Genomic DNA, 121,896 nt, shown 5'->3' with positions numbered 1-121,896 from the left:
GAAGGGGGCAGATCGGGGGCATGGCTGAAGCACACTGCGCTGTGGCTATTCTCTGCCCCCCAGGACCCGTAGGGGGTGGATTGGGGGCATGGCTGGAGCACACTGCGCTGCAGCTATTCTCTGCCCCCCAGGGGCCTTAGAGGGTGGATTAGGGGAGTGGCTGGAGCACACTGCGCTGTGGCTATTTTCTGCCCCCCAGGACCCCTAGGGGGCAGAACATGTGTTAGAGCAGCCCTGAGACTGCTCTAACTGACACAGGGGGGCAGGCTCAGAACACAGGGAGCAGAAAGGGGGCTTAACGACACCTTAACTCTTCCCATGGGCAGGGGTAGCTAGAAATCAGACCCGGTGACCTTTAACTAGCTAACGGGGGGAAGGGGGTTATATGGCATTCCTGCTCAGGAGGAACCCAGCCGCCCCCTCCTCCCCTCGGGAATCCATTTCTCCACATTAAACAAATCAATTAAACAGCTCAGGCTGCCAGCTCGGTCTGATTGTGCATCTTGCCCTCTACACGCGCACACGTCCCCCCTCCCCCTAGCGCCCCCCTCCTACGGAAATCCAGCAATCCTGCTATCGCCTTTTGTGCTACATTTCCCTTCACATGCCACCTGAAAGGACCCTCCTCGCGCTCACCGTCGGGGGCTCCTGGGAAACAAATCCCTTCCCCATATTAACCCCCCACGTGCCCCCATGCACTTCCTTTCAGGAATGTTCAGCGTGGGATACTAGTCCCAGAAACTCTGGAATTCTAAGCATCAGGATGCCTGGTCCTGGTGCCCAATGGCAAATCTTGACCAGTCGCCCATCCACCAGAGGCACCTTGCCCCATAGCTCTGGGAGAGGAAAAGGATCTAGTGGCTAGAGCAGGTGAGGTGGGAGTCAGGACGCCTGGGTTCTTTCCTCAGCTCTGGGAGAGGAGTGGGGTCTAGTGGTTAGAGCAGGGGGGTGAGAGTCAGGACACCTGGGTTCTTTCCCCAGCTATGGGAGAGGAGTGGGGTCTAGTGGTTAGATGAGGTAACAATCTCTCTTTAGAAGAGGGGGTCTAGTGCTTTCCAGCTGGTGTCCTGGAGTCTTCCAGCAGGATATGAACTCCTAGCTGATGAGGGGCTTAGCACTGAGCTGGGGACCCGCTTCCCAAGCTGCCATGCCCTGTGCCCCTTCCCCGGAGTCACCAAGCAGGCCTGATGGGTTTCGCTCTGCTGCTCCTTGGGCAGCGGGGTGGGGGCACAGACCCCGGAGCAAGGACCCCTCTGTCTACACCCCTCTCTGGGGTCTGATCAACGGGAGACGTCTCTGTGCTGCCGTCACCCCCAAGGGGGAGCCGGTGTTTTAGCTGGTGTGGCCACGAGGCCTGTTCTTAGCACCCCCACCGAGGCGGTTCAGGCTCGTGCCCCATCCAGGATGGCATCACACGGGGGGAGTCAGTGCCGCTCGGGGCTTGATCTCTGCAGGAAGCGGCGCCAGAGGCAGAGGAACCCGGCTGGGAGGAGAAGGAGCCTTGGAAGGGGGTGAAGACGGAGGCCGGGTGTGACCACGCCGGGCTGGCAGGGGCAGCTGGAGTGTTTACATGGTACAAGGAGCTTTTCCTCAAGAGCTGGAAATGACGCGGGATGTTTCTCAGGGCGTTTCTCTGGGGCCTTCTTCAAAATCAGCCGTGAGATGACGGAGCCGAGCAGGGGGTTTCCTTAGATTCTCACTTTCCTTTCCACCCTTTCTCTCTAGCTTTGGGTCCCAATGCTTCAGCTCCCCCTACCAGGCAGGGTGAGGCAGGGGGTGTCGGGGGGTCAGCCCAGGTTGCCACCAGGGGCGGAGTAAAATAATCTGGTGCCCAATGGCAAATCTTGACCAGTCACTCACCCACCAGGGGCACCTTGTCCCATAGCTCCACCCCCACACAATGACCCTGCCCCATTCGGGATGGCAGAGGGAGTCCCACTGCCCTTCCCTGCAGGCCCTAGCTGAAGCATTTGTCCGCACAGCTGGAGTATCTCTACTTAGGGGGCTGGGCCCACTGTTGTCTCCCCATCCTGCCCCACACAGAGCCCTCTGCAGCCTCAGCCAACATCTCTGCACGGGGCATCTTCCCACCTCAGAGCGACGGGCTCAGGCTCTCTGCAGACTCAGGCAGCCTCTCTGCATGGGGCAACTTCCCCTCTCAGTGCAACAGGCTCAGGCTCTCTGCAGACTCAGGCAGCCTCTCTTCATGGGGCAACTTCCCCCCTCAGTGCAACGGGCTCAGGCTCTCTGCAGACTCCGGCAGCCTCTCTGCACGGAGCAACTTCCCCCCTCAGCGCAACGGGCTCAGGCTCTCTGCAGCCTCAGGCAACTCTCTGCACGGGGCAACTTCCCCCCTCAGAGCGACGAGCTCAGGCTCTCTGTAGACTCAGGCAACTCTCTGCACGGGGCAACTTCCCCCCTCAGTGCAACGGGCTCAGGCTCTCTGCAGCCTCAGGCAACATCTCTGCACAGGGCAACTTCCCCCCTCAGAGCGACGGGCTCAGGCTCTCTGCAGACTCCAGCAGCCTCTCTGCATGGGGCAACTTCCCCCCTCAGTGCAACGGGCTCAGGCTCTCTGCAGACTCCGGCAGCCTCTCTGCACGGAGCAACTTCCCCCCTCAGAGCAACGGGCTCAGGCTCTCTGCAGCCTCAGGCAACTCTCTGCACGGGGCAACTTCCCCCCTCAGAGCGAGGAGCTCAGGCTCTCTGTAGACTCAGGCAGCCTCTCTGCACGGGGCATCTTCCCCCCTTAGAGCGACGGGCTCAGGCTCTCTGCAGACTCAGGCAGCCTCTCTCCACGGGGCAACTTCCCACCTCAGAGCGATGGGCTCAGGCTCTCTGCAGACTCAGGCAGCCTCTCTGCACGGGGCATCTTCCCACCTCAGAGCGACGGGCTCAGGCTCTCTGCAGACTCAGGCAGCCTCTCTCCACGGGGCAACTTCCCACCTCAGAGCGACGGGCTCAGGCTCTCTGCAGACTCAGGCAGCCTCTCTGCACGGGGCAACTTCCCCTCTCAGTGCAACGGGCTCAGGCTCTCTGCAGACTCCAGCAGCCTCTCTGCATGGGGCAACTTCCCCCCTCAGAGCAACGGGCTCAGGCTCTCTGCAGACTCAGGCAACTCTCTGCATGGGGCAACTTCCCCCCTCAGAGCGACAGGCTCAGGCTCTCTGCACACTCAGGCAACATCTCTGCACGGGGCAACTTCTTCCCTCAGCGCAACGGGCTCAGGCTCTCTGCAGACTCGGTAGACACTGCGGTGCCAGGGCTCAAGGTGGGCACAAAATGACGCAAACAAGGCTCAGTGAAGCCGCCCCTGTTTCAGGCCCTGAACCCAGCCATCCAGACAGGCCAAATTCTCCCCCACCCCTGCTCCCAGCCCATCAGGAGGCAGATTCCACCCCTTACCCCCGCAAGGACCATCAGCGGAGCCGCCTGCCGTTAATCCTCCCCTAATCCACAACACAAGCAACGAGAGGCCTGGTGCAGAGATAAACGGGGACGCCCTGCGCATGCTAATTAACCCAGCCAAATCCTCTCCCCAGCGGTGGCCAGGTAGCTGGGTAGCTCGTTTACCTCTGCATTTAGCCCAGGGCCGGCTACACCCAGGGCAAACACTCGTCCCTGGCCCACGGGGCCTGAGGTCTGAGAAGGCAGGGAACAGAGGTCAGGCCCAGCTAATCTACCACCGCAGGAGTGGTAATCAGATCCTGGCCATTACCGGTGGAGCGGGGCTGGCAGCAGGCCCATGGGGGGGGCAGCGTCACCCTGGCATCCGCACCAGCACCAGGCCCCGGGGAGCCCCCGGGGATGGGAAACACACCCACGGCGCCAGCTGCTGCTGAGCTCGGGAGCAAACCCTGGGACAGCCAGGGCGTTCCTTTCCCCCACCCAGAGCACAGAGAACTGCTAGCTGGGCTGTCCGTATCCCCGTACACCCCCTCTGACCATCCATCCATCCATCTCCATGCACCCCCCTCTAGCCATCTATCCCGCCCCATATACCCCCCTCTATCTCTCTCTCCATCCCCATACACCCCCTCTGTCCATCCCTCCCCATATACCCCCTCTATCTCTCCCTCCATCCCCATACACCCCCTGTCCATCCATCCATCCCCATACACCCCCTCCGTCCATCCATCCATCCCCATACACCCCCGTCTATCCATCTCTCCCCATATACCCCCCTCTATCTCTCCCTCCATCCTCATATACCCCTCTGTCCATCCATCCATCCCTCCCCATACACACCCCTCTGTCCATCTATCCATCCATCCCCATACACCTGCTCTATTCATCCATCTGCATTTATACCAGGGCCCATCACCATGGTATCTGGGAGTTTGCCTGAGGACCCTCCCCCATGCACCTGACCTTGAAAGGTCCTTTAAAGAATTGGGGCCCAGTGCCGCTCCACCAGCTCTACAGCGAGTATCTGACCAGCACATGCTGAGGTGGGGGGAGCCCCAGTCCTCCCCCCCAGCATGACATCAGAAGGACATTCTGTCTGTAAGAGACTCTGGCCTTGCAAATCTCTTCATCCCGCTCCTCGCTGGCCAAACGCTCCCCCAGGCTCCTCTCCCCGTGCCAGTTACTCCATGCGCCGGAACGGCCATTAAGCAGGCTAATTGGAAACAGCAGCCCAGGCAGCAGGGCTAGAAGCATCAACTTCTGTTCAGAGGCCTGCTTGCTTTTCCCTAGTAGCGTGTGACTGTGGGGCCGGGGGCTAGTGGAGGGTATCGGTGTCTTGTCTGGGATCACCCCGGGCAGCCAAGCTGCTGCAAAATAAAAATTAAAAAAGTACCACGGTATTCTGCAGAAACCACGCTGCAAAAATTGAATGCTGCAGGATACTGCCGCCGCGGGGCCCGTATTTAATGCTACGCAATGCTGCAGCCGTGGTGCAGGTATTTCAGGCTGGGCTAATCAGGCCCATCCTGTGCCAAACTGCGGCAGCAACATTGCAAACGCGAATCCCGTAACTTCTCCAGGATGTAGGCACCAAAACTGCCAAAATAAGGGTGGCAATCGGGGCAGCGACCCTGCGAGAATACCCCGGTGATTTCTCAGACACACTGCAAAAATGATCAGCGGGCTAGAGACTGCTGCGGCGACACGTTCAACGGGACAAGGAGATGTCACGGCTTGCTGAAGGAACGCTGCAAAACTCCTGCTGCAGGGACGCTGCAAAGATACTGGAGTAACTGCTGGCGGTAATTCTAGAGCGACGCTGCGCACGCGACTCCAGCGAGGGTGCAGATTGTGACAGGGCCGTCGCAAAATTCACCAGCCCGCTTGCCCTCTTCGATGCAGCGACACTGGGAAACCAGGTGGGGGAACATTACAGAACGCTGCAGTACCGGGGTCACAGTTACTGCCCAGAGTAATGCTACAGAGCCCTTCCGACTGGGACACGAGGCTGCAAAACTGGCAGCAGTCACAGGAGAGGGGGCTGCAGGAGCGCTGCAGAAAGTTGTATTTCGAGACACACGCACACACGCCCCGGCTTCACATGCTCCAGGGGTCCCAGCTTGCTTTCGTGGCCCTCAAGATGTCCCAGCAAAGTGCCACATCCAAAGGCCCCTTCCCAGCCCTGCGTTCTTAACAACCCGAGGCACCTCTAGAGAGCTCCTTGCCTGCAGATCTCATCAGGATCATCAGCCCAGTGTTATAGGTGGGGAAACCAAGGCAGGAAGTGCTTTCCAGCGGAGCACTGCCAAGGCCAGGCTGCTACACGCTGCCCATCCATAGCTGGAACTGCCAACCTGCCGCACACCCCAGGCTGGGAGGAGACGGCACCCACCGGTGGCAAAGACCCATGGAGCTGGGGGAGCTGGAGATAGTCGGTGATGCTGTCAGGGGGCCAGGGCGCAGCTCAGGCTGCCAAGCCGAGAACAGTCTGGGGCTCAAACTCCTCCAACACCAGCCCTGGGCTAAGAGCCCCCAGAACACGCAGGGCCAGGATGCCGGGCCATTTGCACGCAAGGGAGCTCCCAGCCTCAGCCCCACAGGCAGAAAAGACGGAGGAGCCAAAATCTCAAAGTCAAAGGGGGCCTGAGGTGTTGCTGAAAAACTTTATCCTACAGATGGATCAGTCTGTCCCCATCCACACCCCTCTATCCATCCTCCTCTACATATTGATCCATCCCCATACACACTCCCTCTATCCATCCATCCCCAGCCACACCCCTTCTATCCATCCCCATCACACCCTCTCTATCAATCCAGCCATCTCCAGACACATCCCCTCTATCCATCCCCCCTACATATTGATCCATCCCCATACACGATCCCTCTATCCATCCATCCCCAGCCACACCCTTTCTATCCACCTCCCATCCACACATCCCCTACACATCGATCCATCCCTCCCTATACATGCCCCTTTAGCTCTCCCCCAGCCGTTTGATTCACACCCCTGGCATGTCCGGAGGAGATGAATGCTGCTGTTTGTGGTGCATTTGCCGGGCAGTGAGCTGTGGCTGCTCCCTGCTCCACTAGCCTGATGGGGGGTTAATTGGGCCCAGTCTCACTCTGCTCTGGACATTTGTGCTCTCTCTGACGAGCCACTGCGATGCCAGATGGCAGCTAAGCAGCCAGGGCTGGAGGGGATGGATCGCAGAGAGGTGGCTGGGTGTAGGGACATGGGAACGGCCCCTCTGGATCAGACCAAGGGCCCATCTAGCCTGGTATCCCGTCTCCAACAGCACCTGCTCCTTCAGAAGCAGGGGCACGGTTCCCAGGGCTGGATCCTCCCTAGCTGGGTCCTGCTGGGAAGTGGGGTGGCTTCGACCCCCGATTAGCTTCTCCTTCTCTGAGTGAACCGGGTCCACTGCCCCTAGGGGAGGACGTTTCTGCCTCTCGCTTTTGGTGGCTGTAGTGGCTGGAACCAGGGTCGCTGGCTCACACCACGATCGGGCCAGCCTCGTGCTGTCCACTGAGCTGCCTTCAGGCCCCGGTTCCCAAAATCCAGGCATTCTGAAGGACATTTCCCGCCCAGTTGGGAGGTGGGAACCCGCAAGGCAAAGCTGAAAGACGTGACCCCCGAGGGATCTAGCAGCAGACGGTGAACATTCGTAGCCTGGAAGTTGGTATTGACTAAAATCTTGGGACTAGCCTGCCAATTTCATCCTGATTTGTGGGGGGCGAGGGATCTTGGTTCCTGGCTTATGAACATGGGCAAAACTCAGGCGGGACACTCCATGGTGCCAGGAGCTGCCAAGACGCAGGGCGAGGGACAGTCCCCCAGACAGGCGTGGGAGGGGAAGGTGCAGGGGAAGGGGCAGCGCACGGGTGGGTGTTTTCCACAGTGACATGCACAGAACCTGGAGTCATCCCGCCATCCCACTGGTTGTCCCACATGGCCTGGCTCTGCTCTCCAAAGAACCCTGTGAATACAGGAAAGCGACAGACCTCCCTGGCTAATTGGCTCCTTTTATGAAGTCTCCACCACATAAATTTCCACTGGATGTAGTCGAATGCAAAGCGTGATGCTGGGGACACCACGCAAGCTGGAGTTTGCCCCCGTCTCTGAGGTTGCCAGGGGTGCGGGAGGCTATGGTGACCCCCCTTCCCAAATCCACAGCCACTGGGATTTCCCCTGCCAGCTATTACTGCCCAGCTCAGACCCTCCTGCCCCGAGGAGGGGTCTCTGCTGGTGACCCAGGAAGAGCCCCCGCTGAACTGGCTCAGGGCAGGCTCGGGCCACGTGAAGGGTTTTCACTCACCGCAGGAGAGCTTCCCCATGGCCAGGCGCAGCAGCGCCGCTGGCTTGCAATCCGGCCTCTCTTCCAGAGCGCGGCCCTGTGGCCAGGGGCCCAGATTTGCATCCGACCCTCTTGAGGGCAACAAAGCTCCAGCAACAAAAGTCCAGTGAAAAATTTCAAGTCTTTGGGCCCGGTCTCTGGCCCCCGGGGGATGCCAGTGGCTGGCAGGGGAACCCGAGTCCTCCTTCTCCATGGTGCCAGCCCAGGGACTATAACCTACAGCCCCCTTCTGCAACCAACCTCTTCTTTATCACAGCCAGCTTGCTCCTTCCCCACTGAGCTCTGCCTCCAGGTGCAGCCAGGTCACATAACGGGGCCTCATTAACCCATTCAGGGCCGGGGAAGGCTGTCCCCTCCCTTCATGGCAAGGTGTTGGCCTGGGGGGAGCCATCAAGACTCTTTCCTTTGGCTTGTCTGGCAGCTCTTTGGGGTAGGGACTGTCTCGCTTCACCGCAGCCTACGGGAGGGGAGGGGAGGGGTCCCAGGAGACCTGGGGCGGGGGGTCTTCTCCCACCGAAAGCAGAACCTTTGGATTATGTGGCAAAGGCTAGCACAGCGGGGGAAGCCCCTTTCCACCTGAGCTAGGAGGGTCGGGCTTTGAGCAGCTACCTGCTCGGCGCCGGGGGCTGGGACCCCCGCTGCCTGCACAGGCAGCGCTCCAGTTGTTACTCCTGCTTGACAGATGGGAAAAGCTAGGTGCAGGAAGAAGGTGGTGGGGGCAGGGTTTTGTCCAAGGTCACACACTGCAAGTTAGTGACAGAGCTGGGAATAGGACCCAGGAGTCCTGAGACCCATCCCGCCTGCATTAACCACTAGACCCCACTCCCCTCCCAGAGCTGAGGATAGAACCCAGGATTTCTGGCTCCCAGAAACCACTAACCACTAGACCCCACTCCCCTCTTGGAGCTGGAAAGAGAACCCAGGTGTCCTGGCTCCCAGTCTTCCATCAGTTACACTCGGGGAGCATCTCCTACACCTTCTCTCCCCACCTACGTCTCCAGCAGATGTTTAGGTAAAAAGGCCCTTATTAGGGAGCGGCGGTTGTGCCTGAGCAATAATTACTCCCTCGTTATCTCCGTAATTACAGGCTGTCGGCCTGTGCCGGGCACGAGGCTGCTGTAACCAGGGGGATTTGCTCACGAGCTCTGCTCCAACAATTCCCTGGTGCTCTCATGCAGAACGGAATCTGGGTGGGTGGGTGGCTCAGTGTGGGGGGGGAACTGGCAGGGGGCTCCCCGCTCTGAGAACGACAGCACAGCGCAGGGTGGAGCAGCGCCCCCTTATGGAGCTTTGTCGTGGACGAGAAGCCCTGACAGATCTCACATGTGTACCCGTTGGGCTGGGTGCCACATGGACCCTGGCCAGGATCGGGGGTCCCATTGGGTCGGGCACCACACAGACCCCTGCAGAGATCAGGGGCCCCTGTCAGGCCAGGTGCTGCACAGATCCCGACTGAGATCAGGGGCCCCCATTGGTCTGGGCGACACGTGCACCCCGACTGAGATTGGGGCACTCGTCGGGCTGGGCACTGCCCAAACCCAGATGAGAAATGGCCCTGACCCCTAAAGAGCTCCCGGCCAGAGGCAGAGTGGTTCTCAGTGGGTCGCTTGCTCCAGGGTGCCCTGGTCTCCCTGGGTAGGGGCCCCGCGGTGCTGAGGATCCAGCCGCAATCCCCTCTGTGGACATGGCTCCAGCTGGTTGGAAAATGGGGGGTGGGGCTGTGGAAATTATCAAGCGCTTGTCAAAAACCAGTTAACCCCAAACTGCGCCTGAAGGGGGTCCTGGTTGGGTCCTTCCCCACTCCAGGGGCTTCAAATCCCCCCACTGTGCCGGGACCGTCCAGCTCCGAGCAACCCCCAAAGGCAAAATTCACTGTTGGCGGCTTTGGTCTCCAGCTGTGAGCTTTCATTGGCCTGCGTCCCCTGTGATGTCATCTGCGCCTTGGTGACTGCATGATGTCATCATCTCCACCACCCATCTCCATGGGGACTTCTTGCTCCCTCCTTGATGTCTTCGGCATGGCGACCTTTGCCCCCCCCCGCCCCCAAGCGCCATCCTAGTGTTGTCATGGTGGCCAGTCTACCTTCACGATGTCATCAACATGACATCAGTGATGTCATCAGTGAGGTCATCACCACTGCAACCTTCCACCTCTTGCAATGTCACCACCAAGGCACCAGTCTCCCCTGGCAATGTTGTTGCCACGGTGACCTTCCTCTCCTCTGATGTCACTATGATAACCTTACTTTATGGCATCATCACCATGGTGACCTCACTCCCCAGGATACCATCACCTGGGCCCCAGGTCTCCCCGGCAATGTTGTTGCCACGGTGACCTTCTACCCATCCACCCGCCCGTGGTTGACAGGCCCCCTCCAGCCAGCTTGACCCCAGCAGGGTGGGTGATCCAGGACGAGGGCTAACGGCTATCAGAGCCAGAGCCAAAGGTCCCAGGGAAGATTTTGCACGTTCCCATTATCGTCTCTTCTTCTCCTCCCGAAATGTGGCACTAATAAATCTGGCAGCTCTGCTCCCCCATTCCCTGCCAAGCCGGCTTGTCCATTGAAAAATTAAACAGCCAGGAACTCAGGGAGCCTCTGTATAAATCACACGCCGGCTACTTCACTTAATGCCTCTTGTTCGGCCTTAAGTATCAGCCGCCTCCTGCCCACCGTGGGCATGGAACCTCTCAGCTGCCGAGGCCAGAACGCGGATGGCCCCAGGGAGAGCTGCCGACAGGAACCGCTCAAAGAGCCCTGCAGCTGGGGTGCTGCTGGCCTTGCGGACAAGGCGCTGGGTTGGTTTTCAGGCCACTTGGTTTCAAGCCCTGACTCTCTCATGGGGCCTCAGGGGAGTCGCTTTATGCGACCCGCTTGCTTCTCCGTCGCCTGCACTTGTGCAAAGTGAGCCTGTGATGCTCGTGCAAGGGAGCGGAGAGTTCTGATCTGCTGAGGGAGGGGGAGAGAAAGCTCCTTGAGTTGCCCGTGACTCAGTTTTCCCAGCTCTAAAATGGAGAGAACAAGTTTTCCTTTGTCGTGTCTTGTGAGGTCTTCAGGGTGAGAGCTCTCTCTGTCCCTGTGCAGCACCTGGCACGATGGGACCCTGGCCTTTGCTGGGGCCTCTAAATGCTCCTATGGACTCCCCACTTCTATCTCCAACTCCAGGAAGGAGTGGGGAGGGGTCTAGGGCAGTAGGGAGATCTAGGCATGAGGACTCCTGGGTTATATTCACGCCTCTTTCACCAACTGTCACAGACTCACAGATCGTGCCCACTCGTGGCCCCATGCGGTCTGTGGGGGGTGCCCCTTTCAGTGCGACAGCCCTTCTCGGGGGTCCACTCTCTCTCGGGGTCAGGCCCCTCCACCTCCTGGAGCCACACATCTCTGAGCCTTAGCACACCTGTTTCTCGCTGTGGGCCCCCTCAGGGAGTCCACGCGCTCTGGACCCCCCGGGCCTCCACTCCCGAAGGGGTTGATGCAACCCTGATCTCTAGACCAGAGCGACTCTCAGCCAGCGTAAAACAGGAGGGTTTATTGGGGGTTGAACACAGCACAGGAAACTCTCAGGGCCTCAGGCCTGGCCTCCCTCAGCACAGCACATCCTGGTCCCCCTGCATCCAGAGGGGCTCTGCCTGCTCCCCCTCCAGCCCCGAGCTGCCCCTGCTTCCCAGCTGGGCCTCCTATATCCCCAGCCCCAAGCCCCCTCTGTCCACTGTCTTCTCTCCAGGTAAACAGGCTCATAAACAGGATGGCCTGGGCCTCCTCTCCTCTCAGCCCTCCTCTGGCCTCTCTGGCTGGAACTGGCTGGTCAGGTCACCGGGATCCTCTCTTCACAGCCCATTGTCCTCCCACTGGCCAGAACCGGCTGTGACTCCTGAGCTGGGTCTCCAGGTCATCAGGTCACCAGCCGCTGGGGTCTCCATCCTCCAGGCTATCAGCCGGGGTCCCAAGTTCCCTCTCTGGTCCTGTATAACAACAAACTCCTTCTCCCCTCACTTCGTTAAACCAGTAACAAACGCCCAGGGACACTGAGTCCCACTCCCTCTGCATGCAACCCACTGGAAAACACGGACAAACCAAGAAACCCCCCCCACTTCATCACACCAATGCTCTGGGAGACCTTGAGCAAGTCCTTTGCCCTCCCATGCCTCAGTTTCCCCATCCTTAAAATGGGGGGAGGGGACCTTGCCGTGGGAGGGCAGAGATTGAGACCTTAATTCATTAATGTTTGTAAAGTGCTTGGGAATCCAACCGCACCACAGACGTGCAAGGAGCCGACATGTGGAATGAGCCGTGCCGGGGCATGTCTTGATAAAGAGAGATGCCTGGCACCTTGCCCATCCCAATCACTCTCCTTGTTCGGGGCAAGCTCCTGGGATGTTTCACGCTCTCTGCCCTGGCACGTTCTGTTCACTTGCCTGGCACCTCGCACAGCCCGGTGCCTCACTCCATGCGCCTGGCACGTCTGGGACACCCTCCAGCCCCGTTGCACTTTTCATTCATGCTTCTTGCGCTGGCTTGTTGTGTGCACGTTCCATGCGTGTTCCTGTGTGAGCTCAGCAATAAAACCAACTAGCCAGGCCCTGCACTCAAAGATCCGATCTCCCCCAGATCTCCAGGGTGCTCAGATCTAGGCAGGTGGCTGGCTCAGGACTCCCAGTTCCCCTGTGCCCTCCAGTCTAGGCTGGGGACACTGTCCCCCGGAGTGGAGATTGGAGGCACGAGCACCTGTGAGCTCTCAAGGTCTCGCCGCTTCCTGAGTCCTTCTAAAGAGCAGTCAGAACATGGAGCTTCTTCCTGTCCGCTACCCCAGCCCTTGAAAGTGACACGTGGCGGCAGCTGCGATTTGTCATGGAAGGAGGCTGGAGAGGTGGAATGAGACAGTGTGTGTCCGTCCGTCCAGCTGACCCAGCTGCCCCCTGCTGGAGGGATTGAGACCGAGGGGGTGCGTGTGTGTCTGCGTGGGGGGAGGGATGGGCACCCTTAGGGTGACCAGATGTCCCGATTTTATAGGGACAGCCCCGCTTGTTTGGGTCTTTTTCTTATATAGGCTCCTATTATGCCCCCCCAACCCATGTCCCGATGTTTCACATTTACTGTCTGGTCACCCTAGGCACCATTTGGGGGGAGCGGCGGTGAAGTAGGGGCACAGTACCTCCCCTGGCTGGGGGGTGGCCTGGCAGTGCCTGCGGCTGGGGGAGGCCCCGGCTGCGGCTGGCTGGCGTCGCTGAGAGGGCCCCGGCCGTTTCCTCATCCATCATCGTTAGGGCTTCGGCGCAGGGGGAGGGGAGTGGAAGTGCATTTATCACAGCTGCCAGCAACACAGCCAGAGAGGACAGGGCTCGTTCCCACGCACCAGGGACTTGCATGGCCTGCACCACAGACAACTAGGGCCATAGGTACCTGGCTTGGGCAGTGCCCCACGGGCAGGCTGAGCCCAGCCAGTGGGGGGCAGGGCTGTGTCGTCCCCCTACCTGCACACACACACACCCAGTAGGCCTGACTACCAGCCCCAACTCTAACCATTAGACAGCACATCTTTCCCTGAGCTGGGATAGAACCCAGGAGTCCTGCTTGACTCCCAGTCCCCACCCACCTACCAGTACACCACATTCCCTTACAGCATCAAGGAAAGAAGCCAGGAGTCCTGACTCTCCGTCCCCACTGTTCTGCCTACTAGCTTCCCCTTCCCAAGCCAGGAGTCAAACCCAGGAGTCCTGGCTCCTAGCTGCCCCCCTGCTCTAACCACTGGACCCCACTGCCCTTCCAGAACCAGACCCCAGGAGTCCTGATTCCCAGCCCCCCTGCTCTAACCCACTAGAGCCCACTCCCCTTCCCAAGCCAGGAGTAGAATCCAGGAGTCCTGGCTCCCAGCCCCAACCCACTAGCCTGTCCTGCATCTCCCTCCCACCAAGGCACCACTCTGACTCGGTTTCCCGGGGGAAGCCTCTCCCTTGCAGCTGCATCCCCTGCCTTCCCCACCCCCCAGCCCCGCACCAATCTCTGCCTTTTGGATCCAAACCTCCCCCCCAACACACACACACACACACACACACACACAGTGCAATCACCTCCCTTCCCATCCTCCCTCCCAGCTGTTCCCCTGAATGTCAGCCTGCGCCTGACGGGGCCCATGCATCACAGCCTGTCCCCAGCCAGTGACTCTGACCTTTTCCGGCATGCAAGGAAGGGAAAGCACCCAGGGCCTTGGCTGACTTTTCCAGCTGCTCTCAGCCTCTGGGGACCACCAGCACCATGCAGGAAGGAGCAGGCACCCAGGCGAGCCAGGCCTGGATGAGGGGAAGCACAGGGCGCCAAGATGCAAGAGGCAGAAATACTCCCAAGTGCTTTCATAAAATGTCCTTTAGGCATTAAACTTTGCGGCTCGTTGGAAAGGAGCCAGGTCAAAGAGCCTTCGCCTCCCTGGGTAGGTCCGGGCAGCAATCAGCAAGTGGCATTGCAACTCATGGCGGCACCCAAGTGTCAGCTCGCTAAAAATAGCAGCCAAGCTGCAGCTAAGCAGGCAGTGACCCAGGCTAGCCACCTGCCTCCGTCCCCAGAGTCCTGAGCCCCCTAGCCAGCTCTGTGCCCCGTGCCGCTGCGGCTTCGCTGCTCTGTGTACTTACGCTGGCTAGTCTGATTGCATGTGCTGCAGTCACGCCCATGACGATTGCAGGGTAGCACAGCTCCTGTCCTTTATTTTGTGCCAGTGCTGATCATCATGCCCCAGTACACCACTAGGGGGTGTTGTCTGCAGGAAGCAAGGCAGGTGGGGCTCAGAAGAGGGCGCTCTCCCCTTGCAATCAGTGGTGACCCCAATGCCCTAATGTGGCACTAGGGGGCACTGTGCTTCAGGGAGCAGGGCGGGGGGCTCAGAAGGGGGCGCTCTGTCCCCAGAGTCAGTGCTGCCCCCAATGCTGAATGTCGTCAGACGTCATCGGTGTGGTGCTCTGCTCTGTCCATTGCTGATAACAGGCGGCTGGGTGCGTGTGTTCCCCCGCGTGCTGCCCTGGCTCTGCGCAGGTCACTGGCACACCAGACCCCGAGAGAAACCCCAAGGACCGCAGACTCCAATAAGGCACAAAGGCAGACGGCCAGGTTTATTGCCAGACAAAACACCGTCTCTACCTCCCCAATCACATCTCTACAGTTCTGCTAGTACAGATGTGCTCCCTGACAATGGACCGGCTCAGTCAGTGGCAGGATTTAACCACTGCCCCCTAGGCCAGACAAAGACAACCCCTCAGAGGTCCATTATTATACACGGGTGCAAACGAGTTACACTTCACTCCTGATGTACTGGGGTACAACCCCTCTACGTGTCAAGGTGCCACCTATCACCTTGTACATGTTGGTTCGAGCAAAACACCCCTAGCCATCATATTATCCTTATAACCCCGTCTTTAGGGTGGGGCAGCACATCCCTGTTATCTGTGGGGAATGTGCTCGTGCTGGAGTGTCCTGGTACCATCCTAGCACGTTTCCACTACTTGTGCCCAGTACATTTTAGGCATATGTGTTTTTGCAGCATCCACCCTCTTCAAGCCAGCTTCTGTGAGCAGGGCCTGCCTGTTGGTCACAACTTAACTTTGTTTTATATCAGCAAAGTCTTGACCATTATTTTAGCTCAGACCTTGGGCCTCTGATAAAAGGACTTATGTTTCAGGATCTCATCTTACTACACCGCGGTGCTAGGGGGCACTATGCTGTGGGGAGCAGGGCGGGGGACTCAGAAGGGGGCACTCTGCCCCCCGAGTCTGTGCTGCCCCCAATGCTGCAGAGCTAGGGGGCGCTGTGCTGTGGGGAGCAGGGCGGGGGGCTCAGAAGGGGGCACTCTCCCCTTGCAATCAGTGCTGCCCCCAATGCTGCAGTGCTAGGGGGCGCTGTGCTGTGGGGAGCAGGCGGGGGGGGCTCAGAAGGGGGCACTCTGCCCTTGCAATCAGTGCTGCCCCCAATGCTGCAGTGCTAGGGGGCATTTTGCTGTGGGGAGCAGGGCGGGGGACTCAGAAGGAGGCGCTCTCCCCTTGCAATCAGTACTGCCCCCAATGCTGCAGTGCTAGGGGAGCTGTGCTGCGGGGAGCAAGATGGGGGGCTCAGAAGGGAGCGCTCTGCTCCCAGCGTCAGTGCAGCCAGGCTCCCCGGCCTGGCCGGAGACCCCTGCCCATGGCGCGACAGGCGCTACACAGTCACTCCCTCCTGACAGCAGCACCAGCTGGTGCTGTCCAGGCCTCGCCCTCCAAGTGCGGCTTCTCATGCTCACATGGGCGTGTCTGCGGGTCCTCACGACAGCAGGGCCCTGGCCATGCACCGAGTAGCGCCACCTCAGGGCATCCTGGGCAGGACTGGCAGAGCCTGTCTTCATAATGTGCGGAGGGAGGGCTCCCAATCAGAGCAGGGGACCCCATATCCCCTTCTCTCCCCCGCTCAGATCTATGGGCTCCTCTCACCTGGTACCTCTCCTTCCTGCCACCCCAAATCAGACCAGGGAGCCCACGGAGGGATAGAGGGGTTTGTAAGGGGATGGATTAGTTTAGATACTGGGTATGGGGATGGAGGAATGGATGGATTGAGTGAATTTATGGGGATGGATGAGTATATGGGATGGATGGATTCATGGATGGATATTGTGTATGGGGATGGAGGGAGGGATGGAGATGGATGGATAGCTGTATTTGGGGATGGATGGAGTATATGGGGACAGAGGGATGAATGGATGGATGGATGAGTGGGTGAGTATATGGGATGGATATTGTGTATGGGGAGGGATGGAGATGAATGGATGGGTGTATGGGGATGGATGAAGGGTATGGGGACAGAGGGATGGATGGATTGAGACAGTGTGTGTGTGGGGATGGATGGAGATGGATGGATGGAGTGTATGGGGACAGAGGGATGGATGGAAGGATGGAGAGATGGATGAATGAGTGAGTATATGGGAGGGATTGATGGATATTGTGTATGGGGAGGGATGGAGATGGATGGATGGATGGATGGATGGATGGAGTGTATGGGGACAGAGGATGGATGGATGGTTGGGTGGATGGATGGAGTGTATGGGGACAGGATGGATGGATGGATGGATGGGGACAGAGGATGGATGGATGGGGACAGAGGATGGATGAATGGATGGATGGATGCAGTGTATAGGGACAGAGAATGGATGGATGGATGAATGGATGGATGGGGACAGAGGATGGATGGGTGGTTGGATGGATGGATGGGGACAGAGGATGGATGGATGGTTGGATGGGGACAGAGGATGGATGGTTGGATGGATGGATGGAGTGTATGGGTACAGAGGATGGATGGATGGATGGATGGGGACAGAGAATGGATGGATGGTTGGGTGGATGGATGGAGTGTATGGGGACAGAGGATGGATGGATGGGGACAGAGGATGGATGGAGAGATGGATTTCAGTCCCAGGAAATAGCCCCGGCTCCCTCATACAAGCTCCAGTCAGTGCAGAGCCTCCTCCCAATGAATTATTCTTAAGCCCGGAGGCCAGGGTGAGGGCTGGAGTTGGGGCAGGGGGGAGCAGGGCCCAAGATGTGTGTAGGGGGTGGAGGGGAACAGGGCTCAGTGGTATCAGCCGCCCTGCCTTCCTGGGCCAGCAGCCCTTGGCACTGCGCACCGGGCCAGGGGACCCTAGGAAGGCTGGGCGGGGGCGGGGGGCGCTGGCAATTGACGGATGCGGCGCAGCTTGTAACTAGGCCGGACCGTCAGCTGGTTGCCACGGTAACCAGCCAAGCCATTGTTCTATTTCAAGGGGGAACACCATGGCGGTTTCTGGGTTACATGGGGCATTGTTGGGGGTGGGGGTCATGTACTGATGCCCTCTCCCCCTTCCCCATGGGCCAAAAGGCAGCAGTGGAGGCGACAGGACAGATTCTGATGCTGGTGTAAATCCGGAGTACCTCACTGTGTGGGGCCAGACTCATGTCAATGGAGCTAAGGCCAATTGACACCTGCTGGGGTCTGACTCCATTGACTTCAAGAGAGTTACTCTGCTGCACCTGAGAGCAGAATCGGGCCCTTACTCCAGTCAAAAACCATCCCGAGGTGCTTGTAGCCTGGGATCAAGTCACATGTCCCCTTCTCTTGGGTAAAGTAGCTCCTGGAGTCCTTCACGACCAGGCAGGTTTTCTAACCCTCTGATCATTCTCATGACTCTTCTCTGACCCCTCTCCAATTCATCAACATCCTCCTTGACCGGTGGGCACCAGACCGGACACAAGATCCCAGCAGCGGTCGCACCAGGGCCAAACACAGAGGGGAAAGAACCTCTCTGCTGCTCCTCGAGATTCTCATTTATACCTTCCAGGATCACACTAGGTCTTTCGGCCCCAGCATCGCACTGAGAGCTCCTGTTCCGCTGATTCTCCACCATGACCCTTGGGTCTTTTTCAGAGTCACGGCTTCCGAGGAGAGAGCCCCCCAGCCTGTCCGTCTAGCTCATTCTTTGTGCCAGGATGTCTCCATTGACACCGAGCCGTACTCAAACACATATCGGGTGCTTGTGCCCAGTTTCCCAAAGCGTCCCAATCACCCTGAATCAGTGATGTGTCACCTTGTATTTATTCCCCCGCCCCGATCTTTACGTCGTCTGCAAACTTCATCAGTGACACGGTTACAGTTTCGACCTGGGCAAAAAGGTGAAATAATGCAGGGCCGAGAACCGACCCCCGCGGGACCCCACTGGAGACAGACCTGTTCAGTGATGATTCCCCGTTTACAGTTACATTTTGAGACTGATCAACCAGTTCTGTGTGTATGTGTGTGTGTGCTTTGTGTGTGTGTGTGTTTCCCTGCTGCCCCCTGCTGAAAGGGCTGAGCTCTGCTCTGTGTGTGTGTGTGTATGTTTCCCTGCTGCCCCCTGCTGTAGGGGCTGAGCTCTGCTGTGTGTGTGTGTGTGTGTGTGTGTGTGTGTGTGTGTGTGTGTGTGTGTGAGACCCTGCCTCCCCCTGCTGGAGGGAATGAGCCCTGCTCTGTGTGTGTGTGTGTGTGTGTGTGTGTGTGTGTGTGAGAGAGAGAGAGAGAGAGAGAGAGAGAGAGAGAGAGAGAGAGACCCTGCTGCCCCCTGCTGGGGGGATGGGCCCTGCTCTTTGTGAGTGTGTGTATGTGTGTGTGTGTGTGTGTGTGAGAAACCCTGCTGGAGGGGATGGACCCTGCTGTGTGTGTGTGTGTGTGTATGTGTGTGTGTGTGTGTGTGACCCTGCTCTGAGACAAGCACTCCCCAAGCTACTCTACTCCCTGTGCTAACTCTTGGGTCCCAACTCAGAATCAGCCTTTTGCCTCCTAATCCGGATTCTTTTATAAATAAAACACCCAGCACCCCCCAGCCCTGCCCATGCCCCCCTCCCACTGCATCATTGCTGCCCCCTGGACCTTCCCGCCCAGAACTGCAAATCCCCGGTTCCTGGTTCCGAAGAGACAGCAGGACGCTGCTCATGCAGGCTGGGGGGGGGCTGCCCTGTGAGTAGCTGGGGGGCTCAGTAGGGGGCGCTCTCCCTTGGAATGCAGTGCCAGGCTGGAGAATGGGGGTATCCCCCAGAGTACAGGCAGGGTGAGCGCTCCCACCGACCCAGCCCAGCCCTGGAGGGACCCTCCCCAGGGGTGAAGGGGGGGGTTCACGCTCACCTCCGATTTCCCATCTCAGCCAACATGAAATAGAGTCTGGGGCCTGGCAAGGGGGTAGGGCCAGGGGAGACAGGAGGGGATGAGTGGGGTGGGCCCCGAGGGCTCCCCCTACAGCACCGCACAGGGAGGGGGGTTCTCTGCTAGGCCCTGGCGGGCGGGGGCTCAGAACTGAGAACAGGGAAGGGGGGCAGCATTAGCCGCCCAGCAGGGACAGACCCAGGCAGTAATGGAGGGGAGAGGCAGACCCAGGCAACACTGGGGGTGGCAGGGTTACCCCCCCAAGCGGGGACAGACCTCGGACATGGACCAGACACCCAGGTTGGATTCCAAGGGGTTTATTTGCTTCCCTGACAGTCGCTGGAGGGGGTGAGGGTCCCGGGCCCGGTGGAGTCGGGGGGATCTCGGAGCCAGCCGTGGGGGGATCTCTCTGCCTCCTAGCGGAAGAAGGCCAGCCGTTCCCGCAGCCACTCCTCGGTCAGGTCCTCCGTGGTCCGGATCTCGAACACCTGGGGGGTGGAGGGAGAGGTGGATGGAGCTGGGGTGGGAATTAATGTGGGGTCCTCCAGAGAAGAGCCTCGATTCAGGGGCGTGGATGCTGAATGGGTGGGGCAATAAATCCCACCATTGGGGGGTACTGATCCCATCTCTAGCAGCTGGGGGATCCCAGCTATGGAACAATCCAGGGATCCTGGCTAGACCCCAAGTATGATGGCAGGTCCCTGCTAGATGGGTGGGAGGCCCCGGGGGCGAGGAAGCGACAAGACCCCCTGCTATAGGGCAGGCCCCTGGCCCTGGAACGAGGCAGAGCAGGGTGTAGAGGAGGGGAGAGCGACAGCCCCTTCCACCATGGGCCAGAGGCAGAGCTAACCCCTCCAGCATGGATATGTGGCTGGCAACTCGGGTGAGGGGGCTATGGGGAGCAGGGGTCCCTGGGGGTGTCAGCACTGCCTATGGGAGGAGCTCGAAGGGGCGGCACTGCCCTGGTACCTTGGTGAGCTCGGCTGCCTGCACCAGCCTGTTCTTGCTCCCAGCATACATCATCTGCTGCTCCGGCTTGCACCCTGCCCCGGGGGGAGAGACAGAGAGAGAACCCAGGAGTCCTGGTGCCCAGTTCTAACTTCTAGATCCCCTCTCCCCTCCCAGGGCTGGGATAGAACCCAGGAGTCCTGCCTCCCAGCCCCACCCCACTCTAAACTCTAGACCCCACGCCCCTCTCAGAGCTAGAGATAGAACTCAGGAGTCCTGGCTCCCAGCACCACCCACCTCTAACAGCTGGACCCCGCTCCCCCTGGTTCTTACCGACTGGGCTGGAGAAGATGAAGCAGAGTGGGTAGGAGATGCGCCCGTCATCATGGACGTATTTATAACTGTACACCACAAAGGTAGCCCCAGTCAAGGAGGCAGCAGCTTCTCGCCTGAGCTGGGCCATGCCTGAAACGCTCCTGTCTCTATCCTTCTCCGTCTCATCACCCTCCTGGCCGCTCCTGCCCCCCTGGATACCCGCTGTGGGCTGCCCCCACCCACATCAGACACATTGGGATCTCCCAGGACCCCAGCCCTGCAGGGCCTGGGGCAGGTTGGCCCAAAGCCTGGAGCTCTGGTGCTCCTACCCAGCCTCCCATTGCGCTGCAGAGCCACAAGCAGGGGGGTTGTTGGGTACACCCCCCCACAAGAGTTTTCCTCTCCCTCTCTTGCGCTGGCCCCTGCTGCTCAGATCCCCGGGTTGCTCCCTGTAGCCCCCTCTGATCTCAAATTTGCTCCAAGCTAGGGGCAAGGGACCCTTTTCCATGCCCACAGCCCCGGCATCCATCCTTTCCCGGGGGCAAGGATGATCCCAGAGGACCCCCCCCACACACATACACATGCATCCCCCATGCATACTTCTGGCATCCTGCCACCATGTGTGATGCCTGCGCCCCACCAGGTGGCTCAAATGCCCCCTCCCCACCCCACGGCAGAAGGATATCGGGGCTGGCGCTCCGGCAGCTCGCTCTTCAGCTCCTCCGGAGAGATGTCCTGTGGGAGAAATGCCAAAGGCTGCATCAGCTAAGGTGGGTGGCAGGGTGGAGAAGAGGACAAGGAACCTCCCCATCACCCGCCATTGTACAGATGGGGAAACTGAGGTGCGGAACAGAGCAGAGACTTGAACTAGGTCGCCCAGCAAGTCAGTGGCGGAGCCAGATGTGGAACCCAGGAGTTCTGACTCTGTGCCCTGCCTGGCAAAGTGGTTAAAACAGAGCAGGTCCTGGGAGCCAGAAGTCCTGGGTTCTTTCCTCAGATCTGGGAGGGGAGGGGAGGGGAGTCCAGTGGGTCACAGCATGGGGGGCTGGGAATAAGGACTCTTGGGTTCCACACTCAGCTCTGGGAGGAGAGTGGGGGCTAGCAGTTAGAGCAGGGAGGGCTGGGAATCAGGACTCCTGGGTTCTCTCCCTAGCTGGGCAGCGGTAGGAGGGGTGGCCCAGTGGAAGGGCAGGAAGGGCCACTCCGTACACAGGCCAGCAAGAGTGGAGGGGCTGGGCACGCAGAACAGCAGGGAGCTGGGCGCTGTTCCCCCAGAGACACCCAAGATCCAGGATCAACAGCTGAGCCCGTGTCTGAAATCGCCGGCACTGAAAGAGGCATCAGAGCGATTGCTCTTTCCTTTGCAGCTGCCCTTTGAGCCAGGTCCTGGGTCGCTACATGCCCAGGGATTAGTCTACAATCAAATCTCCTCCAAGCCCAGCCAAGGGGCACCGGGTGCCATGGCACAAGCCTGCTCAAATCTTGAGGGAAACGGAGCCACTGTACCACCTTGTAACCCTTCAGGATCAAAGCTCTTTGGACGCCTAACTCCCCTTGGTCTCCATGGAAGTTAGGAGCCCAAATACCTTTGTGGATCTGGGCCAAACAACCGGCCAGGGCTGAATGAGTCCAATCCTACCAGCAACCCCGTCTATCTGAAATATGGGCTGCTCAGTCCAATTAGAGTCTCTTCAGTCATGGAAGAATTCCCATCTGTTTTTATTAGGGTTTGTTAACGTCACGCTGAGGGTCTGGCTCACTAGTGGGGCTTTTCTGAACATCTGGATCCCAGCACTGCTCGCCACCACTTGAGCTAGATGGACAGACTGGGGGGCTCTCTCCTGGGAAGCTGTGACTCTGGAAAAGACCCGGGGGTTGTGGTGGAGAATCAGTGGAACAGGAGCTCCCAGTGCGAAGCTGGGGCCAAAAGAGCGAATGCAATCCTGGATGTATAAAGAAGGGAATCTCGTGTAGGAGCAGTGAGGTTATTTCCCCTCTGAGTTTGGCCCTGGTGCGACCGCTGCTGGGATCCAGGCTTCAGTTCTGGTTCCCACAATCCGAGGAGGATGTTGCTAAATTGGAAAGTGTTCAGAGACGAGCCACAAGAATGATCGGAGGATTAGAAAACCTGCCGTACAGTGACAGGCTCAAGGAACTCAACTTATTTAGTTTAACAAAGAGACGGTGAAGGGGGAACTGGATCCCAGGCTGTCAGCACCTCCATGGGGAACAAGTATTGAATAACGGGCTCTTCAGTCTAGCAGACAAAGGTCTAACACGACCCAATGGCAAGAAGATGAAGGTAGATACATTCCGACTAGAAATAAAGTGTAAATTTTTAACAGGGAAGGTCATTAACTGCCGGAACATCTCACAAGGGTCAGGGTGGATTCTCCATCAGACCATTTTTAAATCAAGACTGGAGGTTTTCCTTAAAGCTCGGCTCTAGGAATTATTCGGGGGCAGTTCTCTGGCCTGTGTTACCCAGATGATCACAATGGTCCCTTCTGGCCTTGGAATCTCTGAATAAAGAATTTACTTTGCTAACTGGCGGCAGTAGTAAGTTGCTACCTTCTATATAGACCAGCCCTCCGAGGGGAGAAGAATGGGTCATATAGACAGTGAAACCAATGGGAGATTTGAAACCAACGGGAGAGAACTGGTAGCAAGAGGCAGTGCGGTCTAATGGGCAGGGTGCTGGGACACAGGACACCAGGTTTTTGTTCCTTGCCTTGGGTGAGTCATGGTCCTGCTCTGTGCCTCAGTTTCCCCTTCTGTGGGGCTAAAGATATTGCCCCCACCAGTGTAAAGTGACCCTCATTCCCCTCTCACCAGAGACAGCGAGCACTTTGGGGACTGAACTTTCTATGCGTTTCTTACATACAGCACCCAGATAATGCGGCCCATGCAGTTGGTTCTGGGTCAGTCCTAGTTCCCGGGGCGGGATCTAATTCAGGCTTCGTAGTCTCCACGGTGCATTTGGCCTCAGCGTTGCAGCAAGCCCTTGTTCTAGTGCAGCGAGCCGGAAGCTGTGTGGCAGCTTCATTCAGGTTGTAAAAACCGCAGACTCAGATTGAATTAAGTATGAAACCGACTGGTGCGAGCCATGAGGCCTCCCCGGGGCTGTTTCATTCGGTGGTAAATTCAATTTATCTTCCTCCGGCTCACGTTGGTTCTCGACGCGCTGCCGGAACGTCGCATGCAGCAGGCCGGGGAACGCAGACGACTGTTTGGAAGGATAACGGGGTTCTTTTGGGGGCCACGCGCCTCCCCTCAAGGGCCCGGCACTCAACCTTAGAGGGCGAGATGCAGAGAGAGGGACTCTGTGTGTGTGTGTATGTGTGTGTGCGTGCGCGAGCACGCTTCCCGCTCCTGGAGCAATGGGCACCTGCTCTGTGTGTGTCCAGTGTCCTTGTCCCTGCTGGAAGGAATGAACCTGGCTCTATGTGTGTCTGCTGCCCCCTGCTGGAGAAATTGGCACATGCTCTGCATGTGTCCCTGCTGGAGGGATGGGAACCTGGGGGTGTGTGTGAGTGTGTGTACCTCCGTCTCTGCCGCCCCGTGCTGGAGGGGATGAGCCCTGCTCTGTGTGTGTGTGTGTGTGTGTGTGTGTGTGTGTGTGTGTGTGTCCCTGCTGCCCCCTACTGGAGGGGATGAGCCCTGCTCTGTATGTGTGTGTGTGTGTGTCTCCCTGTTGCCCCTTACCGGAGGGGATGAGCCCTGCTCTGTGTGTGTGTGTGTATATGCGTGTGCACACTACCCCCTGCTGGAGCAATTGACACCTGCTCTGTGTGTGTGCCAGAGCTTGAGAACACTGCCCTCTAGTGGAGACAATCAGACTGCCACCGCTGCATCTCATAGCCACCTACTGTGCTTATGAGGTTGCTTCGCCTGCCCCAGTGGCAAGGGGCTGGGCTTTGGAAGCAAGAGGAGCTGGGTTCTAGCCCCACTGATGCTGTGGGAGCCCTGTGGCATAGTGGCGTCTGGGAGGAGCTAGGCACGAGTCCACTGCCTGCAGGGCCTTTAACCGAACTAGGCTTTCCAAAGGTAGCTGGAAGAAGGGAGTGAAAGGTCCCCACCTGGAATTCCTCCTCCAGCACCACCAGCTGCCGCTCCTTGTCAATCTTCACTGGGGGGAGAGACAGAGCCAGGGTCACGATCTGCACATGGGCCACCTCTGCCAGCAGGTTCCAGAGCAGCGCTGCCTGCCCCTCGGGGACGCTGAATGACCCCCAGCCAGTGCTCTGGCCCTGCTCCCCACAGCGCCCACTGCTGGGACTGGAGTAGCCGGGAGCTCCCCCCACAGCCAGCACCCCTGCCCTGCTCCCCACAGCGCCCCCTGCTGGGAGAAACTGGCCCCAGTGGCTGTCCAGGGCACAGGCTGAGTGGAAGATCCGCCAAGGCGCGTGCGGGTGGGGGTCAGGGAGGCGGAGAAGGGCCGGGGATGGCGCCCCTGGGAAGGGAGCCGCCCCGGGGACACTCACTGAGGATGGCCGCATTGTTGGTTTCCTTCCGGAAGCGGAATTTCCTCAGCTTCTCCGTGAGCGCGGGGTCCACGTCGCACACGACCAGGGAGTCCGACTGCAGAGAGACCGGCCATGAGAGGGGGCAGAGGCTGGGGCCGCCTCCCTGTGGGACCCCCACCCTGGAGGGGAGGGGAGCTGCCACCCACAGCCAGCGTTCCTGCCCTGCACCCCACAGCACCTCCTGCTGGGACAGGAGTAGCCTGGGGTTGTTTCCAAGGAAACAGCCTCCTTCTGCCCATGGTGAAGCTGACACCGCTCTGGCCGTGCCCTGCCTGGTGCAGGGGACGCGCCATGCCTGGGGGATGGGGAAGGGAGAGCGCACATGCGTGTAGATCACTGCCCCCTTGTGGTGGGGAAGGGAGGGGCAGCTGTTGTGGTTGTGGGTCCAAAATGTTTCATGGTCTGTTCAGCTGTGGGCTGTGCATGGGAGAGACCCACCAGCTGAGACGTGCACACACGCACACCTCCCTACCATCCCCCCCACATACATGTTCAATCGCACACATGTCATTTTGCTGGCACACCTAGTGTCACACATACACACCCATGCCCATTGTCGCACCCACACAGAGACACACCCAGTGTCACACACACACAATGCCTTACAAACACCCACCCACCCATTGTCACATAGACACAGATGTCCGCCCCTTGTCACACATACAGAGACTCACACCCACTGTCACACCCACTGCCATTGCCACACACACATTGTCACGCACCTGTTGTCACACTCATACACACTCATTGTCACACAGACACCAATTGTTACACACACCCATTGTCACACACGTTTCACACACAGACTCACACTCATGTCACATGCAGCCATTGTCACACACAGCCATTGTCACGCACACATACCTATTGTCACACACACAGAGATTCACACCCATTGTCACACATGCACACATTTCACACACAGAGGCTCACACCCATGCCACAAGCAGCCATTGTCACACGCATAGAGGCTCACACCTATTGTCCCACACACATTGTCACAGAGACTCACACCCATTGTCTCTCATACACACATTTCACACACACAGAGATTCACACACAGTCATTGTCACCTCCCACACACACATTGTCACTCACACATCCATTGTCTCACACACACACAGTCACACACCCATTGTCACACACACAGATTCACACCTATTGTCACACACAGAGCCATTGTCACACACACACACACACACTCACACCCATTGTCACACACACAGTCTCACACCCACATAGAGGATGGGGCTGGATTGATACACAGATGGCAGATGAAGAAACTTTCCTGTATGTAGCCACATTTCCGGACTGCCTTTGACACCGGGGTCGCGGGAGGGAGGCAGGGGCACCCCGATACAGCAAGGCAAATACTAGCAACATGCTAAGCTCTGGATCTAACCACCAGCTCTCCCACGTCCCCCAGAGGGGGCTGGTGAGCAGTTCCCCCAATCCACAGGCTGCTGCCAGGCTCTCCAGGGCGCAGGCACCTTTCCTGGGCCTCCCACCCACCACCATTGCTGGTGCCACTCGGCGCCACCGCTGAAATCTCGGAGCTTGCAAACTCATCTTGCTGCAGGGTGCAGGGCCCAGAGCTGCCCTCCACGGGCACATGGCCTCCTGCCTCCCCACCCCAGCCGGGCTGGGGCCCTCAGAGTGAAAGTCTTGATTTGAACACGCCCCAAATCCGGATCCCAGCTTTGCAGGGGAGCTGGGGGGTGGGGACACACAACAACCACTCCTTAAGGAACCCCCCTGCCTCCAATGCGCCCTCCCCACCTCCCTTCCTGACCCCCTCGCCGGTGAAGCAATGCTCAGCCTGACCATTCTGCCGCGGTCTCTGCCCTCCCAGCGCCGGGCAGCCTGACTCTCCGCTTTCCTCGCTGCAAGCTGGGCTGGCGCTGACCTTGTGACAGGATGCTCAGAGCACAGTTCCTCTGATCGGGGACACTTTGACAGCACTGATCTTCTGGGGTAAGAGGGGGAAGTGTGAGGGTGGGGGAGGGCAGGGCAGTATGGTCATGTGTGGAAAGAGGAAGGGGTTTGCCTTCCAGGGGCCAAAGGGGGAAGGGAATGGTGGGAGGGGGGAGACGACTGGGAATTAAAAGGGCAAAGGTGGCAGGGCGCAGCCCCAGGGCACTCACAGATCATCCCATGTGCCACCACATCCTGTTTTGGATGAGCTGAACCAACGGCCACCTGCTCTCCGCCCCACTCCCCACCAGCTTCACATCACATGCACACAGGTCACATGGCTTCCACTGCGCCCTGCGCCTTGCATGCACCTTTAGATCGGGGCAAAGTGGTCAATCAACCACTGACAGACTGCGATCAGGACCCCGTTGTGCCAGGTGCTGCACAGACCCCGACCGAGATCAGGGCCTCCTTGTGCCAGGTGCTGCACAGACCCCAGTCGAGATCAGGGCCCCATTGTGCCAGGCGCTGCACAGATCCTGACCAAGATCGGGGCCCTGTTGTGCCAGGTGCTGTACAGACCCTGACAAAGATCAGGGCCCCATTGTGCTGCTCAAACCCTGACCGAAATTCGGGCCCTGTGGTGACGGGCAGGGGCAGCTCTAGACATTTCGCCATCCCAAGCACGGCAGCATGCCGCGGGGGGCGCTCTGCCGGTCGCCGGTCCCGCGGCTCCAGTGGACCTCCCCCAGGCGTGCCTGCGGAGGGTCTGCTGGTCCCGCGGCTCCACTGAAGCCATGGGACCAGCGGACCCTCCACAGGCACGCCTGCGGGAGGTCCACCGGAGCCCTGCCTGCCGCCCTCCCGGCGACCGGCAGAGCGCTCCCCGGGGCATGCCGCTCCAAGCACGCGCTTGGCGTGCTGGGGCCTGGAGCCACCCCTGGTGACGGGCTCTGCATGACACAGAGCAAGAGACCAGGCTCAAAGAGCTACCAGTCTAAATAGACAAAACAAGGAGTGGGGGGAGCACGTGGGGAACTGAGACACACAGATACCAAGGGCTCCAGTTCTGCAAGGACTCAGCACTCACAATTCGGGCTGGATGTGCTAAGGAGCTGACATTTTCCAGCTGTCCAAATGCTTATGCTTAGATTGTAAACTGTCTGGGGCAGGGACTGTCTTTTTGGTATAGGTAGGTACAGTCCAGGCCTGTAGGCATCACAATTAATTAGTTAATTAAAGCCGAAGAAAATAAGAAATTATTGCACATACATGCCAAACTGAGGCTACAGTGCCTCATGGGAATTGTAGTTCAGTTATCTCATATTCCCATTCTCTTCTGCGGGCTGGGCTGCCCAGCTGGACTACATCTCCCATGATGCATCATAGACACCAGCCTGCCATGATGGCCCCTCCCTCCATGAGGAGGCTGTGGTGCATCATGGGAGATGTAGTCTGATCAGCGACACTAGGCTATAGCAGTGCGCACAAGGTGCCTGAGTTACAACACCTCATAAGCTGCTGGTTTTCAATTTTTCACCTCAAAAAGTGTTTTTCCGCAAAATCCCAGCATTCATTTTATTTAAAATCTCAGGATTTTTAAGACAATCTTGTGATTTTTTTGGAGAATGTGGGAGGGATGGCTCAACATTTTTGAACCCTTAGGGACTGGCAAAGCTTCAGTTTGGAGACCTACACCCCACTCAGCCACTGGCTTGCTGGGTGACTTTGCGCATGTCACGTGCTCACTCTGCGCCTCACTTTCCCCATCTGTAAAGTGCTTTGAGATCTATGGCTGAAAAGACCTAGAAAACATTGAAGGATTATTGTTATTGAGTTTTGATGTTCTGTCTCATATCCCCAGCTCCTGGAGTCATGGGAGGCAGTGAGAATCTGAGCTTTCTTTTTTAAAAAAGACGAAAACATTAAGGGCTTGTCTATCGGCAGAAGTCTACCAGTGTAATTATACAGCTATAGCTAATGTGATCTAACACCCTGTGTGGATGCACCCTCCGGAGATTTTGGGGCTCACCAAATCGGGGGGGGGAGGAGGCGAGCTGGTGTGTGTACGTTAGCTCTATTTAGAGGTTTAAGTTTGAAATTAATGTAGCTCAGCATTTCCTGGAGAGGTTTGAGTTTTGCTGAACTTGGTGTTCTGGATGGCCCAAGATGATTCCAGGTACCCTTCCCTCTGTGTTAACAAGAAGTTATTTTGTCAGGGATTTTAGTTGTGCTTCAGCCACCTCCAAAGAGACATAAGCTAAACTGGGAACAAAGGCCGAAACAACGCACCACTCCAGGGGGATTGACGCTGCCACAGCTCTCGGGATTTAGTGGTCAAATTCCTCACTGATGCTGGCTGTAAGTGTCTAGGTCTCATGGTTGCAGGGAAAAGCTTGGACATGTCACACACACACACACACACACACACACTCTCTCTCTCTCTCTCTCTCTCTCTCTCTCTCTCCAGGCTCAAGGGCAGAGGAAGGCCAGACGTTGACTTATTTATTTATCTATTTCAAAAACTCCTGTGATTTTGAAGCCAATCTTGTGATTTGTGAACATTTGGGTTGGGCTAAGGTGAGAGGAGGGGGAGACAGGAGAGGGGAGGACAAGGAGTGGGGTGGAGGTGGGCGAGAGGGAGGAGTTGGAGAAGGGGAAGAAAGAAAAAGGAGGGGAGGAGGGGGTCAGGGGGAAGGGAAGAGGATGGGGATGGAGGGAGGAGTTTGGAGGGGGAGGGGAGGAGAAAGAGGGAGGAGTTTGGAGGGGGAAAGGGGAGGGGCAGAAGGAGGGAGTGGAAGGAGAACTGGGAGGGGTGGGAGGAGGGGAAGGGAGGAAGAGGAGAAGGGGATGGGAGGGGGAGGAGTTGGGAGGGGGAAGAGTCAGAGGATGGGAAAGGGAGGAATTGGGAGGGGAGTGGCAAGAGAAAGGGGAGGCAGAAGGAGAGGGGAATAGCAGGAGAAAGGGTCTGGGAGAGAAGGAGAGGGGGAGGGGCAGGGGAGGGCGGGGAGGGGCAAGAGAAAGGGGAGGGGTGGAAGAAGGGGAGAAAGGGGATGGGAGGGGCAGGAGAAAAGGGAGGGGCAGAAGGAGGGGAAGGAGATGGGCAGAGTGGTTGAAAAGGGAAGTGTGGAAGGAGGGGGAGGGTGCAGGAGGAGTAAGGAAACGGAAGGGGGAAGGAGAAGGGGAGGGGCAGAAGGAGAGGGGAGGGGCAAGAGAAAGGGGAGAGACAGAAGGGGAGGGATAGTGGAGGAGTAAGGGGACGGGAGGGGGAAGGAGAGGGGGAGGGGCGGAAGGGGAGGGGCAGTGGAGGAGTGAGGGGAGGGGAGGGGGAAGGAGAGGGGGAGGGGCTAGAGAAAGGGGAGGGGAGGAAGGGGAGGGGCAGTGGAGGAGTGAGGGGAGGGGAGGGGGAAGGAGAGGGGGAGGGGCTAGAGAAAGGGGAGGGGAGGAAGGGGAGGGGCAGTGGAGGAGTGAGGGGAGGGGAGAGGAGGAGAAAGGGGAGGTGGCGCCCAAGCAGACACTCAAACGCCACAGCCCAGACTGTTACGTAACTGCGATAACAGTACGCCATTGGTTGGAGATCTTTGGATTGACAGGACTAAGAGCCAATCAGAGGCTCCGGAGTTTAACCTGAGGCCGAGGCTGGGCGGGTACGGGTGTGTTGCGCATGTGTGCGGTCTTGCGCGCGGGAAACCACGCCCCACCGAGGGCAGCCGCGAGCTTCTGGTTGGTCCTGGCCGCTGCCAGTCGACCTTCCGCAGCCAATGGCGAGGCGGATGCGCGCTGACGCGTTGCGTGCCGTGCGCGCTGACGTTGCGCGGGGGGCTACGGTACGGGCGCCTCGGTGTGAGGCTGGCGGGGCCGAGGCCGGGGCCGGACGGGCCGCAGAGACGGTGAGTGCGGGACGAGCCCCCCCCCTCCGGGCCCCTCCCCCATACCAGGGTCCCCTCCCCCGCCCAGGGAGCCCCACTCCCCCGCCCGACGCGGGCATCTCCCCTCTGCGGCATCTCGCCCCTCCCCCACCCCGAGCCAGGGCCCCCTCCCCGCCCTGCCGCGCCGCCCCTCCCCCCTCCTGCACCCAGCGCTCCCCGCCCTTCTCCGGGGACCTCTCTGGGCGTCACCCCGCAGCCCTGGACCAGCCTCCTTCCCTCTCTGCAGCGCCCCTCCCCCCGGATTCCAACCCCGCCCCGACCCGGGGACCCCCCTTCCCTCCATCCCAACCAACCCTGCCCCGACCCAGGGAGCCCCTGTAATCCATCCTGCCCCGACCCAGGGAGCCCCTGTAATCCATCCTGCCCTGACCCAGGGATCCCCCTTTCCTCCATCCCAACCAACCCCGTCCTGACCCAGAGAGCCCCCTTTCCTCCATCCCAACCAACCCTGCCCTGACCCAGAGACACCCAAAATCCATCCTGCCCTGACCCAGGGATCCCCCTTTCCTCCATCCTAACCAACCCCACCCTGACCCAGGGACCCCCTGAGATCCATCCTGGCCGACCCAGGGATCCCCCTTCCCTCCATCCCAACCAACCCCACCCCGACCCAGGGACCCCTGTAATCCATCCTGCCCTAACCCAGGAACCCCCTGAGATCCATCCTGCCCTGACCCAGGGATCCCCCTTCCCTCCATCCCAACCAACCCTGCCTGACCCAGGGATGCCCTGAAATCCATCCTACCCTGACCCAGGGATCCCCCTTCCCTCCATCCCAACCAACCCCGCCCCAACCCAGGGACCCCCTGAAATCCATCCTGCCTGACCCAGGAATCCTCCTTCCCTCCATCCCAACCAATCCTGCCCCGACCCAGGGACCCCCTGAGATCCATCCCGCCCCGACCCAGGGACCCCCTGAGATCCATCCCGCCCCGACCCAGGGACCCCCTGAGATCCATCCCGCCCCGACCCAGGGACCCCCTGAGATCCATCCTGCCCCGACCCAGGGGTCCCCCTTCCCTCCATCCCAACAAACCCCGCCCTGACCCAGGGAGCCCCTGTAATCCATCCTGCCCGACCCAGGGACCCCCTTCCCTCCATCCCAACCAACTCCGCCCTGCTCCAGGGACCCCTCTGGGCATCACCCCCCAGCCCTGGACCAGCCTCCTTCCCTCTCTGTAGCGCCCCTCCCCCCAGATTTCCAACCCTGCCGTGACCCAGGGACCCCCTGAAATCCATCCTGCCCGACCCAGGGATCCCCCTTCCCTCCATCCCAACCAACCCCGCCCCGACCCAGGGATCCCCTGAAATCCATCCTGCCTGACCCAGGGATCGTGCTTCCCTCCATCCCAACCAACCCTGCCCTGACCCAGGGACCCCCTGTAATCAATCCAGGTATCCCCCTTCCCTCCATCCCAACCAACCCCGCCCTGACCCAGGGATCCCCTTTCCCTCCATCCCAACCAACCCTGCCCTGACCCAGGGAGCCCCTGTAATCCATCCTGCCCTGACCCAGGGGGCCCCTTCCCTCCATCCCAACCAACCCTGCCCCGACCCAGGGATCCCCTGTAATCAATCCAGGGATCCCCCTTCCCTCCATCCCAACCAACCCCGCCCTGACCCAGGGATCCCCTTTCCCTCCATCCCAACCAACCCTGCCCTGACCCAGGGAGCCCCTGTAATCCATCCTGCCCTGACCCAGGGGGCCCCTTCCCTCCATCCCAACCAACCCTGCCCCGACCCAGGGATCCCCTGTAATCAATCCAGGGATCCCCCTTCCCTCCATCCCAACCAACCCTGCCCTGACCCAGGGAGCCCCTGTAATCCATCCTGCCCGACCCAGGGAGCCCCTTCCCTCCATCCCAACCAACCCTGCCCCGACCCAGGGACCCCCTGTAATCCATCCTGACCGACCCAGGGTCCCTCTTCCCTCCATCCCAACCAATCCCGCCCTGACCCAGGGAGCCCCTGTAATCCATTCTGCCTGACCCAGGGACCCCTGTGGGCTTCACCCCCCAGCCCTGGACCTGCCTCCTTCCCTCTCTGAAGCGCTCCTTCCTCCAGATTTCCAACCCCACCCTGACCCAGGGATCCCTTGTAATCCATCCTCCCTGATCCAGAGATCCCTCTTCCCTCCATCCCAACCAATCCTGTCCTGACCCAGGGAGCCCCTGTAATCCATCCTGCCTGACCCAGGGATCCCCCTTCCCTCCATCCCAATCAACCCTGCCCTGACCCAGGGATCCCCTGTAATCAATCCAGGGATCCCCTTTCCCTCCATCCCAACCAACCCCGCCCTGTCCCAGGGATCTCCTTTCCCTCCATCCCAACCAACCCCACGCTGACCCAGGGATCCCCCTTCCCTCTATCCCAACCAACCGTGCCCTGACCAAGGGACCCCCTGAAAATCCATCCTCCCTGATCCAGAGATCCCTCTTCCCTCCATCCCAACCAATCCTGTCCTGACCCAGGGAGCCCCTGTAATCCATCCTGCCTGACCCAGGGATCCCCCTTCCCTCCATCCCAATCAACCCTGCCCTGACCCAGGGATCCCCTGTAATCAATCCAGGGATCCCCTTTCCCTCCATCCCAACCAATCCCGCCCTGTCCCAGGGATCTCCTTTCCCTCCATCCCAACCAACCCCACGCTGACCCAGGGATCCCCCTTCCCTCTATCCCAACCAACCGTGCCCTGACCAAGGGACCCCCTGAAAATCCATCCTGCCTGACCGAGGGATCCCCCTTCCCTCCATCCCTACCAACTCTGCACTGACACAAGGATCCCTCTTCCCTCCATCCCATCCAACCCCGCCCTGACCCAGGGATCCCTCTGTGCTTCACCCCCCTCATCCCACCCCTAAACCAGCCTCTTCCCTTCTCTGCAGCTCCCATCCCCCGCAGTTTTCCAGCCTTGCCCTGACCCAGGGATCCCCTGTAATCCATCCTCCCTGATCCAGGAATGCTCCTTCCTTCCATCCCAATCAATCCTGCCCTGCTCTGGGTATCCCCCTTTCCTCCATCACAACCAATTCCTCATAGGCACCAACTCCATAGGTGCGCCAGCTGTTCCATGGCATACAAGAGGTGCTGGGAGAGAGGGGGAGAAGTGGGAGCAGAAAGAGATGGGAGGAGGAGATTTGGAGGATGGGACAAAGTGGAGGCAGAGCCTGTGGTGGAATAGGGGGTTGAGCCCCTAGGTAAGTCGGTGCCTATGAACTCGCCCCCCCACACACACCGACCCTCTAATCCACTGTAGTCTGGGGATCCCCTTCCCTCCATTACAACCAACCCTGCCCTGATCTGGGGATCCCATGTATTCCATCTTCTGTGATCCGGGGATCCCCTACACTCAGTTCAGCTGGACCCCCAAACCAAAGATTGCCTGCCCTTTCCAAAGCAGGCATCTTACCCCATCCCTATCTAGAGTTACCCTTTACAACTATTCCAACTTGGGAGCCTTTCTCCTCCCCGGATCTCCTACCTCACTCAGATTTGGGTTCCCAGATATTACATAAGAATGGCCACACTGGGTCAGATCAACGGTCCATCTAGCCCAGTATCCTGTCTTCTGACAGTGGCCAATGCCAGGTTCCCCAAAGGGAATGAACAGAACAGGGAATCATCAAGTGATCCATCCCCTGTCGCCCATTTCCAGCTTCTGGCAAACAGAGGCTGGGGACACCATCCCTGTCCATCCTGGCTAATAGCCATTGAGGGACCTGTCCTCCATGAATTTATCTGGTTCTTTTCTGAACCTTGTTATAGTCTTGACCTTCGCAACATCCTCTGGCAAAGAGTTCTAGAGGTTGACTTTGTGTTGTGTGAAGAAATATTTCCTGCTGCCTATTGATTTTATTGGGTGACCCCTAGTTTTTGTGTTATGAGAAGCCGTAAATAACACTTCCTTATTTACTTTTTTCACAGCAGCCATGATTTTATAGATCTTTGTCATATCCCCCTTAGTTGTCTCTTTTCCAAGCTGAAAAGTCCCAGTCTTACTAATCTCTCCTCATACGGAAGCCATTCCATACCCATAATCATTTTTGTTATCTTTTTCTGAACCTTTTCTAATTCTAGTATATCTTTTTTGAGATGGAGCGACCACATGCGTGCAGTATTCAAGATGCATTTCCGTAGTGGCAACATGATATTTTCTGTCGTCTTATCTATCCCTTTCCTAATGACATTTTCAGAGAACTATCAGCAGTGACTCCAAGATCTCCCTCTTGAGTGGTAACAGCTAATTTAGACCCCGTCATTGTATATGGGATATATTATATCACCTCCTATCTCCCCAACCAGGGATCTGCTACCGCATCCTAAACCTGGGACACCCCACCCCCCAAATACAGCCCATCAGCATGCCCTCCCTTGTTCCTTTTGCCCAGGACATAATTCTTAATGTCTCTGCACTCTCCCCATGGATTCCAGAGTGCTCTTGCTAGAGATCCCGTCTCTTCTCCCCTTCTCTAAAAATGCACATGGAGACCTTCTAGCCAAATTTCTTCCCTGTTCCTATGTACCAGACAGAACACCTCCCATCTACTCGCTCTGATTCCCTTAAGATACTCACAGCTCTCTGTGCTAGCCTCTGACTAGAGGTCTCTCTTCCCTGTTATACTGGGTGACTGCACTGCCTTCTGTCCTCCTTATGTGTATGCCCCTAAGATCCTCCCATGGAGGAGATCTGTCCTCCTTCCCTCTGTACTGAGACCTTTCTGTGGAGATATTTCCAGCGAAGCCTTGTATCAACCCAGCTCCCTAGCTCCGAAACCCCCTTATCCCTGAAGGATCCTTGCACCCCACTGGAATCCTCCTGCAAAGCCAGGCATGTGCCACTAATGGTCCATCGAGAGTGTCTGTCTGGTATCCTGCCTCCTGCAGTAGCCAGTACTGGATGTTTCAGAGGGTGGCATAACCCTCCCTTCCTAAGATACCTCCTTGTGCAATCCCATCCCACTCTGGAACGCGCACATGCATTTCCTTCCTGACCACCCCCAGCTGGTTATCTCATGCCCTCATGCTTTAGGACTGGTTGTTCATATGATTTTGTCCTGTACAGCTGAAATTCTTTCCTAAAACCATCTGATCTTCCTTTATGGAACCTTAGTGCCCAACCCAGTTGCTTAGTATCATGTGGCAATGAGTTCGACAAGTTAACAACCTCTTTCCTTCTACAAGTTAGAAATCTGTTTCCTTTTTTAAATTCTGAGTGGGCTATTATGGGTCAGAATAGACAGGTAGAACCAAACTAGCTTTCCTTGTGCCATAGGCCTGTATCTCCTTCCATTTTTCAGATCCCCCCGTGTACACTTGATCATGTTTGCTGGTCTCCTCTGATCCCTTTTCTGTGCTCTTAACTGAACCAAATAACTGCAGTACCTACTCTGAGGCTGTCCCAGCAATGTGTATGTTGTTACTATATTCTTATTGATCTCCATCACTTTCTTAATATGGCGTTATCCAGCTGTCAAAGCACATTCGCTGGGTTCTGTCCTTGGCTCTGAAAGCAGGGTCTAATGGGTAGAGCAGGGGAGTGGGAGTTAATACTCCTGGCTTCCATTCCTGGTTCTTCCACCCAACCCTGCTTCATAGCGAACTCTTTCTCCAAACAGGGTCACTCATACTTCACAAAGAGGACTGTGAGGCTTTGATGTCAATCACATGCTTGGAGATCTTGGAAATAACAAGATCTAGAGAAGAATCCAAATGTGGTTCTTCCAGTAACAAAGGTCTCCAGGTATCTAATATACTTGGAGGCAGCACTGAGCAGAAAAGGGATGGTGTGGGGGAAATTAGGGGCACACATTGGGGACAGCGGTGGCATCTGGGCTTGGGGCTCAGGAGAGCCGAGGTGAGTCCGTAGCTCTGTCATAGATGTGATGTCTTCACTGCTTGAAAGGCGTGGGTTGGATAGCCAGCCCTAGTGGAGACAGGGCACAAGAAGTTTCAACCTCAGGTAGGTGGGCTCCACCCTATACTCCTCTACCGGGGGTTTGCTAGTCACATGGAGGTAAAAATCTACCTGTTTCTTCACTAGGACTTTGTGCCTCAGTGCCCCAGGTGTAACATGAGGATCATATTGCCCCCATCTTACCACAGGAATGTGGGGATAAAACCCATGGATGAGTGTGAGGGACCTATGTTATGATGATGCGGGAGGCTATAGAGCCAGACAACACAGGTAGCAGCATTTGAAAGAGAAATTGTTTTAATGGGAGCGCCTATGCATCGTGTCTGTAGAACCCAGCTGGATTAGACTCTGAAGAGTGCATCCCTTTCTAGATTCCTGGTCACATGAGTGTTGACCCTGTCAATGAGGTGGACTACCCTTCAAAGACGGGCGCCAAAAGTGCTTCGCAGGCCTAAGGGAAGATTAAAATAAGCTGTAACCAATGATGGGGGTGGTGGGGGTGGGGACCCAAAAAGAGACACGCATTGTGGCCTATGTGTGCCTGTACTGAATTTCAGCGAAGGGGAGATGTCTCACTTTTGAGAGATCTTGTGTCTTTGCTGTGCAATTCAACCCCTTGAGTTGGCCTAGCTTGAGAGCTGCTGCACCGCAGAATCCTACAGTTACTGCCTTCATGTTGGTGCTATCCTTGCTTGTGTGAAGCACTAGGACTTCTGGGAGAGGTCATACCCCATGGCGCTTAGCGCTGCAATCATCAGAGCCCTCTATCACTTGCCGCAGTGGCTTGTGGGAGAACTTGTCTGCTCTTTCTGACCAGCTGGGCAGAATTAGTGAAAACAAGGCCTTGGTTTGGTAGCCGTCCCGTGGCTTGTTCTTCTTGAAACCAGTTGGGACGAAAGGCTGAGGAATGAACCCTAGGGAACTAATGAGTGACTCAGATAGAGCTCTTCAGTCATTGTCTGTGATGTGCCAAGAAGGACGGGGCAAAATTCACACCCTCTCTTCGAGGCCTTCTGGTGTCCTTACCCTGAAGCCTTCCGAGAAGATGCTTTTTTGGTTTGCGCCAAGCACAAGGAGAACCTCCCTCATCTCCAGAATAATCTCAAGCCTGAAATCTTTCTGATCAGCACCACCACAGCATTGTCCTATGGAAGGCATGGGATGAAGACGCCCCTAGCTCCAAAGAGATGCTGAGGGAGCGCTGGGAAGCCTTCCTGCCAGCGGTTGTTCTCATTGCTCATGGGTATTGCAAAGGAGCGAGATATCCAGATGGTGTCGAACATGGGGAAAGCAGCAGGGGACTGGGAAGGTGTCGGTGTATAGGGTGGGAGCAGACACCATGAGGCATTGAAACTGGTGGTGCCAGCCAGAGAGAGCGGGGGATGATTCCCTCTTCAGAGGGAGGCACAGGAAAGCCTGTAGCTAGCCCTGGCTGCTGTTGTGGGGGCTAGATGGCTCATCTCTGCGGCAGCGTAGACTGGAATGCAGTTGCGGGCAAGTTTTAAAGTCAGTCAAGCTGGAGGGAGCCTGTGGAAGGATGCAGAGGGAGCAGTGATGTGGGCCAGTATGAGGAAGATGAGAGGTCTGGTTTCTCTGAGTTTAAAGTCTTTGCTGAATGAGGCAAACGCAGAGGCTCTTCTGAAGCAGGAAGTGGATGAAGAAGCATGCTTTGGCCCTACTAGCCTGTTGGAGCCGAGTTGTTCCTGTAGTACGACCTCCAGATCGGGTTCAGGGATGGGATCGGTTGTTTTGTACAGAATTTTAGCAGTTTAAGAGGAAGGATGGTGTAGTGGTTATGGAGCAAGCCTGGGACCTGTTCCCTGCTCTGCTGAAGTGATCCTGTGTGACCATAAGTCACTTGTCTCTCTCTATGCCTGACTTTCCTCGTCTGTAAAATGGACATGCTAGCCCTGCCCCAGCTCACAGGGTGTAGGGAGGATGAGTCCATTGTGAGGTGGTCAGATGCCACGGTGACGGGGGCCGTATAAGTAGAGGGATTGGATTTACAACATGCTGACATCCACTGGAGACTGATTCCTCTATTTATCTGTGGAGCAGGTACAGCCCTGGTAGTGGTAGGGGGAGCGTCCCCCTACACGCCACCCCCTCCTGCTCATGTGCCTTAGCCCTGCCCTGGAGAGACGAGCTCTTGGCCTCCATGGTCCATTCAGCTCTCGTCTTCCTGAGGCATCAGTCACTTGTCTGTTGTGGTGGCTTTTGTGACAACCTGTCGGGTGCTGGTCCCAGACCCATCACATTCATTTCAGAGAGGCAGTGTGACCTAGTGGGTAGGGCACTGCACTGGGACCCTGTTGGGTGACCTTGGGCAAATCACTTCCCTCCTCTGTGCCTCAGTTTCCCCACTTTATGGGGGAAATGGAGGCACAATGCTCTAAAATGCTTTGTGGTCTACAGTTGAAAAGAGTTTGATGGTATAGTAGTAACGTCTCAAAGCAGGAGGTGGAGGTGGAGGGCGGTGTGTAGAACGGATTTCCAGAGAGTGACTAGTCAGTCAATGGCAGGAGTTGCTAGCTCATAAATATAGATCTTCAGGCAGGGATAACAGAAGCCGTGTAAAATTCCTCCCTCTTCTCCGTGCCAGCCTGGGAACTAAGTTGCGGCCGGTGGGGAAGCTCGCACAGGGTTAATATTTGAGGGTCAGACTCAGGAATCGGATAGCTGCAGGGATGAGATACAGAAGCCTCAGCTCTCCAGAACGCTGGTTCTGATCCAGTCCAGGAGTACCTACCCTAAACCGGCTGCCATGGTGGTGGCTGGGTGCCAGCCTAGTTGCCAGTGGGACATGTCTACATCACTGAACGCCCTGCTGCCTCTGATGCTAACTAGGGGGGCCCTCTTAGGAGCAGCCTGAGACAGGCGCGAGTGGGTTGGGGGTCTGGATTTCCAGCGGGAGTTGCTGGGGGTTGGCACCTCTCAGGCTGGCAGCATCTTGGGGGGCTGTAGAAATGCAAACCACTGGCCTCGTCCAGTGGGGATGTGGCATGTGCTCCGCAACGGTCTGCTCAGCTGCGTGACATCCTTCGCTGCTTGTGTCTCCTGGTTCTCCTCTGTAGCTTAGGCCGCTGGTGGCCAGCTCTCCCTCCAAAGGTGTAATTACAGCGGGCTGTGTTGCTGCTCCAGCACACCACTCCTGTCTCCTTACCTCCGGGAGTCTGCTTAGTTTGGCTGTAACGGTAGCGTCCAGTGGGGAGAGACCCAGACAGCAGCTTCCCGTTGGTCTCTCCTCACACACACACGCCTTTTCAGAAGGATTTGACAGCAGCGCGCTTTAAAAATTGCTGCTTCTCCCTTCTCTGCCATCCCCATCCCTCAACTTGGCTGTGGCTGGCACACATGGACAGTAGTGCACAGGGCGCTAGTGTGATCTGGCTGCCTCCAGCGATGCTGACAGGAAACAGCACCCAGCCCAACGGGCAGAGGGGAAAACACTGGGACAAAGGATGCTTCATTCAGCAGAGTCCAGACGCTGCTTCAACTTGGTGCATTAGCCTGGGACTTGGGCGTTCAAGTCCTACCTCCCCCACAGTCTCCCTGTGTGACTTTGTGTCAGTTAGCCCCTCTGTGCCTCAGTTTCCCCAATGGTTGCATGGGGATAATAGCACTTCACTCATAGGCAGGCTTGGAGGGATTAGTTTATCGGTAAATGTCAGTAAATGTCAATTTCACTGCACACCCAAACCCAGGAAAAAACATTTTCCACTGATGATCGAAATTGACAGGCAGCATTTTTGCCTGACTTCTTAGAGTCAGAATCTGGTGATCAAGACTTTTGAATTAGGCTTGTCACAAGCGAAAGAATAATTAAAAAAACAGGTAGGATTTGTTGATCTAAGACTATTTACCTTTGAATGTGATGACAGTTTGTGTTTCAATGGTTTCTAAACCTTTGGCTTTTTGGATCTCAGCATCTACTGGCATTAAATAGTTGTCTGACCGCAGGTTTCCAATTTCCCAAAATGGTGAAAATTTAAATAGATAAAAATTGGGGCAGGGGATGCTTAATAATCTGTTGAAATTATAGAAAAATAAAATGGAGTTCTTCTTTAGGGCATAAATTGATTGAGACACTGAGGTCCCACACTAACAGGATCAATAGATTCCTTTGTATAGATCCAAGCTATATTGATTATGTCTTAGATTGCTGCAGAGACTGGCGCTGTACAGGGGTGCTGAGTACCCATGGAAAGGGGTACGCTCCTCCAAAGAAGTGCGATTTTAGAGTTTACCAGCTTGTATCTGGTTGCTCTTATTTTTATGAGGTCGTCTCTGTGTCTGTCTAATCACAGCCTGAGGAAACTGACCTATCTTACATCCGTATCTGAATCCTCACAGTCGTTAGAGTATTTATCCTCCCAACACACCTGTGAGGGAAGACCTAGCGGGATAGAGACCTGAACTGGGATTCAAGGCCTGGTTCCATTGGGTGGCCTTGGATAAGTCATGCCCTCTCTCTGCCTGAGTTTCCCCATCTGTAGATGGGAGTAACGGGACTGACCTCCTTTGAAGCATTTTGAGATTGAGTGAGGAAAAGTGCTAGATGTTTGTTGCCCTTTTCTGCCTCAGTTTCCTCAGCTATACAGACTTCATGACTTGCCCCACGGTTACACAGAGACTCTAGCAGAGCAGGGAATTGAACCTGGGTCTCCTGAGTGCCAAGTTGGCACTCTAACCACGGGGCCATGCTTCCTCCAGGATCCAAAGGAAGCCAGGTGACAGGTGGGCCTAGTCTCTGAGCCTAATTCCCATGCCTGTGCTGAGCATGGCAGTGTCTGAGAGAGCCTGACAAGAGCGTTGAGTTAGGCCCTGCACTGGATGGGGAGGCAAATGGAGAGAGTGCAGCACAAGGGTGACTCAGCTCAGCTGATGGGGAGTCAGGACTCCTGGGTTCTATTTCCATCGCTCCCGCTGCCTAGCCTTTGGCTCTGTGCCTCAGTTTCTCCATCTGTAAAATGGGGATAGTGCTACTTTGTAAAGGTCTCTGATGTCTGCCAATGAAAAGCACGATGCAAAAGCAGGGGTTTATGATTGATTTATTACTACAATACCTGGCTTTCACGCAGCAGGGGTGAGTCTAGTGCGGCTGCAGATGGGGTGGCGGTTTAGAGAAAGGCATCCCATTGAAATGGCCAGAGCAGTTGGAACCCAGGCTGCGACGCCGGGGCTAACACCCTAGTGGTGCTGAGAAGTGACATGGAATGGCCAGCGAACACAAGGAATCTGTAGCAGAGCTAAGATGAAGATGTGGGAGTCCTGATCCTTTGCTCTGAGCACTAGGTCATGCTACCCACCGTGATCAATGTGACAGCACTGTACACTGGGACTTCTCCATATGAAAGAGAGGGGGCAGGCTGCAAGTTGCCTTGGATGACTCCCAAGGGCTGCATTCTTGGTATGGTATGTCCTGCCTTGCCAAGTCGGAGCACGGTCCTACCGTTTCAGTGGCCCAATCAGGAAACCAGACGTCTCTCTCCAGCAGTTGGTCTCTGTCCATCACCTCTGGACTCTGTTGGAAAAGCATCTCTGCTTTTGCTTTTGTTTTTTTAAATACATAGAGGCAGAGCTAATCCCACTGCAGACAGAGCCAGCAAACATGCCTTCTGTGGTGCAAAGACAGTCTATAAACCCTTAGCGCAAGGTGCTGTCTGAATTCTTTGTTGAGCTTCAGAAAGCCATCGCTTCGGACAGAAAATCGAGGTGTGCAGACAACACAGGAAAGTCAGAGGTCGCGGTAGCTCAGGAGTTCAAGACCTCTTGTGTGAGAATTCCACACCCGTTAGGCTACGAGAAGGGGGGAAAAAATCTGAGACAGTTACGTGGCTGGAATATGAAGCACCTGTTGTCCTTCCACTTAGCCAAAGCTGCTTCTCTTTCTCATACAGCCTTCAGTATGCAGCATTGTCCGTTCTGAAGTGCTGTATCTGCAGAATGGCTGTGCCGCAGAGCTGCTCTCCGTCCCCCCCGCCCCTCCCAGCACCACTGGAGCTAGTGTGCTTTCCTGCCTTTGAGAGAACCAACCCCCCTGCCCCCCACAGGCACACATCCTGCTAAGAGGTTCTTTCTCCAGTCTAGTTAATCCCCTCTTGGAGCAAAAAGGGCCAAGGAATTTTGGGTTCCTAGATAGGCCCCTCTGGATTAGAAAGAAACTGCAACAAAAGGGTTGTTAAGTTCCCCTTGTAACGCTGATTTGTGCTCCGGATCCTCATCTGCTAAACCAGAGACTTAATGGGGGAGTGTTGTGATAGGAGAAAATGGGTCTTTAATTATTTGCTGAATAGGCGTTGAAAGCCAGTTTCCTTTTCAGCCCCCTTACTGCGCTCCCTCTCACTCCTCTCTTATCTCTGCCTGTCTTGTGCAGTCCTGATCCTCAGTATTGTGCTTGCATGCTGGGAGCAGGTGAATCTCCAGGGATGCCAGCGACACAAAATCTTGTTGGTTTAAAAGCAAAAGTTAAAAGCAGCTGTAGATCCTAATGCATGCCCTGAAAATGCTCCCATTTGAGGCTTTGCCATTGCATTTTCCTACCTTGTATGTTTCAGTCTTCCACTGGGGTTGTGTAGAAGGAGTCACAGGAACAAAGTGCTGCCGAATGCGTGGAAGAAATTGAGGGCAAAAAGACACTTTATTTTTTTCGTTGCTCATCTGTGAGTGTGATCTTAGATGCCTTAATGGTAGCTAAAATATCTCATTTTAAGTCAATGGTGTATTAGAAATGTGTCTCAGCTGGAAGGTAAATTTCACTGAGGGGTTTATTTGGATTTAGACCTTCCCTGGCTGTGCATACCACCCGACAGTGCAGCCTTCTGCCGTGTACAAGAACCAGGAAGTGGAACTGACTGTAAATGGGGGAGAGAGCAGATTCCACTGTGAGTGAAGTGCGAAAAGCTTCCGAAAGGTCTCCTCCGATGACCTGTGGTACTTGAATTGCCCGCATCACCCTAAATCAGTGGCTTGCAACCTTTTTTCATTTGCGGGCCCCTAAAGAATTTTGAATGGAGGTCCAGATCCCTTTGGGAATCTAAAGCATAGTCTGTGGACTCCCTGGGGTCCACAGACCACAGATTGAAAACCGCTGCCGTAGAATCAACGCATCTTGCAATCTTTACCGGATTTATCTTCACAACCCCCCTTGTGAAGCAAGGCAGTGCTATTTAGATGGGCCGTGGAAGAGGTACAGAGAGGCTAAATGCTGCCTCTGAGATCACGCAGGAAGTCTCTGGCAGAGCGAGGTATTGAACTCCAGAAAGCCCAGGTTAGCACCCTAACTGCCCCTTCCTCCATCACAGGTCTCGAATAAGAACTTTGAGTGTGCGTGTGATGTCTAGTTAGCTTAACACCTGAATCAGACCATTGGAAGGAAAACTATAGTGAGCCCAGTGTTGGCTCGCCAAAGGCAGCGATCTCACAAGCTGTACCTGAGTCCTCCAAGGAGATCTCCAGGAAAAGTGAGATGTAACATTCCTGACATTCTTAAAAAGGAAAGTCTCCCTACTTGGTTTTTTTTAAGTCTAGAAAGGATGGGAAGGAGTGTGTGTGTGTTTTCCAAGCATAGCTGTGTTATCTAGGAGTGTGGGGATAAAGATCAGTCCCCCTCACTGACATAGATGTGCCAGCAAATCTGGTGTGGACACAACTATACCAGCAAAGTCTTTGTAGTGTGGATAAGCCCCAAGTCTTTGACTTTGCAGGCCCCCTGTGTGTGTGTTTATAATGTACATCCTTCAGCTTGGACCATTTTGCCTGTTGAATGTGATTGGTTCTGCTGGGTGGGCAGCAGTCAGTGCAAGAGAAGACTTTTAAATGTAAAAATCCCTGTTCCCTGGCTTTCCAGGTTTCTCTCTTACTGAGCAGGGCAGGAAAGAGATCATCTCCTTTTTTACAAAATCTAAACTTTGGCCCCAAACCATCCTTTTCCACAATGACCGGCCCTGACTTGGTTCTCGCTATCAGCTCACCGCTGCTTTCAAATCTCGCTTCACGTCTTGTTAGGGCAGCCCTGGGGTTGTGGGGAGTTGGACCTGCTTGGGTTGGTTGGCTGCATGCGAAATGAACAAAGATTGACTTGCAGTTCAGGGGGTTGGGGGAGAGGAGGAGAGAGTTGATGGTGCTGTAGCGATGTGGTTGCCCAGGACTGGCTAGTTGGGTCTCTCCGATCAGATACCCTGCCCTTGTGTCGCTACCCTGCCTTGCCTGATTGGTCTGTTGTTCCACCTAGTACATTCCTGCCGCACTGGGTCAGACTGCTGGTCTACCTTGTCCGCTGTCCGGGCTCTACCAACATCCAGTGCCTGACACTTAAGGTGAATCTCCTTCTCATCCCACCAACTCAATCTAGTAACTTTCTCTTTGTTAAGCTAAAGGGGTGACTTAATCCCAGTCTATAAATACCTATGTGGGGAACAAATATTTAACAGTGGGCTCTTGAGTCTAGCAGATAAAGGTCTAACACGATCCAGTGGCTGGAAGTTGAAGCTAGACAACTTGAGATTGGAAATGAGGCATAAATTTGTAACAGCGAGAGTAGTTGACCCTTGGGGTATTGTTCCAGGGGTGGTCGTGGATTCTCCATCACTGGCAATGTTTACATCAAGAGTAGATGGTTTTTCTGAACGTTCTGCTCTAGGAATTATTTTGGGATGGGTCTCTGTTCGGTGTTATTCAAGGTCAAACTGTGTGATCACAATGGTCCCTTTTAGCCTTGGCATCTGAATTGCACAATGCCATACGTGGGGGAAATGGGGAAGAAAAGTGAATTCATCTCTCCCACCTGAGGTCTAATTTGCACCAACATAGCTGGTCATAAAGCTGTCCAGATGCAATAGTTGACTCTCTCCGATCTTCTGTGGTGATGAGTTCCATGGGTGGGCTTTCCGCTGGGCTCAAGATACAGCCTGTTGCGTGTTTGGATGTGTAATCATCTCACCTGTCCACTGTTGTAAAGCAAGAGAGGCCTTGGACCTGGTTATAGACCAACACAGGCTGTGCTCTGGGTGGCCAATCTTTCTATAAATACCTACGTGGGGAACAAATATTTAACAGTGGGCTCTTGAGTCTGGCAGACAAAAGTCTAACGACCTTTCTTAATCGATTTCATATTTCTTTTTCCTTGCAGGGAACTCCAAGGCAGTCTGCTTAGAAGAGAGCCCTGCAAAAGGATCTAGACGGAGAAAGATCTTTTGGGACAGTCCCCCCATGTGATCCCAGCTTCACTGGCAGAAGGATTTGCATTCCAGGTTGTCCCCTCCTCCACCCTCGGGCCAAACTGTAGGACTTAAAGCTGAAACCATGTGAGAGGGTTTCCCTTGCTCCCCCTCTCCCCGACCCCCTTCCCTCCCTCCCCCCCCCAGCCTTGGGCGTGTCGCTGCTGAGCCGCGTTGACACGCCTGCCACCATGATGTTCCGGGATCAGGTGGGAATCCTGTCCGGCTGGTTCAAAGGTTGGAACGAATGCGAGCAGACGGTGGCTCTGCTCTCCCTCCTGAAGCGCGTCACCCGCACCCAAGCCCGCTTCCTGCAGCTGTGCCTGGAGCACTCGCTGGCCGACTGCACCGAGATCCACATCGTGGAGTCGGAGGCCAACAGCGCAGGTAAGTTTGGCACAGCTTTGGGATGCGGCTGCTATCGGGCCGGTGGAGCTGTTTGCCCCCCAGTCTGAGGTTGAGCAGGCTGGGATTAGCATCAGGAATGGGGTGGGTTTAGATTAGCGTAGTTTAATCCGACTCTCCTCTCTCTGAACTCAAAAATGAGTCCATTGTTGTGATATGCGAGACTAACCATCTCTGAAATGCAGCTATGTCTGGGGCGAGACAGGGCAGCTGATAACAGCCTTGCAACAATGCCATACAGAAGTTTAGGGTGGAGAAGGAGGCATGCTATATCCATTAGGATTGTAAACTTCTTGGGTCAGGGGACCGCCTCTTTTGTGTGTTTGTGTAGCATCTAGCACCAGAGTGTCTGTAACTGGGGCTCCTAGGTGCTACCGTAATACACCTGTACAGCCCCTAGCGTAACGGGCTCCCGGTTGATGGCTGGGCACAGCTGTCATACAGATGGTGGTAATTTAGACTCTGCTCATTAAAGCTGGAATACCAGGGCAGCTCTTGTTTAATGGCTTCCTCCAAGACAGCAGCAGACAAGCTGGTGCATTGGAGTGAGCCCTGATTCAGAGAGGAGAGTCGCTCATCTTTTTCTCTGCAGGATGGCTGGGCTCCTTAGTGCTGCTCCGGGGCATTGGGGTCAATACGGTTTCCGAGGGGGGAGCGCCCCCTACTGAGCCAGGAATGCTGTGTAAACAGGAGATCTTAGTAACAGACATGTTCCAGTGTTAGTCGTCCTACACCAAAGATTGAAATAGACAATTGGTTTATATAACCCAGCCCACCAAGAATCAGGGCAGCGTTCTTCCTAAGTCAATCCTCTGTCTGACCTAGTTCTAAACATTCCAGGAGCCAGGGCTCCTTCTTCCATGGGAGGAGAATGTTCCCCAGCTTCAGCTCAGCCTCTGTTCCCCTCTACTCCATTTCATCCCCTTTCTTCCTGGTCCCACCCCTTTGAAATTCACATTCTTCAGATTCTTGGAGAGCAATTGCAGTGTACTGGAACTCCTTAACTCTCCTCCCTGGTAGCAGCTTGTGTCTCTTTGCACTTGATCACTTAAGCATCTCAGAAGCACAGGAGTTTAAAGCTCTTTCAGAGTAGATCTGGCCTTAATGCAGATTTACTTGTAGGGTGACTTGTTCTAATGCAGCGTTACTCAACCTTCAGGCTGGCGACCTCCTATTCGAAGGCAAAAAATTTTCTGAGCCTCTGATGCTTACTATAAAAGAGTAAAATATATGTAACAATCAGTGATGATGCTAAGCCTGTATAACTTCTTTGTGTGTTTCGAGAGGTTAGTCGAAGAATGCTTGACCATGAAAAGGTCAGGATGTGCCAGAAATGGGGGAGTGAGATTTTCCTTGCTTTAGATTGTAATAAAACTTATTTCAGCATCTTGTAACCCTCTTGAAAGTTGTGGCCTTCCTGGTTGAGAGATGCCTGGTCTAAAGTCTTATATGCATCCATGTTATATGATCCATGATCATCCTCTTCCTTCCTCCTTCTCCCCCCGCAGCTCTGTTGGGGGGTGGGGAATAAACTGAGGAAATCAAACTGACTTAATCAAACAGGGGCAAATCTCAGTGTGGACACTTAAGGTGTGTCTACATGGGGACCCTCAGGAAAATTAATCTGAATTAACCAAAAGGTGTAAATTTAGTGACATCGCTTTAAACCACTGGGTGGACAGTCTCATTGTAAATTAAAGTGGCCTCAATTTGATTCAGTTTAATTCACTATGGAAGTGAATTATGAGAGTGAGGTTTTGGAATTGAATTAAACTAATCTGAATTAAGGCCACTTTCATTCTTAATGAGTGCATCCACACGGGGTTTAGTGTAGTTTAACTAATCCACTTTGAATTTACATGTCTAGCGAACTTGGATTAATTTTTCCGAGTGTCCCTTTGTAGACAAGCTCTTATTTGATTTTAAGCTCTGCTCACACAGAGATTTTTGTTTTAGTGTCACTGTCATTTAGGGGTGTGATTGTTTTGTTGTAGGTCGTCTTTTTACACCAATGTAGTTCCATGGCTGCAGTCCCTAGAATGGATGCTGTTATACTGGTCTCTAACTGGTATAGCATATTCCCATATGGAAAGCAGAATTAGCTATAGGGAGAGCCCTGTCAAATTCAGGGTCCATTGTGGTCAGTTTCACAGTCATAGGATTTAAAAAACTGTAAATTTCGTGATTTCAGATATTTAAATCTGAAATTTCATGGTGTTGTAACTGCAGGAGTCCTGACCTAACTGAGCATGCAGCAGCGCAGAAGTAAGGGTGGCATGGTATGGTATTGCCACTCTTACTTCTGTGCTGCTGCTGGCCTGGCGCTGCATTCAAAGCTGGGCACTTGGCCAGCAGCTGCCGCTCTCTGGCCACCCAGCTCTGAAGGTTGTGCAGAAGTAAGGGTGGCAACACCGCAGCCCCTCTACAATAACCTTGCATCATCCCCCCCCACCACCCTCTTCTGGCTCAGGACCCCCAGTTTGAGAAATGTTGGTCTCCCTCGTGAAATCTGTGTAACATAGGGTAGAAGCACACAAAAGACCAGCTTTCACAGAGGAGGCCAGATTTCATGGTCCGTGACACGTTTTTCACGGCTGTGAATTTGGTAGGGTCCTAGCTATAGGCCAGCTCTGCTCTACAGACATCTGCCAGCATAGGTACATCAGTAAGGATTATGAAGAGGTATGATCCCCGACCCACCTAGCTTTTGTCACCGAAAGCCCCAAAGTAGATGCAGCTATACCAGTAAAACTGCTTTTTTGTACCAATATAAGATGCACTTACACTAGGACTGCTTTAGTTACTCCAGCAAAGCACCCCTAATGCACGTCTGGCCACAGTGGTATAAAAACATGCATCCCGGCATAACCGCATCCATCTGCGGGGAGGGAGAGGTGTCACTTTGTGTGTACCACTGTAATTATACTGGTATATTTAAAGAGTGTGCAGACAAGCTCAAAGACGCCTTAATGAGCCCATGCTTGGTCCTAGCAAAGCGACTTACTATTGCAACTAAGGGCTCTAAGGGCTTGTCTGCCCTTAAGATCTGTGGCTGAGGGTGGTGACTTTTGACCAGTGATAGCCTTAATGCAGGTGCAGTTACACCAGCGTGTAACTTATTTTCCTTTGCCAAAGCAAGGTCCCCTTCTAGGGTGGGGTGTTGTGTTTTTGCCACTCAAACTATGCTGGTAGCAGTGGGGTGGAATCTGCCCTTTAAATATCCTGGGGTATAGATGTAAAGCAGGAGTGGCCAATCTTCTGACCCTAGGAGCCACATGCAGTAATCTTGAGGGCCACAAGACGTGTACAACCTGCCCCGCCAGGTGGCAGCAGCGGGACCATGGGGCTAAAGCCCTTATACAGACACCCCTCCCCTCCCCCCGCAGCGCAGAAGCCCCAAGCTCCTGCCTCAGTCTAGTAGATGGAGAATAGGTGGGTGGAGGGAGGAATGGGGGGCTCCATGGGTTGTACTTTAACTGTAAAAGAGCCTCGGTGTGGCCACGCCTAATATAAAGTATCAGCAAGACCTTTTTTTCCGTCTTAATTTTGGGGCTGACTTGGTTAAAAGCTTTTCTCTATGTGTGATTCTTTCTTTTTTTATGAATTTTCCTAAAGAAACAATAAAAAAAAAACTACAAAAAGGTAAAGGACTTGCAGCTTGTGTGTGTTACCAGATACTGCCCCTTTCACAGGATAGCCAATACGATGATGCCCTTCTGTGACTTTACAACTCAAAATCAGACAATATTACGCAGCCATAACATGCTAGAGTGAGAGTGACAGTAATAATAAAAAGACACACACATAGGCAACAAAGGGAAGTGTGTGTGGGGGGAGGGGGGTTGAAGAGGGAGAGGAAAAAGCAGAGAGGTCAGGTGAATGGCAGTCAGTGGTATTAAGCTATCGCCACATTCTTGATCCAAACAAATCAAGAAACAAGGTCATAAGAATGGCCAGCTGGGTCAGACCAATGGGCCATCTAGCCCAGTATCATGTCGTCCGACAGTGGCCAATGCCAGGTGCTTCGGAGGGAACGAACAGAACAGGGAATCATCAAGTGATCCATCCCCTGTCGCCCATTCCCAGCTGCTGGCAAACAGAGGCCAGGGACATCAAATTTCTTTGATTTCCTATCATTTCTTTCTGCGTCGTTAAGCTGTTCTTTAACTCAGTTCCATCCCCGAAATCAGCACGAGCAAAACTCCGTTTAACATTGTTCCTGTCTAGCGGAAACAAAATACGTAACGCTGGCTGTAGAGGCATCATGGGAAAACATTGGCCTTTTCAGTCAAAAATAATTAGCCATTTCCCCTCTTCGGTAGCCAGTTTTCAAAGCAGAGTAAAACTTGATTGTCTAAGGGGCCTTTTGTTTTGTTCCTAAAAGGGAATGATCTGAATTGAAAGGACCTTTTGATTTAAAAACAAGTAATGAGTGAACTGTAAAAAGTGTGTTGCTTTTGAGCGGGAAGAATTGTCAAATTCAGAATGGGTCAGGCCTCAGAACAGACTAGATTTAAAAAAAAAATTCTACCTATTCAGCTTTTTTAAAGCACGAGCTCTTGATTTAGCTAAAATTCCCCCTCTCACTTGTGCCACACTTCAGCTTGCATGTGAATTTTAACAGCCTTGTTCCAGAATTCCCCCATGAGACAATTTGAGATCGGAAACATGGCAAACCCTGGCAACATAGCACCCTTTTAGCCTCCAGCTGTTCTCTGTGGGCGAGGATGGTCCTCGGTCCCTCGATGAAGTAGCAAAGCAAATCTTGTCAGGTTTGCACAGGGCCTGCCGGCAGCTTGCAGGAGACACTCTCTGAATCGTTGGCCTCAGCTTCTGTGGCCTAGCCTTTCCCTAAGCCTTAATTTCCAGATTAAATAGCTGTCTGTGTGTGATGGGAGATGCCCCAGAGGTAGCCGCTCTGTCCTTTCCAAGTGTGTCTCCTGCTCCCTGGCTGAGATTGCGTGCTCTGCTAGGGGCAGGCAGGGATGGGTCATAGCCCAGATTGGAGTGTCAAACCCATGCTTGTTTCTACAGTTGCCCCTGGTGATGCATGGATCCCCCTAACTAAACCACGAAGGAGATAGATTCCAGTTCCATTAATTGGACAACCCATCCTCTGGGGACTCGGGACTTAGGCCGAGCCAGTGCTTTTCATCCCAAGGTCTTTAAACGCCCTGCAAACGTTTGGCTATCCCTGTTTTACCGATGGGGAAACTGAGGCACGGGGCGAGGCAGTGACTTGCCCTAGCACTCTCGGCAAATCAGTGGAAGAGCTAGGAATAAAACCCAGGAGTCCTGCCCCTCCAGGCGTGTGTCATGCCCACACTGTCTCCCTTGCAGGGGACTCTCGAGAGCAGAGTAGCGACACAAGTTCCCACCATGCAGAGATGTGGAAGGGGTCCCTGTGCATGTGCGGGGTCACCCCTCTGTGCAGCAGGCCCATTCTTCCACAGGTGTGGGAAGAATCTTCCCCTAAGAGGCCAAGAGGAAACAACGGGTAGGAGCTAAGGTTTAAATAATTAAGATTGCTGGGCCTGCATGTGCCGCTCAATGCAGCGTCCCTTGGCAGAGGGTATCTTCCATCCGACAGGCATGCGGTGAACAGACTCTGCCCTTCTGGGGCTATGGGCCCCCCTGCGCAGTTGGTGGGTAGCTCCGGGCCTGTAACTGTAACCTTTGGGCATCTGCCCGTGGTGGTGGCAGAGTGTGCTGGAATCTGTCTGCTCTGACTTTTCAGGGAAAGTTTCTCCCAAAGCCTCCTGTCCCCTCTCTCCGGTGGTGAATGTTCTATTAAAGAACAAGAAGTTACTATTAAAAAACAGGAGACCCCAGTTCTGCAGCCTGCGCTGGCAGGGAAGAGCTGGCCAGATGCATTCCTCATGGTGTTGGGGAAACTGAGGCAGGGCAGTAAAGTGACCCCTCCACTGCTCAGTCCATACGTGGTCGGTTAGTAGCAGAGCTGGGATTAGCACTGAGGTAGCGTTGAGGGAGCTGCATGCGCCACTCTGTTGGAGCTGCACAGTCTGTGCTGACAGCACCATCGATGCAGCTGCTTCTGGGGTGGAGAGCAACACGGACCAACAGTGAAGGTGGGAGAGGAAATTTTGGCTCAGGAGACCAGGGCAAACCCCTGCTCCCTCAAAGTTCTCAAGGAGATATTCATGTCTATGCAGAGTGGATAGGACCTTGGATCTCCTCTGACCCGAGACCCTCACACTCGTCTTCCTGGAACGTTAGGGCATTGTCTCTGAAGGCTGAAGGGGCTTGGTCATCTCTGAGAGTTTGAACCCATGGCTGTTTCAAAGAGCTGGTAGCACCTGCTTTAGTTAAGGTTGGGTTTAGCTTACCGTTGAACAGCTGACTTTCAGAGCTCCAAAATCTTCAGGCTGACTCGGATGGTCTTGAAACTTTCTGTGCCTCATGGGGGTCCGGCGTAGTGTGACCGGGCCAAACCTGTGGTGGTTTGAGCCTGGGGTGTCTGAGATACAGCCCCCTCCTTTAATATTTTTCTTGCATGAGATCAACATGTGATATAACGGCCCAGTTTCCTCTCTTCCGACAGTGGCCAATGCCAGGTACGTCAGAGGGAATGAACAGAACAGGGCAGTTTTGAGTGATCCATCCCCCTGTCGTCCACTCTGTTTCAGGCAGTTTAGGGATACTCGGAGCATGGGGTTGCGTTCCTGAGCATCTTGGCTAATAACCGTTGATGGACCGATCCTCCAGGAACTTATCTAGTTCTTTTTTGACCCCGGTTATTCTTTTGGCCTTCACAACAACCCCTGGCAATGAGTTCCACAGGTTGACTGTGCTCTCGGTGAAGACCTGCTTCTTTTTGTTTGTTTTTTTAAACCTGCTGCCTGTTAATTTAATCCGGTGAAATTAATAAAGGTGCTTGTGATTTTTGTTTGCTCACGCCTGGGGTTCAAACCAAAGGCACACGTTCCTGGGAGGTGCTCGACCCCTGCTCCGCCCCAGGCCCTGCCCCCCCAGCGCATCCTGCATGCCACTGAGCAGCTGATCACAGCTGGCGGGAGACCCTGGGGAGGAGGAGCTGGTTAGTGGGGATGCCAGTGGGTGCTCCAGCCTCGGAGCACCCACGGAGTTGGCGCCTCTGGTTCAAACTATGGCGCTGATCCTCTGTTTAGGATTTTATTCCACTGCACGCTGAGGTTGGGGTAGCTGGCAAAGGAGAGGAAGGAGAAATCCAATTGTTAGGCACTAACCTAGGACTTGAAGATGTAGGTTCAATTCCCAGCTCTGCCACAAACTCCCCAGGCAAGTCACTTTGCTGCTGGCTGCCTCAGTTTCCCCATCTGTGCAATGTTGACAGTAGCCCTTCTCTGCCCCACTAAAGATTTTGAGGCGCTCGGATACAGGAGGCCAGATAAGGAGCTAGGACTCGTCCCTTTTTCAGAAGAAAGCTGGGCCGCACTGCTCCGATTCACAAGCCCTTATGCTCTGTCTGCTGGCTGTGCACGTGGTTATTTCCCAATAACTGTATGGTTATTTATCTAATTCCTAAACGGCTGAGAAATCTCTCTGCCAGGCTCTCCATCCCTCAACTTCCCCCCTACATACGCCTATAACAAATATGTCCACTTCAGTGTGGAGAACACTCTCCCTTTGAAGGCCTCTTTTTTACCCTCCCCACCCAGATCGATTCCTGTTTTTAAGTTCCACGCACTGTCTGGGGAAAGGGAGTTCAATCAGAGCCATCCGGTTAATTTTGGGCAGAGAGCTGGAGAGTTCAGCGGGGAGAGGTTGCACAGCCTAGTGGATAGAGCACTGGACTTTAAACGCAGGTCTCAGCCCAGCTCTGTCGCCGACCTTGGGCAAGTCGCTGCCTTCCCCGTGCCTCGGTTTCCCCAGCTATAAAATGGGAGTAATGAGACCATATTTGTCAAGTGCTTGGAGCTCTCTTTGTTGCTGGAAGTGGTGACATTTTTGGGGACACACAGACTGATCGCCTGGATTGCTTGAGATCACCATGTCTGGGGTCGGGGTGTCCCTTCCAGGTGTCTGGTTCTAGTAAGCCCCCTTGGTCACCTCACACTGTGACTTTCGGTAGGATACAAATCTCCCTGTCTGAAGCTGTTGCTAGTGTTCCTACACACCTCTTCATTAGCTGTCTTGTTCCTCCCCAGAAGTGGCTGCATTGATTTCTCTGTGGCGAAAGCGACTGGAGGAAGGAGCAGGCTCCTGTTTGTTCCGGTTCTTAACCCCTCTCTTCCCTCTCTCCCCTAAACAGCTGTCATCAGCCAGTGGCACCAGGAATCGAAGGACAAGGTGGTCTCCCTGCTCCTGTCTCACCTGCCCCTGCTGCAGCCTGGCAACACAGAAGCCAAGTCCGAATACATGAAGCTATTGCAGAAGGTCCTGGCCTACTCCATCGAGAGCAACCTGTTCATCGAGGAAAGCCGGCAGCTGCTGTCCTACGCCCTCATCCACCCGGCCACCACGCTGGACGATCGCAACTCCCTGGCCCTGTGGCTCAACCACCTTGAGGAACGCCTGTCTAGCGGCTACTCCGGCCAGGGCAGGGGCCGGCCCGACACTGCCTACCACTCGCGCCAGGGCTCGGACGAGTGGCAGGGCCCAGTGGACTCGGGCATGGGGGAGCTGGGACACGGCTGGCAGGAGAAGCTGCCTCGCGAAAACGGACACTTGCCTTTCCACTCCTCTAGCTCGGTGCCCTCGGCCATCAACAGCATGGGAAACAACGCCAATGCAGGTACGGGGCGGGGCCAGGATGGGGCGTAGGCAGTAGGTAGGAGCTTGGAGGCCAATATAACCTTATTTCCAGTTTGTCTAGCTTTAACATCCAGCCATTGGATCGTGTTTGACCTTCCTCTGCTAGCTTGAAGAGCCCAAGATCAAACATTTGTTCCCCGTGTAGGTACTCAGTCTGAGATCAAGTCATTTCTTAACCTTCTCCTTAAGCTGCGTAGATTGAGTTCCCTGGGTCTCACTCTAAGGCATGTTTTCTAATCATTCTCATGGCTGCCTTCTGTAGAGCGCAAAATACTTGACAGAGGTGCGGTATCCCAACCTTGTTTTACCCATGGGGGAAACTGAGGCACAGAGTGGGTGAAGCCACTTGCCTGTGGCTAGTCAGCAGGAGAGATGGGAACAGAACCCAGGAGTTCTGAGTCCCTATCAGCTGAGCCGTGCTTCCTCCTTGGACTCCGCGCATGCTTCCTGATGGGCCCCAGAAGAAAATATTTTGAGGCCCAAGCAGCGGGGAGATTGGAGGGATGGCAGTGTGTCCAGGTGGGTGGTCTGTGATGTTTGGGGGCAGAGGGAGGTGGGGATGATGACAGATCAAATCTAAGCTCTGACAGGGGACGGGTCAGTGCCCTGTATCTCAGTGCCTCAGTTTCCCCATCTATAAAATGGGGCTGATAATATTGATTGCCCCTCCATCCCAGGGGGCATTAGTTTGCACTGTGCTTTGGGCCTGTGAAGTCTTTGGAGTCCTATGTGCTATGGCGGCTAGGGGTGTGCTTACACATCCGTACAGATGCCACAGTGACTGGCGAGGTAAATGAAGCTTGAAGATAGTCAGAGGAGTGTCAGGATGGGTGGCTGGGGGTGTCAATTTCGGAGGTGACCTACTGACTCCACCCAGTGGCATAGTCAGGTGGAGGGAACAGGGGGAGCGATCAAAAAGAAAAAGGTGCCACCCGCTGTGGCGCCTTTACTCACCTGGCAGCGCTCCGGGTCTTCGGCGGCGGGCCCTTCACTCGCTCCGGGTGTCTTCGGTGGCACTGAAGGACCCGCTGCCGAAATGCCACCGAAGACCTGCAGAGCAGGAGGAGGTCCCGAAGACCCAGAGCACCACCAGGTGAGTAAAAGTGCCACAGCGGCTGTTGACTCTTTTTTTTAATTGCTCCCCCTGTTCCCTTCGGGTAAGTAAAAATTAAAAAGTCACCAAGAAATTGACAAGATGCACTTGGGCTCAATGGGGGAGCCGCCGCTACCCTGCTCCCCCCCAGCTATGCTACTGACCCCAGCCCTCCACCCCAATAACTGCCTCTACTTCTATTAAAGAAACAGGAGTGATTATTAAAGCTAATCAAATGTAGTCATCCCTTCTAATCACTTTTTCCTTCCCTTTCGTCTCCTCCTCTCCTGTTGGGGCGATTCCTGGTGGATTTCCCTCCCTGCAGCCCCCAGCGCTCTGGTAGCTGCCAGAGGAGTGGGAGGGGGGGAAAACGTGTGTTCTGTTCGCACCGAAACAGGAACAACACATCAAAATGGAGGCAGCTAAACTTGACTTACCAGAGTCCCCTTTGACTTGAAAGCTGGCTCTGAGGGTGTGCCCGGGGTTTGTAAGACTTCAGGGGAAATACCAGCTGGGTCCCAGATCGGCGACTAGCTCTGGCCGTAGCTGAAACTTACAGCCTGGATCCGTTGGCCAAACCGGGCTCTGCCTTGCTCATGTGCCATCTCCCTGCTTGGTGTTAGCTAGCGCCTTGGCAGTCCCCACAGGGACACTCGGATAGTGGGAGATCTGTGGCGAGGGATGGGGGCAGAGCTGTCGCTGGGGGTGGAGGATATCTGCCTCTTTTCATTGCCGCCAAATACAGCAGGGAGACAAGACGGGGGTTGAGCTGCTCCCCAGCTACTTCACGATGCTGGGGAAGCAGACGGAGCAGCGAGCAGTGCAGACGGCAGGTCAGTTCAGACGCAACCCCCCTGCCCAGACTGACCCTCCTAAGCCCTTTGCTGCTGTTCGTCCCTCTGCACGGGTGACTGCCAAAAGCGTGATCAAGTGGCTGGTTCCCCCTATAAGTGTGGGTTTGGTTCTCACTTGCGCTGTCGATCCTCTGCATGCCCTAGAGCAGGCAGCTTCCCGGAGCGGGGTCCTGACTCCTGCTGCTCAGTTTCATCAAGGGCCTTGGATGAAATGCACCATAACTGTGCAGAGAATTCTGCCCATCTGGGGGAGCCTCGCTGGGGGGGGGCAGGGCCCATTCTGGGGCCGTATCCTGAATGTGGAGAGGAGGAGCCTGGCTAAAAAACACTTCCCGAGTGCCAGGCTGCCCTGACTTGTAGGTGGCTGATCTCTCCCCTCTCTGCCCGCCTCTCAGAGGCGTGAGGCTCATCCTCCCTGGTCGATCTGTAGGATGGGAGATCCGGACCCAATGTCGTCATGTTAATTCTCTGCCCTTCTCTTCCAGCTCTGCCCTGCCAAATCCACCCCAGCCCGCTCAAGCGTTCCATGTCCCTCATCCCCACCAGCCCGCAGGTCCCCGGCGAGTGGATGAGCCCCGACGAGCTGTGCGCCCGGCAGGCTTTCATCCCGGGGGACCACGCGCCCCTGTCCCCCCAGAGCAGCGTGGCCTCCTCAGGCAGCGAACAGACAGAGGAGCAGATTGGCAGCCGCAACACCTTCCAGGAGGATGGCAGTGGCATGAAAGGTACGGCTGGGGGAGGCACTGTCGGCCCGTGCTTGGAGGAGGGGACCCCAACTGCCTCGCTCTGCTGGCCAATCCCGGGAACGCCAGGCTTACATGCTGGATCAGACCCCTGCCTCTGCAGCCGTAACTGGGGGGTTCCTAGCGATTTGACCAGGGCTGCTAGGCCGGGGGCTGGAGGGAACATGAGCAGCGGTAAGCAAGGGGGATGAGCCTTTCCTCTGTCTGTGACGAGTAGAGCCCTGCACGTATACAGAAATTTGGATCCACATCTGATCCGCATCGGCCAGTATCAACCCGTGATCCGCTAGCCGTTTTTTAACTGGATCCAGCCCTGCAGCGGCAAGCGAGGGAGCGGGAGGGGTCTTGCAGGGAAGAGGTGGGGTGCGGTCTCAAGAAGGGGCAGCGCAGAGGGGAAGTTGGGGGTGGGGGGGGCACATCGAGTGCTGCTCCCAGACAATCACAAGCTATGGCACACGGCAGCAGCGGTGTGTGTGGTATCACGGGGAGGGGGAAGGGTTGGGCCAGAGGACTGGGACTGGGAGTGCGGCCAGTGCTCCTGGGCCAGGCCATGGTGGGGGATGCTGGCGCTGCCCGAGGGGCCTGAGCTGCTGGACAGGAAATGGCACTGTGAGCGGGTGCTGGACAGCCCTGACACTGACCTATCGCTGGCCCCAAGCACACAGCACCCCCTGGGCTGCTCGAGCTGGACACCGCAGGCCAGGTGCCACCCAGTGAGTAGTGCTCTGCACAGTTGTATCTGCAGCCAATCCACTATCTGCAAAAATGGTCCACAGATATGAAGCAGGAATCCATGGATTTTCAGGGCTCTAATGATGGGAAACTGCTGTGGGTATCAGCCAGCCTTGGTCTGTAATCTAGTACCCCCCCAAAAGATGGTCGAATGCCCTTCCAGTACCCTCTCTTACACATGCCCCTTGTCACCTGAGAAGGCCCTGCCTTGAAAGGGGAATGTTCCTCTGGCTCTGGGGAGCCCCAGAGTGGCCGGTGCGTAATGCCGGCGGTCCCGGGAGCTGTCTCCATCCTGCGGCCGCAGAAGGTTCCCCAGGCCTGGCCGGTGAGTGGCTGCCTAGGTCACACTAAAAAGCCGGTCTCTCCCATCTCCGCAGACGTCCCCTCATGGCTGAAGAGCCTTCGTCTGCACAAGTACGCGGCCCTCTTCTCCCAGATGACGTACGAAGAGATGATGACCCTCACAGAGCAGCATCTGGAGTCCCAGGTGAGGAGGGGACAGCAGTGTCCCAGCCTCCACTCGACCGTGCGCTTCCTGGGGGCAGCAGCCACCTGGCGGGGGGTGCTGTGGTGTCATAGGACATGTCTTCCACAGATTTAGGGGGCTGCTCCGGCATCCGCCAGCTGGGAAAGGGCTCTTAGGACTGCATAAATGCATGGGCACCCATCACTGTCCCCATAGCTCCTGATTTGAGCCGATTGCTAAATTCCAGGGGCTTCTCTGGATACCTCCAGCCTAGAACCTGAAATTCCCACCTACCCATGGGGCAAATACCACGGAAGAGCCCTGAGTTCCTTTCGGACTGTGTGGCACCCAGGGGGCACCTGCGGCTGGGACCTGTTCCCAGGTCGTGTCTCTGAGTCTGTAAGGTGTGGGGGTGGCTGCATCCGTGGCTGTTGCCTTAGCTCCCACGTCTCTTCCTTCCTGCACAGAATGTGACCAAAGGAGCCAGGCACAAAATTGCCCTGAGCATCCAGAAGCTGCGGGAGAGGCAGAGCGTTCTCAAGTCTCTGGAGAAGGTAAAAGACCCACCGGCTTCCCTTGCGAGGTCTGAGCTGGAGGCCTTGGGATCAAGGCAGCCAGACCCGGGGTTGATTCCTGACTCTCTTCCTTAGGCCCCTTGAATCTCCCATCTGTAAATCGGGGGTCTCAGTCCTTACTTAGGCTGTGAGCTTATTGGGATCTGTGCCTCTTGGTCGGGGCCTGCACTACACCTGGTGCAAAGGGGGGGTCGGGCCTCAAGGTGCTACTGGAATTCACGTCGTGGCAGACTGCACCTCTGAACCACAGCCAGGCGTGGCCTGCGGCACAGCAGCTGGGGGAGTTTGCTTCGAGGCTGCCGGGGTTAAAACCCAAGATCTTGGGGCAGGTGCCATGCACGGCAAACAGGATTGTGTGGCTGCGAGTCCTAGATTACCTACCACAGGGCTGCTGGGACTCGAACCTGTGATCCCGGGTGCTCTGAGCCTGATGCTTGGACCACTGAGCCCCTTGGTCCTTTTTGAGACGTGGGGCTGCCCTTAATTTTTCATGGCATCTTCCCCACCCCCTTTGCCCTTTCTTCCACCCCCTTTCCCTGGCCCCTCTGCAGGACATCCTAGAAGGAGGTAACCTGTGGAATGCACTCCAGGAGCTCCAGCAGATAATCATCACGCCCATCAAAGCATACAGCTCCCTCCAGGCCATGGTCACGCCCAAGGAGGGGCAGCAGGCGGTGCCGGAGCGCCACGGAGCCCCCAGGCCGGGCCTGGACAAAGCCACCAACGGGGCAGAAGACAAGGAGCCTGCAGTGGACGGCTTCCCGTCCCAGACGGCCTCCCCCTGCGACGGGGAGTCAGCCACGGCACCCATCGCGGAAGGGGACATCCCGGGGCAGTTCACTCGGGTGATGGGGAAAGGTAAGGGCATCCCCATGCCCAGTGTCCAGTCCAGAGGGCACTGCCTTTTCCTCAGGGGCATTCAGGGAGCCCGTTGTGGGGGTCCTGGCGTGCTAGAGGGAGCGCTACTGCTTCTCTCCCAGATGGGGGCGGTACAGATTCGGGGGCATGCCCTCGTGTTGGCATCTGTGGCTGGGGCTGACTGATGTCTCCAGCCCTGTTTCAGGTGTATGGGTCCCACTGACTCCCACTTGGTGGGGCAAGGAAGCTGGATGACTTATCCCACTGTCGGGGGAGGGGGCGGGAGCTGGGCTCAGGACGCCTGTGTTTTCTGGCAGGTAGAGGAAGGTTGGCTGTGTGTGTTAGGCACAGGACACCTGGGTTCTCTTCCTAACTCTGGGTGGTTGGGAATCCTGGCTTCTATTCCTGGCTAGGGGAGGGAGGTGGGGTCTAGGGGTTAGAGCAGGGGGGCGTGGACCCGGGTTCTATTCCAGTTGGGTGGGGCGTGGGGTCTAGTGGTGAAAGCAGGGGAGGGGCTGGGAGTTGGGACTCCTGGGTTCTATTCCTGGCTGGGGGAGGGAAGTGGGGATTGAATGGTTAGAGCAGTGGTGGGACTGGGCAGGACTCCTGGGTTCTTTCCAGCCCTGCTCCTTGTTCACCGCTTGTCTTTGGGCGAGTCCCTTCTTTGAGCTGCAGCATCCCCCTCTGCTGACCCACCTCCCGGGGGCATGATGCTGAGCATGGGGCGGAGGGGAGATGCTCCGGAAGGGCCTGGAGAGTAACCCCTCTGCTCCCCTCGCAGTGTGCACGCAGCTGCTCGTCTCCCGGCCTGACGAGGAGAACATCACCAGTTACCTCCAGCTCATAGAGAAGTGCCTGACTCATGAGGTATCGTCTGCATGGAAACCTCCCTCTGATCCTGGGAGCGGGGGCTGCTGGCTCCCCTCAGAACCCCTGGGTTCTGCTCCGCCGTGCCCAGCAGCCCAGGCCCCAGGGCTGTTGAACTGATCCAAGCAGGTCATTTAAGGACCACCCCCTCCCCCACTCACTGCCTCCACACCCACATCTGCTTTGGGCTGAATGTGTGCTCGAATCCCTCCACTCTCCATAGCAAAGTGCCCCCTCCTCCCCGCGGCTGCTCCCGCCCCCTCCCTATGTCCCGGTGCCAGCCCAGCGTCCTGACGGCGCTGTCCCTGTGCGCCGTAGGCATTCACGGAGACGCAGAAGAAGAGGCTGTTGTCCTGGAAGCAGCAGGTGCTGAAGCTGCTGCGAGCGTTCCCCCGGAAGGCCGTGCTGGACATGCAAGGGTACCGCCAGCAGAAAGGGTAGGTGTGGCCAGTGTGCAGGGCTCAGCTGTGGAATGGCATGAAGGCTGCAAGTACGGAGGGGTGGGGGGGACAGTGCTGAATAACACCCCCTGGGCGATCTGGCTAGACAGTATGGCCCAGTGAATCAGGCTCTCCAGGACCTGGATTCCGGCCCCAGCTCTGCCTTGATGTGTGACTTAGGCTGCCTAACCCGAAATTCTAAGATGTGTGGGCTGCTGTGGGAGGGGGCGCTCCAAAGACCTGTCCCACGTGAAATTAGGATGGGGGGTGTCAATCCAAAGGGATGCAGCAAGTAGCTAGAATCTCTGGTGACTTCAGAACAGTCCTTTATTTGTTTTGCCTTTTCCCCTCCCCCAGGTGGGCTTTTGGTTCCAACTCTCTCCCCATAGCTGGATCTGTGGGGGTGGGCGTTGCACGCAGAGGGCAGCGGCCGTTCCAGATGCCCCCTCGAGCCATGCCCCCGAGCCGCCTGGGGCTGCTGAGCCCAGCGGGGATTGGAGGGGTCTTGCCCCGGCATGCACTTACCAGCCCCATCGGGAGCCAGGGACGACAGGTGAGTTCGGCGGGGCGAGTGGTGTCGCCGGAGCCACGGGTGTGGGCCGATTTCTCTAACCAGACTCCCCCCTGGCTCTGGCTGAAGCACCAGCTGAGCCGAAGGGATTTTTACAATGAACAGGAGCAGTGGGTGCCAATCGAGAAGGATTCATTTGTCTAGGTCAGCAGGTTAGAGAGAGAAATGTCTAGGTCCATTAACACAGGGCTGGGAGGGGACGGGTCCACTGGGGAGGGCTGAGAGCCAGGACTCCTGGGTTCTATCCCAGCTCTGGGAGGGGAGTGGGGTCTAGTGGTTAGAGCAGGGAGGCTGGGAGCCAGGACTTCTAGGTTCTATTCCCACACCAGCCATTGGATTCTCCATCATAGTCTCTCCGTGCCTCAGTTTCTCCATGTCACTATGGGGTTAATAGATCTGCTCTGCCTGCCAGGGGGCATGTGAGGACAAATACATTAAAGATTATGAGGTGCTTGTGTATTACGGTGACCAGATAGGTATCTTAAATGAAACTGGGAGCTAGGACTCCTGGGTTCTATCCCCAGTGCTAGTGGTTAGAGCAGGACAGACCTGGAGGAAGGAGGACTCCTGAACCCCATTCCTGGCTGTAGGAAAGGAGTGGGATCTAGTGACTAGAGCAGGATAAATTGATTGCCGCTCCCCCCTTTTTTTAAATGAATTTCTGCTCTCCAAATGGCCTGGTGGGGTTCCCTGTTTGCGGGAGGGAGAGTTAAGAGCTGCTCTGTGAGGTCGGAAAGCTGGGTTCTCTCTGCCGGCCCTAGGATTGCAGAATCGAGCTGGGCTCTCCCCTTGCAGTGCCACCTCCCCGCCCCTGGGGCGCCAGAACCTTCCCCCTTGTGCAGAAGGGCCTTGCGACTTGCTCGGGCATGGGAGCCCAGCCCCTTCTCCCAGCGTGGCGTTAGCCCGCTGTTCCTTCCAGGGGGCCGTGACTTGGTGCCACCCCGATCCTTGGCTGCTGTTGAACGTTGTCTCTGGGTCCCCCGTGTGCCAGGCTGGCGCTGGTGAGCCTGGGGGATCCAGCTGCTCTGGGCTGGGCTCCTGCATCCTCTATCCCTGTCTTTCCCCTCTCTCCGCAGAACCTGTGGTTCGCCAATCCCGGGGGCAGCAACAGCATGCCCGGCCAGAGCCGCAGCTCGGTCCAGCGCACCCATTCGCTACCCGTCCACACGTCCCCGCAGGCCATCATCATGTTCCCCCAGGGTGAGTAGCCGGGTCGCTCTCCTGGTACTGGCCCTTGGCAGACTCAGGACAGGAGTTGTTCTGCCCAGCTCAGGCTGGTGGGAGGCCGTCTGCCGCCAACTCGTTCTTCGGCTGTTTGGACTGTGGGATGTAAGCCTGTCGTGCTCCTCCCCAGAGCACGCTGCACGTGTTGGCAAGCAGTGTCCATCTGCTGCAAGTCAGGACTCCTGGATTCTCTCTCTGGTACTGGGAGGGGAGTGGGTTAGGGGAGTTGGGGCTGGGACCCAGGACTCCTGGGTTCTATTCCTGGCCCAGTCATTGGGTTCTCCATCACAGACCATTTTTCTGTGGAGAAGGTAGCGGCACACAGGTTAATAAGGGGATGAGGCTCGAAGCTGCCACCTTGCTGGGTGGGCCAGGGTGGTCACATGAGTGCTGCGTGAATCCAGTTTCCATCACCCACCAGGGAGTGTGGGAGCCATGTGGCTAATCCCCTTCCTCCACCCCCCCCCCCATAGATTGTCAGATCCCCGGAACAGACCTGGAGATCAACCCCACGCTGGAGTCGCTGTGCCTGAGCATGACGGAGCACGCGCTAGGCGGTGAGATGCGGGGTCAGCCCCGGAAGGGGAGGATGTTCGAGGGGGAACAAGCCAGCAGATCCCCGGGAGGCGGAGATGGAGCCCAAACCCTCCCCTTGACCCCGCCCCGGGGTGGGCGACGCTCTCACAGCCCTAGATTTCAGCCAGACGCATGGGGCGCATGTATCTAGCGGTGACCTTGTCGGCAACGGGGCTCCTGTGGCGGAACCCAGCATGCAGCTGGGCATAGTCGGCAGTGAAACCCTGGGCCGAGACCTCCCGCTACTCTTGACGTTTGGGGGGGCCCAGTGAATTCTTGGCTTCTCGCTTGTGACTGGAGCCGCCACCAGGCACACGGAATCACCGGCCCCTTATGAACCCCCTTGGCCCGAACCCAGCCACGGGACGACAACTCGTCCCCTTCCACCTCAACACTCAACGCTCTCTGGGCCTGTTTTCTCTCCTAACAGATGGCACCGACAAGACCTCCAGCATCTGACCAGCCTCGGGGATCCGTGGTTCCTGAGAAGCTTTAGGGGGTTCTCTTTATTTTTTGGGGGGGTGCTTAAAGGGGTGGTTGAATCTTCCACCCCATCCCCCTCCCGCCCTCCCCCAGCGTTTGCCATCAGCTCCGCCTGGGCGAGCGGGTTGGAGGAAGCTCTCACTACAATCTTACCATCTTATACGTTCTAATATTTTTCTACTTTATTATTACTTTAACTATGGTTTAATACTGAGCTGCATCCTGTAACTCCCAGGGTAACGAAGCCAGAAGCAGCAGGATCTTGGGTCACGCATGTGTGTGTGTCTCTTCCCACCCCCACCCACCCCGCCCACCCGTTCTCAGCGTGGGGAAAAAGAAAGCTGAGAGTGAGGAGTGGAGAAGGAGAGAGAGCGCGTCTCTGATTCACTTTCCTCCCCTCCCCACCCCACCCCAGGGCAGGACGGCCGCTCTTGGCCACGAAAGGCACCAGGGGGCTAACCTGGCGAGCTGGTTTCTTCCGGGTTAGCCCCCCCACACCTGCTTTTCGCGCCTGATCCCTGCGATGGGGGGAAACGCCTCCACAGATGGGGGCCAAGAACTCTTCTGGAATTGTTAAGTGCCTGTAACTCCCCACCCCACCCCTGTGATGACCTGGGGGCGTGGCCTTTGAAGGAGGGCCACGCCCTCCTCCATAAGAGGGTGGCTGGGGGCGTGGCCTTTGAGGGGGTCCGTGCCCTCCCCCATAGGGCAAGCGGTGGATTCAGGGAAAGAAGCCACACCCCAGAGAAGGGGTGTTGAGCTGGGGCTGAAGAGTGGGGGTGGGGGTGATGAGGATACTCGGGGGGGAGAGGGGTTGGCGCATTGGAGGGTATTTAACCCTTTGGGCGTCTTCTCTGGGGGGGATGCACCCCAGGAGGGAATTATAAAGCTTCTGTGATTGGAGCATTAGAAGGTTGGTGGGTGTTGGTGTGTGGCTGCATCTGGGGCCCTCGAGAGTCAGCTTGGTTGATGGGTTCCCCCCCCCCCGCCATGTGTGCCCCCGGCAGAGGCTGGGAAGGCTCCACCCGTACAGGGCAGACCCACCTGAATGAATTGGCGGCTCCCTCCTGTTGGGCTTTGCCTGTGGGTCGCCTCTCCCTGCCTGGAGCTCGTCTGTGTTGGCAGCGCCATCAGACCAAGCTCAGGCAGCTGGGTTAGAGCGCCCCTTCCTGGTCGGGGGCTGCAAAGCACGCAGCTGTGCGGCAGAGCAGTGCGGGGCTCTCACGATGCTAATGAACTGAGAAAGGGCTTGATGCGGGGGGTTGTTTGCAAACCCCTTTGGGGTGGTCTGGCAGACACATGCCCCCCTGGGTTTAGGGGGTGGCGGGGACAGAGCTTTTCCTTAAATGCCTTCATGGGGGTGTGAGGGGAAATGAGAATTGAGCTCTGCTGGGGGGAGGAGGGGGGATGCTCAGGCAGGAGCAAGCCCTCCCCTAAGCCCCAAGCTTTGTGTGTGCGTGTGCATGTGTGTAAAACAAAAAAACACTACGTGGGCTGGGGGTGGGAGGAGCCTGTGGGCAGGGGGTGGAGCCTGTGGGCAGGGGGTGTGGCTTTTACCCATCCCAATGCCCGTTTTGATTGGATTAACCTATTTTTTTTCCTTCTGATTTGCGACTCTTTTTTTAAAAACAAATAGATTCAAAAGCTTCCAAATTTTCCCTTCCCCGAGCTCTGCTCCCACGAGGCGCTGAAGGGCGCGGGCCCAGCTGTGGGAAAGGGGCCCCCGTCTCTCCACCACCTTGCGCCATCACTGATAGCTGGGCAACGGGAGGCGCAGATGACGCCGTTTCAATGGGAGAGCAGAACTGGCGCAAAGGACTGCGCCGCGTGGAGAACCGGGGTCACCCCGAGACTTGTGGTATCCTCCAGGCGTTCAGGGGCAGCAGAGGGGATCTGGGGTGAGGGTCACACTAGGGATTTGAGGGGGGCAGGGGAGGACTGGGCTTTACAAGGGCCCTATGGATTTATTTGTGGGGGAGAGGGGAACAGGGTCCTGCCAAGACCTAGGTACAAGTTTGTCTTTTTCCAGAAAGATGCCCTGGGACAAAAAGTCCCCTGTCTCCTTGGATCTCTCTGCAGCGTGGGGGGAGACGCATGCCCCAAAGCAGATGACCCCCCACAGGCTGAGCCCCTCCTGTTGGTACAAAAGAAATTCTCAGCCCACCCCCCAGACCTGTTTAAATGTTAAAGGCCTTTCCAAAGTATATACCGCATAGTAGTGTGTACAAAAAAAAGCCCCACCCCCAAACGGGGCAACCCCCCCCAACCTATTTCTACAGTAGAGAGACAAGGTTCCTGTTTCAGATAGAAATGTTATTTTAGATACATTTTATTATGAATAACTTTTGTTATGACTATGGCTGGTAACCATGAATACGTTATTAAAAAACAAAACAGAAAAAAAAAACTTTACAAAAAAAAAAAAAACAACCAAAAACCAAACCCGGCAGCCCGTGTTCACTGGCTCTTTGTCTCGCTGCGTCCCACCTCCCGCTGTCTGTCCATGTGAAAGAACCTGCCCCCGAACCAAATACGAGACCTCCCCATGGAAACACCCCAAAACCCTCTCTGATAAAGTTGTACTTATTTTGTAACCCTGCTTTTTATTCTTGATTTGTTCGGTGTGGACGGGTGTATTTCTTTACAAAGGTAAGAGCCAGGATGGGGCAGCTGGCCCAGTGGTTAGAGCGCTGGTGAGCGGTGGTTTGCTACTTAAACACCTGGAGCACTCTGGGCTGGAAGCTGTTACGCCCCTGGCTCCCACAGGCAGAGATCTGGGCACCATCAGGTATTTTTAAACCCAAGATTTTGAGGCCTTTGCTAGCGGGGAGGGCAGGGCACTGACTATTTTGTTCCTTCCCTATGCAGGGCAAGCGCTTAGGGAGCGGTAGGAGGGACCCAGATGTGGCACAGCTGTTTAGGTGAATCCTGTCCGGTGTGCCTGGCTTTCCACCACCGCCTGCCCCTTCATGCCAGAGGCTGTGCTTCTCTGGGACCCGTGGGCACCGCTGGGGGCCAGCTTGGCTTCCCAAGAGGAGAGCCAAGGCCGGCTCCTTGAGGCAGCAGCATCTCTGCTCACGTGTGAGGCATAACTCTGGGTTTTTCTCCTCTCCATGATCCTGAGCTTCTTTCTCTCTGCAATAGCCGGTGCCAGGCTTCTGTGCAGACGCCCCCAGCTCTCGGCTACTTCATCCAAACCGTCTTGGGGTAGAAAATGGGGGTTTCGACAGTGATTTCCTCCTCACCCCCCTTCTAACAGTTTGCAGGCAAAGTTCAGCTTTGTGGGGTCAGAAAGATGGGTGTTTTTGAGGGGCTCGCCTGCCATCGGCCCCAGGTGTCATTGTCCTGCTGCAGCAGGTCCCCCTTTCCTCTGGTGCTGGGATCTGTTGACTGAACTACATCCCCCACTGTGCACTGCTGGCAGGGACTCTGGTGCATTGTGGGAAATGTAGTCTGAGCCAGGGGAATGGACAGGTCCCTGAGTCTTGCTGGCAGGCTGTTGGCACCAAATTATTGGAGCTTCCAGGTGTGTGAGCAGGGACTGATGAGGCTGTAACGAGGGGTCCTTGGGCAGAACCCCTCTACTCTTCCCCCTAAGCTGAACCTTAGCCCCCCGCCGCCCCTCAGCTCTGCCTCCAACGGGGCCCCTTTCTGCTGCGTCACGCCTGCTTGCTGGGGTGGTCCGTCCCCCTTCAGCACACGTGCTGATCAGCCCTGGCTGGCATCATGTTCAACCATGGGAACTGATTCTGGGTTCTCCTTGGCAGGGCCCGCCCATGCCCAGCTGGTGCTCATACTGCTGCACAGGGCAGGACTTGTGCCAGGCTGTACATGTCACAGGGCCCACCCCACTCATCTTCCCCCTGCTGTACCTGACCCCAGCGCCCTGGGCCTTCCAGCCACTGCTCTGGCACTAACCCCTGCTGGGGAATCAGAGAATATCAGGGTTGGAAGGGACCTCAGGAGGTATCTAGTCCCACCCCCTGCTCAAAGCAGGACCAACCCCAACTAATTCATCCCAGCCAGGGCTTTGTCAAGCCGGGCCTTAAAAACCTCTCAGGATGGAGATTCCACCACCTCCCTAGGGAACCCATTCCAGTGCTTCACCACCCTCCTAGTGAAATAGTGTTTCCTAATATCCAACCTAAACCTCCTCCACTGCAATTTGAGACCATTGCTCCTTGTTCTGTCATGCGCCACCACTGAGAACAGCTGAGCTCCAGCCTCTTTGGAGCCCCCTTCAGGTAGTTGAAAGCTGCTATCGAATCCCCCCCCCACTCTTCTCTTCTGCAGACTAAACAATCCCAGTTCCCTCAGCTTCTCTGCATAAGTCATGTGCCCCAGCCCCCTGATCATTTTTTGTTGCCCTCCGCTGGACTCTTTCTAATTTTTCCACATCCTCTCTGTAGTGGGGGAACCAAAACTGGAAGCAATATTCCAGGTGTGGCCTCACTAGTGTCAAATAGAGGGGAATAATCACTTCCTTTGATCTGCTGGCAGTGCTCCTACTAATACAGCCCAACATGCCATTAGCCTTCTTGGCAACAAGGGCACATTGTCAACTCATATCCAGCTTCTCACCCACTGTAATCCCCAGGTCCTTTTCTGCAGAACTGCTGCTTCGCCAGTCGGTCCCCAGCCTGTAGCAGTGCATGGGATTCTTCCATCCTAAGTGCAGGATTCTGGGATTGGGCAAACTGGCCTGAGTCATGCGAGCCTGGACTGCCCCTTCCCTGGCTCTGCAGGGCTGTAACTGGCCCCGCTCCCCAGGTTGGAGCAGAGACTCTTGTGGCAGCTGGTGGGAGCCCTGAACAGGGGACTGGCCGTGCTGGCAGAGAGCTCGGCGCTTCTGAAAATCAGGGCTGTGGTTTGGCCCTTGACCACTCACTAGCTGGTCTTGGCCCAGGCCCCAGGGTCCTTCAGCGCCCGGCACATCTCCCTTATCTCCACAGCTCAACCTTGGCATTGCTCCTGTCTTTCACCCCCTGCTTCAAGTCACCTTGGAGTGAGGTCTCTGATCCTCATTCCTTGATCGCTCCCGCCCCCAGGAGGCAGAACAAACCTAGCTTGGGTCTGTAACTTCCGCCCCATACCTGCCTGCCTAGAAGCGGGGCCCTGTTTGCTGCTTGAAGTGTCCCTAAGGCGGGCGGGGGACTGTGGGGCTGCCTGGGGTGAAGCTGGGTCCTGTCTCACACACCCCAGGGCTGGGTGGCTCTAGGCCACGCGGCTGGAGAGCTGGGATGGTGTTTTGCTGGTTGTGGAAAACTGGAGGTTTATAAACAACTCAAGGGGTGTCTCTGGAAGGGGGACACACCCCAGCTCCCCACACCCAGAGCAGGCTCAGCATCCTATGATCAAAATCCCCCGGCTGCCAACAGCTGCAAGAGCAGGGCAGCCAATGGACCAGCTCCTGGTCTTGTGCATCCCAGTTGTTCACTGCCCTGGAGATCAGCCCTGGGGTTGTTCCCTTGCCAAGGGGCCTGGTTCCCTGCTCCCGGGAGGAGGTGGTTGAGTGACACACGCCTGGATGTTGGTGAATTAACCCCCCAGCTAGTGCGGCTGCAACACAGGGCAGGACCAGCTGCTCCCAGCCATTGCTCAGAATCCACAAAGGGGGCAGTTGGCCTGTTTTCTACTAACCCGTCAGGGGCAGGATCTGGCTCCTGCATGCAGAGACTGTCCTGATCTCAAGGCCGGCAGGGGCCAGTGCGATCAGCTAGCGCGTGACTTCCCCTGTAGCAGGCCTGAGATCGTTCCCAGCGCGGAGCTGTTAGAAAAACGCCCCGGCTTCATTTAAAAATGGGCCATGCTGGAGAATCCACCTCAACTCTTGCTCAATGGGGCCAGAGGTTAATGACTCTTCACCATCCAAAACCGACACTTCCTTTCCAGTCTGAACTTGTACAACTTCCAGCCAGAGGGTCCTGTTCACCCTTCCTCCACTAGACTGACGAGCCCTTGATTAAATATTTGTGCCCACGGCAGGTCACCCCTTCACCTCTTTGCTAAGCTCCTTGGGTCTCTCACAACCAGGCAGGTTTTCTAACCCACTGATCATTCTCATGGCTCTTCTCTGATTTATCAACATCCTCGACTGGTGGGCACCAGAACTGGAGCCAGGATCCCAGCAGCGGCCGCACCAGTACCAGAGAAGGGAAAGAACCCCTCCACTCCTATGCGAGATCCCCGTTCATGCAGCCAGAGCAGAGCCCTGCCCCAGGGAATGGTACATAGGATGTTCTTGTATTGTGTGGCCAGGGTAGGGGGATCGGTGGCAGGGGACAGAGGGGGCACAGACCAAGGAATGGGTCTGTCACTCCCATCCTCTGGGAGAGGTGGGATCCCAGCACGTGGCCTCCAAAGGAACCGAGGGAGGAGGGTTGCTCCCCAAGACGGGCCCAACTCCAGTGAAAAACCAGGTGTATGGAGCCTAGGGCTGGAATAGGAGGTGAAGGGGAGTGGGTCACGGCTGAGCATTACCCCTATTTTTCTCAGTTCAGGGGTTTCATCCCAGCTGGATCCAGGTCCGCTAGCTGGAACAGGGACAGCCTGGCACTGTAGCCCCGGCCGTCGGGCAGCCACAATGTTCCCGCATGGCCAAGAGCCCCTAAATCATCTGCTGGAAGCCTGCCCCCTTTCCTAGCTAGCAGTGGGGGCTGAGGGCCAGAGCTGGGTGCCCCCATCCCTGCTGCAGCCCAGAGACATGACATCAGGGGTCCCTTACAGTCACAGCAACAAGATTTTATTCCAGCAACCCAGCCCCTTTAAATAAAACAGCTGATTGAGGCTCCGGCTGCCTCCCACCAGGAGCGGGGCAGGGGCTCCTTTAACGAAACCTCACCCTCCTCGGCCCTGAGGCGGGGGGGAGAGCAGTAATTGGGACACATGGTTCCACCTGACAATCCCGGGGCACAGGGGGCCCAGAACCTGCTGTAAAAGACAGAAAGTTCACGGGCAATACGGCCTCATATCGGCCCCGATCCTGGAGCCGGCCCCTCGTCTTTGGGCCGTGGCCCAGAGGATGAAAGCCACGGGCGGGGCTCTGGGCTCAGTTCCAGCGGGTGTCCAGCCGCCGCACCCGCACCTTCTGCTTGTAGTGGTATTCCTTGAGGTACTCCTGGAGCGCGCCGGGGATGGGCAGGTGGCCGATGCCGTCGTAGGAGGTGCAGCCGGCCACCACAGCCCGGCACAGGTGCTGCAGGGCGAAGGGGAAGGGCCGGCGCATGGGGCGGGAGAGCAGGGGTTCGAAGAACATGCAGGCGCTAGGGTCTTTGTACCGCTCCAGCAGGCCCGAGACGGTGGGGGCATGGAAGACGCCGGGGTCGTGCACGTCGAAGCTGAAGTTGTGGTTCCACTGCTCGACCCGGGCGTGGAGTGAGCGGCCGTAGCGCCGGAAACTGACTGAGAAGAGATAATCCTCCTGGGCCGAATCCCGCAGCAGGAAGGTCCCTTCTGGCTTCCCCTCCAGCAGAGCCTCGGCCTGGTAGCGATCCATCACCCCCCAGTAGCAGGGCAGCCGGGTCAGCTGCAGCAGGTCCGGCACCAGGCAGTGGATGTAGTCGATCTGGGTGTGGACGCGGAGCTCCGGCTCTGGGGCCGCAGCTGCCACCACCAACTCCTCCTCCTCTTCCTCCTGGGGGGCCAGGGTGGCCCAGTTGTCCCCGGCCAGTTGGTTCATGCCGGGGGCCAGCTTGGGCCCCAGTTTGTAGAGCGGGTTGATCTGCGCCGTGGCCTCGAAGGTGTGGATCATGGCGTCCGGGGGCGGCTCCACCCCCTGCTCGATGCTGATGCGCCTCCGCTCCCGCAGCCGGTCGTCCTCGTCCTCCGCCGGCCCCGCCCTGCCGCAGGCCAGTCCCTCCTGCGCCGACATGGGCGCTGTGTGCTGCTTGATGAGGTACCATTTGCGGGCCAACTCCGAGCCAGCCGGGAAGGGGCAGGTCTCCAGCATCAGCTCCCACAGGTGGATCTTGCGCTGGGAAGGGGAGAATTCGGGGGAGCGGGCCCCACCACTCCCCTTGATGGGGAAACACTGGCCCACCGCGTCCTGGATCCTCTGCCGCAGCGAGCGCCCTGCCCGCCGGCCCGGCTCGGCCCCTTCTGAGTCCTGCCCCGCCGGGGGCCCCGGTAGCTTTGTTCTCCTGCGTCCGCTGCGCCGCCCCCCGGCCTCGCCCGACCTCTCCTTGGGCCGGGCCCCTCGGTCTGGCCCCTCTCCGGCCTGGGACATGACAGGGCCCAGCACGCAGAGGACTTGGGAAGGTGTCAGGGGGCCCGGTCTCTGCTGGGGTGGGGCGACCCCAGCTCGCTCACGGTGGGGACGGGGAGCATCTGGTCTGCACTGAAGGAAGAGAGTTCATTAGAGCCCTGACCCACTGGGACCCCAAGTCCCCTGCGCCCCACCCCAGAAGCGGCTGCATCTCAGCACCAGGCAAGGAATCCGTGTATAAACCCCCACCCCAGCCATGTGTCATCCCAGAGGTGGCTGCATCTCAGCACTGGATGGGGGATCCCCCAGCTGAGGGGGCGCTGGGCTGGCACAACCGGGACTCTGTCCTGGCCAGTGGACGATCCCATCCTGCTGCAGGTATTTTGTTCAGCGCTAACGGGGAAGTGACAGTCTCCACTCACAAGCCCCCTCCCCCCGTCCACCTGCCCCTGTCCCTCAGCACTCAGGGCGGGGGCATGCTCAGAGTGTGGGGGCAGGGGCGGCTCCAGGCCTCGGCACGCCAAGCGCGTGCTTGGGGCGACATGCCGCGGGGGGCGCTCTGCCTGTCGCCGTGAGGGTGCCAGGCGGTTCCGGGGGACCAGCGGACCCTCCCCCTCCCTCCGCTGGTCCCCCGGAGCCACCTGCCACCCTCCTGGCGACCGGCAGAGCACCCCCCACGGCATGCCGCCTTGCTTGGGGCACCAAATGTCTAGAGCCACCCCTGCGTGTGTGTGTGGGGGGGAACGGGACACGGTCCCTTCAGCCAGGAATGAGGCCGGACGATGGCCATTTTGGGGCCCAGCCCAACTGCCCGGCAGCAGCTGTGAGGGTCTGGGCCTAGGTTGCTCCATTTCAGACCCCTGCCCCCCAGATCTACCCCACCCCATATCCCAGCCCTGCCCAATAGATCTACCCCCACCCCATCCTTTCCCCAGCACCTCCCACCCCATATCCCAGCCCTGCCCTACAGATCTACCCCCACCCCATCCTGTCCCCAGCTCTCGCACTCCATATCCCATCCCCACTCATCCACCCCACACATCGCAGCCCTGCCCATTCACCCTTACACCCCTTACACTCCACACATTTACCCCCACCTGTACCCAGCTCCCCACACACACCCTAATCCCCACTCCCTGCCCATTCACCGCACACATCTACCTCCAGCTCCCCCCACCCCATATCCCAGCCCTGCCCCACAGATCTACCCTACCCCATCCTGTCCCCAGCTCTCCCTCCTCATATCTCAGCCCCACAGATCTACCCCACTCCCCCCACATCCGCACCCTGCCCATTCACCCCCACACCCCACTCCTGCCCCACACATTTACCGCCCACCTGTACCCAGCTCCCCACACCCCATATCCCAGCCCTGCCCCACAGATCTACCCCCACCCCATATCCCAGCCCTGCCCCACAGATCTACCCCACCCCATCCTGTCCCCAGCTCTCCCTCCCCATATCTCAGACCCACTGATCTACTCCACTCCCCCCACATCCGCACCCTGCCCATTCACCCCCACACCCCACTCCTGCCCCACACATTTACCGCCCACCTGTACCCAGCTCCCCCCACCCCGACCGGACTCACCGCGGAGGGGCCCCACGCGGCCAGGCCAGGGCCGGGGCCGGGGCCGGGGCCGGGGTTGGGAAGCGGCGACAGAAGACGGAGCCAGCCGGGGAGGCGAGGCCGGGCCCAGCTCCCCCCGCAGCGCCGCCCAGCCGCCGCCGGGGGAAGGGAAGGCCAGGCCGGGAGAGAACCCAGGCGTCCTGCCCCCCCGCCCAAGAGCCAGAAGAGAACCCAGGCGTCCTGCCCCCTCCCCCCGCCGCCCAAGAGCCGGGAAAGAACCCAGGCGTCCTACCGCCCCCCCCCCCCCCGCACCGGAGGCAGGAGAGAACCCAGGCGTCCTGCCTCCCCAGAACCTTCCCCCACCCTGCCCTAACCACTGGACCGCACTTCCCTCCCTGAGCCTGGAGGGAGCACAGACACCCTGGCCCCCAACCCTCCTGCACCAGCAGATTGCACTCCCCTCCAGCCCTAAGGAGGGAACCCAGGCATCCTGGGCCCTCTCCCCAGCCTAGTTCCCCATCTCCCCCCGCAACCCAGGGAGGCATCCTGGCCTCCAGCCGCTCCCCAGTTCTGACCACCAAGCACCACCCGCCACAGGGAGAAAACCCAGGCATCCTAGCCCCCACTCCCCCTGCTCTGACCACTGCACCCTCCCACCCCAGGGCTGGGGAGAGAACCACCTCCCCCCCCCACCCCAGGAGTTTTGCACGTCTGTGTGCATGTTGCACACAAGTTCATGTTTCTTGCACACACCCTGCTCGTCCCTCGCTCAGCGACGTCCTTCCACACCCACCCCTGGCTGGACCTGACACTCGCTCACAGCCCCGTGAGCCAGGCCCACAAACACCCACGTCCATCTCCGTCGCACACATGGACCTTTGCACACTGGAGTGCCTCCCTCTCTCCCCCGCCACCTCTCACACTCACAGCCCTCTCCCCCCTCCCCCACGTGAGTCACACCCACGTGTGCCACACATTCACCCCAGGCCTGGTTGGCCCCTTCCCTGCAAAGCCCAGGGTTTGGCCCGTGTTGGACTGAGTTGGGGGTTCCTCTGTGGAATCACCCCAAAACTGCACCTCCCTCAAATCCCTCTTGGGGTAAAGCAAAGGGCCTTGCCCAGGGCTTGATCGACCCAGGCCTCCCACTCCACAATCCCCCCCCAGCAGGATCAGGGGGAGATAAGCACAGTCCCCCCCCAGCTGATTCTCACTCCCTAAAACCAGCTCTCTTTGGAGAGAGCAGGCCCAGCTAGCAGATCCTACTGCCCCCTGAACCCCAGTCCTTCCAGCAAACATGGGTGTGGGTCTGACATCCCCCAGGGTCCCATCCGGCCTGTGGAAACATTGGGCCCCCCTTAACTCTCTGGCTCTGGATACCACTCACGCTGCCCTACCCCGCACAGAACCATCTCCCAGCCACTCGTGGGCCATACCCAGGGAGGCTTCCGCCAGTGGCACCAGCCTTGCCCCCCAGAAACATGCTCAAGCCCCCCCGCCCCCAGCCAGTGTAAGCACCTCAAGCTGTCACTGACTACAAGAAAATGAAAAATGCACCAGCCATCGTGAATCCTGAGCCGAGATTCCCCCAAGCCCTGCCATCAAAACACACCTGTTCAGATAAAATAAAGCTCGTTTATTAACGAGAGAGATTCTAGGTGATCGAGGCCTCCAAAGGTCAGAATAGGTTACAAAGAAAGTGATCAAATCGCAATCGGCCTGAACCTCGCCAGGTGATGCAAGATTCAAAGCCAGTGGCTTTTTTCAGCCCTCTGGCCCTTGCAGGCAGCTCCCAGTTTTCGGTACACAGCCCAGCGGGCGTCCTTCCAGCAGGCTTCTTTCAGCAGAGATGGGGCAAAGAGAGGGAAAGAAGAAAAAACTTCATTGCCTCTTATTTTATAACCTTCTCGCTGACTCCCCCACTGCCTGCATAGGTGAGATCCAAAGCATCTCCCCAGTAACAAACCTCCAGCAACCACAGTGGGTTCGAATGAAACGAAACCTGAATCCACAACCACCTCGGCTTCGGGTCTGGTTTTGTAAAACCCAAAATGAACCCAACTCACTATTAAAATTGCTGCCAAGAAGGCCCTGCTTTTGTCTTTTCAGTTGTGAATAGGAGGACACTCAGCAGCTGAGTTCGCAGACAATACATTCTGTACAAAGCACCCCTAGAAAAGTGGGGGCAACGGGGTTATTTTGAGGTACAGTGTCTCACAGCAGGGCAGCGGGTGCACCCCCAACCTTCGCCTCGATGCAGCAGTGCACCCGCCTTTGGCCAGGGACCTCAGGGGAACCAGAAGGGTGGTTTCCCCAGCTGGGGGAAATGCCGGTCAGTTTCAGGGGGCGGTGCTGGTCAGTTTCACTGCCCCAGACGCCAGCATCACTATACAAGGTCCTGCCCCCACCCCCAAAGCCCATCTGTCCCCAAATGCCCCCCAACCCTCCCCAAGAAGGACTCCGCCCGACCCCCTCCCCACGCAGGGTCTGATCTCCCGCTCACACTGCCAACAGCGAAAGGGCTGGTGAATCCCGGCCCTGGCGCCCTGTGAACGCAGAGAGTGGGGAACCCAGCCTGCCTCCCCCACATTTCAATAGCAGCTTCGAGCCCAGCCCCTGGCGGAGAAAGCGCAGAGTTCGGGGAACAGGGGGATAAACAAGCCCTTTCTCCCCCGGATACCTGTCCCCCCACTCCTCCAACGCGCCTTCCCGGCCCAGGCCCGAGCCCTGGGAGTGGGGGCTCTGCACCCACCGCCTGCTCTAGAGAGAAACAGGCCCTGCATAGGAGAGGGATGGACGGTGGCTGCCAGACTCCCTGCTCGCAGCCAGAGCGAGGCGGTGATGCCAGCTGGCTGCCCCTGGCACCAAGAGGGCGGAGATCCCTGGCAGGGCTGGCACCGAGCACAGGGGTGAGGAGAGACGCCCGGTTTTAGGCAGAGACCCTTTTATTGAGGACGGAAGGGGGGTTCTGGTACAGGCTGGTATGTACAAGGGGCAAAACAAACAGAAGAAAAAATAAAAACACCCCAGTGTCTGCGGGGGGCGCCAGAGGGGATCCCCTGGGGTGGGAGGGGCACTCCCAGCAGGTCCCTGACCAAGCACAGGGGTGCCAGACAGAGCCACTTCCTCCCAAGTTGGGGGAGGATTCCAGCACCTCCCTGCACAAGTGAGCCCCCCACATCATGCCCAAATCCTCCTGGTGGCAGCAGGGTGGAGCGATGGTCCCCCAAGGGGGTGGGTGGATCCGGCCCAGGCGGCGGGGGGGGCAAAGGGCTGTCCCCCCCCCCCCCCCCCCAGCAGAGCCCACTCAGTCGCTTTCGCTCCCCTCCTCGCTGGAGTCCGAGGCGGCCTCGCTGCCGCTCCCACTGCGCTCGTCCTCGTCCTCCTCCTCGGCGTTGGAGCCCTCGCTGCCACTGAGGAAGGGGCTGCGGCCGGCCTGGCGCCGCCGGCCCCCCTCCTCGCTGCCGCTCTCCTCCTCCCCGGGGCTGCGCCGCCCCCCGCCCCCCTCGCCCTCCGAGTCCTCGTCGTCGCTGCCAAAGATCTCCTCCTTGTCGCGGGCCGCCCGCTCGTCCTCCTCGCTGGCCTCCGGCGAGCCCTCGCTGGCGCTGCGCCCGCTGGCCTCCCGCTCGCTCTCGCTGCCTGAGCGCCCTTCCTCCTCCTCCTCCTCGCTGGCCTCCGGCTCGCTCTCGCTGCCCTTCTCCGGCTCCTCGTCTGCGGGGACAGCCACGGGGTCAGAGGGGCGGGGGTGGGGGCAGTAGAGGCAGGGTGATGGCGTGGAGGGGGGTGAGGGAGGGGATCACCCTCCCCTGGGGGGGAGCTGGGGTGATGGAAGGGAAGCTGAGAGTTGATAGAGATGGGAGGCCACCCCTGGAGAGGAGGAGGAGGAGGAGGAGGAGGAGGAGGGAGGATGGAAGGGGGGGACTGTCCCTCCCAGGGAGATGGGGGGCTGATGGAAGAGAGGGGACCATCCCCCCATGAGAGGGGGAAGGGGAAGGAGGAGCGATGGCTCCGCCCCTCCTATTTTTTGGGGGCTGGGGGTGACAGGAGCCATCCTCGGGGTGGGATGTAGAGGGGACTCAGGGGAGATGACACAAGACCAGCCCATGGGGGAGGCAGGACTCAGGGCTGCCCCCTGCAGAGGGAGCAGCAGCACCATCTCCGGGGGTGTCTGGGGGGGGGAGGATGTCTGGTGGCTGGGGGGGGGGGGGGGGGGTCACAGGGACCAAGGATGGAGTGTCACAGCAGCTCCAAGGGCAGAGGGAGCCGCGAGCCCTTGTGCGGCCAGCAGTGGGTGGAAAGGAGCTGATGGGGGAGGGGACAGGCAGAGGGGCCCCTTTTCCCAGGCCATCCCCCAAGGCCACAACCCCCCCTTAACCCAGCCACTACCTGAGCCCTGGGCCTCCTTGTCCATCTCCAGCTCCTCCTCCTCTTCCTCCTCCGGCTCGTGATTCTCCAGCTGCGCCTTGCGAGCCTCCTGCCGGGGCGAGGGAGACGGGTTAGCCATGGGGGGGGGGGGGGGGGGGCCAGGCGGGGACCTCGCCCAGCGCCCCTCCTCAGGCAGTGAGAGTGGGTGGCATGGGGCCTTCAGGGCAGGGAACTGGACTCCTGGGTTCTCTCCCCTGCTCTGGGAGGGGAGCGGTGTCCAGTGGTTAGAGCGGGGGAGGTGGCTGGGAGCCAGGACTCCTGGGTTCTATCCCCAGCTCTGGGAGGGGAGCGGTGTCTAGTGGTTAGAGCGGGGGAGGTGGCTGGGAGCCAGGACTCCTGGGTTCTATCCCCAGCTCTGGGAGGGGAGCGGTGTCTAGTGGTTACAGCGGGGGAGGTGGCTGGGAGCCAGGACTCCTGGGTTCTGTCCCCAGCACTGGTGAGTGGGGTCTAGTAGGTTCTACTCCCAGATCCCAGCGTAGGGGGTGAAAACAGAAGCTACGGGGGAGGACGGATGCACTGACGGCCCCTCAAAGGGCTCCCGCCCCCCCAGATCTGCCCTCGCCCTACCTGAGCCTCCAGCTCCTTCTCGTTCATGTCCCGGTGCTTCACCACCAGCACGGCGTTGGTGCCCGACTGCACGCCCGCCTTGGCCCTGCGCTTGCTCAGCCGCACCCTGGCAGAGGGGCAACGTCAGGCCGGGGAGAACGGCCCCCACACCGTCTTCCCAGGACACAGCCCCACCCGCTCCACGTGCCCCCTCCAGGCACATCCCGGAGCTGGGGGTCGGGGCTCCCTGGGACAGCCCCAGCGCCGCTCAGAAACCAACCGAGCTCCGCTCGGTTCTTCCCCACCCTCCCCGGCTCCCGCCGCGAGCTCCAGCCTCGGTTTACCCTCGGCCCGTCAATTCCCATTGGTTCAGGTGCTGACAGGCAGCGGCCGCTAGCTCCGCCCTCTCAGAGCTGAGATCTGAGCCGGGCCACGGGCACCGGCCCCGAGCCGCCCCCCACCTGCTAGGGTAAGCCCCCCCAGCCTCACCGGGTCTCCAGCTCGTTGTAATAGACCCCGTCACCCTCGCGGAAGATGAAGAAATAATTCTCCTCGTAGCCCTTGCTGGCTTTGTTCTTCACGTTCCAGTTGTACTCCCGGGCGATCTTGTAGTCGTACCTGGGGGGGCAGGGAGAAGAGGGGTCAGCACCCCACAGCTCTGCCACCCCCTCCTGAGCAGAGAGCTGACCCCCCCGCCTACCCCCACTCCCCAGTACAGTCCCCCCACCTCACCCATCCCCCAGCACAGCCCCCCCCGTTCCCCAGCCCGCCCCCCCCCCCGACATCCCCTATTCCCCAGCACAGCCCCTGTCCCCCCTCCCCTGGGCCCTGGACAGCCCCCTCCCCCCCCACCCTTCTGCCAGCCCCGCCACATACACATCTTCGGGCGCGTAGTCCATCTCCTCCTCCTGGTCCCGCTTGCGTTTCCGCAGCGTGTCCTCCACGGGCAGGAAATAGGCCACAAACTGGTTCCCTTCTTCGTCCATCATCCCCCTGAGACGGCCGGGAAAGGGTTAATGAGGAACCCCCTCACTCCACACAGCACCCCCCTCCCCACCGCGGAGCACTGCCCTGGGGCCAGCACTGACTGCCAGGGAGAGCGCCCCCTACTGCCCCCCTGAAGCACAGCACCCCTAGGGCCACCCGGGGCCAGCACTGACTGCCAGGGAGAGCGCCCCCTACTGCCCCCCTGAAGCACAGCGCCCCTAGGGCCACCCGGGGCCAGCACTGAGTGCCAGGGGAGAGCGCCCCCTACTGCCCCCCTGAAGCACAGCACCCCTAGGGCCACCCGGGGCCAGCACTGAGTGCCAGGGGAGAGCGTCCCCTACTGCCCCCCTGAAGCACAGCACCCCTAGGGCCACCTGGGGCCAGCACTGACTGCCAGGGAGAGCGCCCCCTACTGCCCCCCTGAAGCACAGCGCCCCTAGGGCCACCCGGGGCCAGCACTGACTGCCAGGGAGAGCGCCCCCTACTGCCCCCCTGAAGCACAGCACCCCTAGGGCCACCCGGGGCCAGCACTGACTGCCAGGGAGAGCGCCCCCTACTGCCCCCCTGAAGCACAGCACCCCTAGGGCCACCCGGGGCCAGCACTGAGTGCCAGGGGAGAGCGTCTCCTACTGCCCCCCTGAAGCACAGCGCCCCTAGGGCCACCTGGGGCCAGCACTGAGTGCCAGGGGAGAGCGCCCCCTACTGCCCCCCTGAAGCACAGCGCCCCTAGGGCCACCCGGGGCCAGCACTGAGTGCCAGGGGAGAGCGTCTCCTACTGCCCCCACCCCCGTCCCTGCAGCACAGCGCCCCCTAATGCCACACTGGGGCTAGCACCCACTACGAGCCCCCGCCCCACAGCACAGAACTCCCTACTAGGGTCAGACCCTGGCATCGAGGGGAGAGTGCCCACCCCGTTCCCTGCAGCCCAGCACCCCCTAGCACCACCCTGGGGACACCATTGAATATGAGAGCGAGCTCATGGGGACCTCCCATTCAAACAGCAACCTGTCCCCCGCTTAGCTTGGAATCCCCTCCCCCGGCCCTACAGCAGCAGGCCATGAGGGCTGAGCCCGGGGGGCAGGACACCCCCTGGCTGGCTAGGTTGCTTGGCGGAGCAGCTGTGACGGGAGGGGGTTAGCACCGGTACCCAGCACCGGGCAGGGCCAGGGGACGCCCAGCTCTCAGGGCACAGGAAGGGCTCTGCCTAGCGGAGGGGAGAGGGAGGGTGAACCCCCACCCAAGGCTGAGGGGTGCGGCATTACCTGATCATGGCCTGAGACATCATCTCGAGGGCCGCGGCCCCACTGGTGTCCTTGGGGGCTGGGTCCGAGTCGAAGATGACCTGGGCGCAGGGGTTGATCCACATCTAGGGGGGAAGGAGTCAGTTAGCAGGGTGACCCCTGCCCCCAGTGCACCCCTGCCCGTACTCCCCAAAGCCCCTCCATCAGGCAGACCCTCCCCCAGGCACCAGCCCTCCCACTAGCCCCTTGATCTCCCTCAGCAGCAAGGACAGGGGGAGCCCCCTCCAGGCTGCACTTCCGTCTGCGGGAGGGGAGTCAGGACCGATGGGGAAACCGAGGCACAGAGAGGTGACGGGACGGGCTGGGATTAGAAGCCAGGTCTCCTGCTTCCTGACCCGGCGCGTTATCCACCACGATGCTGCCTCCCTGACGCTCGCTTAGCCCCAGACTGGGAGGTGCTTAGACCGGCCCAGTCGCTAACGGCTGCAAAGGAGCCTCGATGGGCCTTGCGTCCCACGGGCCGGCGCCCAGCCCCCTCCTCTAGCCTTACCTTGAAGTCCGGGAACACGGGCATCACCTCCATGGGGGTGACGCGAGGTTTGCTGTAATGCTGGGAGATCTGGGGACGGAAGAAGCAGAGAGACCGTGAGAGGCCAGCAGGAGAGGGATAACTCTAAACCCCCTCCTCCTCCTCCTCCTACCCCACATCCCCTTCCCCTCCAGCCCCTCTGTGGGGTGCTTTCAACATGGGCCCTTTAAGGCTTAAAGGCTCAGCACGTTGTGTGGGGGAGGGGGGATATTTAAAGGGGTGACTCACCGATTTCTGGGCGTCCTCGAAAGTCTTCTCAATGGCAGCGATCTGGCTGTCCCGGTCCTTGTAGATCTCCTCCTCGGTGAACTGCTGCTTGACAGACACGCCGATCCTGATTGCAGCGGGGTGTAAGCAGAGTGAGGCCTGCTGGGAAAACGCTGCCCCCCGCTGGATGCAACCGGCATCGCTAGATGCGATGTTCCCCCTGACCCTCGCCCGCTGGATCCAACTGGATCCAACACCACCCGCGGGTAGGGCCACGAGCGCCAGGCCTGTGCTGCCCCCTGCTGGACGCAACCAGTCCTGCGCCAGGATGCGTCTCCCCCTAGTGGCGGAAGATCGTGCGCCCCAACACTGGCAGCAAAGCAGACTCTGCGATGCCCCCCGCCAGATGCTGAGGGGGCAGCTGCTCCTTGTGGCAGGGGGCCACGCAGCATTCCAAGAGGTAGGGGAGATCCCAGAGGGAGGGTAACCTCCCTCCCAGAAAGGGGATGGTCCCCGCCACTCCCCTTCCCGACTCCGGGATGCTGTCCCTGCCCAGGAGAGTCACCCCGGCCGGCTCCCCTCAGACTCACTTGACCTCCGGCTTCTCGTTGGACACGCCATAGCGGTTGAATTCGGTGGAGATGTATTCCGTCTTCCTCATCCACGGTACCACTTTGGCATGCTGCTGGGATCTAGTGCAGAGGAGACGAGGGGGCTTATAGGCTGTGGGGCGGAGGGAGCTGCCGACTGCCCCCCTGATGTGCGTGTAGGGGGGGAAGAACCTCCCACTGAAGGCAGGGCTCAGTCAGGTGGGACTGAGCAAAGGAGACCCCAAGGCTGCACAGCAGGGCTGGGAGAGCTGGCTAGCCAGGGGTTCAGGGATGGGCTACTCTCCGCAGCCAGGGGGTGTGTTGCGTTTTGGGGGCCAGGTTACCTCTTTGAGCTGGTAGGAGCCTGGATTTCCTCCTCCAGTAGCTTCTCATCAGCCGGATCCAGGAGAACTGAAAGAGGCAGAGCAGGATGGGACAGGACCTGCGCCAGCCCCACCTCCCCAAAAAAAGCTCCTGGACTCAGCTCTCAGTGGGGCAGGACTGATTGGGGACGGGCACAAAGGAGACTCTTTGGTGAGCAAGATGCTTTGTGGGGGGCACTTTGAAACTAAATCCCAGGATTCAGGGTTCAAGGAGGGACCCCTGAACTGCAAAAGAACCCTCCCCACCACCGTGGGTATGCACGACACATACCCCACTGAGCACAAGACACAAACAGTGCCCCGTGATCTGTCAGGGATGCACACGTGGGCACCCCCCCCGGCCCAGCTCTCACCATTGGGGTCGATGCGGTACGTATCGGGGTTGATGAGGTCGATGGTCACGCCCAAGTCCGGCTCAGTGAGGAGGTCGTGTTTGTGCTGCTTCTCCAGAGAGGTGGCTTTGTACTGCACAAACCTGGGAGAGGGACAGGTGAGACACCGGCCGGGAGAGCCCCCTGGCAGAGCCCTCTCCCCTCCCCCAGCCTCCTCCCTAGGGGCGGCAGTGGGGCGGGTGAGATGAGCGGGCCCCGATCCCAGCCCCACTCAGCGGCTGCTCTCTCACCTGTTCTGGTCGAAGGGGTATGTGATGAATTTGGGGTCAAAGGGAATATCCGGGAGACTGTTGCAGTATTTCACTCGACACACCACACCCGATCTGGAAGCACAGGGAGAGACATCAGCACCCCCAGGATTCCTGGGTTCCTTATCCCCCATCCCACCCACCCAGCCAGCCTGGGGTGACAGGGTGAGTCTAGAGCAGGGGTGGGCAAACTACGGCCCAGGGGCTGCATCCAGCCCTCCAGATGTTTTAATCTGGATCTTGAGCTCCTGCCAGGGAGTGGGATCCGGGGCTTGTTCTGCTCTGGTGCCACGCCCCAGCTCCCATTGCCCTGGAACCACAGCCAATGGGAGCTACAAGGGCGGCACCTGCAGACAAGGCAGTGTGCAGACCCACCTGGCCGTGCCTTCACGAAGGAGCTGTAGAGAGGACATGCTGCTGCTCCCAGGAGCCACTTGAGGTAAGCGCTGCCTGGATCCTACCCCCTGACCCCCTCCCGTGCCCCAACCTCTGCCCTGATCCCCTTCCCACCCTCCAAACCCCTCGGTGCCAGCCCGGAACACCCTCCTGCACCCCCAACCCCACCCCAGAGACTGCACTCCCAGCCAGAGCCTTCACCCTCTCTCACCCCCCGCATTTCATGACCCGCCATACAATTTCCATACCCAGATGTGGTCCTCGGGCCAAAAAGCTGCCCACCCCTGATCTAGAGCCAGGCACCATGGAGGACTGGGATCCCGGACTCCTGGGTTCCTTATCCCTCGCCAGCCAGGGGGGATGGAAAGAGTGCATGCGGAGAGAGCTATGGGCGGGGGATGGCGGAAGGGGTTATGTGCCACCCCCCAACCCCATCGCGGGACTGCACTGGAATCTCTAATGTCCTACGTCAGCGGCGACCTACGATCATGCCCAGCCGCCATGAAATGAGTTTGCCGGGACTCTGTCTGGTTCGTGAGTGACAAGCAGCCACAGTAATCGCTCCCCTCGCAGCCTTTGCCAGCAAGTCCAAGGGCTGGGCAGGGGAGCTGTAAAAACAGGCCTGGGCACAGCGGTGGGGGAATTGTGAACCGTGGGACGAGGGGTCATACCTCTCAGGCAGGGTCCGGTGAGCGTTGGGCCTGCAAAGATACAAAAATAAATAACAACTGTCAATAATCACAACACTGTGAGCTCTTTTCATCCAATGCCCTTTACCAACACATGCTGGTAGCATTATCCCCATTCTGCAGATGGGGAAACTGAGGCACATAACAGCAGAATGAGGGTCAGCGTTGGGGGTAGGGGGGCGGGAAGCTGCCTATGGGTCTGGCCCCTGGAGGCTGCACCAAAGTAAGAGCCCTGCCTAGACTCTCCACGTAGAGTGAAACCGATTTAAAGCACTTTATCAATATTGATGTGTTGCCCCTCCCCCACGGGAGGCAAGTCAGCAGCATCAGTTCTACTGGCCAGATGGGGAAACTGAGGCAAGACCAGCAGCAGGGCCAGGATCAACCAAGTGGAACTGCTGCGGACTTTGTGCGGCCACTTCTGGGGTGGGACACGGTGGCCACACGGTGACGCTATGCTGAGTTTAGTGGGGGCTAGGTCAGGCCTCTCAGGTGACTGTGAACGGGCCTCCCCACAGGGCTCTGGCTGTCCACACACCAGGAGATGGAACCCTGGAGTTTGGGCTCCCAGCCCCCCACCCCAACTCTCCCCATCATCCCTGACTGGGGGCGGGACGGGACCCAGGAGTCCAGGACCCCAGCTCTCACCCAGCTCTCCCCATCACCCCCTGCAGAGGGGAGAAGGGACCCAGGAGTCCGGATTCCACCTCAGCTCTCCCCATCACCCCTGGTGGGGGGGACCCAGGAGTCCGGGTTCCCAGTTCCCCCCCGCAGCTCTCCCCATCACCCCTGGCGGGGAGGGGACCCAGGAGTCCGGGCTCCCAGCTCCCCCCCAATTCTCCCCATCACCCCTGGCGGGGAGGGGACCCAGGAGTCCGGGCTCCCAGCTCCCCCCCAACTCTCCCCATCACCCCTGGCGGGGAGGGGACCCAGGAGTCCGGGCTCCCAGCTCCCCCCCAACTCTCCCCATCACCCCTGGCGGGGAGGGGACCCAGGAGTCCGGGCTCCCAGCTCCCCTCCAACTCTCCCCATCACCCCTGGCGGGGAGGGGACCCAGGAGTCCGGGCTCCCAGCTCCCCTCCAACTCTCCCCATCACCCCTGGCGGGGAGGGGACCCAGGAGTCCGGGCTCCCAGCTCCCCTCCAACTCTCCCCATCACCCCTGGCGGGGAGGGGACCCAGGAGTCCGGGCTCCCAGCTCCCCCCCAACTCTCCCCATCACCCCTGACGGGGGCGGGGGAGAAGGGACCCAGGAGTCCGGGGCCCCATGACGTCACAGGGGTCTGGGGTCACGCCCGTGACGTGCGGCGGGGGGCGGCCCTACCTGTGCCCCGGCTCCTCCCGCTGCGCCTGGGTCTGGATGGTCGGGGCCATGGCGGGGCCGCTGCTGCGATCGCTGCTGCCCCGCCGCGGGGCCTGCGGGCGGCGAGGGTGGCCGGGGCCCGCCTGACGGGAAAGGCGGCCGCGCCCCGCGGAGCGGCTTCGGGAGGAGGAGCTTGATGATGCGAGGAGACGAGGCGGCGGGACCCCGGGCGGGCAGAGACTCCGCCCCGGAGACAGGCACCGGGGTAAACACCTACGAACGGGCTCACAGGGCTCTGCTGCCGGGCAGTCTCACAGGAAGCGCGGCTCGGAAAGACGCATTTCCGGGGAGAGAGCAGGGCATGCTGGGAGTTGTAGTGCCGGGAACAGCGCTCCCGGAACGTATTGCGCATGCACGCTAACGGCGCGGTGTGTGACGGGAATTGCAGAAGCGGTGCACGACGGGAAACGGGAGTCTCGTCAATGGGAAGCGATGCATGCCGGGAGCCGTAGTTCTAGCCGTGTGAGGAGGGGCCAGCTGGATGAGGCGGGGGCGCGCAATGCATGCTGGGAATTATAGTCAGTGTATGGGCCGGACGCGCGTGGTGCACCCTGGGAATCGTAGTTCGGGGAGGGGAGGTAGGCGCGCTGCATGCCGGGAGGAAGCCGTCGTTGCTAGGGAAGATGGCGGCCCCCCAACAGCAGCCGCAGGCCCCGTCTCAGGCCCCGGCGCCCGGGCCGCAGCTCACGCTCCAGGCGGCCCCGGGGCAGCAGCCCCAGCTGCAGGCCCAGGCGGCCGCGCAGGCCCAGGCCCAGGCCCAGGCCGCCGCGCAGGCGCAGGCGCAGGCGCAGGATTTCGACCCCGTGCAGCGCTACAAGATGCTGATCCCGCAGCTGAAGGAGAGTCTGCAGGTGGGGGCGGGGCCAGGGGACGGGGCGGGGCCTGGAGGCTGGGGAGGGGCGGGGCCAGGGGACGGGGCGGGGCCTGAAGGGGCGGGGCGGATTTTACAGGGCGGTGGTTGAGGTGTAAGAGGGGGGCGCTGTGGGTAGGGTTGGAGGGGCAGAGTTAAGGCTGTTTATGGGGGGGGTATTTGCTGATGAGCACGGTGGGGGCCGTTTCTGTGTCGCACAGGATGGGAACATGGCTGCGGGGCCCTTTAACCTGCCATGTTGTGTGTTTGATGAAACAGTAACTCACTCGGAGTGTTACAGTCGTGTCTGGAGTCACCCTCACTCATAGCCAGGCCCCCATTGTGCCAGACAGACCTAGTGAGAGACAGTCTCTGCCCCCCCCAAGGGCTCCCAGTCTGACTAGAGAGGCAGGAGGTAGGAGGAAAGGAGCATTATCAGCTCAGTCCAGCAGATGGTGGAGCGAGGCCCAGCGCAGTTAATGCCCTGATGCTGCAGGCACGTGCTTCACTATAAACCTGGGAATAACCCCCTTGATTCCAGTGGCAAGGCATTTCCTCGGTGTCCAAAATACATAGGGGTGTGTTTGCCCAGTTAGAGGGGAAGTGACTTGCCTACAGGCACACAGGGCATCTGTAGTAGAGGCAGGAAGAGAATCCAGATTCATCCCAATGCCTGAACCAGAAAGCCAGCCGCTTACAATGCTTAGATAAACAGTTGGTCGTCGCAATCATTTGCCATTTGGTTTGTTCCTGTGTGGTCACAAGGGCTTGACAGGCTGAAAGTCCAGTGTCGGAACAGACCTAATGCTCCCATTTAATAGGTGCTCTGCCTGTGAGCTGCCTCCACCCCTTGGTTGGTGGGATTTTGTCCCGGATGTTATAAGCCTCCCGGAGAGTGGCGTTCACCGGAATGTCTCGTGGCATTCTGGCAACATGTCCGAAAAGTGTAAGACGTTGGCTGTGAACAATGGCCCCAGTAGTCATTAAACCAGAGTGACTGTAAATGTCTGCATTACAAATGACGTCATTCCACTTTATGCACAATATATGATGTTAGCATTTTGTGTGAAAAGACTCCAGCTTTGCCTGCTCTGAGCGATATAGTGTCCATGTTTCACAACTGTTCAGCAGTACGGAGAGGATACAGCTCGAATAGATCTAAACTTGGTTGTCGTGCTGAGGTGATGTTGATTCCCTGTTCGTCGTAAATGACCTATGGCAGATGCTGCGATGCCAATCCAGTGAAGAAGCCCCTGGGTGAGAGCTGGAGGGACTGTTGAGCATCAAACCCAAATACCAAAAGCTGGAAACTGCTTTGGCAGTTTCATTATTCAAAACGATTGGAGTCGTGGGTGAACCTGTTCCTAGGTTTTGTATCTTAGTCTTTGCCCACGAAACACGGAGGCTGACATTGACTGACAACTCTGTTTGCTGGAGTGCCTCGCTCTATACTAGGAGAACCACATCATCCGCAAAGGCAAGGTCTGAGAGCGAGAGATCACTGATCTGAATGCTCAGGGACTGGATGGAAAGCTGCACTTTGAGATCCATTGCCCGACAAAAGAGAGCAAAGTCCGAGACTCAGCCCTGCCTGACACCAGATACCAATTTAAAAGGTGCCAACATCCGATTCCCCCAGACGTGCATGGGCAGTGATTCCGTTATGTAGCTTGCTAATCAAGTCCAGTAGAGTGGCTGGGACACCTATGCCCTTTAAGGCCTTCCATAGCCCGACTTGGTCAACTGAATCAAACGCAGGCTTAAGATTGACATACACCACATGCAGGGGCTTCTCGAACGCGCAGTGTATCTGCGACAACAAGCGGATGGTGAAAATGGCGTCTAATGTGGACCTGTTCCCCGTAAATCCTGACTGTTTGAGCCAACGCTTCTGATATAGCCGGGGCTCCAAACACGCCAGCAGAATGTGCACACCCCCATTCCCTGGCACGGACAGCAAGGTGATCGGCCTGTAGCCCTTACATTCGCTGCGCAGACCCTTGCCCTTATAAAGCGAGATCACAATACCATGGTTCCAGGTGGTTGGCAAGGATCCAGGTAAAAGACGGCCAGAAGCCAGCCTGCCTCTCGTCAATGTTGACGTTGGAGGCAGTTGTGCCAGAACTGGTTACACAGTGGAGCGTTCTGTGTTGTAATATATAAGTGGACTGAGAGTCGGAACAGTCTGTTCCTTATTGCATTGTTTCCCAAGGAGTTGGGTGTGCCCCCTGGAGGGGTATGAAGGACTAGCTAGGAGTGGGACCTAGAGATCCCTCCCAGTTTTTCTCCAGCTCCTCAATGAGCAGCAGCAGTCAAAAAAGCTAACAGAATGTTGGGAATCATTAAGAAAGGGATAGATAATAGGACAGAAAATATCATGTTGCCTCTATATAAATCCATGGTACGCCCACATCTTGAATACTGTGTGGTCACCCCATCTCAAAAAAATTATATTGGAATTGGAAAAGGTTCAGAAAAGGACAACAAAAATGACTAGGGGTATGGAGCAGCTTCCGTATGAGGAGAGATTAATACGATTGGGACTTTTCATCTTGGAAAAGAGATGACTAAGGGGGATTATGATAGAGGTCTATAAAATCATGACTGGTGTGGAGTAAGTAAATAAGGAAGTGTTGCTTACTGCTTCTCATAACACAAGAACTAGGGGTCACCAAATGAAATTAATAAGCAGTGGGTTTAAAACAAACAAAAGGACTTATGTCTTCACGCAGTCAACCTGTGAAACTCTTTGCCAGAGGATGTTGTGAAGGCCAAGACTATAACAGGTTAAAAAAGAACTAGATAAATCAGGGGTTCTCAAACTGGGGGTCGGGACCCCTCAGGGGGTCACGAGGTTATTACATGGGAGGGTCACAAGTTGTCCGCCTCCACCTCAAATACTGTTTTGCCTCCAGCATTTATAATGATGTTAAATATATAAAAAAGTGTTTTTAATTTATGGGGGGGGGGTCGCACTCAGAGGCTTGCTGTGTGAAAGGGGTCACCAGTACAAAAGTTTGAGAATTACTGAGAGAAGTTCATAGAGGGTAGGTCCATCAATGGCTATTAGCCAGAATGGTCAAGGATGATGTCCCTAGCCTCTGTTTGCCAGAAACTGGGAATGGGCGACAGGGGATGGATCACTTGATGATTCCCTGGTCTGTTCATTCCGTCTGGGGCACCTGGCATTGGCCACTGTCGGCAGACAGGATTCTGGGCTAGGTGGACCTTTCGTCTGACCCAGTAGGGCCGTTCTTATGTTTAATTGACCAAAGTAAGTCTCTAGCTGCTATAGTTGCTGAGAAAACCTTCAGAACAGGAAGCAAGTGCAACCAATTTAGTGAAGTCCTCCTCAGTCTGCAGAAAGCCGGAGCCAATTGCTGTGCGGGGGTGGGTCGAGCGAATGACTGGTGTGGAGAAAGTGACTAGGGAGGGCAGAGTTGTTTATTCCTTCTCATAACACAAGAACCAGGGGTCACCTGATGAAATGAATAGGCAGCAAAAACAAACCAAAGGACGTATTTATTCACCCAACGTAGAGTCAACCTGTGGAACTCCTTGCCATGGGATCCTCTGAAGGCCAAAAGTAGAACTGGGTTCAAAAAAGAATTAGACGAGTTCACGGAGAATAGATCCATCAATGGCTATTAGCTAAGACGGTGTGAGACACAACCTCATGCTCTGAGTGTCCCTAAACTGCCAGAAGCTGGGATTGGATGACAGGATGATTGCCCTGTTCTATTCATTCCCCCTGAAGCATCCGGCATTGGCCACTGTTAGTAGACTGGATACTGGGCTAGCTGGACCATTCATCTGGCCGTTCTTATGTGGGTGACTTGCCCTGTTAATGTCAGTGGCTCCTGTCTCTGGTGCTAATGGATGTCCTTTAAAACTGCCCATCTGCAACTTCTTGTGCTTTGAGCGGGGAAATGGAGGCTCATCTTACGAAGCTCTAACCCATGTGTTGATATGGAACAATGAGATTGAAATGGGAAGGCTGAGGTAGCTTTTGCTTGCCTGACCAGAGCCCCAGCATGGGAAAACGCCACATGTCACGTTTCAGTTTCCAGGCTTAATCAACATTAAGAGAACGCCTGTTTTAAAAACTAAAACCGACCTCGAGATTTCACATCCGTTTCTCAGCCCCTATCTGAGTCAGGGAGTTTGTTGCCCAGAATCACGGGGCTTTTTTTAAAAGGTTCATCTTATAAAAAGTATTTTTTAAAAACAAAATATTTACTTTTAAAGCAAAGTGAGTCATCCTTCTCCCAAAATAGAAACCCAGGAGAATGAAACCAGTGCAGAATCAATGTGTCATGTCATAAGGCACTTGTGACTGAGATTCTGGTAAATGACTCAGCACTGGGTTAGATAATAATGTCAACATCTCAGAAACTGCAACGTTCAAATAAAATGGAACAGAACTTTAGCCCAGATTCCTCTTGTCAATGTGCCATCTGGCCTGATTTGACTCAGCAAATTCCTGGGCTAAGTTTGATTCCAGTTCCTGTTAGTCTTTCCCGACTTAGAGCCCCTAGATGTAAATCACAGGAACAAATCCACAAGAGCGGTATTGTTCATATATTCTTTGTATGACCGTGTCTTTTTCAAACGAGGAGACTGATATTGACCACCTCGATGGGGCAGTGAGGTTTAATTATTGTTTGTAAAATGCTTTGATTGGGGTCTAGTGGTTGGCACAGGCAGCTGGGGGTCCAGGACGCCTTTGTTTCTCGCTTTAGGAGGAGAGTGGTGGCGAGTGGTTAAAGCAGAGGACTTTGGCGGTTCAGTCCTTTTCACAGCTCTGGGATGGGTGACTTTGTGTGAATGGCTTTGTGGCTCCCCGCCTCAGTGTAACGCCAGCCCGCAGCTGTGATTTGCTTTGAGATCCTAAAGGGCCACAGTGTGGTGTGGTGTTTAATGGCTGTTTCCTGCCAAAGCCAGGATTCTTGTGACAGAAGGTCCCAGGGAGGGTCCCAAACACGGCCTCTCTGGGCATCGGCGGCATCAAGTCCCAACTCCATTCCCAAAGCTAGCCAAGCAAAGGCACCTATCGCTTACCTTGCACCATCTGACTCTTGCTTTCTCTCACACTCCAGAACCTGATGAAAATCGCGGCTCAGAATCTCGTCCAGAACACGAACATCGATAATGGGCAGTGAGTATTCTGTCTCCTCCTTCTCTCCGGGCAGGGCTGTCTTCTAACCTCGGAGCCAGAAGGCTTTCGCCCGTGTCTTTAAACTTCTCAACTTCAAAGGACACTGCAGCTCACCTCCCCAGTGTAAAGCAGGAGTGACTCCAGTGGAGTTCATGGAACCATCTTGAGATAGGCTGGGCTGAGGGATTAGCTCTGTTGTGTCAGTGAGATCAGAGCCAGGCCTGCATTCGGTGCCTTTCTGGAGCCCACGTTGCTCTGGTGTCTAGCAGCCAGACTTCCCGAAGTGGCCATGGATGGCAGGCGCACCTGGTTCTGGGCTCCCGATGGCTCCTGTCTGGGAGAATGAAGCCCTGGGTGACTTGAATAGAGCACCCCAAATCAGTGCTGATTCGATCCCAGCACAGCTGAGTAATGACCAAACGCTACCCCCACCTGACAGCTGTGGGGGGGGGAGGCCCACGTGACAGGAGTTGGCTGGGTCTAATTGGAAGGGGCACCTGCATGGGCAAAATCCACTCTCCCTGCTGGCACTTCACCCCATCATGGGCAGGTGTTACAGAGAGGTCAAGGACTGAATGAGGGACAGTGACTGAGCTGCCTCTGCTAAAGAGATGACCCTCTGGGGTGGGGGAGGCATATTGATGGGAGCATGGAAAAGGGGAGGGTTTGCCCTGCAGCTGTCTCTTTTGTAGGGGTCACCCCAAGACTTTTTAGCATGTCCCCTTTAAAGATGAGGTGGGCTATACACACTTTGTTTCTCTCCCTGCCCGCTCTGCTGGAGACTCCGCCCCTTCCATGTCTGCTTGTCCCGCCCCCTTCACTGTAAATACTCTGGAATCCGGAGGCATTGCCCCATCTTGCTGTGCATTGGGGCAGGGCAATGTTCCCCAGCGTACCTAGGATTGGGAGGCACCTCAGCACCACCTGCCCTTAGTGTGAAGCAGCTTGTCTGGCCCTGCTATGGCTCAGCTCCCTGAATCCACCAGCTTCTGGCAGCACAAGCCCTGCCCTCCTCGCGCTCTCTGGAGCAGCAGACACACGCCAACTGCCAAGTCCTCAGCGTGTGCCCTGGAGTGCCCAGGACTCCCAGACTCCCAGGCCTGCTGTTCCCACAGGAACTGTGCACAGCAGCTCATAAGATGCAACTCAGGCGAGAAGAAGTTTATCATCAAAGCTCAGAGGATGTTGAAAACACAGTTACGTATCAAATAAAATCTTAACGCGCTTCGGAGAGTCTAAACTCAACAGGTTAAACCTTCTGTCTGCGGAAGTTTGATCTCCCCATAAGTTCTCTGCAGCGTTTTCAACCAAGCTGCCAGAAAAGGCCCCTTTTCATGGAACAAAACTGCCATCCTTTTTCTTCCTGGGTAAAGGGTGCCTGCTTGTCTTCTCTCTGCCTCCAAAGATAGTCAAACAGCCCTTGATGTGCATCCAGCAGATAAGGTCCCTCCCCCTGCTGTCTTTCTCTTCCTGTTAAATCCCCGCAAGCCAGTGATGGGAGGCCCATTGGGACCCTGCACAATTTACTTGTCAGCAGATAGATGGATAGAGAGGGCCTGTCTGAGAGGAAACCTGTTTTTCACCTTTGCTGGTGACCAGTTCCTTGATCCAGACTTGAAGAATGTATCTGGAGTAGATCTAGATGCATAGAATCTGCACGTACATTTTCCCAATGATATTGATGAGCACTGGGACACCAGCTTTCATGTGGAAGCTCACGTGATGCTCTTTGGTGAACCAGAATATACATACCAGACTCAAGAAATTCTTGTGTCTCCTTTGCCAGTTGACGTTGAGGTTCCTGGGTCACAGGGGGGACTCCCAGCCTGCAGTCCAGCCCCATTCTGTCTGCCTCTCTTGTGGGGCCTAATCCCTGCCCCAGGAGGTGCTGGGGTTTGGGTCTGCCTGCCTTCCTGGGAGTGCAGCCATCACCGCAGTACCACGGCTGCCCCGTCACAGTTCCTGTCATTTCAGGAAAAGCAACGACGGGTTGGTGCAGCGCTTCGACAAGAGCCTGGAGGAGTTCTACGCCCTGTGCGACCAGCTGGAGCTGTGCCTGGTGAGTTAGCCCCTCGTCGATAGTGGTTCATGGGAGTTGTAGTTTTGATGGTGTCATGTCCCCATTCTCCTCCATAGGCCAGGGTCCCCAGCTGGACTCAGTGTCCCATGATGCTCCCACGAGGCAATTGCCTCACTGCGGTTGCTGGCTGTGGTGCATCATGGGAGATGGAGGCTGTCTGGAAAGCCTGGCCCATAGAGAAGGAGGCTATGAAGCAACCAAACTGCATCTCCCATGTTGCCCGCTACTGCAGTGATGCAATCATCTCACGCCAAGAGACATGGTGCCTCATGGGAGATGTAGTTCTACCTCGTCTGAAATGTTTCAGATGTTTTTTATTCCAAATGGCTGTCTGAAAATTTCCATTAATTTTACTAAAAACTGCATCGTTCGACCCCAAACTAACCTTTTTTAGTTCTTGATTTGCTGAAAAAATAAAATCGTTTTTGGTTTGACCTACATTTTATTTATTTAGTTTATTTTACTTCAGAATTGCCAGAGAGCCAAAAAATCCATCATTTGCCCTGCTCTGTCTATGTGGCTCTGTCTCCCTCCTGTGGCTGGGTCAGGCAGAGCAGTTCAAGCCCCGGTCTCCAGGCTAATGGTCCTTTTAGTTCAAACAGTGAAGTCTTCCATTGTTAGCTGTAGGCATTGTAGGTTTGGTCCCTACAGGGGATCCTGCCATGGGCGTCACTACACGTCCCTTTAGGGAATATCAATCTTAACCGTTGACACGGGGCTCTGCAGCCATAAACAAAGACGTGGGCCCTGCCCTGGCGAGTTCAGTGGGGAGGCTGAGGCCTGAACAGCCCATAGAGACTGAGCGCTCACTCTGCCCTCTACTGAAGGGGGCCTTTTCTGGGGCAGCAGGACAGAATGGCCTCAGGGGGCTGGGAGAGGTGGCTTTGAAGGAAGAGCATCTGTCAGATGATGTATTAGAACGTCCCAGGCATAGGGAGTAGGGTGATGGGAGGGCTGAGAGCAAGGGGAAGGGAGGGGGTGGGAGCTGTGGGGCTTGGAGAAATGAGCACAGAGGCACTGTGGATACAGGCAAGAGTGCGAATGCAAAGAGGCTAAATGTGATGTGAAAGGAGTCATTGATGTTGATCTCTCCAGGGGCAGGTTAGAGGCTAGAGGGACAATTGCTCTGACCAAGGCCGGAGAGCGAGTGACCGTACCCAATGCATTCATTGCTTCCCTCCCCTTCCAGCGGCTTGCCTATGAATGCCTGTCCCAAAGCTTCGACAGTACCAAGCATTCCCCCAACCTGGTGCCAACGGCCACCAAACCCGATGCGGTGCAGACTGAGAGCCTGCCCTACACCCAGTACCTGAGCATGATCAAATCCCAGATCTCCTGTGCCAAGGACATCCACAATGCCCTGCTGGAGTGCTCCAACAAGATCACCGGCAAGATCCCCGCCCAAGGGGGGCCGTAGCCCACGGTGCCAGCACAGTTGTTGCTCCTGCTCCGCCGCCAGCGTGGTTTGAAGGAGACTTGGATCGTTTCCAGGCTGACGCTGTGTCAGGTGGTGAAACTCTACAAACTTGCGTCTGATCCATGGCCTGTCTCATGTCCTCTGAATTCCCTGCGTGGGTAGATGGTCTCATTTGTATCAAGAGTGAAACGAACATCCCTGGTCCGCTTCCTCCTCCCCTCTCGTTCTCCTCTAACTCCCTCTGGTCTTACTCCTTCCCTCCCCGCTTTCCCATTTCTCATGTTCCCTCCTTTCCCCCCCTCATCTTTCTCGCATCTCCTAGGCCTGATCCTCAGCTGCGATCAGTTGTCAGACCTTCGCCGAACTCACTGCTGCGACGCTAGCCTATGCCATCTGCTGGCTTGGCCCACGTACATTCAGGACACATTAGCTTGGCTAAAACTGACTCACCCAGCACAGGATCTATTTGCTGAAGTCTCTCATGCCAGGGCCTAAGCACCCTCCACTCCCCTTTGACTTCAGGAGGGGCCAAGGAGACCTGAGATTGTGCTGCTAATGAAGTGAGGAGGATCAGACAGAATCTTTCTCTGCCATCAAATTAAAACTTCCCCCTACCCCAGGCGAATGGGTTAGATTGTAGCTTTCCAGGTTGGTGGGTGTATTATTTATTTTTCTTAAACAGTAATAATCATTTCAGAGAAATGCCATTGAATTAAAACAAGCCCAGGTGTTAATTTCCCCCGGCCACCACACTGACTTTGCCTCACTGTAACCCTTCTGTCCTTTGAGACATTTCTCTCCTGACCTGCATGGAGCGAGAGGGGAATCGGATTCCAGCTCATTTAAAGCTGGTTAATGATAACGCCTTGGATCATTCAAAACAGAGGGCTGGACTGTGATTACATTCACACCAGCATAGAGCAGAAGTAATGAACAGAATTATCTCTGCGTCAGACTGGCATAAAACATAAAGGAGAATCAGATCCAAAGAGTGAATTAAAGCAAAACAACTTTGATTCAGTTTGTTTCCCTTTATTTGTCAGACTAAATCTAGCCTGCTCAGTTTCAGTTTCCATTTCTAGTCAGTTTCACTTTCTCTCTCCTTTCCCAATTTGCTCCAGGGAGCTGAATTTTACTCCTGGGGGGAATTCTGTACCACTGAGCACATGCAGAATTCCTGTTCCCTGAATATTTTTTGTTTCCCTGCAGAATGATAGATTCTGAAAAGGAAGCCACGGGGGGGTCACATGCCCCTCCCTGGCAGCAGTCCCACGCGGGCACATGAGAGCAGCTGGGAGAGATGTAAATCACTGGTGCATGGCTGGGTGTGCATGCAAGATGCTGATCCTGTTGCTCACTATCGCAATGCGCCCAGCGGGGAGGGGCAGGGCAAGGCACCCTGTTGTTTGTGGGGCAAGCCTGGCCCTTGCACTGTGTCCGGGGGAGGGGGGCGGGCTGCAGGGTGATGCCCCACCTCTGTGCAGCCCCACTGTGTCCCCTTGCCGCACATGCCCTGCAGAGGCATGGGGCTGATACAGGCAGCTGTGGGACGCTGCGAGGAGCCTTGGCTGGGGTGCTGTTTAGGGAGGGTGGGGGGGGCACCTTTCCCCCCCGAGTTTCACACTGGAGGTCAGCTCGCGGCACACGCCCCAGCCCCGGGCGGAGCTCCCCCAGGAGCCGGATTTCTCTGGCTGCAACTCCCGTGTTCAGTTTCCTCCACTGCTCTGGGGGTGGGGCAAGCAAAGAAGAGAGTGGGAGGGGGGAGCACAAGTCCCCAGAGGTGGTGGTGAGAGGGGGGAAGAAGCAGAGGGTGCACAGGGCTCCCAGTGACCGGGGGGAAGGGGAGTCAATCTCCAGGGGAAGAGAGAGGTGAAGGCAAAGGGCGGGGCCCTGAGGGAGGGGGGCAGTAAGCATAAGAGGAGCAGTTGAGGTGGCACAGTCCCTGTGGCAAGGAGCCTGAGGGGGAGGGAGTGGGGGACTAGGAGCCGCTAAGTGGGTCTTGGGATTTGTTTGTTCTCAGGGAAGCAGGGCGCCCCTTCACCTCTTCCTGGGACGAGACTTGGGACCCCCCCCCCACAGCTAATGCCTTCGCCCAGCTGACCAGTCTGCTCTCTACCTTCCTCCCCACCTCTCCTCCTTCAGGATGACTTAGACCTTGGTCCTGCAGTGAAGATCCATGCGGGCGCAGGGGTTTCTTTAACTCTGCTCTGTGCTCTGTATTGTTACAGACATACTTGCTGGCAGGGATTTTGAAATAAATCCCCCCAAATCATTGAAACTGGCAGGATTGTATTGTGTTGTTTTTGACAAATAAAATATGCAGAATTTTAAAAGATTGTGCGCAGCGTTTTTCATTTTTTGCTGCAGAGTAGAATTTGGGCTCTTCAAATTTCAAGGTGTGGTTTAAATTTAAATCAAGGAGGGCAAGGAGTTTCACACACACTTTGGGCCTATTTTTTTTTTTTAAAGAAATCAAACGTTTCCTATTCGGGTTTTTCTAAAACCTTTTTTTAATTAAACCATAAAGTGGATTTGACAGCGGGCCGCGTTCTTAGCCCCGAGGGGTAAATCCACCGCCTCCCATTGAAATCAACAGGCATGTGGTGGATTTACTCTGGCGCTTAACAGATCGGAACCTAGCCCGCAGGTTTCTTGTTATCGTTGTTCTAATAAAAGCTCTGACCTGTCTCTTTGCAATGGGTGTGAGGTTTAGTTTCAAAAAACTGACGCGTAATGTTGCTTCTCTCATGCTCTGTCATTGCTGGGGGCAGAGCCCTGGCCTAGCACCCTTCCTTGAAATGTGGGATTGTAGTTCAAATGCCCGGGGCCCTGAAAAACTGGGGTGAACTGTCCCATGCTCGCTCCCCTGGAGTTCCACCTACCCAGGCGGGCTTTGGTTACAGTTTAACCCCTTGGGGAGCATGTGGCCCACAAAGCAAGGGACTTTGCACCTGGCGACAGCCTGCAGAGGGCAGGATGGGCCTGTCTGCCTGAGAAGGTGACTGGTCTATCAAGCAATGGTCATATCCTGCAAACAAAGGTGACTGGGTTAAGAAACTCCTTTGCAGCAGCTTGGGGCCGAGATCTTCAAAGGTATTTAGGACCTTAACGTCCACTGTCATCGGTAGGAGTTAAGCACCTAGCTAACTCTGAGGATCAGCTCCTGCAGGTCCAGTGCTGAAATATCTTTGGAGGATCTCTGTGTTCCTTGCTTGGCAGGCCATTTGGGCAGCCAGCCAATCCTGTGTTCTTCAAAAGGATGCAGCTCCGGGGCTCTTAATGAGGGATGGAAAGAGGAAGGGGTCTCCCCTGGTAATAAGGGCTTGGGAAAAGTCCACCCATCCCCAGCTTCCCTCATCTTCAGCTGCAGCTGGTGTTTTCTGGGAATCCAGCCCAGAGCTACTCACCTTCAGCACCCAAAAATCAGCAGCTGCTTCAGGAAACTCTGCTCTAAGCCTGCTCCAGGAAGTGGGCGTGGGCTAGCCTGAGCGGGCCCTGGGGCTAGGGACAATCAGGGATTGGGCCCAGAGTTGAATTCACTAAGCCAGACTCTTAACAGGCCTAGAACCCAGATCCCTTTGTGGATCTGCTGTAACAAGGGTGCGTTTCAGTCCTCCCTGCGACCCTGGAAGGAAATGAGTCTCCTGGGAGCGATTGCCCCTGGCTTTCGGCCAGCGGTCACCGAGTCCCCAGCCAGCTGTGCTCGGGTCAGGATCTTCTATGCTCTTGCTGGCCGCTGGTGCAAATGCCCATTCACAGCAGCTGATCTGCCAGAACTAGGCAGGATCAACTGTGTCTGGGCTTCCTGGGACAAAGGGCACAGCCCTAGATGCAAGAGAAGGTTATGGGGCCCACTGGGGTTATTTAGTCTGCAGAAGAGAAGAACGAGGGGGGATTTGGTAGCAGCCATCAACTACCTGAAGGGGGTTCCAAAGAGGATGGAGCTCGGCTGTGCTCAGTGGTGGCAGATGACAGAACAAGGAGCAATGGTCTCAAGTTGCAGTGGGGGAGGTCTAGGTTGGATATTAGGAAACACTATTTCACTAGGAGGGTGGTGAAGCACTGGAATGGGTTCCCTAGGGAGGTGGTGGAATCTCCTTCCTTAGAGGTTTTTAAGGCCCAGCTTGACAAAGCCCTGGCTGGGATGATTTAGTTGGGGTTGGTCCTGCTTTGAGCAGGGGGTTGGACTAGATACCTCCTGAGGTCCCTTCCAACCCTGATAGTCACTGATTCTATGCCCAGTAATGTAAGGTAGCTGGTTGACCTGCCTCCGAAGGGGGAAGAGAATAGCCACAGTGCAGTGTGCTCTGGCCACACCCCTATGTCCCCTATGGGCCCTGGGGCAGGGAATAGCCACAGGGCAGTGCGCTCTGGCCACGTCCCCAATCTGCCCCCTATGGGCCCTGGGGCAGGGAATAGCCACGGGGCAGTGCGCTCTGGCCATGCCCCCGATTCGCCCCCTATGGGCCCTGGGGCAGGGAATAGCCACAGGGCAGTGCACTCTGGCCACGCCCCCAACCTGCCCCCTATGGGCTCTGGGGCAGGGAATAGCCACAGGGCAGTGCGCTCTGGCCACGTCCCCAATCTGCCCCCTATGGGCCCTGGGGCAGGGAATAGCCACGGGGCAGTGCGCTCTGGCCATGCCCCCGATTCGCCCCCTATGGGCCCTGGGGCAGGGAATAGCCACAGGGCAGTGCGCTCTGGCCATGCCCCCGATTCGCCCCCTATGGGCCCTGGGGCAGGGAATAGCCACGGGGCAGTGCGCTCTGGCCACGCCCCCGATCCGCCCCCTATGGGCCCTGGGGCAGGGAATAGCCACGGGGCAGTGCGCTCTGGCCACGCCTCTGATCCGCCCCCTATGGGCCCTGGGGCAGGGAATAGCCACAGGGCAGTGCACTCTGGCCACGTCCCCAATCTGCCCCCTATGGGCCCTGGGGCAGGGAATAACCACATGGCAGTGCGCTCTGGCCATGCCTCTGATCCGCCCCCTATGGGCCCTGGGGCAGGGAATAGCCACGGGGCAGTGCGCTCTGGCCACGCCCCCGATCCGCCCCCTATGGGCCCTGGGGCAGGGAATAGCCACAGGGCAGTGCACTCTGGCCACGTCCCCAATCTGCCCCCTATGGGCCCTGGGGCAGGGAATAACCACATGGCAGTGCGCTCTGGCCATGCCTCTGATCCGCCCCCTATGGGCCCTGGGGCAGGGAATAGCCACAGGGCAGTGCGCTCTGGCCACACCCCCGATCTGCCCCCTATGGGCCCTGGGGCAGGGAATAGCCACAGGGCAGTGCGCTCTGGCCACACCCCCGATCTGCCCCCTATGGGCCCTGGGGCAGGGAATAGCCACAGGGCAGTGCGCTCTGGCCATGCCCCCGATCCGCCCCCTATGGGCCCTGCCAGGCAGGGAATAGCCACAGGGCAGTGCACTCTGGTCATGCCCCCGATTCGCCCCCTATGGGCCCTGGGGCAGGGAATAGCCACAGGGCAGTGCACTCTGGCCATGCCCCCGATCCACCCCCTATGGGCCCTGGGGCAGGGAATAACCACAGGGCAATGCACTCTGGCCATGCCCCCGATCCACCCCCTATGGGCCCTGGGGCAGGGAATAGCCGCAGGGCAGTGCGCTCTGGCCATGCCCCCGATCCGCCCCCTATGGGCCCTGGGGCAGGGAATAGCCACAGGGCAGTGCGCTCTGGCCATGCCCCCGATCCGCCCCCTATGGGCCCTGGGGCAGGGAATAGCCACAGGGCAGTGCGCTCTGGCCATGCCCCCAGTCTTCCCCCTATGGGCCCTGGGGCAGGGAATAGCCACAGGGCAGTGCGCTCTGGCCACGCCCCCAATCTGCCCCCTATGGGCCCTGGGGCAGGGAATAGCCACGGGGCAGTGCGCTCTGGCCACGTCCCCAATTCGCCCCCATGGGCCCTGGGGCAGGGAATAGCCACAGGGCAGTGCGCTCTGGCCACGCCCCCAATCTGCCCCCTATGGGCCCTGGGGCAGGGAATAGCCACAGGGCAGTGCGCTCTGGCCATGCCCCCGATCCGCCCCCTATGGGCCCTGGGGCAGGGAATAGCCACGGGGCAGTGCGCTCTGGCCATGCCCCCAGTCTTCCCCCTATGGGCCCTGGGGCAGGGAATAGCCACAGGGCAGTGCGCTCTGGCCATGCCCCCAGTCTTCCCCCTATGGGCCCTGGGGCAGGGAATAGCCACGGGGCAGTGCGCTCTGGCCATGCCCCCAGTCTTCCCCCTATGGGCCCTGGGGCAGGGAATAGCCACAGGGCAGTGCGCTCTGGCCATGCCCCCGATCCGACCCGTGCTGGGGCCTGTACACCCAGCTCCACGCTGTCTGGGGAGATCCCCTGCACAGGTGAGAGTCTCATGGGGGCTGTTTCCACCCACATTGAAGGCCCCTGTGCTGCCGGATCCCCTCCCTGCAGCTTGGCGGGGCCCCGGGTGGCTTTGGCCGACGTCTTTGTTCCTTGACCTCGAGCGCGTCAGAGCGACACGACCGGGAAGCTGGGCTTCGAGGAGTTCAAGTATTTGTGGGGGAACATCAAGAAATGGCAGGTAGAGAGGTGGGGGGAGGGGGGCGGCTAGCGCGTAGCTGAGACCCGACTGTACCCCCCCTCTGGGTGTGGGGACAGGAGGGGGAACGAGAGACCTTGGGGTTCCCAGCCTGGGGGGGCCCTTTTTAAGAGCGCTGGACTCCAAGGAGCCTTCCCAGCTGGAATTGACGTGTGTCACTTTCAGCCTTGGGGGGGGCACACTTGCTGCTGCATTGCCTTCTGGGTACCCAGAATTCCAAGCGCCGATCCCCTGCCTACCTGCTAGAGGTACTGGGGGTGTCCGGCAGGGGGGCAGCTGTGAATCTCGGGGGCGGGGGAGGGGAGGCATCTGGGATCCACACAGTCCCCTCCTTGGGGGCAGAGTTAAGGGGCTGCGTTGCCTGTGATGTTCCCCCCACCACCGCTCCCTCCACCCAGCGTTCTAGCAAGGGCTGCCATTTTAATGGTGGGGGGGGGACATCTCTCTCATATGCCTCCTGCCCCCCATGTGCCACTTGAGTAGTGGGATGGTGGTTTCTTATTTCCCTTCCCCCCTCTGCCATTCTTGGCGGGGGGGGTGAGGGGAGGAATCTCGGCTACTGTCCCTTCCCCCCTCGCCCATATCTGCCATCTCTCTGCCTGTGGTCCCCCTCCCTGCCCAGGCTCAATCTGCGGCTGTGTGTTTGTGCTGGGGGGGGGACTCTCTTATCGCATAACCAACTTGTCCCCCTCGACCCCCCAGTGTGTCTACAAACAGTACGACACGGACCGATCCGGCACCATCGGGAGCAGCGAGCTGCCAGGCGCCTTCGAGGCGGCGGGTAAGGAGCCGCTGAGGGGTGGGATTGGCGGGGGGGACCCACAAGGGCTGTCTCAGGTGGATAAGGAGTGACTGTCTCTCCCCCCAGGCTTCCGGCTGAACGAGCAGCTGTACCAGATGATCGTGCGCAGGTACTCAGACGAGAACGGCCACATGGACTTCGACAACTTCATCAGCTGCCTGGTTCGCTTGGACGCCATGTTTCGTAAGTGGCCTGTGGGTCGGCCCTGAGGATGAGGGGGAGGGTTCTGGAGTCCTCTGCCCCCCTCGCCCCCTCCATCCGCCGCTCCCGCCCCTGCCTCTAGTGTGAGCTGGTCCCCTCCATTCTGGGTTTTTCTCCAGGTGTATACAGCACCTGGCACAATGGCGGCCTGGTCCATGACACGGGCTCCTAGGTGCTACCGTAATACAACTAATTGCGCTAGAAGGTACTAGTGCCATGATGGGCCCCTACATGCTACCGTAATACAACTAATGGCCATAAAAATGTACAGCGCCTGGCACCAGGGGTGTGTGCACTGCTGCCCCCTTCTCGCTGGGATCGGGACCGCTCAGCTGTGTTTCTTAGCTCCCTCTGCTGCTAACAGCTGATGAATATCCTCCTAGAGCAGCTGGGAGGGGAGTTCAAATCCCTCCGGCATCAAAGCCACCCCTGGGTGGGGGTTTCCCCAGGCGGTTGTGGAGGGCTGTGCTGATAACCCCTCCTGCAATGAGGCGGCAGCGGTAGGACTGGGAAGAGGACATCCAGTTCTCCGCAGGTTCCTGCGGTTGAAAAAGGCAGGTTGCATCACAGCAGAATTTTTAGTGCCGAAGCCTCGGAACCAGGGGCCCCTGCTCCCGCTGGTTGCGGTCAGGGAGGTGGAAGCTGCATCCTGTGGCTGTGGGGGGGGGGAGGGAAGGAGGGATGAGCCCCTCGCAGAGAGGGAACGCTCTGTCCTAGGCCAGCGTGGCCAAACCCGGGAACGGTAGTGAGCTCTTGGAAACAGGAACCAGCTGCCAAGCTCCAACCCATCAGCAGGGCGGGAACAAGGAGCCAAGCTGCCTCGGAGACAGGCCAGGCCAGATTACACAGTCAGTGGTGTAAATCTGGAGTCACTCCCTGACTGGCTTCAGTGCCACCTGGGCCAAATTCTGATCACAGTGATGTAAATCCAGAGTCACTTCCCGACTGGCTTCAGTGCTGCCTGGGCCAGATTCTGATCACAGTCAGTCGTGTAAATCTAGAGTCACTCCCCAAGTAGCTTCAGTGCAGACCAGGTCAGATTCTGATCTCATTTGTGCCTTTGTGTGAACAAGACTCAGTGGAGTGACTATAGCTTCTGATCCTGTTTATGTCAGTGTGAAAGCTGGATTAACTCCACCAGGGCAGATCCTGATCTGAGGTGTACCCATGTGTAAACCTAGAGAGAGTCCACGGGAGCAAAGGCCAGGTGCTCATCTCATTCACATACCTTTCCCTTGGGTCGCTTCCTCTCTATGCTGTATGTTAATAACTAACGAGGCCTGTCCTGGCCTCCGGGCCAGTAGCATTCTCCTCATTTTATAGGTGGGGAACTGAGGCACAGGGAGGGGAAAGGTCACACAGCCAGAAGAAGAACCCAGGAGTTCTGACTGTTACCTCTCTGCTCTAAACCACTAGACCACTCTTCACCTCCCAGAACTGGGAATGGAACCCAGGTGTCCTGACTGCCAGTCCCCGCTCCTTGCTCTAACCATTGAACCCCACTCCCCTCCCAGGGCTGGGACTAGAACCCAGGAGTCCTGACACCCACCCCCTGGCTCTAACCACTCCACTAGGTGTAGCTGGCCCTGTGCTGCACCAGCCTGCATTGCCTGGCAGTGATGGAGGGGTGGGGGGGCTGTTTGCAAACCCAAAATCAACCTCCTCTCCCCCGAAGTTCCTGCGTGAGCCTCTGAGCTCATTTCCTGGTTCAGATTTTCAGCCCTCCAGCTGAGAGTGCGGGGGTGGGGGTGGGGGGAGGAGGGGTGGGGGTGGAAAGGAAAGGGGGGGCTGTGCTTGTGGCCGGGGGGGGGGGTGGAGGGGCGGGAAGTGGCTGATCTAGGCTGAGGGATGAACTCTCAGAGAACAGCCTGTTCTTTGCGCGGCAGGAGGGGAATTCTCTGCATTGTTTCTGATTTACGCAACCTCTTCCCATCCCTGCTACGGGGACGGTCCTGCCAGCGGGGAGAGGGGGCTCAAAGTGGGGTGAGGGAGAAGGCCCTTGATTCCCCCCGAGAGTCCTGCCTCCCCAGCCCCCTGCTCTGTCCCCTGCAACCCAGCCCTCTCCCCCAGCTTTGCAGAATGGCCCGTTTGTGGCTCACAGAGCTGTCCGGCGACCCCCTGGGGGAGGGAGGGCAGAGGTGATACAGCTGGGGAGCAGGGGGTGGGGAAAAGGGGACCCCTCTTAGCGGGAGCACCCTATGCTGCAACCCTGGCACGCCCCTGTGCCTTGCCCCCCTCCTGGGGACCGTCGGAGCATGGGCCAGGCCCCCTCTGAGCTCCAGGGAAGCAGGAACTGGGCCAGGGCACCATACAGGGCCCTGGTAAAGGCCCCTGGGGCTGTTCTCCGGCTCAGTTCGGGCTGTCGGGGGGTGTGCACTGCAGAATGCGAGTGGGACGGGTGTGCACTGTCAAGGTGTGAGTGCGAGGGGGTGTGCACAGTGCTGCAGGTGTGTGAGCGAGGCACTGGGTGTGCGTGCGAGAACAGGTGTGCCGGCGGGGTGGGTTTCCGGGCGCTCCAGTCAGTGCGTCACTGAGAGGGTTTGTGGGTTATAGCATGTGCGTGGCAGGGTGCTGTGGCAGTCTGGGCAGGGGTGGGGAGCGGTGGCTGTGTGTTTGCTGTGGGTGAGGTGTGAACCCCGCCTTTCTTTGGAAGAGGGGGGAGGGATGTGTTGTGTTGTGTTTGTTTGGGAGTGGGTGGGAGAGAGAAATCTGTGTTTGGGGAGCTGAGAGTGTCTGAGAGTTGGGTGGGGTTGTTAGCTGTGTGTGTGTGTTAGCTCAGTGTGTCCTGGTTAGGTGTGTGAGCTTGTTATCTTTGTGTATGTCTGGATTTTTTAGCTCTGTGTGTGTGTAAGCGCTGTGAGATTTTGTGAGCTCTGTGTGGTTGTCTCTGATTGTGAGCTCTGCATGTGTGTGTGTTTGCTCTGTGTGTGTGTCAATGTGTTTGAGACCTCTGTGCAGCTGTGTCAGTGTCCGTGTGTGTTTGTGAGCTCGGTGTGTGTCTCAGCTGTATGTCGTGGTGGCAGTATGCGTGTGTGTCAGTGTATTTGTGAGCTCTGTGCAGTTGTGTCAGTGTCCGTGTGTGTTTGTGAGCTCGGTGTGTGTCTCAGCTGTATGTCGTGGTGACAGTATGCGTGTGTGTCAGTGTATTTGTGAGCTCTGTGCAGCTGTGTCAGTGTCCGTGTGTGTTTGTGAGCTCGGTGTGTGTCTCAGCTGTATGTCGTGGTGGCAGTATGCGTGTGTGTCAGTGTATTTGTGAGCTCTGTGCAGCTGTGTCAGTGTCCGTGTGTGTTTGTGAGCTCGGTGTGTGTCTCAGCTGTATGTCGTGGTGACAGTATGCATGTGTGTCAGTGTATTTGTGAGCTCTGTGCAGTTGCGTCAGTGTCCGTGTGTGTTTGTGAGCTCGGTGTGTGTCTCAGCTGTATGTCGTGGTGGCAGTATGCGTGTGTGTCAGTGTATTTGTGAGCTCTGTGCAGCTGTGTCAGTGTCCGTGTGTGTTTGTGAGCTCGGTGTGTGTCTCAGCTGTATGTCGTGGTGGCAGTATGCGTGTGTGTCAGTGTATTTGTGAGCTCTGTGCAGTTGCGTCAGTGTCCGTGTGTGTTTGTGAGCTCGGTGTGTGTCTCAGCTGTATGTCGTGGTGGCAGTATGCGTGTGTGTCAGTGTATTTGTGAGCTCTGTGCAGTTGCGTTAGTGTCCGTGTGTGCTTGTGAGCTGCAGGGCCGGCTTTATGATTCGGCGGCAGTCTGGGGCTTTGGCAGCATTTCGGTGGGGGGGGGGTTCCGCTCCGCGTCTTCCACAGCACCGAAGGACCCCCCACCGCTGAAATGCTGCCCAAGACCCCCGGAGCGGGACCCGATTCTGAGGGAGCGGTGGAATCGGCATAAAGCTGGCCCTGGGGAGCTGTGTGTGGTTGTGGCGGTGTCTATGTGTGAGCTGTGTCAGCGTGGGCTCTTCCTTTGCAGCTCAGCCACAGCACGTCACACCCCTCATGACACAGGCCCTGGCTGTGCCAGGCTCAGCCTCCCTCCGGCTCAGCATGTGCAGCTCAGGCGGGCCCAGAAACCAGCCCTGACCCCCCTCCCCAGGCTTCCAGGGCCTCTATCTGACAAAGGCCAGTGCCTCTGACAGCCTGCAGAGGGCAGCACGAGAACTGGGAATGTGCCCAGGGCACGTCAGGAACAGTGTAAACAGCACACCAAGCAATTGGGAGTGTGAGGCCCACTCCCCTGCGCTAACCACTGGACTCCGCTGTGCTCCCTAAGCTGGGGATAGAACCCAAGAGTCCTGGGTCTGAGCCTCCCCACTCTAATCATTAGCTCCCAGCTCCTCCCCCTCCCCAAGATCCCACTCCCCTCCCAGAACTGGGGTTAGACCCCAGGAGTCCTGGCTCCCAGCCCCCTTGCTCTAACCACTAGACACCACTCCCCTCCCAGAGCTGGGGAGAGAACCCAGGAGTCCTGGCTCCCAGCCCCCCCGCTCTAACCACTAGACCCCACTCCCCTCCCAGAGCTGAGGAGAGAACCCAGGAGTCCTGGCTCCCAGCCCCCTTGCTCTAACCACTAGACCCCATTCACATCTCAACTCCCCATGTGTTTTTGTGATTGGGATCAGGGTGAAGGGAGGGCTTAGGCCAAGCTGTGCCCCCGCGGTCCTGGAGACTCGTGTGGACCCAGAGCTGAGCGCCAGATGACTGCAGGGTGCAGCGTGAGGGCTGAGCTGAGGGGTCCCGGGACTCTGTGACTGACAGGAGCCAAGCAGCTGTATATGCTTGGAAACTGACATTGATGCTAGCATTTGGAGGCTGAGGCTATTACATGTATTGTGGTAGCATGGAAGAGCCCCAGTTATAGACCAGGGGTCCATTGGGGGGGGGGTGTGGTATCATTTTAGCGCTATTACGGTAGCTCCCAGGTGCTCTAGTCTGGGCCCAGGCTAGGGGCAGCGGGCTGAGCTGATCTGCAGCTTGGGTGGGTGGGGAGAGAGAGAGAGAGGGTGTGTGTGTGTGTGTGTGTGTGTGTGTGTGTGTGTCAGCAATTGGCTCAGCCTCATCTCCATGCAACACCCCAAACCCCAGCCCCCTTCCAGCAGGATCGGAGCTCCCAGCAGGCCCATGGCCAGAGACACACCCGAAGGGTCCTTGGCTTTAAGGGGACACTGAGGCACCTGACAGAGGGTCTCCCAAGCTGGGGGACGTGGAAGGACGGAAGCAGGAGAGTTAGAGAGTGGACCCCTTGACTGAGAGCCAGGACTCCTGAGTTCCCATCCCAGCTCGGGGAGGGGAATGGGGGCTGTTGGTTGTGAGGAGGCTGGGAGCCAGGACACCTAGGTTCTATCCCAGCTCTGGGAAGCCAGTGGTGTCTAATGGTTAGAGCAGGGGGCTGGAAGCCAGGACGCCTGGGTTCTCTCTCTAAGCTCAGGGAGGCCTCACTCTAGTGACCTCAAATAGCACATGGAACCAGAAATCCCAGCCCTGCCACTGACTCATTCTGTGCTGTTCCTGCTCTATGCCTCGGTTTCCCCATCTGTTAAGTCAGGGTAATTACTCCAGCGCACACACTTAATTAGTGTTTACAAAACACATGGTTATTACTATAGTGATGGTGACGCTCTGTGTGTCCTTTGCACCTTCCGTGTGAGGATTCCAAAGTCCCATGGCAACACGAGTGAGGCTGGCGTCGTGGCAGAGTCTCCAGAAGCTGGGTCACTGCCTCATTGCACAGCAGGAGAAACAGAGGCAAGAGCAGGGGAGGGGATTTGCCCAAGGTCACAGAGGGCAAAGACAACGGTAGAACCGAGGAGACCTGGCCTCCAATTACGCTCCCACCCGGAGCCAGGAACACAGCCCCAGAGTCCTGACCAATAAGTGCCATCTATAACCCTTTACATGCCACACCCCATCCCAGAGCTGGGGAAAGAGCCCAGGAGTCCTGGCTCCCAGACCCCTGCTCTAACCTCTACAGCCCACTCCCCTCCTGGATATGGGGATAGAACCCAGGAGTCCTGGCTCCCAGACCCCTGCTCTAACTGCTACAGCCCACTCCCCTCCTGGATATGGGGATAGAACCCAGGAGTCCTGGCTTCCAGCCCCCCTGCTCTAACCAATAAGCCCCACTCCCCTCCCTGATCCAGGAGTCAGCTTTTAAAATTCCCAAACAGCTGCACTCGTCCTCCTTCGGGCCACACGCCTCCTCCTCCCAGAAGCCCCTGGCTGCAGCGTCTTCTCCCTGGGAGCAGCCAAGTCGGGAAATTCTGAGTGTGCCCTGGAGATGGGCCAAAGGTGGGAGCAGGGAGGGAAGGACACACGATGGGACGGGGGCAGGCGGGATCGGAGAGCAGCCTCTTCTTTCTCTTTCTGTTTCCAAAGTGATGGTGTTGTCACGGGCTGGGGTGCGGCGGCAGGTGCAAACCCGGTGACCTTGATTCAGCAGTTGACTGGAGGCACGTTTTGTTCCACTCTCTTCCGTGGTGGTTTCTCGCTGATGTTCTCATTAGACGGTGATGACTGTGATTGTTATTCGTGATCATTTACTGTTCTGGGTGTTGTGATGTCTCACAGGCACAGGCCACCACCCCACTGTGCGAGGCGCTATATGTTTGCATTGGTACTGAGTGTATTACAGTCAAATCTAGACACCCTGGTAATGGACCATGCCCCCATTGTGCCAGGCATTGTGCGTGTGCATTGCTATTACGTGTTTTATGGTAGAATCTAGGCATCCCAGTCATGAAACAGGTCCCCATTGTGCCAGGCACTGTACGTTTGCATTGCTATTAGGTGTATTACAGTAGAATCTAGGCATCCCAGTCACGGACCCAGCTCCCATTGTGCCAGGCGCTGTACGTTTGTATTGCTATTAGGTGTATTACAGTAGAATCTAGGCACCTCAGTCATGGACCTGGCCCCCATTTTGCCAGGTGCTGTACGTTTGCATTGCTATTAGGTGTATTACGGTAGAATCTAGGCACCCCAGTCATGGAACAGGCCCCCGCTGTGCCAGGCGCTGTACGTTTGCATTGCTATTACGCACTATTCGGCCTCCAGTTCTGATCCTTAAATTCAGACAAGATTAAGGCCAGATCAGCTCGCTCAGTGCAAACTGCTAGCCAACCTGGGGCTTGTCTAGCCACCTGAGCAGGGCCATAGGGACGGGGGAAACTGGGGCCTGTCTGCCTTGGCCTCCTGTCTCCTCCAAGGGCCAGGGCCCCTTGTTTCAAAGGGAGCTGCAAGGACACCCCTGGTGGGCAGTGATGCGGTGACCTGCCTGTGAGGGAGGGTCTTCCCAAATACTGTGTGAGCCCCGGTGTTGGGGGAGTGTGTGTGTGTGTGTGTGTGTGTGTGTGTGAGTGAAGGGGGCCAATGTGTGGTGTGCATGTGAAAGAGGGGGGAACGGTGTGTGTATGTGTGTGTGTGTGCGTGAGTGAAGGGCCCAATGTGTGGTGTGCATGTGAAAGAGGGGGGAACGGGGTGTGTGTGTGTGTGAGTGAAGGGGCCAATGTGTGCTGTGCATGTGAAAGAGGGGGGAACAGGGTTTGTGTGTGAGATACAAGAGAGGAACTGGTGTGCGTGGGACTAATGAACAATTATCAGCTAATTATGAAGCAGTGATATTTTAACTCCAGCGGCTGGCAGGCTGGGGATAGGCGGGGGGTGGGTGGGAGCCTGGGTTCCTGAGGAAATAGATGGGTGCATGGTGAGGTAGATGGGGTGCATGGGGGGGCCAGGCTGGGGCGTGCAGTGGGGGCCGGCCATGCATTTTCAGGCATAGACCCCTTGTTTATCTCACGTCAGTGCGAGGGCCTTCTCCCCCACAGCCCCTTCTGCTGACCCAGAAATTGGGGGAGTGGCGGGCTGGGCTAGGACTCCTGGGTTCCCTTCCCAGCTCTGCGGGGGCCATTGGGCCTGCTGGTTGGTGTAGGTGCAGCTACTTATCGTAATCCCCAGAGTGAATGCCCCTGAGCCCCCTGCCCCAGCTGGGCCAGGTTTGTTTTGCTTTGCCTTGCGGGGAATGAGTCAGTAGGAAGAAAGTGATTTCCTGACCCTTCCCCCAAACACCTCCCCATTTCTCCTCCCCTGCGTTTCCTGGAAGGGCCCCACCCCCAAATGGAGTGTCAAACTAGGGAGGGGGCGGGAGCCCTCCTCTGGCCCCTTCTGGGGTGGAAGTGGGGGCAAAGGAGCACTCAGCCCCTCTGTCCTATTAGGGTTCTCCCTCCCCGCCCATAGACAGATCGGGCTGCTCAGGGTTGGCAGTGCTGTGGTCCCGTGCACACTAATGTACACACGCGTGCATATATGTCAACACACCTGCACGCACACGTGCAAACACATGCACGTAACACGTGTGCATGCAGGTGCATATAGACATATGCACACATGCACACACAAACACCCGTGCACACACACATTCAAATGCCCTCGAATGCACGCTGGTGCAAATATACCTGAGCGCACGTGTGTGCAAATATGGGCCCAGGCCTGCAAACACATGCATGTTGCATGCGCACATCAACACATGTGCCCTCATGCAGGTACACAGGAATGTGTGCACAGACACATTCAAACATACATGCTAACACATGCAAACGCACAAGCACACGCTGGCACATGCACCAGCTCATATTAAACTATGCACTAGATATGGAGCAGTGCAAAATGGGCCCAGGGCCTGCTGTCCGCCTGCAGGGTCCTTCTGGGGCTTTCCAGGCTGGGAGAATCCGGACTCGGGTCTGCACCAGCCCTGAGCCACCTGGAAAGGGGAAGTGACCCCAGCCCAGTGCGCCTCAATCCTGAGTCTGACCCGCAGCCCTCTGCTAGCCCAGTTTGGGCTCCCTGCCACCAGCTCTACCGGTGCCCTTCAACCCCAATCCACAGCCCCCTGCTAGCCCAGCCCTGGGCCCCCCCACGGATTTCCCAGTTCACCTCCATGACCCTGGCGAGGTCCGATCCCCAGCCAGGGCCAGGAAGTGGCTGATGTCGGGAGCCCTGGCCCATGTGAGCTCTGAGCTGGGTTTGGCTGGCTATTGCAGACTACGTTCTGCGGCCCGGGGAGGCCGGAGGCAGGCAGGGCTTGGCCAGCCAGCCCTTGGGAGGGGAGCCCTTTGCTTCTCCTGTTTTCCATGCCCAAACCCGGCTCCAGCCTGGGAAATCTGTGAGCTGGGAACAGCAGAGCCCATGAGAGCAGCATCTCCTGGCTGTTTCCAGCAGGCTGCATAAGGAATCCCCCCCTTCATTCCCAGCACCAGCTCCTCGACCTGCACCCCACGCTGCCCGCAAGGGGCGGTAAATGTGCCCACGGGGTGTAGGCTGGACAGACCAAATCCACCTTGAATCCACCCCCCACCCCCACCCCCCACACTCCTGCCATGGGTCAGGGTGGGATTGTCCCCTCCAGTCAGGGCTGGTGCAACCATTTAGGCAAACTAGGCGACCGCGTAGGGCGCCTAGTGGTTGGGGGCGCCTAAAAGTCCCCTCAGGCGAGGAGGTAGAGTGGAGGTGAGCTGGGTGGGGGGGCGTGCAGGGAGGGCTACCCGCAGTAACCAGGGGGGGGCGCGCACAGGGGAACCACTCCCCGCCCCAGCTCACCTCCACTCTGCCTCCTCCGCTAGGCACACAGCCCCCGCTCTAAGTCTCCTCCTATCAGCGCCGCAAGCCTGGGCGGGGAGGAGAATTAGAGCAGCGCCGGCGTGCTCAGCGGAGGAGGCGGAGTGGAGGCAGGGTTAGCTGCCCTGGGGCGGGGGGAGAGGGGGGAAGTCTCCTCAGGCAGAGTTAGCTGCCGTGGCGTGGGGGGGGGGAGTCTCCCTGGGCAGGGTTAGTTGCCGTGGGGGGACGGGGAGGAGAGCAGTTAGCTGTTGCGGTAGGGGGCAGCTGCTGCTGGGGGGGGGGGGGGCTCCCCGGGTCAGGGGCTGAGTTAGCTGCCGTGGGGGGGGGGGGCGGGGTTAGCTGGGTGGGGGGTGCAATGTGGAAGTTTCGTCTAGGGTACGAAACTTCCTTACACCGGCCCTGCCTCCAGTCCATGCCCCCCAAGGCGGGTGGGATCCTCCTATCTATCTATCCCTGTACACCCCCTCTATCTATCTATCTGTCTATCTACACCCCCATGTATGTATTGGGGGCCATCACATCCCTTCCTCTGCAGCAGCTAGTACTGTCACCATTGGAGACGGGTTCGATGGACCCCGCCCCAGGTCTGTTCTTTCCCTAGGAGGGTAAATCTGGAGCAAGCGGGTGCAGTGCACACTTGGGGGCACTAGGGAGCAAATCCAGAACTGATAGATACTCTTGGCTGGGACAGAAGGATCCTGTTCTGTTGCACTGGTCAGAGACCATGCCTGGGGGGTGTATGGGGTGCGGGTGTCACTGCCCAGCTGCCTGGAGGTCTAAGGACCCAAAGGAAGCCATGTGCCAGTCACGGGCTGGGATGGAATACACCTCTGCATTCCCACCCCCTGCATTCCCACCCCTGCATTCCCACTCCTGTGTTCACACCCCTGCATTCCCACCCCTGCATTCCCTCTCCTGTATTCACACCCCCTGCTTTCCCACTCCTGTATTCCCACTCCTGCATTCCTACCCCTGTATTCATACCCCCTGCATTCCCACCCCTGCATTCCCACCCCTTATTCCCACTCCTGTATTCACACCCTGTGCATTCCCACCCCTGCATTCCCACTCCTGCATTCCCACCCCCGGCATTCCCACCCCTGCATTCCCACTCCTGTATTCTCACTCCTGTATTCACACCCCCTGCATTCCCATCCCTGCATTCTCACTTCTGCATTCCCACTCCTGTATTTACCTCCCCTGCACTCTACACCCTTTTGCGCAAAACAGGCCTTGGAAACTAATCTCTGGCTGGTCACTACAATCCCAGCGAAATGTGCCTAGCAACCTTATGCGTAAAGCCATGAAATCCCCCGCACCCCCGCCGGCCAATGATGTTAAAGGCACATGTACAAACTCCCGTAGTCCCATTAGGTGGAACTGGTCAAGCTGGCCTGGCTTACCCAAAGGGACGTGGGTGCAGTTTGCACGGAAGCTGTAACCGCCTCCTCAGCCAGCCAGAGGGGGAAGAAAGACAACCCAAGAAAACCTGCATTTCAGCATAGGCAGGTGAAAAGAAGGAGTGGGACCCCGCTTGCTCACCGGACTCTAGGCCTCCCTGCGCTCGGCTGGGAAGAACTTTCCCTAGGATACGCACAGGAAGATGCTTTTCAATGGGTGACTGTAAAAGCGAGGGGAAAAGCCACCCCTACCCCCATGATCGCTCCCCACCCAGCTCTCTTTCAGCTAGGGAGACAGAACCAGCCACTGGACCAGGGAGCAGATCCTGGCCTGAGTGTCTGGCGCGCTGGTGGTCGGGGCCATCACCTGGACCCGAGTGGAGAAAGCCTTTTCCGTTTGTTTTTCTTTTAACCCTTCCTGACCTGAGCGCCTCGTGGCCCGGCCTCACGTCAAACCTCCCTCTTTGGCCTGAAATCAACTTGGTTTGGTCTTTCAGCAGAATAGATCCGGGGCTGGGAATAGGCTGGGTCGCTCCATTTAAGGCAGCAAGCGATAGTGCACCGGTCGCCCTAGAGGGCCAGCGGAGAGAGGACTGTCTGGGAGGGGGCTGGACACAGCAGAACACGGGACCGGGAGGGTGTTGGGGTCACGCTGCAAAGAGGAGGCAGGAGGCGTGTTGCTGGCCGGCTGCTGGGACCGGAGGGCCGGACCAGGGGTGGCTATACCCAGATGCTCAGGGGGGGACCTGCTTGCTGGCGGGCTGATTGTGAGCGACCCGTTGGAAGCCATACTACAAAGCATTGGGAGGCCCCTAGGGTTGCAGGGCAGAGGGTGACACTGCCCCTCACTGGTCTGGATGGCACCCTGGAATTTCACTGGGGTTTCCCCTTCTTCCCAGCATCCTTCCACGCTCTGCTGACTGCATGGGGTGGATGATTTGTTACACCTCAGCGCTGAGGGTTGCTGGGACAGGAAGTGTTTTTGTAGACTGGTTGGCTGGCACATAGGGTGAGGGACTGATGCAGAGATGGCGTGGGGCGGTCCAGACTGGCTGATGGGTTAGGCAGGAATCTGCTGCATCTTGAGCACAAGCTATACACCAAGTTTCATTCATCACCCCGAAGGGGGAGAGAGAGAGAGAGAGAGAGAGAGAGAGACACACACACACAGTTAACGAGATGGACGGGCATCACCGATGCTCCCTGTGGCATCCCATCCCAAGCAGCGCCTGGTGCTGGGCACTGTAGAGGCGGGACCCATCCCTAGCCCCCTCTTCAATGGCACCAACTGTTCTGCGTCATCAGGGAGGCATTCCTTCCTGACCACACCAGTGAAATCACGGAGGGCCCTGAAGCATGGGGGCTGGCTACACGTGGCGGGATCAGCCAAGGGAGCAGGCCCTGATGCTGTGCTGGGGCTGAGGACTGGGGTACAGACTGGGACCCCCGCTGTTCGATATGAGTGCCACGTAGGTCCAGTGAGGCTCCCAGGGGATGTCCCAGTCTGAGAGAGACTGATGGGGGGAAGGCGGTAAATGGCTAACTGCCGTGTGTTTGTAAGCGTGTGTGTGTGTTACTCGTGTGTACATGCACGTTTGTGTTTGTGTTTGCACATGCTTGTGGAGGGGCCTGCGTGAGGGGATGCGCGTCACGGCAGTTTGAGGCAGGGGGTTTCTAGACACACACACACACACACACGGCGGCACCCAAGCCACGTCGCACGCACACGCTCAACCTGTTTACAAACAGACACCGGTCTTGCCTCACTGTTTCCAAGTGACTGGCGGGCAGCGGTGGGGTGGAGCTCGGGGAATCCCTGGCGGTTCCTGGCCAGCCCCTATGTCCGGACATCGCACCTTGCTTTGATTTCATGGCTGTCCCTTTTGGAGGGGTTATGGTGGATTATGGGGGGACTTTTCAGCCAGTGGGGCCAGCCAGGCCCGACAAAGATGCAGCCCCGCCCCGGCTGGCCAGCCGGCGGGAATGACGCAGTTTCCTGTGCTCCATGGCGGCGCCTGTGTCGGTTTCGACACTGATCAACCTGCAAAACAAGAAGTGAGAGGGGGTGGGGGAGGGAAGTGAAAGGGACCGTATCCTCCTGCTTCTGCCGGGGGGGCTGTTACCGCTGAGCCAGGGGTTCTCACACAGGGGGTCGCGAGCTGTCGGCCTCCACCCCAAACCCGCTTTGCCTCTGGCATTTATAACGGGTTAAATGTATAAAAAAGTGTTTTAAATTGCTACGAGGGGTCGCACTCAGAGGCCTGCTGTGTGAAAGGGGTCCCCAGTACAAAAGTTTGAGAGCCCCTGCGCTAAGCCCTTCCCCTGGCTCATGGCACAACTTTGCCCCCCCCCCATCGCCTTGCCAGTGGTTGGCTGTGGTTAGCATGCCTGGCCAGATGCTCCGGTGATGGGTACGGGGCTAAGACCCTATTCAGACTAGACTAGAAACCCCTGGAGCCGCTCAGTCCCCGCTGCCTTTAGCCTGGGGCAGGGGGTGAGGCTGCATGTACTGGGGTGTCTCCGGTATTGGGGTGCAGGCTTCCTGGGGGGCAGCTGGACCAGCAGATGTGGAGCCCTGCTGGGGATCGAGGGGGCCTGGGTGGGGGTCCTGGGTGCTGTGTGCGCTGGGCCTGGGTCCCAGGTGGGTGGAGGGTTGTAATTGCCCCCCCCCCAGGTGGGGGCCTTCGATGCCCCTCAGCCTCATCCCCCGCCTCGCCAGCCGCCCCGGCTCTGGGGGCCCTGAGCTCAGAGGCTGACTGAGGCCTGGGAATTCGGTAGGTATAACCGCGTCAGGGAGCAGGGGGCTGTGAAACCACACCCCGGGGTGGGCCGAGGTCCCCGTGCAGATGGAACAAAGTGGGGGGATGCCCCACAGCCCTCCGTGTGGCTAGCAGGCGCGGGGTAGCGCCAGGGAGAGGAGGGGCGAGCAGGAGAGGCCAGAGACGCGGGGAGCGAGCAGGGGCTGGGCGCCGGGCAACAGGACACGACCCTCCCCTCCCACCCACCCCCCCAGCCTGAACTGCTCGGGACTGTGGGGCACCCGCTCACTACAGACACCCACTGTACACACTGCACACACCCACTGCACACATACTACGGACACACCCACACTACAGACACTGTGCACACGCACACACTGCGCATTCACTAGACGTGCATGCACACATGCACGCACACACACAAACACAGACTACAGACACCCACTGCGTGAACACACAAATATACACACACAAACACACACTACACTCACTGCGTGCACACACAGAAACACACACTTGACAGACACACTACAGACACCCACTACCCCCCCGTTACAGATATATTGCACCCACAAGACAGTACTCACAATTCACACACACTACAGACACATGAACACACGCACACACACTACACAAACAAGACACACAACTCACTACACACACAGGCACAAACACACAGAGAATTTGCACTTCTCTACCATTTGTTTACATGGCCCGGCCGAATGGTGCCCCGATCTCGGTCACCGTGTGTCTGGGCAGCCCCCGGCCTGACGGGTCCCCGATCTCGGTCACTGTGTGTCTGGGCATCCCCCGGCCCGACGGGGCCCCGATCTCGGTCACTGTGTGTCTGGGCATCCCCCGGCCCGACGGGGCCCCGATCTCGGTCACTGTGTGTCTAGGCAGCGCCCAGCGCGACAGGGTCCTGATCTCCGTGACTGTGTCTTAATTTCTGTGCTTTGAAATCCACCCAGGAGCAAGCGATTCTGGGGGGTGAGGGCTGTGGGCATGTGGTCTCCCCTAGGACACTTGGAGGGTGGGGTAGCACCAGGGGAAACCCGCCCCGTGTTGCTTCCAGTGGCACGAGAAGCGGAATGGACGTGAGAGCCCCCCCCCGTACCCCCCACCCAGAAGCAGGGCTGTCTCCGGAGGGGTATTTCCAGCCCAGCGCACGTGTGGCTCCCTGCCCAGCTGGGCTGGATCGGGAGGAATTCCCCCACACAGGCGCACACTCGTTTTTATTGGAGGAGGAGGCCAGGCCAGGTCCCTCCTCCTGCGAGGAAGGGGAAGGAAAGCCAGGCTCCTCGCTGGATTCCTGGAAGGGCCAGGGGTGGAGGGAAAACACCCCCATGCTGCCACCCCCACCCCAACCTGGCTTCTCAGCAAGGCCGCCAGGCACTGGGATGCCTCAGCCCTGGCAGAGAACAGTCTCGCCCGCCCCCATTGCCCGCCCCTTCCTTCCTGGAAATAGACGGATCCAGGGAAAGGATTCAAGAGACTAGGGGAATCCCCAACCCTCCCTGCGCTGCCAGGACCAGGGCCCCCTTCTCCCCATCCCCAACCCTCCCCCTGCTGCCAAGACCAGGAGACCTTCCCTCCTCGATCCCCAAATCCCCATCTCACCAGGACCCTTGTGCCAGGCACTGCACAGCCCCCGACCGAGATCAGGGCCCTGTCATGCCAGGCGTTGCACAGACCCTGTCTGAGATCAGGGCCTCGTCACGCCGGGCGCTGCACAGACCCTGACCGAGATCAGGGCCCCATTGTGCCAGGTGCTGCACAGACTGAGTGAGATGGGGAAACTGAGGCACAAAGTGATGATAGGGACTTGCGCGCCATCCCCCAGAGAGTGGTAGAGCCCAGATCCTCTGAATCCCGTCCCACAAGGCCCACCTGCCTTGCCGCACAAAAGCGTCATGTGGTTAACCCCCTAGCCCCCCTTGCAGGTTCCAGCCCCCCAGGCCATTTTTAAAGCACCCCCTTAACACCCCTTCCTATGCTCCTCCTCCTTCATCACCAGGTTCCCCTGATCTCCACCCCACGGCCTTGGGAGCAGCAGAGCAGGGAGCGTTTTGGGATAGCTGGCACACATGCCAGTGCCCAGTTCCTGGCTTGCGGGGTGGGGTTGAGGGCCTCTGGGCAGGTGTGACAGCTTGCTGGGATCAAGGCTTCCTGTGGGGGGGCAATTTGGGAGTGGGGGGTTTCTGCAGGATCTTTTGTGCTGTGGCCGGACGTCTCCCCACACTGTCCCGTCCTCCTCCGAAGTGCCAGCAGCTGGATCAGTCCTTCGGCTCGCATGACTCACCCTCTTCTGCCTCGCTTGTGTGGCGGGGGGGGCTGTTTCGGAGGGGAAGTTGGCCCTCCCCGCGCGGTGGGAGGCCCCAGTGGGGCTGCTGGGAGCCGAGATCTAGGCCCCTGAGTTTCCTGGCTGGGAGCCACCTTCCCTACTGCTGGGAGACTCGGGGTCCCCGAGTGCGTGCGTGCATGCCTTCGTTAATCCCCCCTCTCCAGCCCCAGGAGCCCCGTTGTCAAGCCAGGCTCCTCTGCTCCTGAGCGCATTCGAGGCCGGGGACCCCTCTCTGGGGGCAATGTTGTGCAAGGCACGATCTCTCTCACGGCCGTGTAACACCATTCACAGATTCCAAGGCCGGAAGACAAAGCCCCAAGCCCCCGAAAAGGAAGGTCTTGCTCGCACGGGTGCACTGGAGGGCTCCCTAGTCCCCCACTACGCAGGGTTGACCCTGGCTGACTTGCCTAGAGAGAGGCGGCTGGAGTGGAGACATGTGCCCTTTGCTCTCTGTCAAAGGACTGTTTGTTGGATTGCGTAATGGGCGGGGGGACCAATTTCTTAGAATCAGCAGCTGCCAAAGGACACAGCGGCCTGGGTCAGGGCTACAGACAATGGCGGGGGTGTGTGCGGGGGTGCTGGGACGGTGCCAGCGGCAGTGGTGCAAAACAGGTAGCGGAGAGGGAGGGTGCAGAAAGACATGTGGCCTTGTGCGTGTTCCAGTCGGAACGGTGCGTGGGTGTGTGCACTAGTGGGGGGTGTGCTGCTGCTAGTGAGTGTGGGCAAGAGTCGTGCACAATAGAGAAAAGAGAATGGCATGAGTGGATGTGAGAGTGTAAACACAGCCCTGGTGAATGGCACCAGGGAACAGCTGCACTCCTGCTTGCATGCGTGCACATCCGTTCGTGGGCATGTGAAACGGGGTGTGCGGGTGTGTGTGCAAAGCTATGTTTGTTCACGTGCATGTGTGTGCAATCATGTCTGTGTGCAGAACTGAGCAGGTTCACGTATGGGCATGCAATGACGTGAGTGTCTAGTTGTGCTTGTGCACCAAAGTGTGTAGATTCCTGTGTGCAGAATTGTGTTGCTGGGCGTGTGAGCCATTGTGTGGGCGTGAGCATCATTTCGGTGTGCAATTGTGTGTCCGTAATGGTTCATCTGTGTGGGCCCACATCCACTTTTGGGGTGTGCGTAACGGTGTCTCTGGGTGTGTGTGTCGACCCGTACAGGTGTGTAATTGTGTGCCTGCAATTGTGCATCTGTCTGCGTGTAACTGTGTCGGTGTGCCTAATTGTGGCTTTCTGTGTGTGCAGTGGTGAGTCTGTGCATGACAAATCCATTTGCGCTTGAGTCGTTTCCTCCGTGTTTTGGGATTCCCCTCAAAACCACGTCCCCCAGGCCAGCCTGACGCAGATCAGCCTGGCCTGCAGCTTTTTCTCAGCCTCTGTGCGCACCAGTGCTGGAGAAACCAGCCAGGCCCGGCTTCCATCTCCATCCTGACAGTCCCCGTTGGCTGTATACAGATGCTCTGCTCCTGTAGCCGAGCGTGAGCACCTGGGAGCAGGTGACACGGGGAAGGCAACCCGGTGGCATGGAACTGGGCCCCAGTTCAGGGGATGCTGGGCACATCTGTGCCACAGATACCATCCCTCTACAGTCGGTGATCTACAGTCACTGGAGCAATGGACAGCTGGCAGCCAATCCACTCATGCCAGTGGCTGGTGGCTGCTTGTGCAAATCCTTGCCCGTGGGGCATGGGCATCCCAATCCTCTCCGGTGTCAGCTGGGGGGCACCAGTGCTAAAACAGGGTTCAAGAGAGGCCTGGCAAACCCTGCAGCTCTGAACTGAGGTGCCAACATGGGAGGGATCAAGGTCATGCTCCAAGGCCCCCATTTGTCCTCCACAGAGGTCAGGAAGGAAATCTCTCTCCGTATGCTTGGGAGATTTGCCTCTGACCAACAGCCTGACCAAAAGCCATTGGCTCCGCCTGGCACTGACAGAGGGTCAGCAAACCTCGTTGTTATTAGGGGGGTACTGTGGAGCCCCCACCCATAATTGGGGCTCCGTCGCACCATGGCCACTGTGCAAGAGAGACCCTGTCTCCGAGTCCAGTCAGAG

At 57.5% G+C, this 121,896-nt stretch overlaps 6 protein-coding genes across 10 annotated transcripts; 3 read left to right on the top strand and 3 right to left on the bottom strand.

The window, feature by feature from the left end:
- Positions 1 to 19,721: 19,721 nt before the first annotated feature.
- GMFG (glia maturation factor gamma) lies at positions 19,722 to 27,428 on the bottom strand. 2 transcript variants are annotated; one of them, XM_050928682.1, is made up of 8 exons: positions 27,354 to 27,428; positions 27,034 to 27,178; positions 25,168 to 25,264; positions 24,763 to 24,812; positions 21,369 to 21,418; positions 20,702 to 20,784; positions 20,390 to 20,463; positions 19,722 to 19,908 (listed from the first exon to the last, which is right to left on the bottom strand). In XM_050928682.1, exons 2-8 carry the CDS (start codon positions 27,034 to 27,036, stop codon positions 19,837 to 19,839), a joined length of 429 nt encoding a protein of 142 aa, XP_050784639.1. In that variant the 5' UTR covers positions 27,037 to 27,178; positions 27,354 to 27,428; the 3' UTR covers positions 19,722 to 19,836. The 2 variants fall into 2 exon arrangements, with proteins under 2 accessions (XP_050784639.1, XP_050784638.1); XM_050928681.1 differs by having other exon boundaries at positions 27,034 to 27,175.
- Positions 27,429 to 30,906: 3,478 nt separating this feature from the next.
- On the top strand, positions 30,907 to 67,419 carry SAMD4B (sterile alpha motif domain containing 4B). 2 transcript variants are annotated; one of them, XM_050928470.1, is made up of 14 exons: positions 30,922 to 31,013; positions 45,200 to 45,284; positions 46,097 to 46,571; positions 54,841 to 55,323; positions 57,776 to 58,015; positions 59,143 to 59,252; positions 59,699 to 59,785; positions 60,358 to 60,664; positions 61,446 to 61,531; positions 61,850 to 61,968; positions 62,329 to 62,524; positions 63,619 to 63,742; positions 64,240 to 64,323; positions 64,773 to 67,419. In XM_050928470.1, the coding sequence occupies exons 3-14, from the start codon at positions 46,376 to 46,378 to the stop codon at positions 64,799 to 64,801; spliced, it is 2,061 nt and encodes a 686-aa protein (XP_050784427.1). In that variant the 5' UTR covers positions 30,922 to 31,013; positions 45,200 to 45,284; positions 46,097 to 46,375; the 3' UTR covers positions 64,802 to 67,419. The 2 variants fall into 2 exon arrangements, with proteins under 2 accessions (XP_050784426.1, XP_050784427.1); XM_050928469.1 differs by lacking the exon at positions 45,200 to 45,284 and having other exon boundaries at positions 30,907 to 31,013.
- A 4,131-nt stretch (positions 67,420 to 71,550) lies between these two features.
- On the bottom strand, positions 71,551 to 74,794 carry LOC127037091 (suppressor of cytokine signaling 5-like). Of its 2 annotated transcripts, none has more exons than XM_050928578.1 (2): positions 74,620 to 74,794; positions 71,551 to 73,160 (listed from the first exon to the last, which is right to left on the bottom strand). In XM_050928578.1, exon 2 carries the CDS (start codon positions 73,047 to 73,049, stop codon positions 71,874 to 71,876), a length of 1,176 nt encoding a protein of 391 aa, XP_050784535.1. In that variant the 5' UTR covers positions 73,050 to 73,160; positions 74,620 to 74,794; the 3' UTR covers positions 71,551 to 71,873. The 2 variants fall into 2 exon arrangements, with proteins under 2 accessions (XP_050784535.1, XP_050784536.1); XM_050928579.1 differs by having other exon boundaries at positions 71,551 to 73,155.
- Positions 74,795 to 77,522: 2,728 nt separating this feature from the next.
- Positions 77,523 to 86,899, bottom strand: PAF1 (PAF1 homolog, Paf1/RNA polymerase II complex component). 2 transcript variants are annotated; one of them, XM_050928502.1, is made up of 14 exons: positions 86,612 to 86,899; positions 85,271 to 85,300; positions 84,186 to 84,278; positions 83,917 to 84,038; positions 83,525 to 83,591; positions 83,181 to 83,282; positions 82,612 to 82,717; positions 82,345 to 82,413; positions 81,816 to 81,919; positions 80,443 to 80,559; positions 80,056 to 80,184; positions 79,588 to 79,693; positions 78,982 to 79,069; positions 77,523 to 78,306 (listed from the first exon to the last, which is right to left on the bottom strand). In XM_050928502.1, exons 1-14 carry the CDS (start codon positions 86,659 to 86,661, stop codon positions 77,903 to 77,905), a joined length of 1,587 nt encoding a protein of 528 aa, XP_050784459.1. In that variant the 5' UTR covers positions 86,662 to 86,899; the 3' UTR covers positions 77,523 to 77,902. The 2 variants fall into 2 exon arrangements, with proteins under 2 accessions (XP_050784459.1, XP_050784458.1); XM_050928501.1 differs by lacking the exon at positions 86,612 to 86,899 and having other exon boundaries at positions 85,271 to 85,848.
- A 358-nt stretch (positions 86,900 to 87,257) lies between these two features.
- Positions 87,258 to 97,171, top strand: MED29 (mediator complex subunit 29). The gene is made up of 4 exons (XM_050928655.1): positions 87,258 to 87,501; positions 92,600 to 92,658; positions 94,633 to 94,717; positions 95,928 to 97,171. Exons 1-4 carry the CDS (start codon positions 87,274 to 87,276, stop codon positions 96,153 to 96,155), a joined length of 600 nt encoding a protein of 199 aa, XP_050784612.1. The 5' UTR covers positions 87,258 to 87,273; the 3' UTR covers positions 96,156 to 97,171.
- A 5,466-nt stretch (positions 97,172 to 102,637) lies between these two features.
- LOC127036967 (calpain small subunit 1-like) lies at positions 102,638 to 103,911 on the top strand (the record flags this gene model as incomplete). The annotated part of the gene is made up of 4 exons (XM_050928253.1): positions 102,638 to 102,718; positions 103,439 to 103,517; positions 103,605 to 103,721; positions 103,859 to 103,911. Coding segments are annotated over 4 exons (330 nt in total), but the record flags the coding sequence as incomplete, so codon positions are not given.
- Between the last annotated feature and the right edge of the window lie 17,985 nt (positions 103,912 to 121,896).

The sequence above is a fragment of the Gopherus flavomarginatus genome, chromosome 18 (genome assembly GCF_025201925.1).
Source record: "Gopherus flavomarginatus isolate rGopFla2 chromosome 18, rGopFla2.mat.asm, whole genome shotgun sequence".
NCBI classification, from domain to species: Eukaryota; Metazoa; Chordata; order Testudines; family Testudinidae; genus Gopherus; species Gopherus flavomarginatus.
This window is presented reverse-complemented; position numbering and strand designations above follow the sequence as displayed.

Bases quoted from the DNA above. Each gene is read 5' to 3' on its own strand.
- GMFG (XM_050928682.1), bottom strand. The intron at 24,813-25,167 runs GTGAGTGTCCCC...CTCTCCCCCCAG, and splicing joins CAACAATGCGGCCATCCTCA to TGAAGATTGACAAGGAGCGG. The intron at 20,464-20,701 runs GTAAGAACCAGG...CCCCCGGGGCAG, and splicing joins CATCTTCTCCAGCCCAGTCG to GGTGCAAGCCGGAGCAGCAG.
- SAMD4B (XM_050928469.1), top strand. From the start codon at position 46,376: ATGATGTTCCGGGATCAGGTGGGAATCCTGTCCGGCTGGTTCAAAGGT. The intron at 46,572-54,840 runs GTAAGTTTGGCA...TCCCCTAAACAG, and splicing joins GTCGGAGGCCAACAGCGCAG to CTGTCATCAGCCAGTGGCAC. The intron at 62,525-63,618 runs GTGAGTTCGGCG...CTCTCTCCGCAG, and splicing joins TCGGGAGCCAGGGACGACAG to AACCTGTGGTTCGCCAATCC.
- LOC127037091 (XM_050928578.1), bottom strand. From the start codon at position 73,049: ATGTCCCAGGCCGGAGAGGGGCCAGACCGAGGGGCCCGGCCCAAGGAG.
- PAF1 (XM_050928501.1), bottom strand. From the start codon at position 85,431: ATGTGCCTCAGTTTCCCCATCTGCAGAATGGGGATAATGCTACCAGCA. The intron at 83,283-83,524 runs GTAACCTGGCCC...CCTCTGCACTAG, and splicing joins GCTCCTACCAGCTCAAAGAG to ATCCCAGCAGCATGCCAAAG. The intron at 79,070-79,587 runs GTAGGGCGAGGG...TCGCCCCGGCAG, and splicing joins AGAAGGAGCTGGAGGCTCAG to GAGGCTCGCAAGGCGCAGCT.
- MED29 (XM_050928655.1), top strand. From the start codon at position 87,274: ATGGCGGCCCCCCAACAGCAGCCGCAGGCCCCGTCTCAGGCCCCGGCG. The intron at 87,502-92,599 runs GTGGGGGCGGGG...CTCACACTCCAG, and splicing joins AGCTGAAGGAGAGTCTGCAG to AACCTGATGAAAATCGCGGC. The intron at 94,718-95,927 runs GTGAGTTAGCCC...CTCCCCTTCCAG, and splicing joins ACCAGCTGGAGCTGTGCCTG to CGGCTTGCCTATGAATGCCT.